Source organism: Onychomys torridus, chromosome 6, assembly GCF_903995425.1.
Source record: "Onychomys torridus chromosome 6, mOncTor1.1, whole genome shotgun sequence".
Lineage (NCBI taxonomy): Eukaryota > Metazoa > Chordata > Mammalia > Rodentia > Cricetidae > Onychomys > Onychomys torridus.
In genome coordinates, this window is record NC_050448.1 from 15,861,401 (window position 1) to 15,995,472 (window position 134,072).

Sequence of the window (134,072 nt, forward strand, 5' to 3'; positions counted from 1 at the left end):
ATCTGGCAGCCTGGACAGTCACCTAATGTTTCTTTGTAAAGTTGAGGCATCTGTCTTCAGCCCACAGGCCTAGAGTCTCTCCGTCACTTCTCTCAGTGTCCTGTAGAATGTCTGGCAGTTTCCTCTGCAAAGCAGGAACCTGAAGGACCATTTTGTCAAGCAAAGTTTAGTGGTCACCTTTCTATGAGTCCTGCACGTACAGTTGATCAAGCAGTCCAGGCAAGAATAGTTTCTTGCCCAAATGGCTATTTTTGCCAAGGTGAAGATAAACTCCATATGAAGTGTCTTCAATGCCCATCCTCTTCTCTGAAGTAAATTGGTGCTGCCAGGAGCAGACATGTCTCACTGTCCAGAAAGTCCAAATTTTAAAAATATTTTAAATGCCATATTCTGTAGGTCTTTGAAGTATTTGAAGATTACCTATCTATCTGAAATATCTCTGTGTATACCTAGAAGACTTAACTAACATGGCTATGAGTATGATTATCACAGATGACTAATAATCTATTTTTAATTATCCACTATAATTTTAAATGAGCTGCACAAACATAATACCTTAAACAAGAGTAGAAATATACACACAGTATAACAAAATTAACTTTAAGTTTGTATCAATAGACTAAAATCTATACCAATGTAAGACATTTTAAACAAGTTGTTGTTCTTTAAAAGTAAGTTCATTAATCTACCCTTTCATCCTATTATATCTATATCATATCCCCTTTTCTACTTTAGAAAGAGATCACATTTATAATCAACCTGTTTTAAATAAAAATATTGTTTTTTCTCTGTCCCATACCAGAGGGTTCTTCTGATTTTGGACACAAGAATATCTTAACCTTTTATTTTAACACTATGCCTGGGTTTAGAGGAGTGAGCCAATTCCATCTCCAAAGCCAGCTGGGAATTTGGGCGTAGTTTTTTTTACTACTTCCTGCTGGGGGGGGTGCTGTATCTTATGGGGACACAAAGAAAATTTTAGGATTATGGAGTACTCCGTGAGGGTAAACCTCTGAGCCAGTTGCCTTGAAACCATTATGGATGTCGGATCATCTGGACCATGGTGTCATTGGAGACCTTTCAGGTGGTCTCGGCTGATCAAACCTGATGTATCTTAATCTGGAACAAATCCACAGCCTCTGGCTTTCTGTGGAAACAAAAGTAGAGACTCTTTTCCAAAGCAACATATCCTTATATCCAAATTTTGAAGTCAAGGTACCTTTAAAATTTACATATTTGTTTAACTCAACAGCTTTTACGATCAAATCTTTTTCTGTAGTTAAAAATCCCAAAGACAAGACAAACCAGATTCTCTGTGTAATATCCATCTTTGTAAGACTGAAGCGCCGCTGTGGCTGCTGGTTCTGCCCACCTCAGCTTTCCAACATGGCGGTGGTACAGTTTACCACCAGCTCTGGCTCTGGGTCTGGAGCCATGTGTACCATCAACTCTCAGAAGCAGTTCTATCAAAGCAGTGCATAGCCCAGAAACTTTTTTTTTTTTTTTTAACTAGCAAAGGCTAAATCTACCATGCAGCAGAGTAAAGTGTTGCTTGTAGACTCCTCATTCCCGTCACACTGCAGGTCAGACGCACACGCCAGGAACCCGCCATAGTAGCTCAAACTGGCAGGCTGCTGCTAACTTGAGAGAGACAGTTAGGAAGCTGTTTTAAGCTCCATTTTAGAATCTTTTTTCTCAGGTTTTAGGTGGAAACTCTTGCCAACACGTTGGGCGCCATTTGTAGTTAGAGTTTTCCTGCCTGGCCCACAGTCAGGACAAATCTCTCTTACCAGCCAGTCCCACAGTCGCTCAGACCCAACCAAGTAAACACACAGAAACTTATATTGCTTACAAACTGTATGGCCATGGCAGGCTTCTTGTCATCTACTTCTTCTATCTTAAATTAACCCATTTCTGTTAGTCTATACTTTGCCACATGGCCTGTGGCTTACCGGTGTCTTTACATGTTGCTTCTCATGGCAGCGGCTGGCAGTGTCTCTCCCTCTGCCTTCCTGTTCCCAGAATTCTCTTCTCTGCTTCTCCTGCCTATACTTCCTGCCTGGCTACTGGCCAATCAGCATTTTATTTACACAGAGTGATATCCACAGCACCCATCATCTGTCCTGTTCCTTCTGAGCCTTTTGTATTTCATGTGGTTTGTTACTACGGTCTGTATTTGTCCCTAGCAACACTAGAACACCTGTTGCTTAAATTATAACCTTGTTAGGGCTGGGAAGATGTCTTAGCAAGTGAAGGTGCTTGCTGTCCAAGCCTGAAGACCTGTGTTTATCCTGAGACCCACAGTCAAAGGAGAGAACCAACTCCTGCAAGTTGACACACACACATACACACACACACACACACACACACACACACACACAAACTATTAAAAATAAACTTGAGAGGAAATGTTTTTTAAATTACAGTTTTACAGGCTTACTGAGTAAAGACCCCTGCTGTCAAGCCTGACCATCTGAGTCTGATCCCTGTGACTCACATGGTAGGAGAGAGCTGACCCTCACACGTTGTCCTCTAACATCATATGTGCACCATGATCATCTCACCCACACACACACATACACATGTACGCATACACACACAAATGTTAAAGACAATTTAAGAATACTGTTATATCTTTATTAATCTCTATCATAATTTTGACAAATTTTGATTTGTTATTTTTGCTTCTTGCAGAAACAAGACCCTACCTTCACTTACAAGGTGATAGTAGTTGATGGCAGTGAACACCAGATTTGAAAGGTAAATGTGTGTGCATTTAGAATGTGTGGTAGATAGGAAATTGGGGGATCATATAGGACATGTGGTTATTTCCACTTGCTGGAGGAACCCAAAGCTGTGCTCAGTATTTCCTGTCCCATTTTCACTTCTGTTTTAATAAAATGTCCTGACCAAAGAAATAGTGTGGTGGGTATTGTGTTCTCTGAAATATTGTGTGGTCCCTGAAATAAACTTATCTGGGGTCAGAGAACAGGCCGACCACAATATTAAACATGAGGATAGGCAGTGGTAGCACACGCCTTTAATCCTAGCATTTCAGAGACAGAAATACCTCTGGATCTCTGAGTTCAAGGCCACATTAGAAACAGCCAAGCAAGGTGACACACACCTTTAATCCCAGAAATCCAGCCTTTAATCTCAGGGAGTGACGGCAGAAAGCAGAAAGATATATAAGGCATGAAGACCAGAAACTAGAAGCATTTGGCTGGTTCAGCATTTTGGCTGGTTAAGCTTTTAGGCTTTGGAGCAGCACAGTTCAGCTGAGATTCATTTGGATGAGGACTCAGAAGCTTGCAGTCTGAGGAAACAAGACTAGCTGAGGAACTGGCGAGGTGAGGAAACTGTGGCTTGTTCTGTGTCTCTGATCTTCCAGCATTCACCCCAATAACTGGCCTCAGGTTTGATTTTATTAATAAGACTTTTAAGATTCCTGCTACAAAACAGCTTCAGGAAGAAAGGGTTCATCACTGCAGGGAAGTCAGAGAGGCAGGAGTGTGAATCAGCTGGTCACATCACATCCACAGTCGGGGGCAGAGAGGAACAAGTGCACCCACACTGCCTGTCTGCCTGCTCACTTCCTTCAGTCATACAGTGTTCAGGCCTAGAGAATGGTGCCACCACAGTGGGCTGGGGCTTCCAATGTCAGTTACTTAACACAATCCCCCATTGAAATGTCAAGGCCAAGCTGTCACAAGAAGGGTAAGCTGCCTTGGTGGTGTCTGTGCCGAGTGAAAAACTCCAAGTCTGTTTGACTTGTGGAATTTGTGGTTTTGCTCACCTTTCTGTTTATAATGATTATGTGTACTTTTCTGTTTATATTGATGATGAACATCCTGACTGACAGATTGTAATTGTGCATGTGTATGGGGCACAATGTGGCATTTCAGTACATGCATGTAACATGTTCTGATCACATCAGGATAACTCATATCCATGATATTAGTTCTCTAAGCTAACTGTATTCTGACTTTTATGTCATCAACAGGTCACTTTAAAATACTGCCAGAAATACGGAAGTGACAAAGTTTGAGTGATAACGCTGGCTCAGAATCGTGGGAAAGGTAGTGTTGTGAGGATGGTAGTCATTCTCATTTTTGTTTAAAATATAAGGTGTTCTGGTAACCTCCTTTTCAGTCTATAATGCCTTGTATCAATAGCAGTGTTTGAAGTATCAACAACTTTAATAATTACATATTTGATTTGATAAAGTGTAAGCTTCATCCTCTGTCTATAATACACTAGATGACACAGAGAACATCTGTGTTTGTGTAGAGTGTCATTGACAGCTCTGCTGAGGCCAGAGTGACAGCTCCCAGAGGACAGCATCGTGTGTTGCGCTTTTCCTGCGGAGGCAGAGCCTGGTAGAAGTCAGGTGACTCCTGGGGCTGCTGACATGGAGCCCTGTGCAGCAGGGAAGAAGGCCTCTCTGCACACTGGAGTGGAGATGGGTAAATGGAGGAGAGGCTCCTGTGAGGAGCCTACAAGCTCGAACCCAGGGCCATGGCCTGTGAGGTAGAAAATGAGGTCAATTGAAAAAGGGACAAAGATCCAGTGTGTATGAGAGGAAATCCAGACAACACCCTGAGATGACTTAGTGGTTTACAGTTTCCCTGAAAAGCCAGCAGTATGGACTCTCCTCAGCTCTCCTGGTTGTCAGCAGAGGCCCTGGCTCTCACCTTTCACTTCCTTTGCCTCTGGAACACAAAGTGACTCTGGGAGCGTTTCTGTCCCCTCCACATCCCACACAGAAGGGGAAGGTACCTCTGGCTGCATTGCCCCTATAAAGTACTTTCCAAAACCCTCCTCCTGATCACTTGTTACATCTCAGGAGCCAGGAAAGTGCCACAGACCATCCCAATTCCTAGAGAGAGTGAGGACTGTTTTTTGTTTTCTTTTGTTTTCTTTTGTTTTCTTTCAGTTTTTCTTTTTCTTTCCTGGGTGTCTCTAGACTTAATGCAGAGTAGGACTTGAGAAACGGCATCAGTCCTCATCCAGGGTGGTGTTGTATGAGGTGAGTTTGTTTGCACAGTGGGGGTGAGAAGACAGAGAAGGGACAATGCAGGGCAGATGCCACCAGTCAGTGGAGCTGGGTCTGAGGGAGATGGAGGTATCCTGAGGAGGGGACCAGCCCTAGCAAAGGGTAGATGATGAGAGTCTGTGCAGATGTGGAGGAGTTATTTCCACATCCAGTGTTGAGTGCTGACAGAGCCGTTGCATCACTCCGGCACACACAAAAATTAATGTCCTTGTAAATATATGCATGTGTAGTTATGGTTTGTGCTAAGGACCAAACTGATTTTACCAAGTGTCATCTGCCCCAAGGACAGTAACGGACAGTGTTGCACCTGAAGCTAGTAACAACATCTTTGCCCTGTCCAGCAGCTCATTTAAAACACTTAAGGCACCATTATAAAGAAAACACATGTTTCACTGTGCAGTTCTCAAGAATATGAGGCCTCGGTCTCGAGAGATGGCTCAGAGGTTAAGAGCACTGACTGCTCTTGCAGAGGTCCTGAGTTCAATTCCCAGCAACCACATGGTGGCTCACAACCATCTGTAATGAGATCTGGTGCCCTCTTCTGTATACATAATAAATAAATAAATCTTTAAAAAAAAGAAAGAAAGAAAGAATATAAGGCCTCAGACTGGAAATCCTTCCATCTCCTGAGTGGGGATTACAGACGCAGAGCCATGCCCAGAGCATGTGTTATTTCTGTTTGGGAAAGGTTCTTTCCTGTGTTGCTCTAGTCCTGAGTCACGTGAGCACTCTGACTCACTAACATGGGGCACAGAGATGGTGTGATGTGTGTCCTGCTTTCTGTGTTAGTGCTGAGGACTTCCTTTCTTCCTCCAAGTTGACTGTATTCAGACTTGATACTTCCCAGGGTATTAGGAAGAGGAGTCTGAAACTTTTTGCAACAATAAAATGGACAGTAGATACATGTGGGGACTTCCTATCTGCTTAGCTGTGAACTCTGGCCTCCTTCTGCCATATTATACCTAATACTTCACTCTTTGGTGTCTTAAAACAGAATGAACTGAAATGCCATCGAGTTTGAACTTAGTTCTAAGCAACTCTCTTTCCCCTGGAATTTGTGAATACAGGGTGTATTCAGTTCTCGAGGAGAGAAGATCCTCATGGCTGATGCTGATGAAGCCACAAGTTTCCAGATGTTGAGAAACTAGAAAAGAGGCTGCGTGATCTCCGGCCATGGCCTGTGAGTATAAGAACTCACTGCATGTGATAGTCAGGAGCACAGGGCTCCAAAATGAAGTTAGAATTTACCTAAAGTTGAACTTTCTTTCATTTTGTTTAGAAATAGGTTCTTACTTTGTAGCCCAGGCTGGCCTTGAACCCACAGAGATCCACCTGCCTCTGCCTCCCAAGTGCTAGGATTAAAGGCGTGTGCCACCACACACAGCAGAGTCCTTTTAATAAGCATGACTAGCTGTCTGCAAGCTATGCTTGTTCTGAACCCTCAATAGACTTTACACATACTATAGTGTTATTTTTCAAAGTGTTTCTAAAGGTGAGACATTCGCATTGAAAATGGATGTATTGATGTGTGATACTTAAATGTTAAAAAGAATGATGGTGTTGCTTTTTCCTCAGGATCAAATGACCATTGCTTGTGGATCTTGAGCTCTTCTGGAGAAAGAATCGATTGCTCAGATGAGGCTTTCCCAGCTGCCATGGACAGTAGTAACTCATTAACCTTTAACCCCCTTTTACAAACACATGCAATTCTGATGAGAAATGAGTTCCTGTGTTTTCTCTCAAAAATGGACTTCCCTTAAACTTCATTGAATTTATAGAAGATTAGCATAAGTGTACACAGGACAAGTAAGGCCTTACCTTACAATGATGTAAGTGTTCTCAGAATTGTTTCTAAGATACAGAGACAGACGTTTCTAAAGACAAATTCATTTATAAAATTCTCTGTCTCTCTCTTTCTCTCTCTCTGCTCTGTGTGTGTGTGTGTGTGTGTGTGTGTGTGTGTGTGTGTGTGTGTGTGTGTAGGCACCCACAAAGGCTAGAGGAGAATGTCAGATCCCCTGGAGCTGAAATTACTGGCAGTTATGAGCTGTCCAAGTTGGCGCTGGGATCTGAACTCAGGTCCTACAGAAGAGCAATGTATGCTCTTAGGCACTGAGTCATCCCTCTAGCTCTGTGTCTGTTTTTAACCTGCCCAATTGCCCTCAGTATTTCCCATACTAGCACATATCAGTGACCCCTGTGTTGTACACTCTGATACAAAATCCAAAATTTTGAAGGCCAACATGATGCAATAAAAGGAAATGTGTCCCGTATGTAGAATATCTTAAAATAACCTTCCATATATTTACCTAAGGTGGAAATGAAACATGAATTTTACATTTACTTTTCCTTTCCCATCTTGTGTGTGTGTGTATTTGTGTGTGTGCATGTATAAAATATTCTAAATTATGAAAAAAGTACAAACTCTGAAATATTCCTAGTCCCAAGCATTTATGATAAGCCCTATTCAGAATCTATTTTGAATTTTGTTCAGAGTTTAAATATTTCTTGTTTCCTGTCTCTAAAGAAACTATTTAACTGAAGATTGTCAGGCTCATGACAATTCCTTCGAGAAAGAAACATGTCACCAAAGACTGCAGGTGGAGGCTAAAAAAGCCAGAGCAACTCACAGGATAAAACATTTCAGTGAGGAACTGTGTGTGCGTGTTAGAAGTCGCAGTCAGGGTTTTCTCTTAAAATGGAGATCTTGAGTGTGAAATCCACTAACCATCATGTTCACAGTGGTTCTTCACCGAGAGCAGAGAAGAGCCAGTGTCAGTATGTGGCCGAATTACCTGGAGAGGGATTTATAGTGTGTAACCGTAGCCAGTCCATCACTGAGTCAGACTCTAGGATGAGAGCAGGGCCGGCCTTTGCAGCAGGTCACAGGTCACTTTGGTGCTCATTGCCTCTACAACTATTAAAATAAAATTGAATATCTCCCTCCATGATTCTGAAATGAGGTAGAAGGAGAGTTTAAATTCTATCAAGACAGGGAGAGCAAAGTTGCAAACCCTCAACGAGGGTGGAGAGCAGACCCTCCTTTGTTGAAGGCAGGGCAGCAGACTCCACTGGGAAGCAGAGAGACAGCTCTTGCAGCTGGAAGGGACTCCAGCTTGAGTTTCCCTAGACACTCGGTTTTCAGAAATAAGTGTTTTTATAAGATTTTTATTTTGCGACTATGAACATTCTGCCTGCATACATGTCTATGTACGGCATGTATGACTAGCTCCTACAAAAAAGGGCACTAGATCCCTGGAGCTGAAGTTACAGATATTTGTGAACCAAACCAATGACCTCTGCTAAAACAGCCAGTGCTATTAACCACTGAGCCATCTCTCCAGCTCCAAAGTTAACGATTTTAATATCTACTTAGTATTCTATGTCCCATGCAGTTTTTATTAGTGTTTGAAAAGATTAATCATTTAAGCATGGAGAATATCACTATCCTAGATATGTAACATAGAAAGCTAAGAGATTGGCAAGTCCAACTTTATTAGTGAAATTATTAAGGCCACTCCATATAGTTAAAAGGGAGGTTTATTTTGTGGGGTAACTTACAAATGAAGGGGTAGGTTGCAGGGTCTGGGAAAGGTATAGCGCAGTCCGGCGGTGTTCTCTGGAGAACTCTGCTTGGTCTACCTCCAGCATCCAGGGTCCTGGAACCAAGAGAAGCCTCTCCTCTAGATCCTGGGTCTTCAGCGTCCTCCCTCAGTCCCCTCTTGTGGGCGTGACTATTACCGAAGCCTCAATGGGGGTTGAAATTTCCAGGCCAAGGCTGGAATGGCTACCCACTACATCTCCCCCTTTTGTCTAAATAAGAAGGTTCTAACCTAATGCTATATACAAAGAAATGGTTATCAAATATTGTCCAGGAGTAATGAGGGATAATGACCTAGAAAAGTTGGAATTACAATCAATGCAAACAATATCAAACAAAAACACATACTAAAATCCAGGGAAGTCTAGAGTGTAGGTAGGTGGCATGTTACAAAGATCATTCCAAAAGGTGTCCTATCCTAAAGAACCTGAGTCTAATACTTAATATATTCTATCTAAGATATTATATATGTATATATACTAAGTTGTAACTATAACTGCTAGTCTTCAACCTCATTGAAGACCTGAGAAAGAATATAATAATACCTGAGAAATGGGAGAAGGACGAAAGCAACTTTTGGGAGTCTTGCAAGAGTAGACAGAGACAGCTGGCAGCCTGGACAGTCACCAAATGTTTCTCAGCATCGTTGGTGCATTCAAATTGGCTACAGGCCTAGAGTATCTGACAGAGCATTTTCAGAAGCAGGAATTCTGAAAGACCATCTTACATTGTCTTGGCAGAGTATAGTTGGTCGCTTTCCTTGTGTCCCACTTGTCTAGAAAGGACAGCATTCATACTGTCAGCAGTTGAGGCAAGGGCAGTTCTTTGCCCAATAGGCCATTTTGTGCCAAGAAGACAAACTTCCAAATGGAAATGTCTTAGAAGCCCAACATTTTCTCAGGATCAAATTGGTGCTGCCAGGAGCAATTGTCTCTCACATCAACAGAATTCTAAGTTATTTAAATGCCATATTCTCTAGGTCCATGAAGTGTTTGAAGATTACCTGTCCATCTGACCTATGTATTTATAAAGCTGGATAACCTAACTAACATAATTATAGAGATGACAAGCATAGGTGACTATAAATCTATAAGTCTTATCTACCGAAATAACCTAAGGACTAAGGCTTCATGTAAACAAGGCAAACAGTTTGTAAGCAAATGTACAGTAAAAGGACAATAACTTTAAAATTGTGACAATACACAAAATACCTTTAACAGAGGTAGGAATGTATAGTGCAATATGCAACATGATAATAATCCTAAATATATATCAATATACAGAATATCTTAAACAGAAATAGAACATACAGTATGACAGATATAAATTTACATTTGTATCAATATATAAATATTTCAAATAAGAGTAAAAATATGTTTACATTATAACAAACATAGTTCTGTATTTGTATCAATATACAAATTATCTTAAATAGGAATATAAAAAGTTTATATTTGTATCAACATATAAAAGAATTCATAACAGTGCTAATTATAGTGCAAATTATCTAAGGCTGCTATTTCACTAAATTTGTTTACTAATGTATATGATAGTCTACCATAATATCTTATACCTATCCATTCCATTTCTTCTTCCCCCCCCCTTTTTTTGAGACATATTTTCTTTCCTTAAGAAGAGTACTGAGTTTAACAGTTTCTTCCACCCCCAACCCTAGAACCATCATCCATAACCCTGAGAAATATGAGACCTTAGGGAGAAGGGGCGTTGTTTTCTTAGAAGTGCTTCCTGCTGTTTAGGGGGCGATGGTATCTCTGTTGGGTACTGTAAGAAAGCTCAGATAGTTAAATCTCAGTTAGACTAACTGTAGATTCTGCAGCAACTCTCAGAGTAATGGGTAAGATTGTCTGAAATTCTGGCAAGAAGTGTAGTATGATGATGATTACCATGGCATCATTCTGGATTGGGTAGAGTTGTTGTTGTTGGGGCCCCATCTTTCTTCTGGAGACTTCAGAGATTGCTATTGGAAAAACTTATTTTTTATTCGAAGGTTTGGATTTAAAGATGATATGACATGTAAGAAAGAATTCCGAGAAATCAAGAGTAAGCATGGAGAGAATTAGAATCTTGAAGACAATGGTCCATTATAATTGGTTTCCTTCTGTATCACATCAGAGGGCTCTTCTGATATGGGACTGAAGAATCTCTTAACCTTTTCTTTTATCAATATGCTTGGGTTTAGAGAAGGAGTGAGCCAATTCCATCTCCAAAGCCAGCTTGGTTTATAATTGAATTGGAACCACAACTATTCTAGATTGATAGAGATATAGATGTTAGACAGTGATATTTTACCCTGTGTAGATTGGTACCAATAGATTCTTTCTTTCTGCTGTAAACATCCGGATATCCAAGGCCTTATGATTTCTGGAAGATGGGTATTTCCATTATCCTGGAAAGACAAAAACAGGGTTGGAACTTCCAGGCCAAGGCTGGAATGGCTACCCACTACACAACTTGATCGATATGTTTATACATGGAAGAAAGAAAGGAAAAAGTTTGTGTCCAGGATGGATAGCACATTGCCAAGGTGGTGAGGTGCTGATTTTCCTAATGGGAAATGTAACTATATCTCATCAGGAAACTGATCCCAGCCAGTAGACTGATAATGCAGACTGTCAGGAGGGTGTGTGTGAAGTATTACATTGTATGACATGAGCATGATGCTATGAACACAGCATAATTATCTCTATAAAAAGAACAGAATTTTCTTTGCAAATGAACAGGCTGATATTAATATAAAGAATTTGTGAGTACATTTTTTCCCTTTTCAAACTATGAAGCATGGGGCTAGAGAGATGGCTCTGTGATTATGAGCACTGGCTGCTCTTGCAGAGGACCTGGAATCAGTTCCCAGTTCCCACATGGTGGCTCACAACATCTACAACTCCTGTTCCAGGGGATTCAGCAGATTTTTCTGGAACTATATGTATGTGGTACAACAGATAAACATGCAGACAAATCACTCATGCACATACCATTAAATCTGTTTTTGGTTTTTATATGAAGCACTGTGGGGCAGGGCCAGTCTGCTTGTGAAGGAAAATAGAGAATGCGACAGGAGGAATCAGGAGCTCCTGGAGTCATCCATAGAGGGGAGAGGAGGCCTCTGCATGATGCTGGGCTGTGCATTTGGGTTGACCCTTATTTTCCTGCAGTACTGAGGCTCAAAGCCAGGGCCTTGTGTGCTCTAGGCCAGTGCTTCACCACCGAGCTGCGTCCTCAGCCCTTGGTTGTGTTTTGAAGGATGTAAACTCTCTTTCCTTAGAACTTCCATCAGTTGAAGCTGGGGAGTGGGGCTCCCAGCACTCTGGAGGCTGAGACAAAATTAGCACCCTCCCAGGTCTACATATTTATACCGTGTCTGGTTCTGTATCCATGTCTTCACCTCTCAACCTAGGGGTTGATTTGGGGTTTCTGGCCCATCATGCAGAGGATGGCCTGATGCCTTCTCTGGCAAGTAGGAGTTGCCTGCTGCATTGCTGCTTGTAACTACCACCCAGTGGGAGTGCTGTCCAGATCATTAGAGAGCTACACCTGCCTTATGGAAAGCTGTCTCTAGGAGACAGGAGGCATCTAGTGACAGCACAACCTTATTTTCCTCCAACACTACACATAGCATAAGCCATGGGGACCAGATCAGTGAACAGATCATCAAAGAATTAAGATGCCGAATAGCAGGTTGTGTGGCTTACAGAATAGTGTCTGGACACAGCTTTTCTGTGTTTACTGTGTCCTCAGCATCATTCCATGTGTTGTTGCTCTCCCTGAAGGCAGGCAAGGGATAGATAGAATGCTTTAGTTTCTTGGTGGGTATCTGTGGGGTTTATCATTCAATGGCATTCAGGAGTGGAATCCTTTGGCATTTATTTGATACCTGTAGCTTTTTTAATAAAATGAAATTACCAGTAATCTTTATATTTCTCCTGGCTTTCTGCACTTTATAGACCTCAGGGATACTGTAATTAATTCTGAGACAGTGTCTCTCCTAATATTTTAAACATCCATTTCTGAAGCTTATAGACTCTATTTTTTTGTTAGCTTTACCCACTAAAGTCTATCTTACAATGTATTTTTGGTATCTTCTAATTTTTAAGTTAAGTTTCAAAAACTAAAGCAAGATTTTCTTTGTGGTTTACCTAGAGTATTATGCCTCCCCCCCCCCCATTATTTAATGTGTATGTGTGTTTTGCCCGTGTGTATGTGCACCACGCAAGTGAAGTTCCTTTTTAGGCCAGAAGAGGGCATCAAATGCCCTGGAACTGAAGTTAGAGATGGTTGTGAGCCACCATGTGGTGCTGGGAACTGAACCTGGGTCCTCTGCAAGAGCAGCCAGTGCTCTTAGTTGCTGAGACATCTCTCTAGCCCCTATTATGCTTTCATATGTGTTAGAAATCAGATAAATTAGATTGGGCGGTGGTGGCACACACTTTTAATCCCAGCATTCAGGAGGCAGAGGCAGGCAGATGTCTGTGAGTTCAAAGCCAGCCTGGTTTACAGAGAGAGTTCCAGGACAGCCAAGAGCTACACAGAGAAACCCTGTCTCGAAAAATAGAATGAAATACATTCAGCTCTTGTGACTACCTCACCTTCTGCTTTTTAATAAACAGTTGTATTCTAAAATAAGACAAAGCTCTGTGCCTGCCAAGCTAAGCAGCCATGAATATTTTCCCATGCTCATGCAAGTCACATTGAAAACTGTTCAAGCAGAAGTTTGTGTGTGTGTTTTCCACCTTTAATTTTCATTTTCCTATCTTTTGGTTTCTGTTTGTCCCTTTCCATAGCATAATTGTCCTTTGGGGAAGTTAGTCAGTCTGCCGGTGTTTATTGGAAGTATTTTATGTGGAAGACACTGAGCAGGCAGATGTGAGCTTCCCAAAGTGTCTTGAGATGAGATTTCCCCACCCTACCTTCTTAGAGAGGTAAGAGCCCTCTGCGTGAGAACTTGATTGGTGATGACAGGTGACAGAGGAGGAGGAGGAGGAGGAGGAGGAGGAGGAGGAGGAAGAGGAGGAGGAGGAGGAGGAGGACTTTCCGCCCTTCATGGACGGGCTCTGATGTCCCTTCCCGCCCAGTCACAGTGGAGCTGTGGTGAGACTAAAGCCCCCAGCCTGTTTATAAAACTGCTTCTGAGTTCCTGTCATGCTCTGGCCACACACAGGGCTCACAGCCTTGACACGATCTATTCTGCTCTCCTACTGACTCTGTAAGGTAGATGCCATTCCCTTCCATACCAAGGAAACAGAGCTGCTGCCATTTTCTCCAAGCCAGCTTGCTGTCAGCGGAGCCAGGACTCCAGTCCGTTCAGAACACGCCTTTCTTTTGTATTTGTCCTCACACTGTTTGAAGATGGTTTAAAATAAAAACAAACAGGTCAATGCAGTGCTGGCCCCCTTGGGCCCTGAGCTTGTGCTGTCAGACTCAGGCCCCAGGACTCACTGGCTTCTCCCATGATGCTCTGCTCTTGAAGCAGCATCCTGCTCACTATACCTCCAAGCCCTGCTGTCGGAACTGGAGGTGCATGAACAGTTTTCAATGTGATTTGCATGAGCATGGGAAAATATTCATGGCTGCTTAGCTTGGCAGGAACAGAGCTTTGTCTTATTTTAGAATACAACTGTTTATTAAAAAGCAGAAGGTGAGGTAGTCACAAGAGCTGAATGTATTTCATTCTATTTTTCGAGACAGGGTTTCTCTGTGTAGCTCTTGGCTGTCCTGGAACTCTCTCTGTAAACCAGGCTGGCTTTGAACTCACAGACATCTGCCTGCCTCTGCCTCCTGAATGCTGGGATTAAAAGTGTGTGCCACCACCGCCCAATCTAATTTATCTGATTTCTAACACATATGAAAGCATAATAGGGGCTAGAGAGATGTCTCAGCAACTAAGAGCACTGGCTGCTCTTGCAGAGGACCCAGGTTCAGTTCCCAGCACCACATGGTGGCTCACAACCATCTCTAACTTCAGTTCCAGGGCATTTGATGCCCTCTTCTGGCCTAAAAAGGAACTTCACTTGCGTGGTGCACATACACACGGGCAAAACACACATACACATTAAATAACGGGGGGAAACGGTATAATACTCTAGGTAAACCACAAAGAAAATCTTGCTTTAGTTTTTGAAACTTAACTTAAAAATTAGAAGATACCAAAAATACATTGTAAGATAGACTTTAGTGGGTAAAGCTAACAAAAGGCCCATCTGTAGGTAGTTGCTTTCAGTGTCTCCCAGAATGGAAAAGTCACTTCTCCTTTGCCTTTGTTTTAGAGTTCTTACTTCTGTACGGGTTCCATTTCCTGGTGTGGTTCCTTTGTGTCAAAGGAATCAGGGACACACAGTGCGGGTTCAAATTAAGCAGCGGCCCGGACCTTCTCGTCTCTGCACATTGAACGATGGTAGGTTTCTGATTGGAATGTCTCATGCCTGCCTTCCTACTGGGCATCCGGATAATAGGACACAGCTCTGCTCTCCCATGACACATATCCAGAGGGAGCCAGAGTGACACGTGTATTATGTGTTCACCTAAGCATAGGCAGTGTCAGCTGTGTGGCTAGATATACCCTGTCTCCTTAAGCCTCCCTCCTCCCCTCTCACACTCCTTTCCAGTTGGTGGGCCTCTCTCCTCAGCCTGGCTCTTGGATTGCTGAGCTCTCCCTCCTGCCAACTTGAAAGCTGGCCTTTTCCATTTCTTTTCTCTTGTGTGGTCACCCTTCCCTCCTTAGCTCATCTTCCTTCAAACACTGTCCATTGACCCTGCCTGTGTCCTGCAGCCCCAGCCCTGTTTGCTCCAGCCACAACCTTTTATGAAAAGGGAGCCCTGTGGTTGTGGCCTTCATCTGTCCCCATCCTGTCCCTCCTACCTCACATGCTTGTCCTTGCTGCCTCCTGAACTAGCCCTGACATTGGTTCGGTCCCTGCATGTGCCCAGCCATGGCTGCAACCTGTTGGTTTTTCTGCATCTCCACCACCATGCAGCCTCAGGGATCTTTGTAATCACACTCACACCTCTGCTTCAAATCTGCAGTGGTTTCCCATGGCCTTTAGAGGTCATTGCAAAGCTGCTCCTGCCTGTCTCTCCTCTTCCCTAGCCATGCACTGTGACAGTCATCACACATTCTCTCTCCTTGGGGCCATTGCTTAAGTCTGATTTCTATCCTCCAAACATAGGTGTTGTTGTTTGTTGTTTGTTGACTCTTTTCAGGGGGCCCAGCCCCCCAGCTCCCAAATAAATCACACATAGAGTCTTATTACTTATGAACGCCAGCCTTAGCTTGGCTTAGTTTCTAGCCAGCTTGTCTTAAATTAACCTGTCTCTCTTTTGCCTCTGGGCTCTTCCCATTCTCTTCCTTCTGTCAATCTTATTCTGTTGCTGGCTGTGTAGCTGGTGGCTGGCCCCTGGAGTCCTCCTCTTCTCTGGTTCCTCCTCCATCTTAGATCTCTCCTGCCAGGACCCACCCTATCCAAGACAGCACAGGGAAGGGACAGGGACCCTGGCTGAGAGGACAGGAGAGAAGCAGCTCCAAGTGACTGGAGTGGGCCTTTCAGGAGCCTGGCAGTGCTGTGTGGTGAGCTGGGTACGGCTGAGGCTGAAAGCGTCTGTCCAGCAAACCCCTGGGATTAGAGTCTCTCTGAGCACACAAGGCCGCTTTCCTCGGAGGGTTCTGAGCTGTGACTGGGGTTCAATGCTTCTCATTTAAATGTTACATAGCTTGTTCTCCATGAAGCTTCCGGTCCACTCAGTGTTCACTTATTTGACCCTCTGTGGGCCTGGCCTTCAGTTTTATATAGAAGCTTCACATCTGCCCTGTGAGCTCTAAAACCTGCCCTGGTTGACATCTGATTGATGACCCCACTTGTCCTCTTTAAAATAAACAATATATTTTCTGTTTCAAGGCCTTTGACATAGAACTGCTATATATAGCTCAATTTCATAAATTCCAATAGCAGAAGTTGCTGTCAACTGGACTGAAATTGAGGGTGAGTGGATTGATTTGTTTTTTTACAGCTGGTACTTAGCTGGGCGATGCAGTTGTCTGAGAGAATCTGCTGGCTTCCATTCCCCTCTCCTCCACCAGGGCATCCCCAGCTCTCCACAGAGTCCTCCACGTTCCATCATATTTCCTCCTCCTGCTGTTTCTCCAGACTCGTCTTTGGTGGGCTTCCTCCTGGCCAGCTTTCCAGTAGACAAAGCCTTAGGGCTCAAATGTTACTAGGTGTGCAGAGCTAAGGAGGCACCATGAGTGACATAGCCATCCAGAACACCATGCCCTTGCTTTTGACATGTGGTCTCATTGTATTGCCTAGACTTGTCTTGAACTCACAGACTCAAGCAGTCTTCATCTCAGCCTCCGGAGGGTTAGCTGTATCTGCACATAGATCCCCGAATGTGAAGGCCTCTGAAATCTTCAGCCCTGTGAAATCTATATAAACCTGGGTCAGGCTCCTTTCCAACAGTGCTGTCCATGTGCAATGTGAGCTCTCGCTTTCTCCTGCAGTTACTTTGGGACAAACCCAAACAATTCACTGTGTGGGGCTGTTGGCATGACCAGCTGGAGACCTTTGCAAAGTCTCTTCCCCTGTGCACTTGGCCTCCTCTCTGGGAGTCCTGATGCAGTAGCATGTGTGGTGCCTGATCAGGTGTCTCTGGCTTACACAAACTGCAGCGTGTTGGTAGAAACTTCACAAGGCCACACCATTATTCTAGAATCAAAGAGGACAACCTGTGGGCAGTTGGGGGGGGGGGGCTGAGGGTTAAAATCATTCTCAGGTTGTGCCGTTGGCTCCTTTTCATCTCAGAGGCAGTTGTGGTAGAGTTCTTCCTAGTTTGTCCCCGATTAACAATAGATTAACACGTCTCCAAAATGCTTTAGTGGCCATGTTTCCAGAAGAAAGCTGTTTGTATGCAGGGTAGTAAGGAGGGTCTGCACTGAGGGTGGAGTTTGATTAGAAGTGGTGAGTACTGAGCCTTCCTCCTGGTAGGTATTCACTGACTGGTAGGTACCACACCAGTGACCTGGGGACCAGACATCCGGTTAGACTGCTATTCCCTTGTAGCCAGAGGCAGAGCTGTGGACAGCTGCTGTCTGGACACAGGCGTCACTGTCACTGTTGAGGCTGGTCATTGCTGGGTGTGGTGGTGCACACCTATGACCCCAGGCCTCAGAGCCAGGTTGGAATACTTGTGAGTCCAAGGCTCACTTTGGCTGAGCTTTTGTTAGGAAGAAGAGAGTGGCTCATCTGTGGCCTTCTGTGTGCATGTTGATAGCACTCTGCAGAATTACTACTTTTCCTGAGTTGCCACCCAATTCCCAGTACCCTGTCCCTGCACAGACCCTTCTCTCCTTGGCGTCTGAAACTTTCACAATTGAGAGTCACCTAAGCTTCCTTGAACTCATAGACTTAGCTTTATTTTGAGAGGAGAGTCACTTCAGCTTTATAATTTAAAAAACAAAGATTTAAATAAAATTAAGGTGCTAGCTAGGTGCTCACAAAGGTCATTGACCTCCTCCACCGTGTTTGTGTACATTCCCCGGGATTCACACATGGAGAAAACTGCTCTCTACCTCCCAGCCCCAGTCACTTTTAGGATACAATTTTAAATCGCTGTATATTTCTCCCAATTTAATTTAATTTATTTTTAATTGCAGGTTCTAAGTTAGTTCCAATTTGGAGCTGGCTACAAATGGCCAGAGACCTGCTTTTTATCCGACTGTGGTATCTGACGGGTGCCTGGAGGCTTAAATGAACAAGGAAAATGAGTTAGTTTGCTGTCGGGGCTGGACTACATTTTTACCGACCAGTGTCATGCAATTTCACTTGAAATCAGGATTTTTCAATACAGCTGCGATGGACCCATTCTCACTATCTGCCTTTGTATGTCCTTAAGAATTACCTGCCATGAAGAAACCATGAGATGTCTTTTGGGACAAATACATTTTTAAGTATTTGTGTCATAAATTAGATTTTCTTCTATTTAGTGGTCTTTATTTTGGCTCCTGTCACTAAGGTTCTGAGATGGACACTTTGAGACTGAAGACCAAAGCAATTTCTTAAAGGTGCTTGCATAATTTTATAATCATGATTCAATCACAGCCCTGCGACGGTCACTGATAGATGAGGTCGGCTGTAAGTTTAAATACGGCTTTACCTGCGCCATGGTAACTTTATTTAATACTAAGAATGTCAGGAATTTGTAACAGGTGTGACTGTGTCTCCGTGCTGAAGGTGTCCACTTCCTTGCTCTTCTGTTCCTCGCCCTCACTTCGCCTGTGTTTGCTGTGACATCTCACCCCAACGCCCTCCCCTCTGGGGTTTGGGTAATGTGGACATTCTGTTGGCTTTCTGTCCTTTACTTTCCATTGCTGGCTTCAGACATTCTTAGGCGACCCAGACAATCCTAAGCTGTATCTCAACCCCCGGGAATCCTTATCAAAAAAGTTTTTAAGTAATGATAAATATATTTACTTAATATCAGAATTTGAGGTACTGAAGATGCTAGTACAATTATTTTTTAAAGGAATCTCCAACAACAAAAGCAAAACTAAATCATTTCTGACATCATAGAGAAACTAAGAATAATCAAAGCTGTGATAGTCTCCATGTGAAATGCATGCTGAATGCACATGTGTTGATGGCTTGGTCCCCAGCATCTGATTGTTTGGAAGAATAGAATGTTTAGGAGGTGGCACTCAGAACAAGTTACAGCACTGGAGCTGTACCCGTAAAGGGGAGAGTGAGGGCAGTGAGTGTGTGTGTCTCTATATTTACTTCTATAAATGCAGAATCACCCAACCTAAGAGCATAGAATATAATCTGAGGTACTGTGAGAAAAGCAATTTGATATACAGCTCACAAAGCTGAAAACCTGAAGCACAGCCTGCAGGCAGCTCAGGTTGGAGTGTCGTTTTCAAGTGATTCAGTAGGCCTAACTCTCTTCCAGGCAGCTTGTCTAGTCTGGGTCTACTTTGCAGCTCAGCTTATTTGAGAGTGACTTTCAGCAGTCCCACCTTACTCCTGGCAGGGAGGGAGCAGCTAGTGAGTCTGCTAAGCTTCAGGGACTTCCGCAAGCTATTTTGAGTTGTTTACCTTCTGTCTTAAGGAGCTTTCTTTCAGGATGTAATGTTTCAATCTCAGAGAAAACTAATACACAACACAAGGAAGGATACAACTACATAGTACACAGCTATCCTGAAGCAGGTCTTCACAAAGTCATAATATATCTAACCCTATGTGGGTCCAGAAAAGCTTGCCTCGTTTCTTCTCTCTGTGTAAAGTCTGGTCTAGACCTCTTGGAATAATTAGTCAGAAGGAATTTTTTTCTAAGTGGACTATTTTTATAATCTCTTATTTGTGACTTAAAATTTAGTGTGTGTGTGTGTGTGTGTATGTGTGTGTGTGTGTGTGTGGGTGGGTGTTGTAAGCATGCACGCCACAGTGCATGCATGGATGTCAGAGGACAGTTTGCAGCAGTCAGTTCTCCTTTTCTTTTATGTGGGCTCCCAGGTTTGGCCACAAGTACCTTTACTCTCAGAACCATCTTATCAAACTCGGATTTGTGAATACTTTGTGATTTCAAGGAAAACCGCAAGTTTCCCTTTTCAAAAATGAGATTTAAAAAGATTTGCTAGCACATTAAAGAGTCTGTTGCTATAGAAATAATTGAGGCAACACACTAGGTAGGCTCAGTATCCTACATGGAGAATGACCCTGCAAGAGTCAGGGAGACACACTATAGAAATTGCTCTTACCCAAAAGGATGAAGACCATTGATCTCCCATAGCTTGGGATCTACTTAAGTCATTCTCTGTGCTTTACTCTGTATTACTTTGTTATTATGAATCTAGACATTTCTTTCCTCGATTATTCAGTCATTGGTCTCACTGGTCCACTGAACATTTACTGAATACTCTTTAGATACCATGAGTAACCAAAATGAATAAGCTGTAACTTTCAACTTAACAAGCTCACAACCAAGACAGTCTCTGTAGAAGAAAAATGCCTTTGTCTGTTAAACCTAAGAATGCTTGTTATACCAAGTTAGGAGATATTTGGCACACACACACACACACACACCCCAGAATGAACACAACCACAAGCATACCTAGCACATAATTATGCTAACATGAATATGAAGGGACCATATTTATCATTAATGTAGCAGCTGTTAAATGATGCTGATAATCACTGTTGGAGTGTCTGTTGGAATGGCTCAAGTTTCAGGTTTCCAGGATATACTTGCACAGCAGCCCATGACACGCTTTACTTCTGGCCCTTTGCCAGTCTAGTACTTCCTACTCAATGCTTTATTCTACTAGTACATAGTTTCCTCTCTGGCCTCTCTTTCCCCCTCTAGCCTACCACATAAAATGTCTGTGGATCAATACTCCAGAGAAAAATTCTACTGTTTTCTTATTTAGAAAACTCCAGGAATTCTCCACTGTTCTGTGTGACTTTTTTTTTTTTTTTCTAAGATAAGCAATTGCCACCTTGGGATGCTCAACTTTGCCTGCTTGCAAAAGATCACCTCAGCCAGGCTGGTTGACTGTTTCCACCTCATCTGAAGGGTTGAAGAGGACTGAAAGACCTTATCCTGAGGATCAAGCTGCCCCCTTCTTATTGTATACAGCTCTGCCTCAATTGCACAGACTCTGGGAGAGCTAGAGCATATAGACAAGGGAAGACAAGAGAGGTGGCTCCCTCTATATGGCTACCTGGGATGCTCTCTCTTACCTGCTGGGTAAGGCTTTTCAGGTTTGTCTGGTTGCGGGAGCACCGAGACACCTGTAAGCAACCCCTCATTTGTGCTCTGTTAGGAAGAAGAATAAACTCACTGGTCTCTAGAGTGAACTTTGAGGTAATCATGCCTTGGCTACTAGGCTCTTAGCAGAAGGTTAGACATTACTTACATCTTCTGGGAAGGAAGTGTAGCAACATTCTCTTAAAAAAATAAACGAAGACTTGTAATTGGTCCAAAACTCTGTATACTAGGCTTCACTTTACTCATCCAGCCCCACTTCTTACCCTGAATTAGTTACACTGTTTTATACATCCAGAGCTTTCTTCACTCAAGCATTAGCAGTTATTCTGGTTGCAAAGTCTATCTCTTCTTTATCCTTCTATTTCAAATCCAGTTTAAATGTAGATGTGGTTCAGCGGTATAGAGTCAGAGATAAATAAATAAATGATTTGTAATAGCTTTTTCCTGAAACCTTCCCCAATTGCTATTGTTCACATCAGTTTTCTGAAATCATTGGCAATCATCAGTGTAATACTTCAGGATTTAATTGTTCCTTGAATGATTCACTTCTATGGCTTCTCTTTCCAACAAGATTATAAACTGCACCCAGAGCAGCAAAGTCCACTCTAGAGAGGGCTTTGTGCCCTTTCATAGTTTTAGGCAGTATTCACACAACCATTTTGTTGCTGGATCCTAAAGCTCCCTCAGAGGAGATGGTGAGAAGGCATCAATGGCACAACACTGGGACTCAGTTGTAACAGCAGACTCATTTATTCAATAGCAGGGAAGGCCTTTTATACCCTCCTCCCAGCACCCAAGCTGTGTCTCAATCAGATGGCATCGCATGGTCATCCCTCATTGGCTGGGCACAATCAGAAACTCTGACAGTGACCAGGAACTCCAGCAGTGCCTGTTGCTAGGCCTTCAGGTAGACTCCAGGTTGACTCATAAGCAGCACATTATGTGCATGCCTTAGCAACTGGGTTGAGCCAATTTCCTCGACCCTATGGGCCTGTCCTACTATACCATTTGATGCTGAAACACGGAAGAAATAGTTGTGGAATAAACAAATACTACTAACTCCAAATATTTTCTTTTTATGCCAGGTACCTGCCTTCTTAAGTTGTGTGTTTTCCCATTTCTCTCTCTCTCTCTCAAACTTCCCAATCATTAGCAATGGATGAAATGCCTTTTCTGTTTGTGAAGGCATATGTGTATGTGTATACACATACAACTGAAACCAAGATTTTACATAGCATATATTACTTATACTGTTCAATATATTCTAATGTTTTCTAACATATTAAAGAAAAACAAATGACAACAAAAATACCCATAAGCGTTAGCGAGATGGCTCAGCAGGTACAGGCACCTACTGCCAAGCCTGACAACCTGAGCTCAGTCCCTGGGCCCCACAAGGTGGAAGGAGAGAACTGATTGCTGAAAGTTTCCCTTTGCCCTCTACACACCCACCACGGTATGCACTCCTATCTCCAATAAATAAACTTAGTGAAAAATAATCACTGGTAATTATACATGTAGAGGATTTTTACCAACACTAAAGAATTATAACTATAATATAAAAATACTCTCCTAGCTTATGGTCCTGGTAGAAAATGTTCAAAGCAAAATCCTGCTATACTGCTATTTTTTGTTCCTGAGAATTTGGACTTTCAGTATGGCCTTCACATACTTGAGTTGCTTTCTACCATATTGCCTCATAACACCTAGAATCAACTCCTTCCACATTTCCCACACCCTTCCCTACTTCTACTTTTAGAAATTTGGAACCCAGTTCAATAATGATATATAAAGCATCCTCTAGATAGCTGTTTCACAAGTTATATTGACAAATTTTGGGACATATCAATAAAAAAAATCTAGGCCTAATTTGTAACCAAATCCTTTAGAAATGAAATAAGGGAAATAATCTTGTTTGGGGATATAGCTTAAGAACACATGTTCTATTGCCTGCCGACCCAAAATCTTAATCACAGCTTTGCCAAATTATTTAAGTGAGTTTCCATCTCTACATCCACACAACCAGAATAATATGAACTTCCAACAATTGATGAATAAATTAGAATATTCAGGTAGAGCTTGATGTGGTAGGTTCTAGCACACTCTCTTAGGAACGGAAGTATCATTTTATTCTCTTAAATAAACACATCTGAAGCTTCACGCTGGTGTTATAAAGTAAGGTTCAGTCATAGGAACAAAAATAAGATTTCTTTTTCTCTTTAAATATCTATCTTAAGTCAGATAATTTATAATATAAATATTATAATATAAATTATTGATTTTGGGGTTGGGGATTTAGCTCAGTGGTAGAGCGCTTGCCTAGCAAGCGTTAAGGCCCTGGGTTCGATCCTCAGCTCCAAAAAAAAAAAAACATTATTGATTTTATAGGCCATAGATATCAGAAAGAAAGGTTCTGATTGCAATGCCGGATTATATAAGGAATGCCTCCTGAAATCCATTTGTCTAATCATGGTAGCTTCGAGTAAGGTTTTTGTTCGATGTTACTTTTCAAATTACAAACGTTGATGGTGATGTTTTGCTTCAGGAAAAGCACATCGTGTAGATACATCGACAGATTTGAACAGTATACAACTTGTTCTAGTTGCTTGTATGTTCCTTCTTACCAGTTATCCACACCCTTGTTAGCGAGGTCAGACTACTTCCAGGGTAGTTTTCATTTGATGCGTGGCAAATAGGGGGAAATTAGCTTTCCATAGAAAGCTCTTCCCTTAACCTTTCCAGTTTAGCTTGGCAGGACACGATCTCAGTAATACTCCCAGAAACCAAGGCACAGGCTGGACTCTCACAGTGAAATCTCAACCTTTCCCCAGCATTGGCGAGCTGTGGTCACTTGCTGAGTTAGTTATGTGTGAAGCAATTACCTTTGAAATTTTTTGAAAAAAAAGTATTTCCACCAGTTCTTTGAAATTCTTATACAATTTTTAAAAATCATATTTATTCTCCAAATGAAAGCCTTTGACAATTTAATGGCTTCTGGGGACGAACCTTCTGGTCACATACATTCGCTGGTGTGGATGCGTGCTGGGGGACACATCTGCAACAGGGCAGAGCCGGATAAGTGTCCGCTCAACTCTCGCTCTCCGGCTGACAGGGACTCCGGAAAAGGCCCGCAGTGCGGGCGGGCCTAGCGACGCTCGCGACCACGCTTTCGTCACATACCAGGCACCCGCAAGGGTGAAGGCGAACCCTCCCGGAAACCGCAAGAAGTGGGTCTCCGAGAGGCAGCGCAGGGGGCGGGGCCATGGCGGCGGGGGCGGGGCGCAAGGCGCGGGGGCGGGGCCATGGCGGCGGGGGTGGGGCGGCGCTGTGGGGGCGGGGCCATGGCGGCGGGGGCGGGGCGCAAGGCTCGGGGGCGGGGCCATGGCGGCGGGGGGGGGGCGGCGCTGTGGGGGCGGCGGTGCTTCGGGTGACAACGGTCAGAGATGAAGGTGGCCGCGGCGCAGCGGGAAGCTCGGCTGCACCGGGCGCGGTTGGCAGCCAGGCCGCGCCTGTAGGACCTCGGGGCCGGGTTGGCGGGATGGGGACCCGGCTCGGGTAGTGAAACGGCCGCGAGCGGAACTTCAGCCAGAGGGGCTCGCCTGCTCCGTCCGGTCAGACTCAGCGTCTTCCTCCACCTGCCGCCGCTGGGCCCCGCGTCCGGCGGGCCACGACGGCGTCGGCGACGGCGGGGGCATGTGGCGCTGGGTCCGGCAGCAGCTGGTGAGTGAGGGCTTGGGCCGGGCGGCGCGGGCTAGGCCGCGGCGGGGGCGCGCGGCTGTCCCTCGGCCCGGGCTCCCCACCGCGCGGGGAGGCGCTGCTGCCTGCGGCCGCTGCGGGTAACCAGCGGCGCGGCTCCCTGGGAGACCCAGGCAGCGGCGCGGGGCGCGGGTCAGGCGGCCCTCCGGGACTCCCAACTAGGCTCGTGCAGGTTCCGAGGAGGTCAGGGTCCTCCTCGGCCTCTCGGCGGAAGCCGGCCCCTGGGCCTAGGAGGAAGGAGCGCCGGAAGGTCCTCACCGCACACCAGGGCAACTTCTCTGTGCATCTGTCACCCCGCCTCAGCGAGGTTAGGACGCACGGCTTTGGAACCAGTGGTTAACTTTTGAACACTGCTAGGTTACCTGGAGAAAGAAAGAGGACACCTCAGGGCGACTTAAGTGTCTAGAAAGCGTCACCTTTCTCAGAAATTATTCACAGATGTAAACCTCTTATGCCGCTTGGCCCCTGCAGCCCAGGAACTAAAACGCCGAAGCAACAGTGATGATAGTTAGAAAAGACATCACTTCAGTCCCAGGAACGCTAACCTATGTACTGTTTTAATTTTGAAACCTTATCAATTGCAGTGTTTTTGTTTACTAGGTTTCAAGGCCGTGATAAACCTTAGCAAAGCAGAAACTTAACTGTTCTGGGAGCAAAATATTCATACTTCTTTTCTCCTGCGGTAGAACAGCTTTTCATGTAAAAACTAACAAGTATGTATTTCAGTCACCTCTTGTTTATTTTGCAGTAGGCATCAGTCTCAAATAAAGAAATCTTATAACTAAAACTAGAACTGCCCACCTCTCCCGCATACAAATGATGGGTCTTTATTTTTAGCAACTGTTGCAAATTGAAATATTCCAGCTTTATTGGGAATCCAAGCTAATGATGTCATTTGATCCACACTGTGAGACTGCCCTGGCTTTCTTTCAGTAAACCGGTAGTACAGTAAAGAAATTAATTATTACAAATCTTATGTGCTTTTGATTTCCCAGACTTTGTGTGAAGAAGGCTTGGTTTTATACCATTTGTCTATGGTGTTTTGTGTGGCAGGAAGATCATTTTTAAGTGGGTCTCTTCAAGTTTTTCCCATTATGTTAAGGCATTGTGTCTCAGTGTGAGGTACTTGTGTTAGCTTGACAGAAATGTGGTAATGTTGGAGAAGATGGCTTTAAATGTTCACAGCTGAAGGAAGAACCAGAGCTATGTGGCCATTTATAAATCAGCTATCTTACTGGACTGATTAACAAAACAAGTTGAACAAGTTGCCTTGCATAAAAAATACTATCTCTGATATTTAGCTGGCTGTCACTGGTTTAGCTTTAAGATAATCAGGTCTTTAAGACCTGTGCCAGAACAGGACTTTGTATCGCTGACTAAGTTTGTGTAATCACTTAAATTACAAATTAAGAACAGTGTGTACAGAGTAATGAAAGCATATTACATTGACTCAGTAGTAAATGGCCATTCTAGCTGCTATACTAATATTTTAATTAAAAAGTCTAGATTATTCTAATATGTGCTCACTGGGTTGAGTCACAAGCATTAGGCTAATTATAAAATTCATAAATAGAAAAATGTGAGGAAATCAATAAACCACAAGGACAGGCTGTTTTGCAGTTACAAAACACTTTATGAATTCTGACTTTCAACTAATACTTTCACTAAAAAAATACACTTTTTGTTTTAAAATTTTTTATTACTGCTTATTGTGTGTGTGTGTGTGTGTGTGTGTGTGTGTGTATGTATGTGTGTGTAAAAGTGTGCAAGTAAGTCAGGACAATTATGGGAGTCGTTTCTTTCCTACCTTGTGGGTCCCAGGAATCCAGCTTAGGTCCTCAGGCTTGGTGGCAATCTCATTTGCCTCCTGAGACATCTCACTTACCTTACTGTCTTTATATTACAGAGACAACTCTATGTTCTATTTAATGATTTGCAATTGAAAATCCCTGCAAAATATTTTTGCTGCATGACATGAAAAATCATGACAAAAACTTATTATTTTCCCTTTATAAAAATAGTGAAAGCATGTTTCTGTTGTTTCTATTTCACACACACACAATGTTCAGATTATTTTATGATAAAAGCTATGTCTTTCTGGTGTATTTTGTATTCATAGTGTACCCCTTTTCAATAATATGCTGTATGAACTCATTATTATGTCATTAACAGCATCTCAGTTATAATAGCATATGGGTGCCTGCTGTATTATTATTATTATTATTATTATTATTATTATTATTATTATTAACTATTATCTTGCTAGTTCTGGCAGTCAAGCCCACAGCTTTACACATGCTAGTGGTAATTGTTGACCACATGCAGCCATTAAAATTTATATTCAGAGAAGAATATTTTCAATAGCATATTTATTTGTACAGTGCTGAAACAACTTTTAAACAAAAATATTTTTAAACAAATATATTTATATGATATATAGAGTTTCTTTACAGGACAACATAACACCATATTTTCATAGAACTGTGTGTAGATATATGCTAAATCCTGGTGATTCATGTGAAAGTGATGTGGCTTTTACTCATGACTGTTCTCAACACCCTACATTGAGCATAGAGTTAGTCTTGAGTATATTTTATGACTAGATGAGGAAATAGTGAATATTATTTCTATGTTTTGCAATATAGTGGTACATTTTAAGTCTGACCAACCCAGAAGAATGTAGAAAATGACTAACTACACACAAGCACAACCTTGCAGGCAGGTGTTTCTTTAGCTGGTGACACAGGCCTATAATCCCAGCATCTGGGAGCTGGGGGTAGGGTGCAGTTCTTACATTGTTCAGAAATGTCCCTTCAGATTTGTGCTGGTGATTGGGAAAGGAGGCTGAAGACTGTCTTCTGTTTCACTGAGAAAATAGCAGGCTCTCAGCCAAACTCCCATGATTTTATTATCTAATGCTTCTCCGCCCTTGCTTGTGTCTGTCTGTGCTCACTTCTTCCATTCTTTTCTGCTGTCACAGAAAGTGAAGCCCTCTTTTTCAAGTTAACCAGTTCACTTGTGGTCTTGACGCTGTTCTTTCGTCATACTGTTTATATTCCTGGCCAATTATCATGAAATTGTGTCCTTTCTCTTTACCCTTAGCCTGTAAACACAATTAAGCTTCCCTCTGTCATCTTAATTTTCCCAGCATTGTGCCTAACTGCCAGATGTTCTCTAATTGAATAAAATTTAAGAAAGGTTTATCCTGCATAACGGTTCTGTCTAATATAAAAATGGGCCTGGTTCAGGTTGAAATTTTCTTAACTATAAAACATAATGGAAAACAGAAGAAAAGTGTGATGTATCTCAATTATATCTATTTCTGTGACAGTAAGATGACTCAGCAGGAAAAGGTACTTGTCATCAAGTCTGATGTACTCAGTTTGATCTCTGGGATCCACTTGGTAGAAGGAAAGAATTGTCTCCTGAAAGTTGTCCTCTGACTTTTACATTTATGTGGTAACATGGGCCCATTCCCCAACAATAAATAAATATAATGAAAAATTATTTTTAAAATATGACTAGTAGAAATTTAAAAATAATATATATGGCTTGCATCTGTTGCTCATTTTATTTTTACTAGTACTGCTGTATGACATTAAAAGTAAGCCTTGGTTTCTGTGGAGCACATTAAGTCTGTATATCTCTATATTCTTTTTTCTTGGTTTCTTGTTGTTATTCTTTCATATTTAGATCCTAACCACAGTTTCCCCTTCCTCCTCTCCTCTCAGCTTCCCTGCCCCTCCTGGCTGTGAAATGTTATTTTAACTGGACAAAGATGTGTTACATTTGTTTATGCTGCAGAATATTACTTTAGCTGTGTAAATGTGTGTTACTTTTGTTTATGCTGCATTTGTTTATGTAAAGATGTGTTACATTTGTTCTACCTCACCTGCCTAAGGTATCTGATTGGTCTAATAAAGAGCTGAACAGCCAATAGGTAGGCAGGAGAAAGGATAATCAGGGCTGGCAGGCAGAGAGAATAAATAGGAGGAGAAATCTAGTCTCCAGAGAGAAGGAACAAGAGGAGGAAGAGGAAAGAACCAGGAGATGCCTGAGCCAGAAGCCAGGCAGCCACCAGCCAGCCAGACATGACAAGCAGTGAAAGTAAGATATACAGAAGGAAAGAAAAGTAAAAGGCCCTGAGGCCAAAGGTAGATAAAGAGAAAAAGGTTAATTTATGTTAAAAGAGCTAGCCTGAAATGTGCCTAAGCTGGGCTGAGCATTCAAAACTAAAAATAAGTCTCTATGTCATGATTTGGGAGCTGGTTAGTACCCTAAAAGAAAAAGCCTAGTACACTCCCCAACCTTCCTTCTCCCCTCGATCCACTCCTTCTTCATTTCCCTTCAGAAAAGGACAGGCCTCCCAGGAATATAAACCAAATATGGCATATCAAGTTGCAATAAGAATAGGCACATCCCCTCATATTAAGGCTGAATGAGGCAACCCAGTAGCAGGAAAAGGGTCCCAAAAGCAGGCGAAAGAGTCAGAGGCCCCTGCTCCCACTGTTAGGAGTCTCACAAGAACACCAAACTACACAACCATAATATATATGCAGAGGGCTTAGGTCAGATCTATACATGCTCCCTGATTGTCAGTTTGGTCTCTGTGAGCCCAGGTTAGTTGATTCTCAGGGTTTCTTGTGGTGTCCTTGACCCCTCTGGCTCCTACAATTCTTCCTCTCCCTCTTCAGCAGGATTCCCCAAGCTCTGCCTATTATTTGGCTGTGGGTTTGCATCTGCTTCCATCAGTTGCTGGATGAAGCCTCTCTGATGATGATTATGCTAAGCTTCAGCCTAGAAATATAGCAAAGTATCATTAGGAATCATTTCATTGACTTTTATTTAAAATTTTTCTGGTTGTGCTCATGTTTGGTTCTATCCTAGGTCTCTTGGGTCAGAAAGGTTTTAGGGTTTTTTGTTTGTTTGTTTGTTTGTTTGTTTGTTTGGTGTGTGTGTGTGTGTGTGTGTGTTTAATGTATCCCAGGCTGATCTTAACTCATGATATTCCTGCTCAATCTCTTGATGTTGGAATTATGAAAGTGTGTTCTTAAATATGAAGTTCTTCTTTTGGTCAAGGTGAAATGTTAGAGGTGTCTAAGTATTCCCAGGGGAACTCGGGGCCCTTGCTTCAGAGCCTGGTGATGGCACTGTTGTCATTTAATGCCTTTTAAACTCATGCTGTCCACAGTAGTCTCCAGGTATGACTATGAAAGACTTAAAATTTGTCTTTTGAGGTGTGTTGGTAAGTACATACTGGCCTTTGAAAACCTAATTTGTTGGGGAAAATAGGATAAACATTATCACATAATAATTTTAACTGACATTATGTTGAGCTCTATAAATATGCAAGTGTATTTTATTAAATAAAATTTACTTTTACTGGGCTTTAAATGTGGAAACTAAGGAAATAACATAATTGGGTATTTCTGTTTTATGAGATTGTAGTAGTTTTAGCCTCTCTCATAAACAAATTTAAGAAAATTTTCAATTCTAAGGGCTTCTTGATTTTACTCATGATTTTGTTCTTTAGTTTGTTTTGAGTTGTCTAAGTGAGGAATGCTTTCCTTTTCAAAATGCTAAACTTTTAAAAATTAAGTTCATGTACATAGTAGCTGTCATTTTTTGTTTTGCTTTTTTCCCCTGGAATTTATCAAATTCAGTATAAGAAATGCATATTTATTATATCTGCATGAGAGATTATTAAGACTTATTTTTACTTTAGTTTTGGGGATTGTAAATACATGTTTACATTAATTCTTCTGTACGTTTGGTTATAGTGGATCAAGTAAGCTTTCCCCAGTGTTGTGAATAGGTCATGCAACAGATTTCTCTTGTTTCCTATCACTTGAAAATGACTCTGAGAGAGCTGTCCTAAGAGAGGAAGTTAGAACACTGTTTTGTTTTGTTTTTCAATGCTGACAAGCCCACTTAAAATTTTCTCTATAGTTTCAGTACAGTGTAGTATTGTAGTATGGTTGTTGTACTGAATTATTTAGGCAACAACACACCAGGAATAAAGTCTGATATAGGTGTGGTATGTCTGTTATTTCAGAACATGGGAGGCTGAGGCAAGAAGATTGAGAGTTACAGGCTTATATAAAAATTCCAGGATTGTATAAGGTGTCTTACATGAAAAGCTTAATTTTTCAGTTGGTTGGCTCTACATATGGACCACAGTAGTACCACATTCTGTCTGAGTTAACAGTAAGAGTTAGCCTGTGCAGAACATCCTAAGCTGTGATTTGTCTTTATACCTGAAAAATTTAGATCAGATGCCGTGTTCACTAAGGATATTAATATTTCCACATTTAATTTGGAAGTAGAATACCATCAAGAAACAAGTAAATAGGATAATGTACATAGTACCATTAATTCAGTCATTGTCCTATATTTTACAAAAGTTAGAAACGAAAACAGATGTTATATGTATGTATGTAGTGCTTATGCAAGTTAATGCTTATGGGGAGCCAATATTCATGATATGCTTCTTATGCTTTATATTAGGGAATGTCAAGCATATATAAAAGTATAGAAAACAACATATAATGAGCCCAAGTCATCCTTTACCTAACTTGGTAATTACTAGCCCAAGCCAGTGTTACTGGATCCCCTCACATAGTATCTCTGCCTCCTGACTAATTTAAAACAAACTTTAGACATTACATAATTTTACCCATAATTATGTCTCTGTCTCCAAAGATAAAAAATCTTTTTAAGTATATCAGTGTGACTAGTAGATCCCATGTATTTCCATTTTCCTTTCTTTCCTGCTAGTCTCAGATTTTAGAAAGCAATTCCTTAAGTATGCTGCCTTTTCCTGTGTCAGTGTCTCAAGAATAGAAATCAGAGAGATCCAATCAAATTTAAAAGCATTTGCTTCACAATGTCATATTGTATATACTAAACATGTGTAGTTTTTATTTGTCGCTTAAATAAAATGCTTTGCTTATGACATGAAAGGTGAAAAGAATAGGTGCACTTTCATTTTTGAGGGAGCAAACCATGCTTCTGTCTTTCCAGCTAAAAATGATGATCCAAACGGCTTCTCCCCTCCTCCCCTCCCTAGGCTAATGCAGTCTTGCCTCCTTCCTAGATGGCTGCAGTGCTTGCTTGGTTTTCCTCCTGGCCTGGCAGCCTGTTGCCAGTTAGCAGCCAGAATGACCTTACATATTAGCCATGCCACATAATTTCTCTGTTTGCAACCTCCCCAGGGCTCTGCTTGCTCTTATTGATCTATGTTCTATCCAGTTCTCCAGATCACTTCTCACTTCCTATCTACCCTTTTTCTAATAATGTTTTTATTAATTCTTTGAGAATTCCATACAATGTATTTTGTTCAAATTCATTCCCTCAATTCCTCCCAGCTACTCCCTACCCAAGAACTTTAAATTCGTTCATTCATACTTCCTCCCTTGCTCTCCCTTCCTCTCTCTTCCCCTCCCCTCTTCTCTCCTCCTTCCCTCCCCCTTCTCACTCCTAAAAATCACGTGGGGGCCAGTTTGTGTTGGCTGACTACTCCTCAGTGTAAGGCCTTCCCCAGAGTGAGGTCAGTACACCAGGTGTCACACCTTGGAAGCAAACCTATTTTCCCTACCCTGGCAGCAATCAAAAGCCAATGGCTCTTGAGCCAAGGGTGTGTGATTTCATGCCTATCTTACCTCCTCCATACTGAGGTTTTGTTTTCTCTAGCTTGATCTTATGCAGGTCTTGTATATATTTTCACACTCACTGTGAATTTGTATGTGTTCCTGCCTTGTTGTGTCTGGAAAAGTCACCTACCATCTCCGGCTCTTCACATCTGTCCAAACTTTTCACTTAGATCCCTGAGCCTTGAGAGGAAAGATTTTATACAGACAGCTAATCAGGGCAGAGCACTTTGAAGTATTTTATTCTCCACATGTTGACCAGTTGTGGGGCTCTGTGCTAACTGCTGTATGTTACAAGAAGCTGCTTCGGGGCTGGAGAGATGGCTCAGAGGTTAAGAGCACTGGCTGACCTTCCAGAGGACCTGGGTTCAATTCCCAGCACCCACAGTTCAGAACTGTCTGTAATTCCAGTTCCAGAGGATATGACACCCTCACTCCAATGCACATAAAATAATAATTAAATAAATTAGAGCCAGGTGGTGGTGGCGCACGCCGTAACCCCAGCACTTGGGAGGCAGAAGCAGGTGGATCTCTGTGAATTTGAGGCCAGCCTGGTCTACGGAGCAAGTTCCAGGACAGGCTCCAAAGCTACAGAGAAACCCTGTCTTGGGGGAAAAAAAAAAAAAAAAAGAAGCCACTTCACTGATGGGAAGTGGGAGGACAGTGATCTATGGGCAAAGCAACAAGTCATTAAGAGTCGTTTATTGGCATGTCCATTTAGCAGATTAATAGTAGGGTTTTCCCCAGCCAGTTGAGTGCCAGCTGGATATCTAGATGTTCTATAACTCAAGGTGGTGTGTTTTCAGCAGTAGGGTTTTACTGTCAAGTTCTTGAGGGTAATCAATAGCATTGTCAATAGCCTGTGATTGCCAGAGGGGGTTACTGACTCTATTGGCAAACAACTCAAAAAGCGGTAACCCATTCCTGCTACTGGGAGCTTCATTTAGTAATGGATGATATCTAGTTGGGATATGGTCCATTCACTATAGAGTAACTCAGTTTAAACTGGAAGCTTCCACAATAGTAGGTCTCAATGTGACTTTTTCAAAAGGCTTTTGGTGTCAGTTATCACTCCCAATATTCCCTCTTCTATCCTTTCCTTCTGTCCTTCACACAGTTTTATCTTTCCTGTTCCATTTTTCCTCTTTCTCCCTTTATAACACTATTTCTTCCTTGAAAGTCCCCTGTGTCGTGGTCGCCCCCCCCCCCCCCCCCCGGTTAATCTGTGTTCTATCCAGTTCTCCAGATCACTTCTCTGTAGTTAGAGTTTTCCTGCCTGGCCCACAGTCAGGACAAATCTCCCTTACCCGCCAGTCCCACAGTCACTCAGACCCAACCAAGTAAGCACATAGAGACTTATATTGTTTACAAACTGTATGGCTGTGGCAGGCTTCTTGTTATCTGTTTCTTCTATCTTAAATTAACCCATTTCTATTAATCTATAAGTTGCCGAGTGGCTTGTGGCTTACCAGTACCTTACATCTTCCTTGTCATGGCAGTGGCTAGCAGTGTCTCCCTCCCCAAGCCTTCCACTTCCCACAATTCTCCTCCTCCTTGTCCTGCCTACCCTATCCTTCCTGCCTGGCTACTGGCCAATCAGCACTTTATTTATTTTAACCAATCAGAGCAACACATTTGACATACAGAACATCCCACAGCACTTCCCCTTTTCTTTTTCTCAAAAAGCAAGATTTTAACTTTTATACAGTAAAATTTCAGATAACAAAACAATTATCAAGCAAGAATTACAGTTACAATATTAAAGAAGATATCCTATCTTATATTTGTGAGTCTAAGGTTTTATATCTAACTTATCTTTTATCATAACTGAGGAAATTATAACTATCTAGTCTTCAACCACATCAAAGACCTCAGAAGGATATAATATTACCTGAGATCCGGGAGAAGGATGCAAGCAACTTTTGGGAGTCTTGTAGTGTAGACAGAGACAGCTGGCAGCCTGGACAGTCACCTAATGTTCCTTTGTAAAGTTGGGGCATTTGTCTTCAGCCCACAGGGCTAGAGTCTCTTGGTCACTTTTTTCCATGTCCTGTAGAATGTCTGGCAGTTTCCTCTGCGAAGCAGGAACCTGAAGGACCATTTTGTCAAGCAAAGTTCAGTGGTCACCTTTCTATGGGTCCTGCACGTCCAGTTGATCAAGCAGTCCAGGCAAGAACAGTTTCTTGCCCAATGGCTATTTTTGCCAAGGTGAAGATAAACTCCATATGAAGTGTCTTCAATGCCCATCCTCCTCTCTGAAGTAAATTGGTGCTGCCAGGAGCAGACATGTCTCACTGTTCAGGAAGTCTAAATTTTAAAAATATTTTAAATGCCATATTCTGTAGGTCTTTGAAGTATTTGAAGATTACCTATCTATCTGAAATATCTCTGTGTATACCTAGAAGACTTAACTAACATGGCTATGAGTATGATAGATGACCAGTTATTAATCTATTTTTTAATTATCCATTACAATTTTAAATGAGCTGTACAAACATAATACCTTAAATAAGAGTAGAAATATACACACAGTATAACAAAATTAACTTTAAGTTTGTATCAATAGACTAAAATCTATACCAATGTAAAATATTTTAAACAAGTTGTTGCTCTTTAGAAGTAAGTTCCTTAATCTACCCTTTCATCCTATTATATCTATATCATATCCCCTTTTCTTCTTTAGAAAGAGATCACATTTATAATCATTTATAAAAATATTGGTTTTTTTTCTGTCCCACATCACTTCTCACTTCCCGTCTACCCTTTTTCTAATAATGTTTTTATTAATTCTTTGAGAATTTCATACAATATGTTTTGCTCAAATTCATTCCCTCAATTCCTCCCAGATTCTCCTTCTCCCATGTCCTCCTAGTTATCCAAACTGTCTGGAATTCCAAATGAAATGCACATATGTAAAGCTTAAAAACTAGCATCAACATATGAGGGGAAAATGCACTGTTTATATTTCTGGGTTTCGGTTACCCCATGCAGGATGATTGTTTTCAGTTCCCTGCATTTACCTGCAATTTTCATAGTTTTGTTGTCTTAACAGCTGAATAATGCTCTATTGTATAAATGTACCACATTTCATTATTCATTATCAGTTGATGGACATCTAGTCTGTTTGCGTTTCCCGACTATTGTGACTAGAGCATCAATGAACATGGCTAAGCAGGCATCTCTGTAGTAAGATAGAATCTTTTGGTTGTAAGCCCAAGAATGGTGTAACTTGATCTTGTGGTAGATCTATTACCAGCATTTTGAGGAGCTCCATGCTGATTTCCATAGGGGCTGTACCAGTTTGCATTCCCAGCAGCAGTGAATATATGTTCCACTTTCCTTGCATCCTTGCTAGCAATTTGCTGTCTCTCTACTCCTATCCCCAACTCCTTACCCTTACCCCACCTCCACCCTTTGGAGCCAGGTTGATCTGGCTGGAGCTTGCAACATAGACCAGCTAGCCTGGAACTCCAGAGATCTACCTGCCTCAGGTTCTGCCTCCTAAGTACTAAGAGTAAAGGCATGTGCTTTTTGTATTCAATCTATAGATAATTCTGTTTAGTTCCATGTTCCTTTTTTTTTTGAGCTGAGGATTGAACCCAGGGCCTTGCGCTTGCTAGGCAAGCGCTCTACCACTTAGCTAAATCCCCAACCCCCCATGTTCCATTTTTAAATTGAGTTATTTTCTTGATGTTAAGTTTTTTGTTTGCTTTTTTTTAGTTCTTTGTATATTCTAAATACCAACCCTCTGTCAGATATATAATTGCTGAAGATTTTTCCCCTGTTCTACAAGCTACCTCCTCACTCAAATGGTTATGTCCTTTGTGGTACAGAAACTTTTTAGCTTCATGAAGTCTCATTTGTCAATTATTGGTCTTAGTGCCTATGTTATTGGGGTTCTGTTCAGAATGTCCTTTCCTGTGCCTATAAGTTTAAGCATATTCCCTACATTCTCCTCTATTGGATTCAGGGTATCAAGGTCTTATATTGAGATCCTTGATCCATTTGTGAGTTTTATTTGCACTTGAGCTTTTTGCAGAGTAAGAGATGTGGATTTGATTTCATCCTTGTGCATTCAGACATTCAGTTTGACCAGAGCCATTTGGTGAAGATATGTCTCCACTATGTATTCTTGGCCTCTTTGTCAGAAATCAGTTTTCCAAACTACTGTACCACAGGAGCAGGGTCCATTGCAGAAGGAAGTATGGGAAGACTGCAAGAGCCAGAGGAACGGGGAGTTCCAGTGAGACTGTGTCTCCTAGAAATGTCAGAAGCCACACCCATCAAGTCTCACCAACACAGCCAGTCTAAACATGAGCTGAACAAGTATGACACAAATAGATGTGTTAACATGGAAGGGACAAGCTCACAAGGACTCAACACTAGACAATTAAGGAATGCTAAAATAAGAGAAATAGTCTCCTGAGGGGAACAACACACCAACTGACTATTACTAATACCAAATGGTTGGCGTGAAAACATATACATACAAGTAACATTCTACAGACTGAGCAGATTGTATTTATGTATTTAGGAATACACACACACACACACACACACACACACACACACACACACAACCACCACCACCACCACCAACAACAACAACAACAGCAACAGCAACAGCAACAACTTAAGAAAAAAGAGGCTGAATTTTTGTGCTAACTTGTCTATGCATAAACCCACTTTTTTAGACATTGATAAATTCTTTTCTTCATGTGATATTTTATACAAGAACACTTCAGATGTGCTATTAGATGGGACTGATTTTAACAAATCCTATTAGGTTTGTGTCAGCTAGTTACATGTTCTATTCCTAGTCTTTTATGAATCATTGCCTTTTTGTTTTTAAAGATGTAATGGCTATCAGAGGTATGTTTTGCTTTAGTGTGAGTTACCTTTACAATATTTGTTTATTGTAAAGGTGGACATTCAGCATTAAATGCAGTTTTCAATAGAAGGGGATTAAAATTTCAAAAAAAATTGAATGGGGTACATGGCAAGGTTTAGAGGGAGGAAAGAGAAAGGGAAATGATACGATTAAATTATAACCTCAAAAGTAATTTGAAAATTAGGTATCCATAGATATAGACTTATGTCCAAATCTTCACTTCTCTTTGGTTAATCCGTGTATCTCTTTTTATGCCAGTACAGTACTGTTTTTTATTATTATAACCTTGTAGTATCAAGTTAAAATCAGGGATGGTGATACCACCATCAATTCTTTTATTATTTAGACTTATTTTTAGCAATCATGGGTTTTTTTATGTTCCCATATGTAGTTAGAGTTTTCCTGTCTGGCCCAGTCAGGACAAATCTCTCTTACCCGCCAGTCCCATAGTCGCTCAGACCCAACCAAGAAAGCACATAGAAACTTACATTGTTTAGAAACTGTATGGCCGAGGCAGGCGTCTTGTTATCTACTTCTTCTATCTTAAATTAACCCATTTCTGTTAGTCTATACTTTGCCACATGGCTTGTGGCTTACCGGTGTCTTTACATGTTGCTTCTCATGGCGGCGGCTGGCGATGTCTCTCCCCGCCCTTCTACTTCCCAGAATTCTCTTCTCTCTTGTCCCGCCTATACTTCCTGCCTGGCCACTGGCCAATCAGATCTTTATTTACACAGAGCAATATCCACAGCACCCATATGATTATTTTTTCAATTTCTGTAAAGAATTGTGTTGGCATTTTTACAGGAATTGCATCAAATCTGTAGATTGCTTTTGTTAGGGTAGCCATTTTCACAATAGTAATCCTACTGATCCATGAACATGAGAACATGGGAAATCTTTCTATGTACTGACTGACACCTTCATTTCCTTTTTTCAATTTCTCAAAACTTTTATTATCTGTCTTTTACTTTTCTATTTAAATTTATTTTCAGATATTTTATTTATATACTTGATGCTAATTGTATGATATTGTTTCTCTTATTTCCTCTCTCAGTTATGTTGTTCATATATAGAAAGGTTACTTACTGATTTTGGTGCCCACTCTACCCTTGACTCTGCCTCCTTGCAGTTCATATAGCCCAGGCATGCTTAGCATCACAGGCTCTTTGTAATTGCTGTTTCTTTTCTTGAAATATTTTCCCCTAGGTATCTCCTGCATCCTTTGCTTCCTCCGAGTCTTTGTTTAAATATTACCTTATATGGTAGTTTGAATGCCTTGGTCATGGTGTCTCTTCACAGTATCAGACAAGTAACTAAGATTCCCTAACAAATAGTAAAGCCCTTTATAGCCCTTAAATATAAAATTGTAAAACGGACAGACAGCAGCCCTCCACTGTGCCTTCTGCACCCCTTCCTACCTTGTTTCTCTTAGCGCTATAACACTATTTAACATGCTCATGGAGACCAGGATTGGAGTGCTCCACCTAACAAACCACTTCTCAGCTCTCTGTCCCTTTCAGGTAACATTGATTCCTCATTTATTAATTCCCTCTAACATTTTCTGAATATCCATATTGTGGTAACATGTGGGGAGAATTTGGAACTGCTAAAATGAAGGCCCCTCTGCTCAGGTAGTTTCCTTGGAGGCTTTTTCTCTAATACATATTTGAACTGCTGCTAAGGTTTATTATTATTATTATTATTATTATTATTATTATTGCTGTTTAAAACAAAGCAAAAAACAAGCTTCTTAAAAGTGAAATACCTAGAATTAAAGTTGCTAGGTGATGGAATAGCACACTATGACTGTTAACCAGTTGTTTAAATTGTATTGTGAAGTATGAGAGTTCCCTTCTCACTACTGCTTGCTCAGACTTCAAAAACTTTATCACAGCTGTCTATATGGCTCAGTGGGTAGTGACACTTATTGCCAAGCCTGTTGACCTTAGTTTGTTCCCTGAACCCACATGGAGAAAGAAAATTGACTCTAGCTGGTTGTTCTCTGGCCTCCATGTGTATATCATGGTGCACACATATGTGTGTGTTTATGCAAACACACACACACACACACACACACACACACACACACACACACACACTGTTTAAAAAAGAACTTTGAGATGGCTCAGTGGTTAAGAGCACTGGCTGCTCTTCCAAAGGTTCTTAGTTCAATTCCCAGCAACCATGTGGTGGCTCACAACCATCTGTAATGAGATCTGATACCCTCTTCTGGTCTGCAGGCATACATGCAGACAACTGTATGCATAACAAATAAAAAAATCTTAAAAAAAAAAAAAAAGAAGAAGAAGAACTTTGCCAGTCTGATGGATATGCAAAAAAATCACATTTGCATTCTCCTGATTGCTAGTGAGCAATGCTAATACCTCTATTTCATTATATGGATAAGTTTCCTATTTTTCTGCTGAGTAATGAATTAGTTACTTGTTGCTGTGGTAAAATACTTAAAGCAACTTAGGAAAGGAAGGGTTTGCGTCCATCATGGCAGAGCAGTCATAGTTACAGGAGCTTGAGGCAGCTAGTCCCATCTGCATTTAGGAAATAGCACTGATACTGGTGCTCAGCTCCTGTTCTCCTTTTACTCAGTCTAAGACACCAGTCTAGGAATGGTGTTGGCCCACATTAAGGGTAGGTTTTCTTACATCAATTAACCAAATCTAGATAGTACAGAGCATTATTTTCATCATAATTCTAAATCCCATCAAATTAACAATAAAGGTTAACATTAACACCAGGGACCCAGAGAATCAGCCATTAAGACCACTTACTGCTCGTGCAGAGGACTAGAGTGTTTGGTCATCAGCACCCACATTGAGTTGCTCACAACCCCTTTAACTCCAGCTTCTCAGGGAATTGAACTGCTCTGGCTTCAGCAGGTAATTGCATTCATGTGCGTATATCCCCATCCCTGCATCATTTAAAATAATAAAAATAAATCTTAGAAATGATTAGCATAAGTAGTTTCTCTTTCCGTTGTTCCTTTTGTATAGTGGATGCCATTTCTTTGTTATATGTGATATAAATATCTTCCATTCTTTGCCCTGTATTTAATTTTCTTTGTTTTTCTCATACAGAAATTTTAAGTTTCTTTGTAGAAAATTTGATTTCTGCCTTATTACCTAACATTTTCTTTCCTCTATTAAAATCAGAGAGTAGTTTTATTATTGTTTTCTTTAATTTGTCTTAAAAATGTAGATTTTTAGTATTCAAGTTCAATATACCTGGGATTGACTTTTGTATATAAAATAAGGGAATTTGTGTTTTCCCATTGGAAAGTTATTTGTTTCATCTCTCAGTTTATTGGATGAGCCATCTTTGATGGCTAACATATGTATTTGCCTTCTCTGTTATGAATGGCATTCTTAATTCCCTCTACATGCTCTTTTTTTCCTTGTTTCACCCATCTATTGGTGTATCACCTTAATTATAGCATTTACATGATAAGTCTTGGCATTTGTAAGGCAGAATCCTTCCACACATCTTGGTTTCTTTTTTTCAGAATAGCATTGGACCTTTACTCTTCCATTTATGGCATATAAGCAGGTTTTTAATCCTCTAGAGAAAAATCAAGGATTTTAATTGGCTTTGCAATAAAACTTACTATTATTTTAATTGATTAGTTTTGTGTGTGAAAGAATGAGTGTGGGGATGCGTGTATAGAGATCAGAGGACAGTTTTCAGGAGTTGGTTCTCACCTTTCACCTTGTTTCTGTGGCTGCACTTCAGACTAGCTTTAAGTATACTGGTCTTAAACACGTGTACCATTGCATCTAGCTTCTTTATGTGGGTTCCCAGGATGAAACTTGGGTGGTTAAACTTGGATGACTAGCATTTTTACCCATCAACCCATCTCCCCAATTTCGAGTGTATTATATTTATATTCTTTCCTTTGAAGACAGTATGGCTCAGCAGTTAGTCATCTGCCACCAAGCCTAACTGCCTGAAATCTACCCCTGGTACCTAACCATCATGGTAGAAGGAGAGAACCAGTTCTCAAAATTGTCTGCTCATCTCCAGATGCACCATGGCATGGTGATACCCTCCCCAATGGGAACACACAAAATAAAACTAAAATTCATTTCAAAAAACGTAAAAAAATTATAGCTACAGACTGTATGTGGTTTTTTTCTAGCTATGTCTATAGTTGTTTGAGTATGCTTGTGTTCTATTTTGTTTTGTTTTGTTTTTTTGAAACAGTTTCTTCATGAAGCCCTGGATGTCCTGGAACAACTTCCTAATGCTACAACCCTTTAATACAGTTCCTCATGTTGTGGTGACACCAAAACCATAAAATTAATTTCACTGCTACTTAATAACTGCGATTTTGCTACTGTTATGAACTGTAATGTAAATATCTGTGTTTTCCAGTGGTCTTAGGCGACTCCTGTGAAAGGGTTGTTCAATCCCCAAAGGATTGAAGCCCACAGAGTGAGAATCACTGTTCTAGAGCCTCTTCTTCTCCCTAGCCACCCAAACTTCAAGTTCTTTAATGCAGATTTAAAGGGAGTTGATGTACTAGTTACTTACCAGTGTTAATTAATGTCTTGGTCCCCATTTAGTAGAACTGTGTTGTAGGAGGTATGGCCTAGGAGGAGCAGGTAAGTCATTGGGGGTCCAGCTTTGAAGTTTAAAAAGCCCACTTCATTCCCAGTTAGAGCTCTTTTTCTTTTTCTGCCTCCAACTTAGAGAACAAGATGTAAGCTCTCAGCTTTTCCTGCCACCATGCTTTTGCTCTGCTATTAGGGACTCTCACCCTCTAAAACAACAAGCTCCAAATTAAATACTTTCTTTTATAAGTTACCTTCATTGGTCACACTGCTTTATCACAACTATAGAAAAGTAACTAAGACTACTATGCTAAGATTATTTTTAGTACCGTAGCTGGAGAGATGATGTCCTAATTGACTTTCTGTTGCTGTGATGGACACCATTACCAAAATCAACTTGAAGAGGAAAGGGTTTATTTCATCTTAGTCCATCATTCATGAAGGGAAGCCATGGCAGGAAGCTGGAGGCAGGAACTGAGTCAAAGGCCATGGAGGAATGGTGTGCTGTGGAATAATGCTTTTGTACATTGGTTTAATAAAACACTGATTGGCCAGTAGCCAGGCAGGAAGTGTAGGCGGGATAAGCAGACAAGAAGAATTCTGGGAAGAGGAAGGCTGAGTCAGGAGATGCCAGCCTGCCGTCCAGGGAGCAGCATGTAATGGCACACAGGTAAAGCCATGGAAGTGGCAACATGTAGCTTAACAGAAATGGGCTGAGTTTAAGTGTAAGAGCTAGTCAGTAGTAAGCTTGAGCTGATGGCTTAGCAGTTTTAATTAATATAAGCCTCTGTGTGTTTCCTTGGGTCTGAGAGGCTGTGGACCAGGTGGGACATAGGAAAACTTTTAGCTACAATGGTGCTTACTGGTTTACTCCCTGAGGCTTGCTCTCCATGTCTCTCTCATCCCAGTGCAGCAATCATTTATCAAGAAAATGACCCATAGACTTATCTACAGGCCAGTCTGATGGAGCCATCTTCTTAGTTGAGTTCACCTCCTCCCAATTATCTCTAACTTGTGCCAAGTAAACAAAACACTAACCAACACAGATAGTCTTCTGAATTTGAAGGCAGAGTGTATGTTCCTCCAGGAATATTATAAACATATTTCTGTCTATATTTCAGGAAGTCATACCTGTTAACTGGTACGCAGAAATGATTGGGGGGTATAAATCTGCCATATGATTCTTAGTGTTTTGATAGCAAAACTTTTTGATCTGGGTATAGAAGAGGTTAAAAATAAGCATAAAAATTATATCAGGCATGGTAGTCACATATTAGCTAGACGTAGTTCTATTTCTCTCAGTAAGAATCTATCACAGGAGAAAATAAGATACTCACAGGAATGAAAAGCAAGGAATTCAGTAAAGAAAGCTTCTATGCTCTCATATCTGAGGTTTTTCTTGTAGCATATTTGAGAGGTATAAACTATTTTTCATTATTGAAGGTATGACATAATTTATTTCTGTAGGTAATATACTTGTTCACCTTTGAAGAAAAGCATTGGTGGCTTAACTGGATGTATATATGTATACAATAATATGTATAGTATGATCAGTTATATAAAACCAATAATAAAATGTCATACCAACTAGCCTGTTGACTGATATTCTTTTTCTGTTGTTTGGTCTTAGGGTTTCGACCCACCACATCAAAGTGACACAAGAACTATTTACATAGCCAACAGATTTCCTCAGAATGGCCTTTATACACCTCAGAAATTTATAGATAACCGGATCATTTCATCTAAGGTAAGGATAAACAATTGTATTATTACACTGTAGATGTAGAGCTGGGGTATATTTGTAGCTTATTTGGTAGGATGCTTACCTATCGTGTCCAAAGTCCTGAGTTCAATTCTTAGTACCACATAACTGAATGTTATGATGTATACCTATAATTCCAGCACTCTTGAATTCAAAGTCATCTTTAGCTACATAACAAGATTGACGCCAGCCTGGGATACCCTGTCTCAAATAACTAAAACAAGATGGTAGATATGGAAAATTTTTTAAATGATTTGGTGAATGTGTGCAAGTGTGCGTTTATACTTTTAAAAAGTCAAGGCACTGAAGGTTGATAGATTTATCTCACCCAACATGATGTATGAAAGAAAAGAGGCTGCTAGTGGGTACCAATTAACAGTGTCTTCAGTTGCGACTGTATTGGATGGCCATCTGCTGAACCTGTTTCTCCTCTTGTGTCATTTACTCTTTGCAGCAGCCTATGTGAAATAACTATTAAATCATGTTTACAAAATGCTATATCTATATTACCACAGTTCTTAGATTCCAGTGCTTGGAAATTGAATAATTTCCCCCAAATTATAAGTGTCCTACTTGGAGTTTGAACTCTGTTCCATGTGACTTTAAAGCTTCCTTGTTTCATTTTTAGTGTCTCCCATAAATATTTTAATGTAAGGTACTACTACTTCATTCTTATTTATTTTTCTTGTTTTAATTTTTCCTTTGCCTTTTGAAGAAGTTGTTTGTTAAAGCAGAGAATTATGGAGCAATGCTGTATAATTCATTTTTCCTTCATGACAGAAATGAGTTTCAGTGTTCAGTAAAATAGCACATAGGACTGTGGAGGCCTTGGAAATGTGGCTGGTACAACTGACAACCTGAACATTTAAATGTTTTAATTTAAATGTCAGAGCCATATGTGACTCCCTTATTAAACAGTGCATTTATGAGAGACTGACGATAAAGTTCTTACTTAGGGCCTGTCTCTTGCTTGTAGGGCTCCACAAGAAACACCTTTGTATGCTCTTCTCTTGCCTTCCAAAGACAACTCATGCTTTCCCTCGAATACTGATTTCATCTTTCCTAAGATGTCACCTTAGCTGCCCTTTTCTTTCTGTGTATAGCTGATGCACTAATGATGCCGACACAGTGGTGATGTCAGCTGTGCAGTGCCCCAGCTCTCGTCTGTACTGTGGATGCTTTATAGGTTTGTAAATAGTTTTAAAGTCTAAGTTTTGTATTTAAAATGTAATTTTAGTCATTTCCTACTCCTCTCATGTTCCACTCCCAACTGTTACTCCCTCTCAAATTTACAACCTATTTTTCTTTGTTACTTTTGTATGGATAAGTATAACCTGTTGAGTCTGTTTAATGTTACTTGTATGTTTGGGACTTCAGGCCTGACCTCTTGGGAAGACTAGTTCTGCTGCTCTTAGCTTTCCTTAGTTACCTGTCTTTGTCTAGGTGTAAGGCCCATTGAGATTTCCTCCTTCTGTGTTAGCATGTTGATTGGGTTTTTTTTCCTTTGTTCTGGTCTTGTTTAGGTATCCATACTGTTGAGATCTCCTGGGCCATGCTTCCCTGTCACACTCGCACAGCTGATTTCCTGGTTCTTTGCCTTTGACAGTCTTTCTGCCCCCTATTCTAGGATGCTTCCTGAGTCTTAGGCTTAGGAACTGTGTTATAGATACAACCATTGCTCTCTGCATTTTGGCTGTCTGTGGTTTTCTGTAGTGAGTGATCTCTGTACCGCAAAAAGAAGCTTCCTTGATGATGGGTGAGAGCTACACTTATTCGTGGATACAAAGAGAAGAATTGAGGATAGAGTTAGGAATTAGGCTGGTATAGTAATGTATTAGGTTCTCCTCTAAGATCTATGACCCCTCTATCAGGGTAGCTAGCCAGGTTTTCAGTTCCAGGCTTGATTTCCCTCCTGTTCAGAGGGCCTTATGTCCACTTAGAGAGATGTTGGTTACTGCCAAGATATGTTGGCCACTGATGTAGATTTCCCACTGATAAAGATAGACCTTTAGGAATATTTTACCATGCTGGTCATTGTTGTGGTTAATAGGCATCACAGCTGGGTGGCACTACTGGTTGTTTCCCTCTGTTGGCAACTTGTATAGCTCCTTCCAATACTATGGAGTCTTTGTTAAGGAGGAGGCTTGCAGATCAGATCCTCTGAGTCCTGATAAACGCTAATATTTAAAATTCTCATCTGCTAGGACATCATACTTCCACATAAAACATGTTAGCTGGTGTTGGAAACGGAGAGTCCCAAAAACGTTCTGCTAACTGCTTTTATATGGCTCTTGTCTTATGCAGCTATTGAGGTTTAATGTTTTTGCCCAGAGTTTCCGAAGTGTAGGCTTTAAATAAGCATGCTCTTTAACCTTTTAGTTTCAGTCCGAGTTTCCTTATGTTGCTTTCCTCCTGTTGTGTCTCCCTTTTTTCCGGAACCTCCTAACTGTATAGCTGGCTGACTCACAGCTCAGTGAACTCTTTCCCATTCAACCTTGGCTCGACTGCTTCCATCGTGGCTTCTAATACAAAAATCTGAGGAGGGTGTAGATTTGCTCTTCTAAAGATGCTGATTTCATGTCAATTAAGAGTATAGGTATTTGCCGGCACTATTCTCTCGAGCTTCAGTGAGGCTGGTATGATGTTATTCTCTTTTTGAGTCCTGTATTATTCTCTGAGACATTGTTTACAAAACCACAGGACTTTTGCTGCTTTTCCTTTTGTTTTATGTGTTCATTTATGTATCTCATCTTTGACTGCAACTGTTGATATTTAGCTCTTAATCTCTTTGCTTTACTTGTAAGCATCCCCTTTTTTTTTGGTTTTTCTAGACAAGGTTTCTCTGTGTAGCTTTGCACCTTTCCTGGAACTCACTTTGTAGATCAGGCTGGCCTCGAACTCACAGAGATCCACCTGCCTCTGCCTCTCAAGTGCTGGGATTAAAGACGTGTGCCACCACCGCCCATAAGCATCCTTAGTGTATCTGACTTGTTGAAATGTGTAATGATAGTTTTTGTTTGTTTGCTTTTTTTTTTGTTTTTTTTCTTGACAGGGTGTCTCTATGTAGCCTTGGCTGTCCTGGATCTCACTGTGTAGACCAGGCTGGCCTCCTGCTCACATAGATCTGCTTGCCTCTGAGTGCTGGGTCTAAAGTAGTGGTTCTCAACCTCCCCAGTGCTGCAACTCCTTAATACAGTTCCTCAGGTTGTGGTGACCCCCAACCATACAATTACTTCATAACTGTAATTTTGCTGCTATTATAAATCATATTGTAAATATCTGATATGCAGGATATCTGATATGTAATCCCTGTGAAAAGTCATTTGACCCCAAAGGGGTCAGAACCCATAGGTTGAGAACTGCTAGCCTAAAGGTTTGTGCCACTATGCCTAACTTTGATAATGACATATCTTAATTCACTTACCATAGTAGCTACCTTATATTAAATTTAAACTGCCTTGAAAAATATTTAATTTTATTATCAGTATTAGAACTTAGAGAGAGAAGGTCAGGTATAAAGTCATACATGACCTAGAGAAATGAACTCCATTATCTTAACCACTATTACATAATAGTTAAGATAACTTTAAAGCCCAATAAATTATTTTTAAAGTATTTTTATATTTAATATTATATTTCTTCCATCTCTATGGTAGAATAAAGGCAGAATTTTGATTCATTCATTCTGTTAATATGTTTGTATTTTATAAAACATGAAAATAATATTTTGACATTTGTAAACTGCTTTGTATATGAAAGTTCTATTCTTATTTTTCCTTGTTTTATGAGCTAGACAAAGGAAATCTCTTTTTTTAAAATTGATTTTTATGGGACTGGAGAGATGGCTCAGTGGTTAAGAGCACTTACTGCTCTTGTAGGGGACCTGGGTTCAGTATCCAGCATCTACATGACAGCTTTCAACTGTCTGTAATCCAGTTCTGGGGGAACTGATGCCTTCTGCATTCCACAGGTACCAGGCACATATGGTGGTCCACATATATAAAAGACTGTTATACATCAATTTTTAAAAGAATTTTTTTTTATTAATTATTTTTGTGTGTCTCTGTGTGAGCATAGGCATATGAATGCAGGTGCCTGGGGAGGCCAGAGGCTTCAGATCTTAGAACTGGAATTACAGGCAGTTGTGAGCCACCTGACTTGGGTGCTGAGACTTGAGTCTTCTGTAAGAGCAATATGCACACTCTTAACTGTGGTACCTTCTTTCCATCCCTTCAAAGCAAATATCTTGAAACCGTTTACCTTACTGTCAGTTTATATAATTGTTTACTTTTAAATTATAGAAGGAAAAATATTGTCAGTATCCTAATCTACATAGACATTTGTAAGCATAATTCTTAGAAAGTTTTGTATTGAATAATAAAGTGACCAAAAATTTCCATGGAGACTCTGACCCCTGTAGGAACAGTTGCCTTTTACTCTGATTAGGATCAACCAGAAGAGGCTGGCGAGATGATTCAGTCAGTAAAGGACTTGACAAAAGCATGAGGACCCTGAGTTTGGATCTGTACCACCCACATAAAGTAGAGCTCAGTTGCCCCTGTAGTCCCAATGCTGGGGAAGCAGACATAGGAGGATCTGTGGAACAGAGTCTAAGATTATTTAATGAATGTTATAACTTTGAGCCACAGGATTTTAACTCCCGTCCATCTTTGCTTTTGACCATTATACTCAGCTATCTTGCCTTTAGGAGATTGTGGCAGTTTTGCTTCCTTCATAAATTGTTTTGATGGTTATCCTTGTGATTACTTGTGTAATTATTTCTTTAACATTCCAGGTCATGTAAAAAGAAGATAATTGACTAGGCCATTTTATTTTGTTCTGACACTGAGTTCAGTAAAATAAAATGTTTTTAATATTGTTAGCATTGCTATCAATGCTTAATCATCATTATTACTTTAGTTTTATGTAACCAAATCCAAAATATATTGTTAAAGTGTTGGATGTTTTATCTAGCTTCTAAAAAAATTAATAACTGGATGATAAAATTAATAGTTTTCATATCTCATTTTAAAAAGTATATTAAAACTGCCAATAAATAAAAAGGGGGAAATGAAAGCATAAGAGTCTTAAATTCTAGTAACCAGATAGTTTTTGGAGCATCAAGTTACATTAATTTGTCTAAGAGATTAGTAAGTCCAATTTTACTTTTCTTATAATTACATCTGTGTAGTAGTATATATTGTTTTAAAATATTCTTTTATTGATTTCTCTTTTCTTTTTTCCCCTAGTATACTGTATGGAATTTTGTTCCAAAAAATTTATTTGAACAGTTCAGAAGAGTGGCAAACTTTTATTTTCTTATTATATTTTTGGTTCAGGTAAGTTTTATCACTCAATGGATTATTTATAAACTTGCTGCCTAAGCATGTATTTTTTTAATAGGGTAAAATTACATTGTGTTCTTAGTTGTTTGACTATGGGATTTTTTTTCTCCTGCAGCTTCCCCCATTCATTAATAAATTATCTAAATCAAATCTAGATTTCTAAAACATAGGCTATAAATTTTAAAATCAGTTGCATTTTGTTTCTTTACTAGTGTGCCATAGTACTGATAACTGTAATCTGAGCCAGGTAATTTTCAGATGCCTGTCTCAGGGTATAAATGTTTTGGCTGTTCATATGTAGTGCATCATTGGCACATGTCTGCCTGTGGAATCGTCTTCATACAAGATAACTGTGCGTGTGGATTTTTATTAAAATTTTGTTTTTGCTACTTGTCACATGAGTTTATAGTCACAGATACTCAAGAGGCTGAGACAGATGAGAATTGCTTCTACCCAGGAGTTTAATGCTAACTCAACAACACAGCAAAATTCCACCCCAATAAATTTTATTTGAATTTATAAATTTTGTTTGTTTGTTTGTTTTGTTTTGTTTTTTGAGACAGGATTTCTTTGTGTAATTTTGGTGCCTGTCCTGGATCTTGCTCTGTAGACCAGGTTGGCCTTGAACTCACAGAGATCCGCCTGGCTCTGCCTCCCGAGTACTGGGATTAAAGGCGTGTGCCACCACAACCTGGCTGAATTTATTTTTTAACATTTCCCTCTTTCCCTTCTTCGTGTGTGTGTGTGTGTGTGTGTGTGTGTGTGTGTGTGTTACAGCTCTGATAGAAAGGTATCCTTGGCAGTGGGAAGCCAAGGATTACTTACAGCTCTGAAGGGAATGTAATCCCCTCAAGCTACACTAGTGGCCAGGCCCTCCCCTGATGACCTCCAACTGCCAGGTTCCACCTATAGGACACTCTTAACTGCCCTCACTGCTGGACCCAGCCCCCACCCTACAGAGTAAAAAGCCTAATCTCTAGACATGAAATTCCACCAGTCTCCACCCTGGAAAGCTCCACCATGAAAAGTTCCACCCTCTTCCCCAAGAAACTACATATAAACCCTGTATACTATTCAGTTCTCTACTGTTTTTTGCCTGAGCAGAGGCTACCACCCTCCAATTTTTTTTTCCCACACAGCAAATCTCTTATGTGAGGTTTGTTGTACAGTGTGACTTTGTGGTATTCCTTGGATCCCAACTGCCAGAATACCTTCAAGTCCTACTGTGTAGCCTAGACTGGCTGTGGACTCACTATCTATGTTCACCCTTCTGGAATCAACAGATGTTTGCCACCACATTCAACCAATTATTCTAATTTTTTAAGTATTCACAAGAGTATTTTTCTGGGCTTAATTACAAGTTTATCATAAACTGTTCAGTAGCTTCTTGATATATATAATTTACACACATGCGCGTGTATAAACTGAAGCTCAAGTGTAAGTCAATTTGTAAATATAGTGATTATCATTTCCTTACAGTTATTATTTTCAGATAAAACACAATTTTTCTTAAGTGTTGAATTAAAAATTTGTTTTTACTCTAAGCTGGTCTATGAGTAGAACCTAGGATTTTAAAAGAAAAGTTAAAATTAATCAGTCTTTTTAAAGCTTTAGGAAACATTCATGAAGAACTGTTTCTTCATGAATGGAGAAGGAACTTCTAATTTTATATCACTAGAGCATCTAGTGGTTTTCTTGGAATATGAAACTATGCCGTGTATGCCATTGTCAAATTGCTAAGATCAGCATGTATATAGAATAGAGTAAATTTAATTGACCAATCCAGAATCAAGAGAAATTAATAAATCATAAGATTTGTGTTCTTACTTGCTGCAAGCCACAGAAATATTTTATAGAGATTCAGCTGTATATAATAAAGCTATACCTAGAAGAGTCAAGGAATTTTTCTAGAGGAAAGTCAAATATCAAGGAATATTTTATGATATTCAGCTTTTAATATATCAGCTGTCTTCTGCTATGAATTTCTTGTGAGCTCATATACTACTCGGCCTTAATGGCAAACAGTATAAGTTTCTCAGACCTACTGCTGATCTGAACTAGGGAACACCCCTACAGAGCCTAGGAGACAGGCAGGTATGTAGATGCATAGCTTTGTTTCTTGTACAAATGAAGCTCAGACCATCCCTTTCCTTCAGGCCTTCTGTCCAGAGCTATTGGAAGAGCTACTCAGGACAAAAGAGTTTTTTGCATAACCAGATGCAGTGAGTGCTGGGGCAGAATTTCCTGGTTGGAGCAGAGTCATGTGGCCAGAAAAGGGAGAACAGGGAAGAGTTTTTGGTTTAGTAGGGATTGAGGAAATTTAGAAGAGGAAGGAAAGATGAAGGACAGAGGAACAGAAGATGAGGTCAAGAGTATAAGAGCTTAGTTATTACTAGGGCTATGAGAAAACAGAAAAAGAAGGGACAGAGAGGAACTGAGTGTCAGAACGGAACTGAAGCTACGTAGATAGACTTTTGTCTTAGAGAAATAAAGTGGACAGACAAAAGAGCCTGGTGTACTTAGATTCTTTTCCCTTAGAATAGCCTCACACCAGCCATAGCATCTTCCTTAGGACCCTGAGAGGAATCTTTTCAGGGCAGGCCCCTGGGAAATTTTCAATACTTACTAATCTATGTAATTACTGCAAGTACTTCTTCAGCAACTGTAGAAACTTGAGTTACATGATTTACATCATACTTGCAGCACCATTTTCCTAGCTTTCTTCCTCTGATTCTTTTGGGTATAACAAATCACTTGTAAGAAAAATCATTTTCCATTTTCCATCCCTAGTTCTGTTTCTCTGGGATTCAATTTCTCCTAAATCCTGGGTTAAAATTGGTAACAGATTTTTTGCATTTTGTAGGATGTACAAAGAAATGTGAAATGAGATAAGACTCGCTGTGGCTCTACTTGTAAGCAACGTTGAAGAACTTAGGAACTGTTAAAGCAAAGTGCCCTCACATGGTGGTGCCTACACATGCTTATAATCCCAGCACTTGAACAGCAAAGACAAGGGGATCAGGAGTAGTTTTTGTTTTGCAGGAGCATTTGTAGCAAAATCCTGTCTCCAAAAACAAAACAACAATAAAAAAACAGTAGCTGAGTTCAGTGTAGCAGAATATCAGAGTGTACAATTGAAAGGCTCTACCAAGCCTCTGAAATAGTCAGGAAAGCAAGTTGTGAACTAAACTATATACATTGTACAATAGTATAAAATTTTAGGTATTAATATAACATGTAGTATAACTATAATACTCTTCATTCTTTCTTTAAATCTAGCTCATGATCGATACACCTACCAGTCCAATTACCAGTGGACTTCCATTATTCTTTGTGATAACAGTAACTGCCATAAAACAGGTATGTAACACTTCCTGCCTTAGTTCTTCCAAAATTCATTCAAAAATCTTAAATATTTCTACTCCAAATTAACATTATTATGAAAACAATTTACATAACAAAGCAGCAGATTGTTTTTATACACAACAAATTATATTTCAGGTACCTTATGACTCATGAATGATTTCAGTATTTAGAATATATTATTGTCACTGGGTGGTAGTGGCACATGCCTTTAATCCCAGCACTCGGGAGGCAGGGGCAGGTGGATTGAGGCCAGCATTATATATATGTGTGTGTATATATATATATATATATATATATATATATATATATATATATATATATATATATTACATGTTATTATCTTGACATAGGGTTCAATCTAAAAATAAATACATGTACAGGCTAGTTTTTGAAGTAAATTAGTATAATCTTTTTTTTTTGTAATTTTAGTGATGTTTAAAAAGAAATACGGTTCAAAGGAAGTAAGTTTATGGAATGGAGCATTTGCTTTTGGCATGAACTTCCCTAAACTTTACCATTTTCCTTGATAGTTATGTTTTGTGTGTGCTAGTACCCTAATGGAAATAATATCAGCCAGATTATAAGTTGACGTTGAGATTTAGAAAAGAGAAATCGACTATTAGATCAGCTGCCCTTCTGTTTAAAACTGTTCAGGGAATTCTCATCAAATGTCAGTGGAGACGTACACAGTGTAGTCCCTGCTTCCTAATTAACTTCGTACAACTTTTATTTCTACTCAATGTCTTCTGACCACACTCCTCACCTCATCATCAAACACAGTAAGCATGCTTCTATTACAAAAGCCTTATGATTGGCTATCTTCTTTTCTTGAAAAGTTCTTCCAGATTATTGCATAACTCAGTCCCTGATTTTTTTCAAATACTTAAGCTTTGGCTTTTCTTGGCTAGTTACCATCTTCCATTTCCTTTTTAAATATTATTTATTCATATCATTTGTCATGAGCTGGTGTCTTTTTTATTCAGATGTTTAGCACAACCAGGGCAGAGACTGTCTTCTGTTTTCAGTGAATGATAGACCAAAACTATTCATGTGTGGGGTCTTTGATAAACATTTGCTGAGTAAATGAATGAAGGAGCCCATTGAATATTTCTTAAAGCAAAATAAAATAAAGTAATTTTTGTCCTTAACTCCTAATAAATATTTGGCTAACTGTCGACTGCATTTAATTAGAAAATGATACCATTAACTGACTTGGAAAAAATTATGATTAATACATATTTGCAAAATAAGTTTAATAATAATTGACCACATTTCACCTTCGAAAAATTGGTTAAAAATACAAATAATCTAAAGGAAGGAAGCAAGTACCTCACACTTCTGTTAGTACAGTTGCTTCAGATGAGCACTAGATTTAAATAAAAGCCAGACAGTAAAGACAAAGGGGTAAAACACAAATGTTCAAAGAGAATATTGTAATAAGAGTTTTCAAGTTTTACTCATTTAATCAACACACAGGTGCATTCATATAGTGTTCAGGTTTATGTGTCCATCACTGTGAATCAATAGGACAAAATTTGGAGAAATTATCCAAGTAAATGTTCCTTTGTTCTCTTCTCTTTAATCTAGTTAGTCCTTTGCTTTTCCAATACAGTAGGAAAATGCTCTATTATCACTTAGCAGATTTCATCTTTTTCCAGCTATATTGTATATCGTGTCTTCTCTAATCATGTATTGTGAGATACAGTGCTCGGGTAAATCAGAGAGATGACCAAGAAGGATCATCTGTTTGAGCCTGTTGAGAAAAGTGCTAAGATGATATTTGAAATGGTGATACTAATTAAGGTAACTGAAAGATAATTGCTGTAAGCATTGAGGGCCAATGAAATGGTTTAAGTGGGTTACTCAACTAAAACAATGAATTGGGATGAATCTAGCAATAAAATGCAAAATGAATTAGAATTTATGAATTTACATTAAAAGGATAATGCATTTATTGTTACTGCTTTGCTGTTAGTTATCTAACTATAAAAGGAAGTAAACTTTTTTGTAGCCTCAGAAATGATTTCGGCTTTTTTTTTAATTTATTATATTTGCGTTTTAATTTTACACATCAGCCATGGGATCCCCTGTCATCCCCCCTCCCGCCCCCACCTTTCCCCCAGCCCTTCCCCTCCATTTCCATCTCCTTCAGGGCCAAGACTCCCCTGGGGATTCATTTAAACCTGGTGGATTCAGTACAGGCAGGTCCAGTCCCCTTCTTCCAGGCTGAGCAGCGTGTCCCTGCATAAGCCCAAGGTTCCAAACAGCCAGCTCATGCACTAAGGACAGGTCCGGGTCCCACAGCCTGGATGTCTCCCAAACAGTTCAAGCTATTCAATGGTCTCACTTATCCAGAGGGCCTGATCCAGCTGGGGGCTCCACAGCCTTTCGTTCATAATTCATGTGCTTCCATTCATTTGGCTATTTGTCCCTGTGCTTTTTCAATCTTGGTCTCAACAATTCACACTCTTACAGTCCCTCCTCTTTCTCAACAATTGGAATCCTGGAGCTCCACTTCCTTAGAAAATTGGGAATCCATCTCTCCCAAGACTCAGCTATAGCACTCTTGGGCATATACCCAAGGAATGCTCAATCATACCACAAGGGCATTTGCTCAGCTATGTTCATATCAGCATTGTTTGTAATAGCCAGAACATGGAAACAATCTAGATGCCCTTCAACTGAAGAATGGATAAAGAAAATATGGTACATATACACAATGGAGTACTACTCAGCAGAGAAAAACAATAACATCATGAGGTTTGCAGGCAAATGGATGATGGATCTAGAAAAAATCATCCTGAGTGAGGTAACCCAGACTCAGAAGGACGAACGTGGTATGTACTCACTCATAGTAGGATACTAGATGTAAAACAAAGATGACTAGACTGCTACACAACTCCAGGGAGGCTACCTAGAAAACGGGACCCTAGGAAAGACACAGGGATCGCCCAGTGACAGAGAAATGGATGAGATCTACATGAACAACCTGGATGACAGTGGGAGTAATGAAGGGCAAGATTCAAGGGAAAGAATGCTTAGGGGAGCAGGAGATCCCAGCTGGATCAAGAACAGAAAGGGAAAACAAGGAATAACAGACCATGATAAGTGATGACCACATGAGAACAGAAATAGACAGAGTTCTAAAAAGGTCCCCAGAAATCCACAATGATACATCCTCTGTAGACTGCTGGCAGTGGTTGAGAGAAAGCCTGATCTGACCTATTCTGGTGATCAGATGGCCAAACACCCTAACGGTTGTGCTGAAACTCTCATCCAATAACTGAGGGAAGTGGATTCAGAGATCCTCTGCCGGGCCCCAGGTGGAGCTCCAGGAGTCCAATTGTCAATTTCGGCTTTTTCTAAAATTGACATATTATAGCTTCAATTGGACCAATATAATTTAGATGTCTTATAGTGCTTTCTCAAAAAAAATAGTCCTTTAAAAAAACAATTATCAATATTTTAGTTTATCACCTCCAGCTCTTACAATCTTTCTGCCTGCTCTGATGCATAGCTCCCCGAGTCTTGACAAGGGCTTTGATGATGACATCCCATTTAGGACTTAGTGCTGCACAGACTTTCGTGCTTTGCACATTGTCCAGTTGTGGGTATCTGTGTTGGTTCCCATTTACTGCCAGAAGAAACTTCTCTGATGAAGGCTGAGCAAGTCACTATGGGTATAGCAATATGTCATTAGGAATCATTTTATTACTATGTTCATTTACCAGAATAATGGTATTAGGTTTTCCTCTAGGATCATGACCTATCTAGTCTCATGTTCTTGGCTACTTTAGTGGTGTGGGGTATAGGTTCCACTTCAAGGAGTGTGCCTTAAATCCAGTCAGAAAGTTATTGGTTACTCCTATAACATTCATGCCATGTTGTACCAGTATATCTTGTAGGCAGGTCTCTGTTGTATGTCTTAGAGTTTGTAACTGGGCAGTATTGATGATTACCTTCCCCTCAGGTAGTATGCAAAGTATCTTCAAGTACCATAAATTCTAGTCAGTAGGAATGAGGTTTCTAGTTAGGCACCAACTCTACTTCTTTGTGTTCAGTGCCATAAGTTTTGTCTCCAGAAGTAGGGCTTTACCATCAGTTTGTGGAGAGCAACCAACAGCCTTAGCAATAGCTGCCATGTTTACGGGGTTCCCTATTATGCTTTATGTACTTACCCTGTAGATAATTCTATGCAAAACTTTTAAATATTTTTATATATAAAATAATGTTTTACATGTGAGGTCAGATGTGGAATTTTCTGCTTATGGCAGGGCTTAAAAAGTTTTGTATTTTAAATTATAATTTTGTGGTTTATATTTTAAGAAAGGAAAAGAAATCAACCTCAGTTTTGAAGTTTGGTTGGGTTTTTGTTTTGTTTCTGTTTGTTGCCTGCAACAATGCTGAGTGATTAAAACATCATTTGTACATGAAATTCATTTAATGATTGAATAATTTTAGGAAAATGTAGAAGTCATGAATGTCATCCTGGACTTTTGGCATAGTTAGCCATGACATTTGTCAATATGGACTTTAGCAATAACATCCTAAAATCAGCTCTGAATATGCTTAAGATGTTTATGAGCCCCACACTTCACTAAGGAACTATGAGTTAATGAGTACTGAGAGGAAAAGTCTCTCTCTCTCTCTCTCTCTCTCTCTCTCTCTCTCTCTCTCTCTCTCTCTCTCTCTCTTTCCTTCCTTTCTCTTTTTCTTCCATTTTCCTAAAGGTTATATTTTAACTATAGTATTTCTTCCTTCCCTTTCCTCACTTCAAGCCCCACATATATACCTCCCCACTCTCCTTCAAATTCATGGTCTCTTTTTCATCAGTTGTTATTGCATTCATATGTGTATTTATATATACATATATGTTTCTAAATATAACCTAGTGAGTCCATGTAATGTTACTTGTTTGCATGTTTTCAGGGCTTTTTGGCACTGGACAACTAACTGGTGTGCTCTTCCTGCTCCTAGCTTTAGACACTTGCCTATAGTTCTCTGTGTAGGGTTGAAACTTCATGGGCTTTCCTCCATGCTGTTTGGCATGTTCATTGGTGTCCTCCTTGTTCAGCTCATGTTTGGACAGTCGTGTCGGTGAGACTTAATGGGTGTAGCTTCTGATGTGGCTTAGCAGACACAATCTCAAGCAAATTCCCTGAGTCTGGCTCTTACACTCTCTACCTCCTCTTCTACAATGTTCCCTGAGCAATAGGTGTGTGGGTGTTTTGTAGATCTGTTGGGATTTTATAGATCTGATTTTGGTTGTCTGTAGTGGTCTCTGTTGTTAAGAGAAGTTCCCTTGATGAGAGGTGAAGGTGACATTATGGACAAATGTTTATACCACCCCCCCCACACACACACACACACACTCATGCCCATGCCAGCAACCAAAACTAAACTGAGTGGGTCACACACAAAAAAAAAATCACAGGAGGAATGGGCTTGTTGAGAGGAAGGTTTCTAGGGGTGAGAGTGAAAATGACTAGAATATATATGTACTAAGGTATGTATGTATGTATGTATGTATGTTAGAGTATCAAAAACAATATTTATGAGATCTCAGGTAGAGATATTAATAATGCAGTTAAATATTCACTTTTGGAATGCAGAAGAGATATGAGTTGGAGAAAAGCTATTTTAGAATTACCAGTATATTTTATATTATATGAATACATAGAAATGAATAGAATAATTTTGCTACTAAGAGTGATGTGGAAAGGACTCAAAAAGGTGACAGAAGAAACCTTCGCAAGAAAACAAGGAAAGGTCAGGAGCTCAGAATACCAGGAGCATGTATGTAATGGAAATAGAGATAATGTTTCTGGGAAGAATGAATGTCAGAATTGTTAGTTTTTTGTAGGCATCTAAGTAGCCTAATAGAATTCTGGTGAATGTTCCAGGGAAGTAAGTATATGTGCGTGCGTGCGTGCGTGCGTGCGTGCGTGCGTGCGTGTATTTGTTTTCTCATGTGATAAAGTATCTTAAAAAGTATTCTGATAGGTTAATTTTTTCTTCTTTACTTATAGGGATATGAAGACTGGTTACGTCATAACTCAGATAATGAAGTAAATGGAGCTCCTGTTTATGTTGTTAGAAGTGGTGGCCTTGTAAAAACTAGATCAAAAAATATTCGGGTATGTATATGGAAAGTTACATAAAATTGTATTTTGGTGTTATGGTTTTAGTCTTAATTTTCTCTGTATTTTTTTATATATTATAAAATCCTGTGTGTGTGTGTGTGTGTGTGTGTGTGTGTGTGTGTGTGTGTGTGTGTGTGTGTGTGTCTGGCTCAGTGGCTCAGTGGCAAGAGTACTTGCTTCCCATGCTCGAGCTCCTGAGTTCATCTACATTGTAAAACATACATACAAAGTAAAATATTGTGATAAACCACCTATCTAGAAGAGAATGAAAACAAATCCTTGCCCTTCACAATATGTCTAATCACTTTTCTCCTAATTTCTTCTAGGTGGGTGACATTGTCCGTGTAGCCAAAGATGAAATTTTCCCTGCAGATTTGGTGCTTCTGTCCTCAGATCGCCTTGATGGTTCATGTCATGTTACAACAGCTAGTTTGGATGGAGAGACGAACCTGAAGGTTTGATCATGTATATGTCTTGATATTACTCTGAGTGAATATAACGCTTCATGATTATAATTTTTCCTATTGGTGAAGTGATTAAGTTTGTCCTGATGAAGTGGGTTTTGTTTTTTTACTTTTTTTTAAGTTACTAAAACTTTTTTTAAAAAATTACAGAAGTTCTTGGATTGAGACAATGGCTGTGTTGGTAGAGTACTTGTTACACAATATCAGCATCTGAGTTTGGATCCTTGCATCTCCTCAATAAAAAGCCAGGCACAACAGCAACTGCTTGTAATCCAGCACTAGGGAGTTTAGATAGAGATCCCTGGAGCTGGATAGCCAGTCTGACCAAAATGGTAAGCTTTATATTCAGTGAGAGACCCCATCTCAGTAAGGAAGGGGGAGAGATTGAAGAAGACTCCCACATCAACTCTGGGCTCCATACACACATGCACATCTGACATCTGCATACTCATCTGTACAGATGGACACACGGACATGCATACACATGTATGCAAGTAAGTTTTAAAATTTTAAAAATTATAAAGTAAAAAAGTGTTATTATGTGTTTAAGGGCATCTCACCCGGCCTTTGTTCGTGTTGAAAGTGGAAATGGAAAATGTTTTAGGAAACAAAATCTTTTAAAAATTTTGATGCTTGTTTTTCCTTTTTTTTTAAACCCAGGCTGGCCTCAAACTTCTGACAATACTAAATACTAAATCCCAAATGCTATGATTATAGATATGACCACCTTGTCCACTTGATGTATTCTTAGTCAAGAAACAAGTAGTATAAATTTGCCCAATTTTCAGAGTGTAATAAGGGGTGAAAATCCACATTTCTCCTACTAAATAGGATGTAATGAATCTTTAGACAGTTGTGATTGCTAATGGACTCCATAGACAGGTAAATGCAGCGATTCGTCTGTCCTGCCTATTTCTAATTGTCTCGCCTTTGCTGTCTTAGCAGAGTGATCTGTAGTCTAGTGTGCCATAATTTCATCTAGAAGACATCGAAGCAGTTGAGATCTGAGGTCATATCTAGGTACACATTAATCCCTTTTCAATTTTTTTTTTTCAGACACATGTGTCAGTTCCAGAAACAGCAGTATTACAAACAGTTGCCAACTTGGATAGTCTCATAGCTGTGATAGAATGCCAGCAGCCAGAAGCAGACTTATACAGGTATGGTGTATTATTTGGTGAGTTCATCTTCATTTATAGCTTCTATTAGAAGTAAAATTCTAATAGAATTTTATTAAATTTTTATTTAATAAAAATAAAATTTTTATTAAACTTATTAAGTTTATTTATTTTGTGTGCATGTGCATATGTGTTTAGGCATGTGCATGCCACTGTGTCTATATGGAGGTTAGAGGATTACTTTCAGGGGTCTGTTTTCTCCTTCTATCATGTGAATCTTGGGGAACTCAGGTTATCAAACTTGGCAGCAAGTGCCTTTACTCATGAGACATCTTGTTGGCCCTTAAAATGAAACTCTTACCTGATTTGGTAATATTTCTAAGACCTTCAGCTAAAGTGAGAAACAGAGATCAGAATTTGATAAAATTCTAAGCAATGACCAAAACCAGATGCTCTGCCTCTGAGCTATACCCTACTGCTCAGGAAAGGCACAAAACTACACAGAGAAACCCTGTCTTGGGAAAAAAAATTCTAAGCAAAAGATACTAATTAAATTTTTTATATTAGATTGTGTGTGTGTGAGAGAGAAAGTGCTTATGTATATGTTCATGTCGATGTGTGCACCTGTGTGTGCATGCCTATACAGACCAAAAATCAATGTGCAATGTCTTTCTCTATCATTTTCCACCTGATTTCTTGAGACAGAATCTCTTACTAACCTGGAGTTCATAGATTGGGCAAGGCTGGCTGGCTGGCCAATGAGCTTCCAGGTTCTGCCTATCCCTGTCTCATCAGCATTGGGCTTAGTTAGAGGTGTGCACTGCTGCACCCAACTTTTATTTAGGTACTAAGAATCAAGCTTGATTCTCATGCTTGATAGCAAACTCTACTGACTAAGCCATCTTCTCAGCCCAGTAAATACTTTAGATAGGACATATTGAGAGGAAAATGTTACCAACAACACTTATGTCATGACCCTGTTTTTTGTTTTAAGATAAGGGCTCAAATGTGTATATGTAAAGCCTAGAATGCATATATACTCCCAAACATTAACAGTATTAAATAGTGAGATTCCTAATGATTGTTGCCTCAGTTTATTTCTTTGTTGCTCTGATAAACACCATAACCAAAAGCAACTTGGAGAGGAAAGTGTTTATATCATCTTACAGTTACAGTCCATCACAAAGGGAAGTCAGAGCAGGAAACTGGAGGCAGAAATTGTAGCAGAGACCATGAAGAACATTGTTTACTGGCTTGCTCCCCATGACTTTCCCAGTTTGCTTTTTTATTCAGACAAGTACCACCTGCCCGAAGTGGCCTTGGCCCTCCCACATGAATTTGTAATCTAGAAAATGCCCCATAGATTTGCCTTAGGCCAGCCAGATAGAGGCATTTTTCTCAGTTGAGGTTCTCTTTTCCCAGATGACTCTAGCTTGTTCCATATGATAAAATCCTAATCAACAAAGCTGTTACTTCCTCTTTGCCAGCTTATTTCATCTGAATCGGTTTGTAAAATATGTATGTGTGTGCTAGTGTATAACTCATATTTCTGATCAGAAAGTAAGAATGATACAGTTGTTTATACTTCGGGGAAAAGAAGATTTGAAGACAGGATAAAAGACTGCAAGAAGGGCTGGTGCAACGTAGAACTGGCCTGAATACATACTGGAGTGCCAGAATAAAGGTTAATAGCATAAGGAAAAAGAAAGCAAAGTCCTTTCTGGACTTAGCTTGGTAACAAAAACAAAAAAACTGGATCAGATATCATTTCTTAAAGGTGTTCAGGGAAACACCAGCTGAACTGGATCCAAATTTAAAGTCTAGGCTGGAGTCAGGATACATAAACTTCTCTGGAACAAGGAGAATAAAACAACAGTCCCTGATATAAAGACCTGATGGAAGTAAAAATGAGAAATCAGAAAGAAATATGAAGTCAAATTCTTCATCAGATAAAAGATTTGGGCCTGAAATGGGAAGGAAAGTAAGGGACATTCAGAAGGGAATGCTGAAATTTATCTACTCCATGGGCATCAAGCATGCATGCATGTGGTATGTAGACATACGTGCAGGCAAAACACTCATATATATAAAACACAAAAATAATAAATTTTTTTTAGAAATCTCTTTACCTAATTATTAACTTGAAGCTTTGTCCAGAATTTGCTTTTGACTGTAAGGTAGTTGTTCTCTTTAATCAACTGTATACTTTATGCTATTTTCAGTTGTGGAAACTGGAGCTGAAAATCTAGACCATGGAAGTCCATTATGGGAAGATGTCATTCACCCTAGATTTTAGGCACCAAACATTATAAAGTTAAAGAAGCTCAGAATTTTACTACAGGCTCAAGCTTGCTACTTTACCTCTACTACATAGTAACTGCTCATTGAATATTTGTTGAATGAATAAAATAAATATTTGTTCTAGTTTCAGTGATCTGTAGGTCACAGGGAACTGTATTTAGTAAATTGTGGTAAAATATATAAACATTTGTTATTGGCTAAGTCATCTATGCATTTTTCTGTATTAATTTATAAGTTATGATAAGTAGATTAATAATAATAGTGAGATGTGACATTTACATGGACAATTTGAAAAGATTTCATTTGTTACTTCAATCATAACTAGAATAGAGATGACAAATCAATTTTGAAAATTTAAGGTCTAGCTTTAAAAAGTACTTTGTAGCACTAATACTGGGTGATTTGTATATATAGAAGATGTACTGAAGCTGTGGCTCAGTCAGTTTGTGCTTTCCTGGCATCTATAAGACCTAGCTTTTGTTCCCAGCACCAAAACAATAACAACAAAATTTTTATCAAAGGCTGATTAGGGGCTGGAGAGATGGCTCAGTGATGGCTTGCAACACACTTCAATTTGTGTCCTAGTACAAGCAACAAGCCTCTTGTGCCTGTAACCCCAGTACTGTCGGGGACAGAGACAGGAGAATAGAAGGTTGCTGGTAGCCTGCTTAAAAAACTGGAAGCTTCAGGTCTCAAGAAGAACCCTGCCTTAGAAATAAGACAGAGTGCTAGAGTGCCAGAGGACATCTGCTGCACTCCTGAACACAAATCTGCACAAGCATGCACACACAGGGATTTTATTTCATTTGGCTAATAGTGCTAAATGTATTCTACCCATTGATTTCATAAGTTATCTTTCTTTGTGATATGATACATTCTTCTACAGATTTATGGGACGAATGATAATAACTCAACAAATGGAAGAAATTGTAAGGTAAGAATAAATCGCATTATCTAATTATTGTAATTGGAAACTGGTAGAGGGACTAAGAGTCAAAGGGGATTAAGTAAATAAACAGCTTATCATGGGAACCATAAAACATGCCATCAGCTAGTAGGTTTTAGCAGCAACAAGTCAAGATGAAATACTCCATGTAATGACATAAAAGTAATTACTTGGGCTTATATATTTGTATTTTTGTTAGTCCTTGATAGAAACTTTTAAATGAAACACTGCTGATTTTATTCAGATGCTTTTTAAGTCATAACCCTCAAAGGCAAGTGAGGTGGGGTTCAGTTTGTGGTCCAGCAAGTGTACCATGTCTGAAGTCCAGGGTTCATTCAGTCCTCCTACTACAAAAAAAGTTTTTAAAAAGATATGTGTTTTACATAACGTTTAGCAAGCGTGAATCCCCATGGTTGGCTTTATTTCACAGTTACTGAGTACAAGCTAAACTATTTAGTGACCAATTCTGAAGTGTTGTACTCATTCTTCTGTTTGGTTTTTTGGCTGGTTGATTGTTTTGATATGTTTTTCCAACATAATTTGGCATCTAACTAAGAGGCTTTGAGTCAGTTTAAAGATTTGTTAATAGGATGAGATTACATTTTTACTTATGACCTGAAGGCTTAATTTAAAATCAATCTTAGAATCAGCTGTTAAAATCTGACTTTGCCAACTCTTTTTCTAGGGACACATTCATTGTGTATTGGCTACATGAAATAAGTCAGGAGCAGAAAGAGTTGAGCATTTTAAAGTTAGATCTTCAAAATATGCCATAAAAATGTCAAGTATCAGCACTGATTCATGTTTTAATGAACATTATCATAGAAGCACCTTCTGATCCCAGATGAATAACTGTGACTGTTTTATTTTTATTTCTGTATGGAAATATGAAAATTTTGTGGATACACCGTCTGAATTGTGTTCTAAAGTATTGTGTCTGGTAAAGGAATGTAGCAATTTGGAACACCCACTCTTATATGGCTGAAAGAAACAGTGTTCTTTACTGAAACAGCTGCAGTTAACTGTTGAATTGTCTTTTATTTGGAAGCTGTCCTGGCATCATTTATTTTCATTGTTAGAACTAATACCATGCTAGGGAGTAGAAAAGAATAGGAAGTGAATGTTGAATGGGCACGTGGTTTCTTTTAGTGATGAAAATATTTTCAGTCCAACAGGTATTTTGTAGCTGCTGAGTAGTTAGCTGCCACACCAGTTCTGGGATAGCAGATATGAGTACTCACCAAAAAGGGCTCTGTAGTAAACAGAGTTGATAAACATGTCCCAAATGCTTGGCCTTCCTGGTTCAGGGAAATGTTTTCCCCACGGTATTTGGGTTTGCTGATATTTTCATAAATGATTCAGGTTTTGTTTGCTTTGAATAAATAGTTTTTGTATGTTTTAGAAAAGCTTAAGGACTCTCAACAAAATAAAGTTCTTTTAATTTATCCATGACAAACTCTTAATCATCTTGCTCTCATTAAAAACAAAACAAAACAATTTCCTTTGTAGTTATTCCTTGTCATTTTATATCTTCTTTATGGAGAGAAATTCAAATGACAAGAAGGTCTGTACCTGAGAAATGTGCAGTTCAAGTAGTCAGCTGGTGTTTTGTGAGCTTGCCTATAAAACACTAACATTTTATACATTACATTTTATAATCTAATATAATTTTAATTATGCAGAACTCATGCACTTATATTGTGCAGCTCTAGTGATAATTTTATGTTTGCACTGCATTTCAATTCTTTATTTTCCTTTCTAAAACTGATGGTTAATTTTGCTAACAAAATTTAAATTTTGTCCTTTGAGTTTTCTTAAATCACTGCTTAAATTTTAACTTTATTTTGTGTTTAAATTTTTTGACATTGATAGCTTTGTGAGTTTATTTAAATGTATAATTTTCTTTTAAAGTCACAAACTTCAATTTAAATTTTTTATTTTTTGTGTATAGCTGTTTTGCCAGCGTGTATCTGAGCACCACTTAAGTTCATAGTGTCTACAGAGGTCAGAAGTGGATGTGGGAGCCCTTGGAACTGGAGTTACAGATGGTTGTGAGCTTCCATGTCAGTGCTGGGAATCAAACCAAGGTCTTTTGCAAAAACAGCCAGCTCTCTTAACTGCTGAGCAATCTCTTTAGTCCTACCATTAATCTTAAAATGGCTGAAATGCCAAAGCAAATGTTGGTTGTTAAAGTAATTAACACTATTAGCATAGGAAATATTATAGTAGCTGGGATTTTGATTTTATATGAAAACTGTTGTAACTGTAGGTTAAGTACTTCTGACTGAAGATGCCTTTTAATTTAATTGGAAATTTAATATATTTAGTGCCTTTTGGGTTTCTTTTTCCCTTAGACCTCTGGGACCAGAGAGTCTCTTGCTTCGTGGAGCCAGATTAAAAAATACAAAAGAAATTTTTGGTTTGTACATCCTTAAGTTTTTTTAATTGTTTGTATGTTTTGTAATGGTGCTTTATATGAAGCTTTGCTCTTACTTCTGAGGTTCTGGATACTGAACTCAGGGTCTAACACACACCAGGCATGCACTTTGTATAGCACTGGACAGCATCCCCAACCTCTGTAAAGTAGCTTTGAAAGCATAGCATTTCATGGTTCTTTGATTACATAATATTACTTTATTCAATGTAATACATGATGATTTTCTTTTAAAGTTTGTCTTAATATAGTACTTTGTTGTTGTTAATCTCTTCTTTGAATAGTGCTAGATTCTTTCTCCTGTGTTTATGGATACTTGTGAAGCTGATTGTTAAGAAAATGATTCTAGTATACTTCAAGTAACATGGGTTCAAGTCAGTGCTTTCAGTATCATGGTGGTAGTACACTTTTCACTTCTGTTACAATTATCCTTCAGTTGAATTAACAACTGTGAACTCATTCATTCACATATTTATGTATCCAACAAATTCCTACTGAGCTCTGAATGTGGAACCAGTACTATTGGGAACATACACTTTATTTCTCAAGAGGAAGAGTAATAGTGTTCTTGCCGTGTAGAGACCATGCAGCAAGGGCCACAGATTATATTCTCCCTTTCATTTGAAATACCTCACTTGAGTATATCCATAGTAATGAAGCACTAAGTGATTTCCAGGGATTAAAGAAGTCAAAGAAAGTGGGATACATATTTAATGGGTCCAGCATTTTTTTAAGTATTCTCTAACGATAGAAAAGATGCCTTCACAAAATTGTGGGGAATGTGTTATCACCACTGAACTTACGTGTTAAATGGTTAGGTGATAAGTTGTATGTTACATGTATTTTGCCACCATTTTTTAAAAATTACAACGTTCTGACGTCAGAAACCAGACTAAACCTCCAGGGTTTTTAGATTTTCTCACGGTACATTGAATCTTATATTACTTTCCAATGGTAATGCTTTTTGTTCTTGTGACTTTAAAGTGGGGGTTGAAATTATGCAGCTTTAGAAGCATTTGTGTATTTGAATGCTTTTATCTGGGTCTATTGTTTGCCTCAGCATCCTCTTCTCTATTGTTTCATTCTGCTTTTTCTTTCCAATTGCATGGTTTTAGTGCCATTTTTTCATTTTAATTGTGACCCCTGAATTTAAAGAATGATTTTTATTTTAAAATTCTAGGCAAATGCTTACTAAAAAGGCACAATTGGTCAGTTCTATGTTGTTTCTTTAATCTTACTATTTTGGAATTTGAGGGAATTTTGAAGTTTGGTCTGTCCTAATTAGTTTCATTCCACAGTTTTAGTCCCACTATTCTCTCTCATCTCAGGATCTCACGTAGCATTTCTTTGTGCTTACTTCATTTACTCTGAAAGACATTAATATTACTTTTCAGTACTTCAGGAATGACATATAGACTCTAGATTCAGGCATTCTGGGTCTTTAGCCTAATCCATCATTTCCAGAACTTTTTTTTTTCTTTCTGTTTTTCTGTTATTAACACCATTAGTGCCCTATGCAGCGGTCGTCTGTTGTTCCTGCCCTTTCTTCCATTAGTCTCAACTGTTAATATCTTCCATCCAAACATCTTTTGTAACTGAGAAACAGGACTCCTTGCAGGTTCAATGTCTAGAAGAACAAAATTTTAGGCTTAGCAGGTCTGTAAAAAGCTGTGAAAAGACTCAAGAAAACGCCAAGTTATACAAACTCTCAGACAGTGCTTTTTCAGTAAAGCTCTTGTGCTAGTGAGTACATTTAAAATGGCAGTTTTATTTTACAGGTGTGGCTGTGTACACCGGAATGGAAACTAAGATGGCGTTAAATTACAAGAGCAAGTCACAGAAACGATCTGCAGTAGAAAAGTAGGAAAACTCTTTTCACATAATTATATGTGTAGCTTACTTGTATATGTATAACATATATAAAAATAGATATTTCAGGAGCTAGAGAGATGACTCAGTGGTTAAGAGCACTGTTACTCTTGCAGAGGACCCAGGTTTGGTTCCCAGCACCCACATGGTGGCTCACACCCATTTGTAACTTCACTTTAGGGGATCTCTGTGGGCATGAGTTATACACCCAGTGCAGTTACACATGAGCACATAAAATTAAAAATAAATCCTTTAAAAGATACTTCATATTACATATACAAAATGATATTAGATAAGAATGATGTCTTATGATTTTGTATATACTTAGAATTTTGCATGGTGTTGATTTGACTGTTAGTAAGTGCTAAAATATGACTAAATATAGTGTAGAGTATGAGGCAATAGCTTTGAGTAAAATACTTGCTGTACAAGCATTAGAACCCGAGTTCTGATCCTTATCACCCACCTAGAAAACTGGTTGTGGCGGCATGTACCTGTAACTGGCTGAGTGGAGACAGAAGATCCCAGGGGCTTGCCAGGCAGCCATTCTAGCAGACATAGTGAACTCTGGGTTTATTGTGCAACCCTGAGCTTCTGCATAACACGTATCTGTCTACATAGGCACATGCAAACCCACATACAGGCACACATACCCAAGCACACAAGTAATGTTGGGCCATGTATGATGAGGGCGCTCTAGTAATCCTAATATTTGGAAGGCAAAGACAGGAAGGTCATGAGTTTGAGGCTACCATGAGTTACTGGCAATAGAAAGTGACCACAAGCAGGTCAGAATTGGCAGTGAATCCAGTCCTGAAGACAAACTGGGGGAAGGAGTGGGGAAGTAGAAGAAGTAAGACATAAGACAGGAAAGCATTTTATTTCTCTACTGGGTTGAAATGGCAGAGAACAAGGCTGAAAACTAGAAGAGAGCCTAGAAAGTTAGGGGAAAATATGTAAGACAGCATAGGAAATAACCAACTGGACTTGAAAACCTGTACATAAAAGCTGCCCAAATTTTCTTAGATGACTGATAAAACTGAATGGGTGCAAGTTGGGCAAGAAACAAGCAATAGAACCCAGAGAATGCTGAGAAAAGGAGATTTTTATTTTGACCAATTGCAGTGACATTAGGTGCTTAAAGTTAAGTGCCCACTAGAACAAAAATCAACACTCTTCTGAGGAACATGAAAAGCTAGACCTTGCAACTCATTATTTATAATACCTAGGGAGATCTTTTTAATAAAGGCGAGGGAGCAGAGAGCAACCAGATTTCATACATTATTGTTAAGAATACCAGATGATTTTGTAGTGATAATGGGATAGTTCTTCATAATGGCAGTTAATCTGTATGTGGGGTTAATTTCATACCAGTAAGATCAAATTTTGTAAATTTGGAGCTTAATCCAGTCTAATTCCCTGTAACATTCCTGGTTCTGATATTGTACCACAGCTGCATAAAGATGCCACCATTGAATTGGGGGTGTAGCTCAGTGGTAGAGTATGCTGCATAGCATAAGCCTCCAGGTTTGATCCCTGCATCACTCTTTTAAAGACGTTTTTTAAAAAGCTATTCATGAAATTACAAGATAAAATAACTACAAAATCAAAACAACAAAAATTAAATGGGTAATAGGGATGGAAGAAAGGATGAATGGAATAAAAATGGTGGCATATTGACAGTTGTTGACACTATGTGGTGCACATGAAGACTCATTATTGTGTTCACTTTCTTTGTATGTTTGAAGGTTATTTATTGAGATTTTGGAGTCAGCTATATGATCATGGGTTATTTGTTTTATTTTTTTGAACCAAATACTTTGATATTTTAAAATGTGAGCAGCCCTATAATTGAAGTACCAAATAATACTATGCCTAATACATGAACATTAGTAGGAAAAGAGACCCTCCTTGTGCCTTTACTTCTCATGAATTCACACAGTAATCTGATCGTATGAGAGTTTGTGTCATGGGAGAGTGGAAGAGCAAAGATTTACATATTTAGGATAAACTTGATTTTAAGCAGTTGTAGATTTCTATTGTGGTCTCCATCTGCTGCAAAGAGAAGCTTCTTTGATGAAAGGTGAGAGCCACCTTCTCTGTGCATAGAAGGAATGGTATTCAGAATGAAGCTGGACATTATACTGAAAAAATGGTAGTAGTAGGTTCTCCTCTAGGGTTCATGATCATTAGATACAGATGGCCATGTTTATAGTACCAGATATGAATACCTCCTACTGAGCAGGCCTTAAGTCCACTTATATAGTTAACTGGCAGACCCAAGATAAAAGTGCCACCATTGTACTTTTGGATAGGTCTTGCTGTGCTGTTATGATTCATAGGCTTTCAAATGGGTTGCTGGTAATTATGTTTTATTTAATGGTCATTACAAAAAATAGACTGTCCTTTAAAACAGCTATAATAAAATCTTATATATTTTGATGTATTTAATACAAGTACTAATTTCAAAGCAAATGAACAGGATATATTGATATGCTTATATTCTTTTTCTTGCTTTAGATCAATGAACACATTTTTAATAATTTATCTAATAATCCTTATTTCTGAGGCCATCATCAGTACTATCTTGAAATATACCTGGCAAGCTGAAGAAAAATGGGATGAACCTTGGTATAACCAAAAAACAGAACATCAAAGAAATAGTAGTAAGGTATTATGTGTTATTCACAATTCAACTTTAAGGAAACTCTTTGGGGACAGTTGATGCTTTGATGGGGAGGACCATGGTGACCTCTTCACAACATTGGCATTGACAAGATGTCTTTGCAGAAGAACACTCAGCATGTTAGCAGTGGTATACTTTCCCTGGTTTAGGGACTAAACTTTTTTGTGTGCTTCTAGTAGCATGGTTTGAATAATGAGATCACAAAAATGTATATGTCAATACATGTGCATTCCACTTCGGTATTACAGGGTAAGTGCTTTAAAGCTCATTTAGTGTACCTTATAAATGAACTAAAGAATACATTTATTTTCATTCATGTCTGAATAATTCAAGAAGTCTTTACAGTCTTGATATATCAAGAGATTTAACCTACAATTCTGGCAAATAATCATTCTCTAAATTTCCATTTAAATTAAAATTTACATATTAGAAACCATTTTGATCCCAGGAACAACAAAGCAGATCAGTATAGGACCATGTTCCAGTATCATTTGCATTCCATGGAGTGCATATTGAAAGGCAGCCTTGTTGTGCTATTGTTGCAGTCTGTCCATGTAATCTGTGTTCTTCAGTTTCTATTTCTTAAAATTTCCTCCTAAAATTGTGTTCCAATATGTCTTGATTACACTCATGTCTTAGTCACCCATGATCTTTGAACAGTTGTCATAGGATGGCTAGAACACTGGACAGAGTGTGGTTATAATTTGGTGTTTTAATCATGCCAGATAATTTCTGGCAAATAACAAATTGAGCTATTGGAATTTAACTTTTACTTTAACCAGTAATCTAGGTAAATGGAATTGCAATGTTAAAACAATTTAATCAATGAATTTCAATTCATGCTATTAGTTTACTTCAGAATATAGTTGATAGTTTTCTTAGACAAGAACCTTCTGATAATTCTTATGTATGTTATCATCAAATAATCATTTCTCTCTCTTTTTTCTAGATTCTGAGATTTATTTCTGACTTCCTTGCTTTTTTGGTACTCTACAATTTCATCATTCCAATTTCTCTATATGTAACAGTTGAAATGCAAAAATTTCTTGGATCGTTTTTTATTGGCTGGGATCTTGATCTGTATCATGAAGAGTCAGATCAGAAAGCTCAAGTCAATACTTCTGACCTGAATGAAGAGCTTGGACAGGTGAAGATGATCCTGAAATTTTCTTTTTATCAGAGAAAATATTATAAAGCTTATACCAAAACACCTTTCACTTTCCTTTGGCTAGTTCTTACTCCCATTTTGTCTTAGTGTCTTTCTTCCATTATTTACCAGTATATTTCTGTATGATATTTTATCACAGTTTAAGATTTTTAGACATTATCAATAGATAGATCAATTACTGGGGCTAGAGAGATGATGACTCAGAGACCAAGATCACATACTTTCAGGGGACTTCAGTTCCTAGCATTCACATTGGGTGTGAATTCAAATTCAAAATTACCTCTAACTCCAGCTCGATGAGATCTAATGCCTTTGGTCTCTACAAGTACCTGCAGTTTCGTGCATTACCCATACTCAGATACTCATGCATACACATCATGTCAAAAAAGTAAAGTAAATCTTTAAGTCGGGGTGGGGGGGGGTGGAGAACGGGACTATCGCTTTATCATTTTGTACACATACCCAAAAACTTGCCCACTTTGCCTACTCTGATGTTGTTATAATTTGACATCTAATAAATATTTATATGATGACTCATAATATTGTTTTCAAACTCTTACTTTCTAATTTGTTTTTCATAATACTATAACTATATTTTCATTATGCATTTTTATCTCCCCTGGAGTTAATTGCTATTTCTTTCCTTGCTTAGCTCAAATAAGTCTTCATAAATTTATTTACCATCTCTGTGTATTCAAATATGTCAGTTAATCTAGGATCTGCCTGCCCTACCCCCATGTGTAATTTGGGTTTGGCTTTTTTTGTTTTCTTTTTGAGGGCCCCACTTCTTGCTGCCCAGGCTGTGCTTAAATTTCTGAGCTCATCCGGTACATACCTTTAAGCCCAGCACTTGGAAGACAGAGGCAGGTGGATCTCCATGAGGCCAGCCTGTTCTCCATAGTGAGTTCCAGGACAGCCAGAGTTACATAGTGAGACCATGTCTCAAAAAAACAAAACAAAACAAACAAACAAACAAAAACAAAAAACAAAAAAAAACCTTGACCTCAAATGATTTTCCTGTCTCAGCCTTCCCAGTAGCAAAGACTACATATGTAGGCTGATATTGGGCCCTGTGTAATAAATTATTTTACACAGTAGACTGTGTCTCAAGTATTGTCATTACCTTTATTGTCCCCAAGACTATGAACCTTAAAGTACGGTTTCTTACCTCTGGTTAAAACAATTTTCCCACTTTAATTCTTTTATTTTGTACATTGATCTTTTATTCTGGAATCTCATTGAACTTTTATTTATTAGTGCTAATAGATTTTTTAAGTGAATTCCCTTGGATGATATATATGCAAGGTCATTTGATATACAAATGGAGATAACTTTCTCTCTTTTTTCCCCAATCAGGATAACTTGCTTCTTTTTCCTGACTAGAAATTTCAGTACAGTGTTGAATAAAACATGAGAACAGACAACCTTGTCTTATATCTCTGCTTATAGGAGGAAATCACTCAGTATATTACCAAGTTTTGAAGAAGCTTTTATCATAGTATGTTAAGTGTTTTTAATCATAAAGAGTATTGGATTTTTATCAAGTGATTTTTCTGTATCTGTTGAGATGGTCGTTTTATTAATAGAATAAAGGACACATATCAATCTAATAATTTGTACACATTAGGTTATTTGGATTCCTGAGATGTCTCATATACTTATTATATATAATCCTTTTTATATGTTTCTGGACTTAGTATAAATGGATGTACATATATATTCATGAGAAATTCTGGTCTGTAGTTTTGCTTTTCTTGTGATAGCTGCCTCCCTTTCTACTTTTTCAGTTTTAGTTTTATTCTTGTTTTCTATACGTGTGTGTGTGTGTGTGTGTGTGTGTGAGAGAGAGAGAGGGGGGGGGGAGAGAGAGAGAGAGAGAGAGAGAGAGAGAGAGAGAGAGAGAGAGAGATATGAGGGAGTACATTTCTGTGTGTATGAATGGAGACCAGAGGCCAGATAGGGTCCTCCCCATCAATTTCCACTTTGTTTCTTTTGAGATAAGGCTTTCCCATGAACCTGGAGCTTGAATTTTTCAGCTTGTTGGCAGTCAGCAAGCTCCATAGGCTTCCCTGCCTCCCTCAGTGCCAGGATTACTGTCATTCAGGGGTGCTATTCTTATTGGAGCAGCAATTGTTCTCTGAAGCCCCACTGCCTCTCTTTTCAGAAGACTTCTCTAGCATCATTACAGTAGTACATCAGATTCTCACCCTAAGTTCGCTGTCAAGACTTCACTGATAGATCCTTCCCTTTCAGAGTTCATTTCCTTGGATCAGCCTCCAAGAGTAATAAAATATTTTGTCTTACATACCTTTGAAAACATGTTATTTTTAACAGTTATTTTTTTCACTGTATTTGTTTCCTGTCCTCAATTTTAACTTCCTGTCCTTTACAGACTCCTTCTCATCTCTAACACATTATTTTGTTCCCTTTCCCTGTTTTTATACTGTTTCTCTTGGCCCCTGTTCACTTTCTAGGTTAGTAAGCATCCCTTCTACCCTTAATAAGTGTCAAATCATATTATTTTAAATATACTTGTCCAAGAGATAGACATGAAATTCTTATACCTTATTCTTAGTCACCTCTGCAAGTCAGTGTGTCTCAAAAGATGTATATGTAAAATTTAAATATTTTAATGTTTTATTTTCTTTACATCAGTAATAGCTTCTTAGATTGTAAGAACCTCAGCTTTGATATATCGATGTTAATAGACTAGACTTTAGAAAACAGGAGAAAGTTTTTCTAGTTCAACACTGACCCATGACCACAAAGGTTTCTTTTGTTCTCTGTTTCTCTAGGTGGAATATGTGTTTACAGATAAAACTGGAACACTGACAGAAAATGAGATGCAGTTTCGAGAATGTTCAATTAATGGTATGAAATACCAAGAAATCAACGGTAGACTTGTACCTGAAGGACCAACACCAGATTCCACAGAAGGAAGCTTGTCTTACCTTGATGGCTTATCTCATCTCAACAGCTCAGCACATGTCACGGCCACTTCTTCCTTTAAAAGCAGTCCTGAAAGTGAAACTGAACCAGTAAGCAGTTTCCCAGTTAGCGATTATGGGCTCCTATGAATTAATTTTCTTCAGTAGATGGACTCAGAAAGTTTTTGTCAGTGAAGCAAGAAGTCCGTGTTTGAAATAGATGTCTTGATTTAGCACCATGAAATACTATTCTGGGACTGCAGTTACAGCACAGTTTAGCTTGTCATTATTAAGCATCTTCGATGCTTTAGCTTGCTAGTTAGTAAATGCTGTTACTGCCTTGAAGTGAAAAAGAGAAAAAAATACGTATTTTGTACTTTCTAAGACCTTACTTCTTCCCAAGTACATGGTCTCCCTATCTTGCAGTTTGTTTAGGCTTTCTAAAGCGATGTACTTATACCAAAGGTTCCTAAAACAGTATGAGATTGAAATCCCAACTTTGTAGTTTTCACTCAGGCAGCCAGGCATTAGCACTTTCATTTTAGCTCTCAGGGTCTTCTGTCTGGTTTATGTCCTATATAGTGTGGGGAAGTGCTTAGACCGCTAATATTATGTTTCTACAGATCAAAGAACATGACCTCTTCTTTAAAGCAGTCAGTCTTTGCCACACTGTACAGATCAGCCATGTGCAAACTGATGGCATTGGCGATGGTCCCTGGCAGTCCAACCTAGCACCTGCGCAGCTGGAATACTATGCATCTTCCCCAGATGAAAAGGCTCTAGTGGAAGCTGCGGCAAGGTGATTGAGCCCAAGTCTTCTGATCCTCAGAGAATACTCTTGAAATAAATGTTAGAATATTAGAGAGCTGTCATTGTAAAATTCTCAAATGTAAAATTAAGTTTTTTAAAATGGTCTTGTATTAATTTTGTGTGAAAATACTTTGCATTGTTTTGGATGTAGTCTGACCTGTCAAATTCTTAAGAATAGTGACATATTATTCAAAGGCAGTACTGTAAATACACCTTGAACTTTCAATTAATGTACCTTCATTCAGACCAAGTTATAAAGGTATAGTGTGAAATAGGAAATATCTTCCTTTAAATATTGTTATTTCTTTGTTCCTCTTATTCCTAGAGCTGGTATTATATTTATAGGCATTTCTGAAGAAACTATGGAGGTTAAAGTACTTGGAAGACTGGAAAGGTAAATTCTTTCAAATATGTTATAGTCCACAATAAGTATAAATATAAGATAGGAATCAGCAAAGTATGGCCTATAAGCCAGTTCTGTCCTCCAGTCTGTTTTTATATAGCCTATGAGCAATGCTAGATTGCATTTAGAGTTGTTTAAGAAAGAGAAAGACAGTAAGGGAGAGAAGGAGAAAGAATAAAGTAGCTGTGGTAGTATGGAGGCTACAGCCAGATGGTCACAAGTTAAAGACCTACCTAAGCCATAAATTGAGGCTGGCCCAGGAAACTTAGTAAGGCCCTATCTCAAAATTTTAAAGAAAGGCTGGGGATATAGTTTAATAGTAGAATACTTGCCTTGCATACATAAAACACCTGCTCTTCTCTAGAGTGATATCAATATTATATTGTATCACATCACAATTACAACAGTATGCTGTGTTTTAGTTTTCTGTTTACTGAGTCTCCTTATAAATTTAAACACTTGAGGTTGAGATTCCATAGGTCATTGGATGAAGAAAACTTCTTTGTGTAGTCTTTTGTTTTTGAAATACTGGTGATCAAAAGCAATGTCACAGGAATATTAGGCAAATGCTGTGCCATAAAGCTGCACCTCAGCACAGGTTCCCTTGTATTGTCTATGAATTTATGCTTAAGCATTTAGGAACACCAGTCTACTTAACCTCTTTCTACTGTAATAAGTTAGTCCATGCCCATTGCTGTGAACCTTAATCCTTGTTATGTGTTTCCATACTAAAGAAGCTCATTCTGAAGCTACCTTCATGAAGGAACCTGTTGTCAGCTTACGGGCATTCATTGCTTACATAGCCTTATAGAATTCTCTCCTGAAAAATTGTTCAAGCCCCACTTCAGTTATCCTCCTAAGTTTCCTGTCAGTTCTCTAAAGAGGCATTTGCGTCCTGATCTTCCACCCTCACACCTGCCCCAAGTTCAGAATCGTTGCTGACAAACCCCTAAGACTGCTTAAAGGTTGAATTGTAAGATGTGCTAGGACAGAAAATGATGGGGAGTCAGTCAGCTGGACAGAGCTGAGCTTCTGCCTTCTCTACTGCTTACTAGCTTATTGAGTATTAATCTCCTTAGTAGACTTCATCTGAGCTTCCATGGGAATTAAATGACCCAAGGTCTGTAAAGTTTTTATTAGTTGTTGAGGACTTAATGCCATATCCCTTGTGTCTAGTAATATTATTGATAATTTAGAGCCTATCTCATAAGAATGCAGTTCTAGTTTCTTACTTTACACTTGTATTTTATCCTTTATTCTTTCTAGATATTCACATTATTACTCTAAAAATTAAAGATTATCTTTCTTAATTTTTAGGTACAAATTGCTTCATATTCTGGAATTTGATTCAGATCGTAGGAGAATGAGTGTAATTGTTCAGGCACCTTCAGGTAACCAATCTAAGCTTTTACGAATATTTACTTACCTAATATAGAGCTTGATAACTAGTTATTTTTCCTTTTAGGTGAGAAGCTTTTATTTGCTAAAGGAGCAGAATCTTCAATTCTCCCTAAATGTATTGGTGGAGAAATAGCAAAAACCAGAATTCATGTAGATGAATTTGCTTTGGTAAGTACAGATAGCTATAGATTATCCAAGTTCTGAAAATTCTGTAGCTCTTAGTTCTTTTGCATTAAATGTTGGCTCTTTATTCTTGTTGTAAAAGCTGATTTTTAATCTTGTAACATGTAATTCTCTTCTTACCTATTTTGATAGGGACTCCTGGTTGTGTGTACCACTCAAACTGTGCCCTTAGCAAATATGAGTGTTTGAGGCCTAGAGTGAGGCACAAATCCTTGGGTTTCATCTCCTGAATGGCTGTGTCTCTATTCTTTCTCTTTGCCTCTTCCCATCCTTGCCTCTCCTTCTCCGTCCCGTCCTCTTGTCCCAGTTTATCCTGGGCCAGTGGTGCAAAGGCAGAAACAAGATAAAAGCTTGAGTCCAGAAATTCAAAAGCAACTGGAACAACATAATTAGACTCTGACTTTTAAAGAAAAAATATGGAGAGTGTGGCTCAGTAGTAGAAAACATATTAGCATGACAGAAAGGGACTTAGTAAAAGAATATGGAGTTATTCCAGTGATATGGAGAAACTAGAGATTGTACACATTATATAAATCACATAGCCTTTGAATAGTTTGGCAATTTTTCAAAAGATAAAAATGAAGTTATAACCTAACCTAGCTATATATACCTGGGTGGTGTACACCAAAGAGAAGGGAAAAGATATGACCACATATGATCTAATAATTGGATGCTCATAGTCCAAACTTAGAAAAGCCTAGATGCCCAACTGATGAATGGATAAAATATGATACAGCTATACAATGGAATATTGCTTAGTCATTAAAAGAAGTGAAATACTGATGTCTGATATATGCCACAACATGGTTGAACATTGATAAGATTGCTGAAAGAAGCCAGTCAAGAGAGACCACACATTATATAAAAGATCCAGGATAGGCAGACACATAGAAAACAAGTGAGTGGTTGCCAAAGGTTGCTGGATGAAGGGAAGAGAAGGGAGTGTCTACTAATGGATAAAGAATCTATTGGAGGTGAAATATTCTGATAGTGGTGGGGATCGTACAATTTTGTCAGTATACTAAAAAACCCTGCATGGCACTGTTTGAGAGAGTTAATTTTATGTAATGAGACTCTAATTTAAAAGGAAAACTATAGGAGCCTCATCCAAAAGCAGAATACCAGAATTCAGGATCTTTCATGCCTAGACTTCTATGTGTGCTGCATACTTATCTCTCCTTACCTACTTCTGTTACTGGTTTGTGGTTGGCTACAATCTACCTACTGTGATTTCTAACAAGCAAAGGCTTTATTGTCTAGAACAGCATCCACATAGAGTTATTGCAGAATGAATTAACTAGTACATATATTAATATCTGATGGCATCTTAAATGTTAATTATGAGAGTGTTATTTACAAATCAGGAAATGGCACTATTTAGAAATTTGCTAAATGTGGTCATATGGTATTTTAAAATCTGCTCTTTTCAAGTTCTATTGCTAGAACATTTATTTTCAGTTTTTCTGAGGAAAATATATAGTAAGGAGTATTTAGATTTAGATGCTACTTTTCAGAGATTAAGAAAATTTGATGCCCATATAATCAAGTAGTCAAATATAGATTCCTAGGTTTGTGTAGTTCCAATTTGCAGGTGAAGATAAAAGACTATTTAAAGTTAGATTGTAGATCTGGCTCTTGGAGGTGTGTGCCTATCTTTTTCTTTTTCTTTTTTTTTTCCTTTAGAAAGGATTGCGGACACTATGTATAGCTTATAGACAGTTTTCAACAAAAGAGTATGACGATATAGATAGGCGCCTATTTGAAGCCAGGACTGCCTTGCAGCGACGGGAAGAGAAATTGGCTGATGTCTTCCAGTACATTGAGAAGGACCTGATATTACTAGGAGCAACAGCAGTGGAAGACAGGCAAGTATCAGAAGTAGGCAGTATCTTTTTTTTTTTAAAGAACGTTTTAGTCAAGTGCTTCTAATATGTTAAATACTGTTAACATTCTGTAGCAAAATAGAAAACCAAAGCTTTACTTCTTTCTACTCAGAATAATGCTGTTTTATTCTACCATTGGCTATTTGATTAGATAAAGGACACACTTGTTTGTACTTTTCTTCCATGATGCTGTTCCTTAGTCAGTGTGTCATACCATCATCAGACATTAACATCTCTCTCTATCCTCACCCTCCACTAGAGCCCACTCTGCTTCATGCTTCAATAATGCCTCACTGACGGCCATACTCCTGGATACCTGGAGCTGAAATTGTTGTTTGTGCCTTTGTGCCTTGGCAAGGCCTTGCCTTCTGCCTGGATGGTTCTCCTTCCCTGTCATGGCATTTGTGAATAAAATGTACTCATAACTAACCCTTATCCAACAAGATCTTTTCTAGCAACATGATTTTCTGACAACAAAATGCTCTTCTTTATGAACATTCTGTTTATTGTTTTTTTGATGTTATGTTAAATTATTTGTTTAAAGATTTTTCTCCTCTTGTTAGCATATAAATTCCTTGCAACTTGTTTTACTTTTTATAACCTATCTTCCATGTCAATTTTAGCCCTTGAATTAAAATTGAATTTTGTGAGTCAAATTGATCGTTACAAATTAAGCCTGTTGTTTTCTTCTGTTCCCTATATCTACAGAGGTATGCATATTTTAAGTGTGGATTTTCATTTACTTTCTGTTTGTTTTCATGAGAGTTCTTAAACATACGTAGTCTTGTATTTCCTACAGTCTGATGTTTAAAAGGAAAACTATAGGAGCCTCATCCAAAAGCAGAAAACCTGAATCTCTTGTGCCTAGACGTCTATGTGTGCTACATACTTATCTCTCCTTACCTACTTCTGTTACTGGGGTGGGGTGAGGGGAGATCTAGACTTGAAATTTTTGACTTGCTAGTGGCACATTTCTTTTTTTGTGGGGGTGGGGGATCCAGATAGGGTTTCGCTGTGTAACAGCCTTGGCTGTCCTGGATCTCACTCTGTAGACCAAGCTGGCCTTGAACTCACAGAAATCCACCTGCCTCTGCCTCCCAAGTGCTGGGATGAAAGGCATGTGCCACCACCGCCCCACTGTGGCACATCTCTTGCCTACCACGCACCAGGCCTCAACTCAACCCCCTTCCCCTATACCACTTCCCAGTAAGATAGGTTTATGAAGGCTACCTGGTTAGTTGGGTACATAAAAACCAACTTTGATGATAGAACATGAAGTTGTATATTTTAATTCATTGGTTTCTTTGAACTAGATGGCCGCTCACTGTTTATTCTTATTTCCTGCATAATGAAAGAAAATTTCAGTTATGTTGATATACTGTAGCATTCTTATAAAGAGTATATACTTTATATGTATTGTGTAGCTTATACTTAATATATACTACAGGAGTATTTTTTCTAACAATTTTTTTCTTTTATTGTTAGACTACAGGATAAAGTTCGAGAAACTATTGAAGCATTGAGAATGGCTGGTATCAAAGTATGGGTACTTACAGGAGACAAGCATGAAACAGCCGTTAGTGTGAGTTTATCATGTGGACACTTCCATAGAACTATGAATATCCTCGAACTTATCAACCAGAAATCAGACAGTGGATGTGCTGAACAATTGAGGCAGCTTGCCAGGAGGTAAGGTAGCAATGTCTTGCCATTCCTTACTTTGATCAGCCCATAGCTAAAAGTGTTGTTTTTTTTTTTTTTAATTTAACTTGTAATTAAAAAACACTTTACAACTTTGATTTTATGTGTATGTCTATTTTGCATGCATGTATGTCTGTGTTACCATCTGCATACCTCGTACCCACTAAGGGTAGAAGAGAACATTGGATCCCGTGGAACTAGAGTTACAGGCAGTTGTGGGTGCAGGAACTTGAACCTGGGCCTTCTAGAGAGCAGCCAATGCTCTTACTAGCTGAGCCATCTCGCTAGTCCTGTTTTTAATTTTTTGATAGATTAGAAGCAATCCAAAGACTTATTTCATGCTACAAAAATGACATGAAATTGGGAATTTAGTGTCTGTGAGTTTAATAGCCATATTCACTTGTTTCCATGGTATCTATGGTCGTTACCATTGTACCATCTGAGTTAGCGATATGCAGCTGAACCATTACAGTTTGTTTACACTGCTGCTTGGTACATTATAAGAGCCACATGATTACAAGTTGATAGGGTTTTGAGTGCAACACATGGCACCACACTGACATTTAATATTTTCCATTGTCAGTCTGAAGTTCAGTGATCAAAATAGAAAATGGATTACTTCTGGAACTGTTGACTAGTAAGGTCCCAAAGATCCCCAAATATTATGGGCTATTGCCAATACACTTGGTTACCCTCTAGAACTTGATGGAAAGGTAAAGTCTCCATTGCTGTGGATACCACATACTTGAGTTACACAACATGGAGAAATCAAGCTGGGATCTATTGGCCAACAACTCCAGAAGAAGTAATCCATTCCTGGGACCAGACTTGTTATTTAGTAGCCTCTGGTTTCTAATAGGGGTGTTGCTGCCCTGTTATAGGGTACCAGCATACATGTACAGATAGATATATCTTAAGAAGCTTCTATGGTAGTAGGTTTCTATAGGACTTTCCTGAAGTCTTTAGTGTTGTTATTCCTCCTAGTTTCCCTCTTTGACTCTGCCGTCCCTGCCCCAATTTTTCCCTTTTACTCTTTACACTAATGCATTCTGTTTCTTTTCCCACAAAAGCCCCTCCCCACGGACTCGTAGTAATTTCCTTGGCCTTTTGGGGTATTCCAAATGAAACACACCCATCTAAAGATCCGAAACCCACAGCCACAACAGAGAGAAAACAAGCAACATTTCTTTCTCACTCATGATGGTTTATTTCCAGCTCCATCCATTTACTGATGAATATCATTTTTCTTTTTAGCCGAAATTGTATAAATATACCACTTTCATTATGCATTCATCAGTTGGTGGACATCTAGGCTGTCTCTATTTTCTGGTTATTGTGAATAGAGCAACAAGTAACATGAATGAACAAAGCCGTTTTAATTTTCATTTCCCTAATAACTTATGGATTTTGAACTCTTTTAAACATTTGTCCGCCATTTGTATTTCATCTCTTGAGAATTCTCTGTTCATTTCTATTCTCTATTTTTTAACTGGGCATTTTGTTTTCTTACTGTTAATTTTTTTTCCAATATATAGTTGGTTAAAAAAAAAAATCCTATTCTGTAGGATGCCATTTCACTCAAGTGATGATGTTTTTTGCTGCACAGAAATATTTCTGTTTCGTGAGGTTCCATTTATTAATTTTTCATCTTAGTGCCTGTGTTATTGAGGTCCTGTTCAGAAATTCTTTTCCTGTGCCAATGATTTCAAGCCTATTCCCTAGTTTCTCTTCTGTCAGATTCAGAATATCATGTTCTTTTGTAAGGTCCTTGATCCATCTGTACATTTTGATTTAGAGGGCTTTGTTCTCCTGGTGTCCTCTATCCTCTTTATCTCTTACTCTTTCTACCTCCTCTTCTGTGGGGTTCCTTGAGCTTTGAGAGGAGGGATTTGATGGAGACATTCCATTTAGAGCTATGTGTTCCAAGGACTTTTCCTTTGCATAATGTCTGGCTGTGGGTCTCCGTATCTGTTGCACAAAGGAAGCATCTCTGATGACTGAATACGGCACTGATCTATGAGTACAGCAGTCATAGAGTAATTTTATTTTATTTTTGTTTTAGACCAGTAGTATTTGGTTTTGCCCTAGTCTCTGATTCTTGGTCATCTTAGATGCATAAATGGCTTTTGACAAAATCCAACACCTTTTTGTGATAAAAGTCCTGAAGGGATTAGGGATACAAGAAACATGCCTCAACATAACAAAGGCAATTTACAGCAAACCCATAGCCAGCATTAACTTAAATGGAGAGAAACTCAAAGCAATTCCACTAAAATCAGGAACAAGACAAGGTTGCCCACTGTCTCCATATTTATTCATTACAGTTCTTGAAGTTCTAACTAGAGCAATAAAACAGCTGAAGGAGATGAAGGGGATACAAATTAGAAAGGAAGAAATCAATGTATCTTTATTTGTAAGTGACATGACAGTATACACAGTGATCCTAAAAATTCCCCTGGGAAACTCCTGTAGCCTACAAACACTTCTAGTGAAGTGGCTAGATACAAAATTAACTCACAAAGGTCAATAGCCCTCCTATATTCACATGACAAATAGACTGAGAAAGAAATCAGGGACACAGCACCTTTTAATTTTATATTATTTTCACAAATAATATAAAGTATCTTTAGGTAATTCTAACCAAGCAAGTGAAAGACTTACATAATAAAAACTTCAAGTCTTTTGAGAAGCCATCAAAAGATGGAAGATCTGCCATGCTCATGGATTAGTAAGATTTAGCATAGTGAAATTGACCATCCTACCAAAGCAGACTACAGATTCAATGGAATTCCCATCAAAATCCCAACATAATTCTTACTGGACAATTTTTTTTTTTTCAAAAAGGACAATTCTCAACTTCATATGGAAAAATAAAAACCCAGGATAGCTAGAACAATCCTGTACAATAAAAGAACTTCTGAAGGTATCACCATCCCTGATTTCAAGTTGTACTACAGAGCAATAGTAATAAAAACCACATGGTATTGGCATAAAAACAGGCAGGTTCATCAATGGAATTGAATTGAAAAACCCAGACATAAATAATCCAAACACATATGGACCCTGATTTTTTTTTTTTAATTTGGTCAAGTTTTCATTATGTAGCCCTGCAGTCCTGAAACTCTGTAGATCAGGGGTCTTTTATGCTTCCTTATGAGTTTTAAGATTGACTTTCGATGTCTGTGAAGAATTACATTTGAATTTTATGGAAATTGCATTAAATCTGTAGATTGCTTTTAGCAAGATGGCCATTTTTACAATATTAATCATACCAATCCATACTATTGAAAGTTTTCTTTGTAGAGGTCTTTCTCTTTTGGATTTTTTTTGTTGTCTTTTGTTTGAGGCTGTTGTACATGAGATTGTTACCCTGATTCCTCAGTCTGTTTTTCTTTGGTGTATAAGAAGGTGACTGATTTGTGGGTGTTAATTTTAAAACCTGCCATTTTGCTGAAAGTGAGAACATTAACTTTTAACCTCCAGATTCTGTATGGTCCAGAGGTTGATATGCAAGAATCATGCTTTTGGTTTTGAATAAATAAATTTATTAAGTATATTGCAAGCAAAATACACTAAATTATTACTGTATTTTAAACTTAGTAAAATTTTTTTTCTTTCTGGGCACCTATATAGCATCCTGAGTTATGCCTTTTGGCCAACAGACCCTAAAAAAAAAAATTGTTTCTTGACCCTTTACAGGAAACATTTGTAGCTGGGCATTGATGGCACACACCTTTAATCCCAGCACTCCAGAGGCAGAGGCAGGCGGATCTTTGTGAGTTCAAGGCCAGCCTGGACTCCAAATCGAGTTCCAGGAAAGGCACAAAGCTACACAGAGAAACCCTGTCTCGAAAAACCAAAAAAAAAAAAAAAAGAAAGAAAGAAAGAAAGAAAACATGTAGCCCCTGGTTTATTTTATATAACCAAACTGTTAAATTAATCTACATCTCACAGTTCAAAGATTATTCCATAATAATTTATATTCTGAATTCTTTCTCTTCTGTAAATCTATTTTTTCTAAGCAGTTCAAATTTATTTGGCTGCCCCCAATTACTGTAGTCAAAAGTTTCATAACAAATGGAGTACTTCACTATAGATATAAATGTATTAGGTTTATACAGCAATCCCTCATTTGCAGTTTATGATACTAACCCAAGAAAACAATCCCCAAAATTCAAGGCTGTGGATGTTAATATACATTCACTGCTTTATTTTTGTTTGTTATATAGGCATCAATGTGTTCTAGAGCTCATTAAAGAAAAACATTAAAGCAATACATTCTAACAGAATACCTTATATTTATTCCTTGATAAATTTATACATGTAAACAATGAATCTTGATCACATGTATCCCAGACTTCTTTTTCTCTTTTTTTCATTTTTTGGTTTGTTTGGTTTTTTTGTTTGTTTGTTTTTTGGAGCTGAGGATCGAACCCAGGGCCTTGCGCTTGCTAAGCGAGCACTCTACCACTGAGCTAAATCCCCAGACTTCTTTTTCTCATTCCCACCAGGCAAACCCAGCATGTCTTCCTCCATGTTCATGTCCGTTTTATTTTTATGTTTTTGTAACCTACAAGGTAGTGCTGTCTGCTGGAATGATGATTGATCTTGTGTCTTATTTAGGTCACCATAGTTGCTGTAGTTCATGAGTGAAATGGTCTTGTCATGTCCAAAAACCATTTCACACCTCTCCTCTCCATCCTCCAGCTCACATATTCTTGCCACCTCATCTTTCACAATAGTCTCTGTTCCTTGAGTGCAGTTGCAGAGATTGATATAGATATTGTTAGTTATTTGTCACTCTTACCCTTCAAGGAAACGTTCCAAAAGACAACAAATCCACAGAAGACTTTTTATTAAGATAAAAGAAGAGACAGACGTGAACAGGCCTGTGGGAAACACATGTGGTCAAGAGAAAAGGGTGAGAGAGACCTGTGCAAAATGGCACAGGCTTTATAAAGGGTGGGCCGCACATGCGTACAGGAAAGCATGTGGCTACTCCACGTATGCGTGTAGGTTACATGGCTGCGCCCGTTTTACGCAGCCATGCAAAGCCACGGAGTCCTAGTCACATGAGATGTTTGACCCGGAAATGGCTATTTTGAACCGGAAATACCTAGGCGGGAGTGTCTAGGTCCTCCGGGCAAGCCCAACCATGTGGGCATGTTGTGACTTCATATCAGATATCATAGTTAGGGTTGAGACTGCACCTCCTAAACCTCCCCAAATAGGGCCACCATCAGGGGACCAAGTTTACAAATACCCAAACTACCACATTCTACTACCCCATATCAACAATGCAAATTCATTTAGTCACACTTCAAAAGTCCCTATAGTCTTTCATAGTCTTAGCCCTTTACAAGTCCAAAGTCCAATCTCTTCTGAGACTCAAGGTACTTTTTTTAATTGTAAGTGCCAGTGAAAATCAAAAAGCAAATTACATACTTCTAACTTGTTCCAAAAGGGAAGAATGGGGCATAGAACACAGACAGAAGGCAGCCATTTTCTTTGTCAAAACAACACAGTATATCCTGTATCCCAGTTGCTGTTAAAAGTCCTTGCTTCTCCCTGAAACCTCTTGATTCAGGCCTCTGGTCTGCTTTGCTTTCAGCAGTACCATCCTCCGGCCTCCTACTAGGGTGGCACTCTGCACTCTGAGCACAGCCTTGAACAGCTTTCCTAGTCCACAGTTCCAGAGTCTTTCACATCCCTTCAGAACCTCAATGTGGTCATGCTCCTCATAGCAACAGCCCGCTCTCTTATACCATCTTTTATATTCATTACTTTTCTATTGTTGTGATGAAGCCTCATGACAAAAGTACCTTATAGAAGAATAAAGTCATTTGGATTTATGGTTCCAGAGGGTTAGAGTCCATAATTGTAAGGACAGCATGGCAGCAGAAAGCTGAGAGCTCACATCCTTTACTGCTACCATAAAACTGAGAGTCAGAGATATTTTTAAAAGACAGTGGAATTTTTAGGCAAGTCTTTGCTAGGATATAGGAGGCTCTTTGTCTTGGAAATTGTGTTATTTTGAGAGCATGTTGACACCATTGTGTTGAGTTAATAGTTAAGAAGAATGTCAGGGAGAAATTAACTTCAAAATAATTTACTTTATATATACCTTCTAAAATTATTTCTTGGTTATTAAAAGTTATGTTGTGCCAGTGAGATGGCTCAGTGGATAAATGTCTCTGTTACAAAGCCTGACTACGTGAGTTCAGTCCCTGAGATCCCAAGAACATCTCTTTAAAGTTGTCCTCTGACTTCTACATCAGTATATACACATATATACAAACAATAAGTAAATAAAAACAGTAATTTTTTTAAAAATTAATGTCTCCTTAAAAATACTGAAAATTGTAAAGAAGTTAAGTGCTGGTAACACTGTACAAGTATGTAAACTTATTGTGTTTTCTGTAGGTCTTCTATATAGGTTCTTTTGGTAAATGTGGTATAACCATTAGTAGTATTCATTTCTCTTTTTGTATAAAAGTTATATTTTATCTTACCTTTCAGATAATATAACTGAGTTTGTTCACTTATGCATAAGTCATTCAACAGTCAATCTGGTTGACCTGTCCGTCTTTAAATAAAGTAAATAATCTGACATCAGAGTGCGACATAGAGGATATAATTGTACTCTTTTTTAGAATTACAGAAGACCATGTGATACAGCATGGGCTGGTAGTAGATGGGACCAGCTTATCTCTTGCACTCAGGGAGCATGAAAAGCTATTTATGGAAGTTTGCAGAAACTGTTCAGCTGTATTATGTTGTCGTATGGCACCTTTACAGAAAGCAAAAGTAAGTACATATCATAAAAAATTCCATAAAAATAACCTTCAAAAGAGAGAGGGAGGAAGGGAGGGAGGTAACAAACAAGACAATTCTAAGTTATCAACCTCAGCATTGTGGCACACACCTGTAAATCCTAGCATCCAAGAGGCTGAGGCAAGAGGATTGCAAAGTTGAGGCCAGCCTCGACTAACAAAGTGTGAGGGAGGGAGGAAGAAGAGGAGGTGGTTGTCAAGTTATACATTAGGAAGGTTGAATCCAGTTCAGTTTTTATTAACATCATGTGTAAAAATGTATACAAGAAATGTTTACATTTCAGATGCCTAGGATGCAACTGAAAACCCACTCAAACAACTTTCATAGGTCTACAGTTTGGAATATTTTGAGCTCTTGGACTGTTTCCTTCAAAAACCATTCTTAGTAGAGGCCAGCAAAATGGCTTGCTCATCAGATAAAGGCACCAGCTGCTAAGTCCCACTACTGAGTTCCAGCCCTAGGCCGCACACGGAAGAAGGAGAGAGCGGACTCCCACAAGTTGTTCTCTGACTTCTCTTTGTGCACCCATACATACAGACACATCCATACACACACGAATACATATAATCTCATAAAATTTTGAAAGGAATATCTTATACTATTCTTAGCAGTACCAATATAATAAGTACTGGTTGTTTTGCACACAGATATCCAGGTTTATTTAGACTCATGGAATTTTGTTACAGTACTTGTGTGCCCTGGTCTGTGGAGATTAGAACTAGAGCAGACATGTCTCTGCTCTTGTCAAAACATATCCAAGAATTCCAGATTAAGGGTCAGTGGGAAAACGTACTGTCAAGTAAGTTCAGTGACCTTGATTCATTCAGTAACTGGAACTCACATAAAGGGTAAGGAGAGAACCAACTCCACAGAGTTGTTCTCTGACCTCCAAATACTGGCCATCTCATGTGCACCCCCACACACACACACAAACACACAGAGATATTTAAAAATATTTTTAAAGAATTACAGATAAGGGTTGGGGATTTAGCTCAGTGGTAGAGTGCTTGCCTAGCAAGCGCAAGGCCCTGGGTTCAGTCCTCAGCTCCAAAGAGAAAAACAAAAACAAAACAAACAAACAAAAAAAAGAATTCCAGATAAATTTGTTTTGATTGCACTTAATTTAATATTTTCTTAAATCTTCAGACTTATCTGATCAGACTAAATAGGTATCTTTTCTTTGTATAGTTATTTTCTTTCTTGTGAATTTTGTCTTGATAACGCAGTGAATTATATTTATTTAAATAACTTATTAGTCTTATAAAAATTTTAGAATACATTTTAAAAATCTTCTCTTCCTAAAATCCAAAAATACAACCATTTTGTAACAACATTTGTGAAAGACATTCTTAAACCCTTAATCTCCATACCCCTCAAAGAGTGAACTTTACTGTGTTACTGTCCAGTGTGAAGTCAAATGTTGTCTTCACCACCTACACTGCAGAAAATGTCAGGTGAAAGATATTACACAAATACAAGAGAGTTAGAACTTTATCACAAAGAATGAATTCATTGTATGTTTTTCAGGTAATAAGGCTGATAAAAATCTCACCTGAGAAACCGATCACATTGGCTGTTGGTGATGGTGCTAATGATGTAAGCATGATACAAGAAGCTCATGTTGGCATAGGTGATTGACTTTTTCTTGAATTTTAAAGTGGTATAATTACTGGATAGTTTTGAATTTTCCTTTTTGTAAAGTACAATATCCAGTGTTTGAACGAAAACAAATATAATATGACAGTACATGATAGTATATCCTCATAAGAAACCAATTATTTAGGCCACTATTTACATTATTTTAATTCATATTTTTTATTATTTTATTGTTTAGCGCATGTGCACAATAAATTTTATTTAGCTCACTATTTACATTATTTTAATTATTTAATTAAAAGAAGTGGTATCACATTAGTGAGTTTTTTCTTTGCTTATTCTCCTAAATAATAAAAGTAATTTTATTTTTACATCCCATTTTGTACCTGACAAAGAACTTTCACACATCATTTTATCCTTTAAACTTACATAATTTTATTAAGGTTTTAAATTCTTATTTTATAATTATTATTACTTTTATTTGTGAAACTATAAAGATTACTCTGTACATTTTGAGGGTAATTTTAGAGAAAAGAATTTATACCAAACAGATAAAAAACAAAATTCCAATTCTTTTGATTTTAATAATATATCATTTTCTATATCTTAAGGCCATACTATAGTTATCCCTCAAAACTATTTCCCTTGCTCCCATTCTTATTATAGAATCATTTTGTTGGCTTCAGTGTACTGTTATTGTATTGTCAGTGGTTCACCAATGGTTGGTTCACTACTTAAGCTACTCTGACCTGTCAGTGTCACTGCACAGGTGAACAAGAGAGGGGAATGTGAGTAGTATGTGGGTGGCTCCACCAAGGGTCAAAGTCCCAGCAGAGAGGAGAGGCTTGGCCGCCTTGTCCGCGGTATGCTGGGATGGGTAGAGTTGAGGACTGATAGTTTTTATTTCTCTCTTAAAATCAATCCTCCATGTTTGGGATATTAATAATTCATTTTGAAATTTCAACTTTCTTTGTGGTTTCTAAACTATTTCTATAATCTCAACTGTAAGTTTTAAATAATTTTATCCTGTATATTAAGCATATGAAACTGATTGAGGGGCTGTGGAGACAGCCGGGTTCTTCTTCCCAGGCAGTCAGTACCTGAGTTCAGATCTCTAGTAAAAGCCAACCATAGTGTGCATCTGCAACCCTGCATCAGCATTTAGGGTAGATCCAGACTGACACCAGGGGTTTCTGGACAGCTTAGTCTACCTGAAGTAACATGCCCCAGGTTCAATGAGAGACCCTTTTCAAAACACATGGCAGTGTGATCAAGAAGGGTGCTTTGTATCCATGTTTGTCCGTTAGTTGCATGCACATGTTGTCATGGGCAAGTGTGTGTACCCAAGTACGTATGTGCACACATACACAAGGAAGAATTGCTTAGCATAGCAAAAGAAATTCTTAAAGCTTCAGTAAGAAAGCAACAGCAAATTATTTGTTTGACAAAAAAAAAAAAGAAGAAAAGAAAAAAATTGTATTCTTTTTTAGTACCTTTACCAAAACAAATTCCAGATAGAATAAGGATTTAAATAATTCTTTGTAGCCATAAAAGGTAACTGAAGAAATTTTTTGAGTAATTTTGTTATTTGAGTTATGGAAAGATGTTTGAAGCACAATACCACAAAGAAATTTTCATTAACTATAAGGAAAAGATCACTATTTGTAGCAGGGGAACAAACTCCTTGGAAAACAGTTTTAAAGACAAGCTATAAAGAATAATTAGAAAATAGATAGCAAGGCCTTAGTCCTCATGATGTAAGATGTCAACACACTAACAAGAGGAAGCACTTGATTGACACATGAGAGGAGCTGAGCCATCTGCTAGCATAAAATGAAAAGCATTGAAATGAACACCAAGTGTATGAAAACAGTCTCTTAAACAAAAATGCAAATTAAAATTGTCTGATTGCAATAATAATGATAAAAATTGATAAATTTGGGAAAATTAAAGAGAATATAAATTGGTACATTATTGTACAAAACAAATTTTTTTAACTATGTGCCAATTAGGCTTCCAATTATGTGTGTAGGATTTTATTGCAAGGAAGTAAACATTTGAAAATAATTTGTATTCTTTGACAGTTTCTACATGTATCCATATATAATGTATTTTTAATCATACACATTCCCCATTCCACTTTCTGTCCCACTCCCCCTGAATTCTTCCTAACATGTCACCCAGGAAGTCTCATGTCTTTGGACTCTTGGTTTTAGGTTTTGTTTAAGAAAATAATTGAACATATCCATAAAGGTGTATGTGTGTAACAAGATGTGGTGGTTCACATCTCTAATCTCAACCCTTCAGAGACGCTGGATACTGAGATAGACTGTTAAGTTCCAGGCCAACCTGGCTACACAGCAGTAGTTCATCTCAAAAATAAATACATACACATGTACATGCATACATACAGATAATAAACAAATGCAAGTGAAAAGCAAATAATCACATTTGTGGATGATTGTTTATACATTAGTTATATGTGTTAAATATAATATACAGTATGCTGAAAGAATTTCAGCAATATAAGCTTTAAAAACTGCTTTTCTCTGGGTGTTGTAAATAAATTATTTTCTTTGCCTACCCAGTTAGAACATTTTTGTTTTCATGACAAAAATTTTAATTTAAAAAATATTTTTTAAAAATTGCTTTGAGATAAAAAAAATTGGAGATTTTTATCATTTATTTATTTATTTATTTTCAGGCAGGGTCTCACTGAACAGCTCTAACTGGCTAGGAACTCACTATGTGGATCAGGCTGGCCTTGAATTTACAGAAATCTTACTGCCTTGGGGGTTAGTTTTTCTTCCTCTTTTAGAACTTAAAGGGTTATCATAACGTTAAAACAAACAACAACAAAAAAACCAACAAGCACTTGGGATTGATGTGGATAGTAAGGAAAGGGCTTAGTTTCATGTGTGCCTTGACAGCAGTAAGAGCTACAGCAAAACATGGAAAGTATACTTTCTTCTAGAGGAGCCAGAGGTGACCAAAGAAGGCAGATACCCATAGGGACATTGAAAATCACTAGATTTCAGTAGGACGTGGAATGGAATGGAGAGCTGAACCAATCTTACCTCCATCATCTCTAAGAACCAAATGTTATCCTGTCACAACAAAATACTTCTTAGCAAAAGTTTTTGACTGTGTTGACTATTGCACAGTTGGCAGAAAAGCTAAACTTTCCTTTTTTGGTTTTTCAAGACAAGGTTTCTCTGTGTAACAGTCCTAGGTGTCCTGGAACTCACTTTGTAGACCAGCCTAGTCTTGAACTCACAGAGATTTCTCTGCCTCTGCCTCCTGAGTGGTGGTATTAAAGGCATGAGCCACCATTGCCTGGGTGAAAAGCTAAATTTTTAAAAACAAACAATCTTTGTGTTTGTATTGTGGGTATGAAGAGTCCTGGTAGTTAAAGAGCAAAAACCAGGTCCCTTCCACAGAGCTGTGTGTGTGTGTGTGTGTGTGTGTGTGTGTGTGTGTGTGTGTGTGTACCAACCTCAAATGATGTTTTATTTAGGAGATATGTCCTGATAAATATGATTTTTGTAGCTTATTTATTTATTTAAATTATTGGCAGTGGTATAAGAAATATTTTGGAAATGGTTCAATTTCGCAGGGTGTTCCTAACTGCAAAGTGTCTCTGCATATGAATAGTAGATGGACAAATAGCATGTTCTAAGCTTTCTCCTGAAAGTTAGAGGCTGAGATTGGCACTCTGGTCACTGATGTTAGCAAAATTCAGGCCAAGGCATGGCAGCAGCTGTCTACCTTGGAAGTGCTAATATGGCTAAGCTGTGCCGATGCTGCTGGGACATGATATTCAGAAAAAGCCCTGGTCTCTGGCCAGAGCCTGCCTTCTACTGAAGGCCATTTATAATTGACCAGCCTTTTTTTTTTTTTTTTAAGCTGTGGATCGAACCCAGGGCCTTGTATTTGCAAGGCAAGCACTCTACCACTGAGCTAAATCCCCACCCCACCTTTTCTTGTTTGATATGGAACTCTGATTCCTGCTGTGTGACTCAGATGACCCTGGATCATCCAGTGTTGGGTTTTGTCTAGTTGCTGGAAGATTCTAGCGTCTAAGAGAACCTTCACAAAAACCTTTGCTTTTAGTAATGTCTCTCAATACAACACCACATCACCACATGTTTGTTTTCACTATCCTATTCTTTTTTTTTTTAAAATCAGTTTTGTTTAAGAATTTCCAACAGTTACAACTCATTTAAAAAAAAAGCACAGGACACAGAATTAACTGCAGCAAACGGCATTCTTAGGAGCAGCTAACAGACGTAAGAACTTCCACCCCTCTATGAGATACCTGAGCTCACTGGTGAACTCTGCCTCCAAGTTCTCCTGCAAAGTACACCACAAGCTCAGTCCATTTTTGCAGTCCATCAGCTTCAGTTCACATTCATCCCACACTTCCAGATCAGTAGTGGAAAGCACACACCATATAGTATTTACGGCAGGTGGCACGGGGAGGAAAGTACAAGTATGTCACTGAACACATTCAACGAAAGAGGGATTTTGTTTTGTTTTGGTTTGTTTTTTTGGTTTTTTCAAGACAGGGTTTCTCTGTGTAGCTTTGGAGTCTGTCCTGGAACTCGCTCTGTAGACCAGGCTGGTCTCAAACTCACAGAGATCTACCTGTCTCTGTCTCCCTAGTGCTGGGATTGAAGGTGTGCACCACCACCACCCAGCCTAAGGAGGGTTTTCTAAGTACAGAACTCAGAGTCTTCCAACAGATGTGGATGTCTTGATGCCAAAACATTGGTGCATTCTTTGCTGTCATTGCTCTCTGTACACTTTCTCACCAAAGCCACAGGATTGAGTGAAACATCTCTCCGAGTTTAAAAATACCCATTTTGCACCACCAAGTCTCTACACATGCTCTCTCCTTTTCTCTCTCTTACTAACCTTTCATGCTTTGGCACTACCATCAGCACAGCCATCAGCCGTGTTCTTGATGTACAGTAAGTATCAAGGCCATGGGATGGCTTGTTCCCCAAACAACTTACCTTCATGGGATGGCAAAACCTAGCCCTGGAAACACTGGGAGTGAGCCCTCCCCACACCCATTCTGAACAACCTGGAGCCTAGTGAAGTGCAACTGACAGCAGTACAGCCTTCATCTTGGCTTGCTCGAGCCTGCCTTTCCCCAGGAGGAAGAAGAGCCTGGCTGCTGCAATTGACATCTAGCTGTAGCCAGCAGGTGCAGGTCCCAGGGATTAGGCCAAGTGATGCTGTCTTGGAGCCAAGGTGGGAACCAAAACCATGCTGGGCCCTGAGGGTCCTACCTATATTGTGATTATCTGCCTGTTACCCCAGAGTTCTGCAGCTTGGGTGTCCTGGGTTGCTGTGATGTGGTGGGCACTTTGTGACTGAATTCTTTTGGTATTCTAATATGGAAGTAAGTTTCTTGTGCATCTCTATCTTAATCATAATTCACTTCTGTACCTAAATGTAGATTTAAAACTCCCACCATCCTCAATGTCTGTTGTACTGTTGCTTTGACTCTTGGCCTCTATGGTCCTCCACTGTCTGACCTTGAACTCTCTTCCCTTTTTGAGGACAGACTGTCCTCAAACTCACAGAGCTCAATTTGCCTCTGCCTCCACCTCCTGAGTGCTGGGATTAAAGTGTGCACCACCACAGTTCTCACTGTAAATTTTTAAAAAGTGTTTTTACTCTTGAGAGCAAAAATCATCTTATTTTGTATGTAAGGCCTATTGGATTTTTTTAATTGAACAAATAAGCCAAGCACTGTACACACACACACACACACACACACACACTTGAATTTTTATTATGGTTGGTCACTCATTATTTTAAAATAAAATATTATGAAAATGCACATTTTTAAAAGATTTTTATTTTCCAGATAAAACGATGCATTGCTTTCAGGGTATACATTTTTTTACCTATTTTATTTATTGAAAATTTATAGAAAAATCTATTTTTTACTTTTAAAAACACATTCAATTATACATTACAGCTTTAAAATCATAAAAATATACTTATTTCTAATTGGGTTCAAATTCCGGATTGGTGACTGTGGGGGTGTCTGTCCTAGAGCTGCCTGCTCATCGACATTTAGCACTTGGTGCTTAGCAGTGTGTGATCAATGTCTCTACTGGATCTGAACGTTTCAATACTGTTTTTATATTTATTTTCTTCTGATTCTTTGAAAATTGATGCTACATGACTGGTGTATAAGGTATGTTAGCCTTTATTTTAAGTAGAACAGCCTTTTGTATAGCTGCTAACCACTGTATATTAGGATTTAGTGTTACAGCAACTATAATTAGTTGAGAGTGATCTATACTGTGAAAATTACACATTGATTATCTGCAAACATACCTTTTTGTCTTCTTTATTGCAGGAATCATGGGTAAAGAAGGAAGACAAGCTGCAAGAAACAGTGACTATGCAGTGGCTAGATTTAAATTTCTCTCCAAGCTACTTTTTGTTCATGGCCATTTTTATTATATTAGAATAGCTACCCTTGTACAGTATTTTTTTTATAAGGTGAGTTTCATTGGATTATAAGAATCAGTTTTTGATATTTTTAACTTGAAATTCCAATTTAAGAATGTTACAAGCATTCAAATTATTCTTAAAATAGTTTCTTTGAACAAATATAACTACTTTGTAATAAGTTTATTGCTGGCTGACTGCAGATTAGTGCTTGTAGGTGCCACTAGGACACGGGATAGGATTGTTTGAAGGGCTATTAGAGCATTTTTGGGTCAGTGAGAGGGCTGTATGGGTGAAGGTACTTGTCAATGAGCCTGACACCTTGAGTTCAAACCCAGGACCCCCACGGTACACAGAGAGAACTAAAAGTTGACCTCTGATTTTCACTTATGTGCCATGATGTGGATTTACTCACTTTCTCTGTCTCCCTGTCTCTTTTTCTCCACCATGTCTTTCTCTCTCTCACATACACACAACAAATATTGAAAAATGAGAGTACACACACACACACACACACACACACACACACACTTTCTAGGCAAGTTCTCTAATCTTACGGTATGTAAATTTATCAAGCATCAAAATTTACACTTAGTCGGGCGGTGGTGGCGCAAGCCTTTAATCCCAGTACTTGGGAGGCAGAGGCAGGCGGATCTCTGTGAGTTGGAGGACAGCCTGGTCTCCAAAACGAGTTCCAGGAAAGGTGCAAAGCTACACAGAGAACCCCTGTCTCGGGGGGGGAAAAAAAACTTACACTTAAGATGTATTATTCTATGCAAATTCAATTGCAAAAACTTGTAATTTGCTTAATATTACTTTATGTTGGTCTAGTAAATTTAATTGAACCTCTAATGTCATGGATTCATAGCAGAGCTCCTTAATCTTTTTAGCTTCAAGGGTACCTGTGTGGTAAACTAGTAAATGCATAAGCCTCTTAGTTACAGAGAATTTATTTGTATAATAAAACAGACTATAATGTTGAAATAATATTCTCTCATTGGACTCTTTCAAGGAAGGTGAGATTCAGTGGAACCCATGTTGATCCCCTGCTAATAAACATTTACTGTACCAGAATAGCTTATGTTGTATGTGTTCCTGTAATTAATAGTTGCACACTGATAGAACACAAATATGCATGTTACCATGTTGTCTTCTAGCCTACTGTTCTAGCTTTCATTTATGATATGAGTAGTTTGCATATTTCTGGAGCGTGATCAGGATGGGTCTCTTCTGCCATGTTTAGCTTTACTTGTGATATGAAAAATATTGAGATAGAAAGATGTTGTGGTAGTCCACTTATATGCTTTAAATAGTTTGGCAATATCATATAGCCCTGAAATATAAGCAACTATTACATATTATAATATCTATGATATGAATTAAGAGTTAAAAACTTATCTTTTACTGCTTGGAACTGATGGGAACCAAGAAGTTTCATTATAATGTCTACATGATTACTTAAGCAGCTTCTAGACATGATTTAGTAAAATGAGAATTCTATTTTCTCATTTTCTATAGCTAGGTCTTTAGAGAAAATGCATCTTACAGTATCAGCTGAGATCTTGTTTCTAGACACTGTAGTAACCACTTTAATCCTTCTTTCTCTTTAGTTATAAATATTTGAATTACTTCCTATTTTGTCTTGTTTTTCAGAATGTGTGCTTTATCACACCCCAGTTTTTATATCAGTTCTACTGTTTGTTTTCTCAACAAGTAAGTAAAATAGAAGTTTGTGTTTGTTTTTAGAAAAGTAATGTGTTCAAATATTGACAGGTATTTAAACAGACTTCATTTTTTGTTGTTGTTGTGCAGCTAGGTATATTTACTTAATCCACTTGATATTCATAATATTTATTCTGACTTTTAATTTGAGATTACTGTTAATACCAAAATATATGTTAATTATGGACTCTTTTTTTTTTTCAAACTGACATTAACTCTCTTCATTTATTTGTGTATTTGTTTACTTATGCAAGGTTTTATGCAGCTCAAGCTAGCCTCTTACTATGTAATCAGGGGTGATTTTGAACTGGTGGTCCTCTTGCCTCTACTTCCCAAGTGGTAGGATTGCAGGTGAGAGTTACCACAACCACCGCTTCCAGTTTATGTATTGCTAGGTGTTGAATTCTAGTCAAGGACTCTTAATAACCAACTCACCTTCCCAACCTTGATAGCTGCGCTTTTTTTTTTTTAACCTATTTGTGGCATTTCTGTAGAATTGACAGCAAGTCAGACCAAGGAATTAATAGAGGTTCACTTAATTATTTTGATTCCCGATCCTGAGGTTTTAAAAATTTGGTGAGAACCGTAGTGATTTGGTTCAGGGATTACATAAATCTCACCTCAAAAACTGGCTTTACGCCAGGCGGTGGTGGCACACGCCTTTAATTCCAGCACTTGGGAGGCAGAGGCAGGTGGATCTCTGTGAGTTTCAGGCCAGCCTGGTCTCTAAAAGTGAATTCTAGGAAAGGCACTACACAGAGAAACCCTGTCTCAAAAAACCAAAACCAAAAACAAAAACTGTCTTTACATTATTAACCCTTTCACATAGCTCACTATGGATCTTAAAATGATTGCTACATTTTTTCTAATCTTCATTTATGAGTTAAATTTGTGAATCCCTCTTCATAATTGCTTTTTTCCCCTATTTACAGTACAGAGCTTTAATAACTTTTACATGGCTTCATAGACATTGATTACTAACAATTGCTTACCTGAATTAATACTTTAATCTAAGATCATATGACAATAGGAACCTGATATATTTTGACTGGGTTTTCAAAGAGACAGTAAGTGTCTTCATGAGAGTTTATATTACTGTGATAAAACATCATAATCAAAAGCAACTTGGAAAGGGAAGCATTTATCTCATTTTACAGCTCTCAGGCCACACTCCATCCCTGAGGGAAGTCAGGGCAGGAACTCAAGATAGGAACCTATGGCAAGAAGTGAGTCAGAGGCTGTGGAGGAAAACTGCTGACTGGCTTGTTCATTATAGTTGCTCAGCCTGCTTTGTTATACAACCCAGGACCACCTGCCCAGGGATGGCACCACCCACAATGGCCTAGGCCCTCCCACATCAATCACTAAGGCAATACTGCCTACAGTCAATATTATGGAGGCATTTTTTCATTTAAGATTCTCTTCTCCCAGATATGTCTGGTTTGTGTCAGGTTGACAAAACCAATCAGTACAAAGACAGTAGGAACAGTGTGTGGACCACAGGCAAACAGCTAAAGCATTAGTACCAACAGTAACAACTAGAACACTTGAAAGAAAGATGGTATCATCGAGAACTTAAGCCACTTAAAAAAAAAAAAAATAGCTTCTAGGAAAAAAAGAGGTTTTAGTCCTATAAGCAGTACAGAAGAAGGTAGGTGGGAAAATGATGTGCAGTCTGTCAGAGAACTACCCAGGATCCTAGGATGCATATAGGGAAGACTAAAACTGTATCACACAGTGAGATGGAGATCCAATTTACTACATTATGAAAAAACAACCTAACAGCAAAATGTTTCAGTCCCATAGACAGCATAGATCTAGGAACAGTATGGGTTCTGTACTAAAACAAATCACATTGATTAATTGAAAGTCTTTAAAATGGATTTTTGTATAAATTTTAAAAATTAAGATACTTATTTTTTAATATTTCTCCATTATTATGTGTGCAATAGAAATATATAATTTATAATCTCAAGATTCCTCCAATTTATTTCTCTTTTTAGACACTATATGACAGCGTGTACCTGACTTTATACAATATTTGTTTTACTTCCCTACCTGTTCTCATATACAGTCTTTTGGAACAACATATAGACCCTCATGTATTACAGAGCAAGCCTACCCTCTATCGGTATGTATTTTCCAGTATTGCATGTGTATAGTAGTGTCTTGGTATAAACACTAAAGCATGATTGCTGCATGGCATGAAGTTTTTCAATATTAAAGAGAAATTTCCATAAATTTCTGGTGTTTTTAGGGAATAAACACTTCTGCCCTTGAACTTTCATACATAGCATTCTATTCCCTGTACAAAAGAGAAGTTACTCATTTGTTAATAGTATCTAGAGTTCCTAAATTGTTTATGTTCTACTATTATATAATTTATTAGTGTTAATCGAAGTTGAGTGCAAGTGAAGGAGAATAGTTCCTGCTTTTTCCAGAACTGCCCCAAAACCAAGTAATCCTAGAGATGTTGAAGAGCCTGTCAGGTCCAACGGTTGTAGAGACTATAAACTGTTGTAGAGACTGTAGAGGTGACAGTTGCAGACAAGACAGTTATGGTGTGGAGTCGCTTGCTCTAGTTTACCAGAATTCCTAGGACCGTCTGTTATTCGCATAATGGTTAAGTTCTGAAATGAAGATAATGAGGAGCCTGGGTGCTGACTCCAGCTTTTATCTCACTAAAGAGATTGTTATGGCAGAGTGACTGGATGAGAACAGAATATAATACGCATAATTCGGTTTTTCACAACCATACTGAAGTGCTATGCCTGTATTGTGTTTTATTATCAAATTAAGTGGTACTAGAATTTATTATATGAACTCTCCACTATTACAAAGATACATGCTATTATTAGAAATGGTTGTTTACAGATAGGTTTATTTTTATGCTGATACTTTTTTAGCCATTTTAAAATTCTATTAGTTTAAATTAATTGTCTAGAAGATTTAAAAAATGAATCCTAATGTGTTCCTTTTCTTTTTAAAAATAATTTTAGGGACATTAGTAAAAACAGCCTCTTGAGCATCAAAGCATTTCTTTACTGGACCATCCTGGGTTTCAGCCATGCCTTCATTTTCTTTTTTGGATCCTATTTTCTTGTGGGGAAAGATACATCTCTGCTTGGAAATGGCCAGGTAAAAAAAAAAAAAGAAGAAGAAGTAGAATGCTTAAAAATGTTAACAGTGTTGAAAAAAATGGAAGTTTAAATCACTTCTCCTTAGCCCAATCCTCCAAATGCCTCTGCCTCACCTATTGCTGAAGATGTCAGTGTGGAGAGAGGTGGTCTTTCTGAGCTTAATCCTCACCCTCAAAAAGAAGTCACCAGATGTGACTTATACAAGCAAAATGCTGTCTGCCTCCTTTCTTTTTTTTGGAGGGGACAGGGTTTCCCTGTGTAGCTTTGCGCCTTTCCTGGATCTCGCTCTGTAGACCAGGCTGTCCTCGAACTCAAAAAGATCCACCTGCCTCTGCCTCCCGAGTGCTGGGATTAAAGGCGTGCGCCACCACTGCCCGGCTGCCTTCTTTCTAGAGAGATGTAACATAGCATATCTTAAGGAAAACCAGATCCTCAGGATTGGGACATGTGGTTTCTGCCAGAGGTCAAAGTTGCCTGCTTATATCAAAGTACTTGCTACCATTTCCCTGAAGAGACTGGCATTCCAGGATTTCAGTTGTTACCCATTGATTTTTGGAATTTCTAAGTCTGCATATTTAAAAGATTGAGAAATAAGCATTGGTTTAATATGATTTCTACATTTTATATCTTCTTGGTAGACTACAAGCTACCCTCAAATAAAGGAATGTTAATTGGTGTTCCATTGTTGATAATCAATGTATTTACCATTTACTTTTTATGTACCAGAACCTTTATCCTTTTTGCATACTTTATAATTTACTAACATCTGTGAGACTTACCCTCATTATACAAATGATGTGAGAGTCAGGGAGCTTAAGTAATTTGACAGGTAATCACCGTTAGAAATGTATTCGTTAAAAAAACAAATCAGCCTTTTGCATAAAAATCTAAATGTCAGGATTGTAACTGCTTTCTTTGTAAACTAAATTCATATAAGCTGCATACTTATGGTCTTAATATGGAAATAAGATCTTGATAGTCTTTTGGGATTCTGTGTGTGATGGACTTTGTAGGTTTGGACCATATGGACTATAAAGACCAAAAATACTTCTGATTGACATTACTGGCAGTCACATTCCATTTTTATGTTTATTATGAAACAGCTATTTTGAAGAATAGTTCTGTTAGCCATTATTTTTTTATTTCAGATACTAGTTTTAAGTTTAAATATATATTTTTTTTTGCTTACTCAGGTTTTATATCCAGATACATGGTAGCAAATGTTCTACTATAACTTCTGGTTGGAAATGTTTCAGAAAAATAACGATGAAGCAAGATTTTATTATTATTTTTACAGGGGACAGGAATAAAGCAATCACAACTATATCATCCTAATTAAAAACAGTTGGTGATTCACAGTTCTGAATTCTGAACCATCTTTTGATTTCTGGTATTATCTTCCAAAGGGTCATTATCAAGAATAGTTACCATAATAAAGCTTCATTATTTGTCCTCATACTTGTAACTTTATTAATATTGTCAGTGTTCATGTGTATATCTGTCTTAAATAATTCAGTTAATTTTTTGTAAAGAGTAAAATTACTTTTATCTTACGGTGAGATTAACATGTTGATATATATAAAACGGTCTGTTCCTTGTATTTAGATGTTTGGAAACTGGACATTTGGTACTTTGGTCTTCACAGTCATGGTTATTACAGTCACAGTAAAGGTATGATACCATATTAGAAACCTGCACACACTTTGTATATCTTATTTACTTTATCTTTTAGCTATGCATGTAGTTTCCCTTTTGCTTTCACTAAAGTTTAATCATTCATTTAAATTTTGCTATAAATTCCCCTTCCTGTTCAAAAGCTTCATATGGTTTTGGTTGCAAATCACTGAAATTTTGCTTCACTGTGTATCACCTAAATAACACAGTTTATTTTGTGCCATAGAGTTGAGGTAATGTCATCACATGGTATTTCAATTCTGCTTTCCCTCAGAAGAAAAATATTACACTATTTCCTATGAAGACTCTTTTATTAATATTATGTGTTCTTAAGAAACTGTGCCATGGGGATAGGAACTTCTCGACATCTATAACTGATACGTGTAATTCTTAAGTTTTATCTAGAAGTTGAAGTAAACTATTATTTTATATTGCTAAGACATTTATTTTTTTTATTTTTTTAGATGGCTTTGGAAACTCATTTCTGGACTTGGATCAACCATCTTGTTACCTGGGGATCTATTATATTTTATTTTATATTTTCTTTGTTTTATGGTGGAATTCTCTGGTGAGTGATTACACTATGTCTTAATTACGTTGATTTAATATAGTGAACAGTTATTGTGATGGGTTCCTTGATGACCAAATTCTGCTCCTAATAGTTTTTAAGATTCTGTGCTGGTAAGTTCATTCCTTTGAGTTGATCTTCATAAAATTCCTACTGTCCTCATTTTTCTGCATGAAAACTAAATTTCACGGACACAAGAAAGCTAGGCTGTAAACCATTTGTCTGACTTCATAAGTAGTGTTCTTTATACTAACCGTATTACTTTTAAATTATTTTCTCGTGTATGTAATAAGTCATAGAAACCCTTTGGGTTTTTATTGCTAATATCTCTCTCAAAGGTTAATAGCATGCTTCATCTTCATTAAATGTAGATCATTAGCAGGCTTTTTGAAAGATTGATAATAATGCTTCCCTAAGATGTTTTTGGTAAGTGTTGGTAAACTGATACCTTTCTTTTGGACAGCATATATATTACAGTGTCTAATGTGCCTTTAGGTCCACTTAGCAGGCAAAACTTTCTCAAGGTAAGCACAAAGAGTGTGAATTGACTGATCAGTACTTCCCATAAAATGATCACTTAGGCATATTGTTTGTCTATAAACCTTTCACTATTTGTTTCCATGTCCCCTATCGTCTCTTGAAGTTGATATATACAAAAACCCCAAAAGAATACCTTCATAATACCATGATATAGCATCTCTAAGGATGTTTATAAAGAAAAACCTAGCTTTCAGTCTGGTGGTGGTTGTTGTAGTGACACCCCTGTGGATATCAGAGGACAGCTTTATAGCACCACTTCTCACCTTTGACCTTGACTGGGTTCCAGGAAGAAAGCTCAACTTATCAGACCTAGGCAGCACGTGCTTTTTACCTGGCTGAGCCATCTCATTGTCCCAGTTTTGTTTTGTTTTGTTTTTGTAATCAGTAGAAAGTATATCCTTACATACTATTTCTTGTTCTCTTATTTCTGTAGTCTACATTAGTCTATTCTTCATTATTCTTTTTATAACTTGCTAGGAAACTGGGGATAATCTAGTTAATAACTTATCATTCCCCTGTTAGTAAAAAGGTATAATTGTTAAAAATTATTAAACTGCACTTTACATTTTAGTACACTCAATCTCATTAGTTTATTTAAGTTCTTCCAGTTTCAATTTAGAAAAATTTCCTGGTACTCTTAACATTGTTTTTTTTTTTTTTTTCAGTTATTTGAGTTTTAGGGAAGTCTTGATTTAACTCTTTGAATTTTTATTTCACTTGTTTGTTTCTAAAGCAGCATCTCCCTGTGTAGGCCTCAAACCCAAGGTTCTGCCTACTCTTCCAAGTGTTTAGATTACTGGCATGTGATACTGTGCCCAACCAGTGTCACTTTTAATGAGACTATCTTTCTTTGCAGGCCATTTTTGAGCTCCCAGAATATGTACTTTGTATTTATTCAGCTCCTGTCAAGTGGGCCGGTGTGGTTTGCCATGCTCCTCATGGTTGTTACTTGTCTATTTCTTGATGTTGTGAAGAAAGTGTTTGATCGACAGCTTCATCCAACAAGTACAGAAAAGGCACAGGTAGGCACTTTTCATACTCAGTAGCTCTTTAGTCAGAACAGTTAGTGATGAGTAACTACAATTACAAATTTCTTTTGTCAGAAAATACCTATTTCTATATCAAAGAATTTTCCAGTATTTTTAAGTGTGATACTTTTAATTGTTTTCTTTCTTTTTCTATTAATTTTTATAGCTGCTAGCATTATAATTTAAATATTTAAATATCAAACTATCAAGTTATGTCCAGAATATAATAGTACTAAATCTGCTTCAAATGCCTTAGTATTGCATCAGCTAGCTATGACTAAGATATATAGCCATGTCCTTAAAGTACAGCAGCCATTAACAGTCTGTTAATACTTAGGGATATGACATTTGGGGACCGATACTGTTTCAGCTACCAGCTATGCCACTAAGTAGCACTAAGGCTTTGACCCTCAATTTCTTCGTTGGTGAAATTATGATAGAAATATCTTTCATTCCCTTTGCAGTGAGGATTAAAGGAAAGAATGTTTAAGCACAGTAAATGCTAAAGAAATGGTTCCATTGGTCACATCAGCATTTATTTAGCATTTAGTTAGTTTGGCAATATAATTCTAGTGAATGTGTATTTGGCACAGTATAAAATGGTAAGGATGAGAATATTACTCTGACATACTGATTTCTAAATGGTGCTGAAAAAGTTACATTACATGATTTCTGTGGCTGCCTGTGTGTATATGTGCATTAGCAGGAACAGAATATTATTTAAATCTGTACTAGAAAGATTTATCTTATTTTTAATCTTCAGAAGTAAATATATATAGTCAAAGTATTACTTTTAACATGTTTATTATATTTGTTTAGACTTTTCAAGTGAAGGTTTTGTTTTTAATTTTCAATTATATATATTTGTATGGAGGGTATGAACACATGAGTTCAGGTGCCATTGGAGACCAGAAGAGAGTATTAGATATCCTGGAGATAGAGTTACAGATGGTTGTGAACCACCCATAGTGGGTACTGGGAACTGAACTCAGTTTCTCAGCACGAGAAGTATGTGTGCTCAGCCATTGCTCCAGCCTCACCTTTCTAGACTTCTATGGAGGATAGTTTGTCTCACACTGTGGTCTGTATTATATTTCCCCAAAAAGTTAAGAGTAACAAGATATTAACATTTATTTGCATATTGGTGAAATTATTAAGACTACTCCACGTAGTTAAAGGAGAGGTTTATTTTGTGGGGTAACTTACAAATGAAGGGATAGGTTGCAGGGTCTGGGAAAGGTACGGCGTAGTCTCTGGAGAACTCTGCTCGGTCTACCTCCAGCATCCAGGGTCCCAGAACCAAGAGAAACCTCTCCTCTTGATCCTGGGTCTTCAGCTTCCTCCCTCAGCCCCGCCTTGTGGGCATGACCATTACCAAAGCCTCAATGGGGGTTGGAACTTCCAGGCCAAGGCTGGGATGCTACCCACTACATTTGCATTTGTCCTTAATTGTTCTATGGTTTGAAAGCTTCAAGTGTATTTTCATAGGGATTGCTTACTGATCCAAAAGGTATGGTACTACTTATGTTAAAACAAATACTCCATATATTTGTTTTAACATAAGTTAAAATTTATTTTTTAAAAAGGAATTTACACTAAATCATTTTATCATATATGATGTCAGAATAATTTTCCCTTTTTTGTATGTAAATTAGTACCCAATAATTAATGAGACGTCTGGTTGTTCTCATTTGGAAAAGGGAAGGAAAGTTTTACTTCCATTCATGGGTCTTCTAGCCTGTTGCTGTCATGTTGTGCTTTTTCTTCTCTTTTCTTTTTATACTGAGACAGTATATGTCATGTAGATCACAAATGTGATATTATTCCTTTGTTGTAAGCAGTAATCATTTCAGCTTCTGCTGTCACTCTGGTTTCAAATGATGAAGAAATGGATACTAAATTTTCAGATGCCTCATTGTTTACCAAAGGAAACAAGAAACGTCACAACAAAGGGAGGGCTGCCAGCATTCATTCTGAATGTGGTTTTTTGTTTTTCAGAATAAGAACTTTTTTTTAAGACCAGCATCCTACAAATACCAGTTGTATGTGTACCATGCATATTTCCTGATCTTGTGGGAACAAGTGTTTGGTATTTACAAAGCTTGTCCTGTGTCTGTCTCCCAAATGATGAATACAGCTCACTGACCTGTGTGTGTCCCATCCCTTTTCTGTCCACTTATAGATGTACTCCAACACAGTTGCTTTAAGTGACGAGTTCATCGCACTGCAGCCTTTGTCGAGGGCAAGGAATCAGCTGAGCAAACTTAGGTAGAGTAGGAGTAGAGCCTTGTTAATCCTTGTGCATGCCAAAGGTCAATTAAATAATATTCAAAAGATGGGCAGATGCATCAATAAAGAGTCGAGCATTTTTCTTAGCACAGCTCTGTCTCTAATTTGACCTTAATTAATATGTATATTAAAATTTAAAAGTGATACCCATTCTTCTTCAAGAAGAAAATTCGGTGGAAATTGAACATGAGGACAGAGAACTGTACCTTGTTGCATAGTTTTACACCTATCTTTTCTAGCATAATTCTAATGCTTCTGCTTGTCATAGCATATGTAAGAATGCTCCTGCATGTTGGGTAGTTAAAAAGTTATCACAACATTTAAGCCTAAGTTGTAATCACCTGGAAGTAAGAATTGCCTGTTTTTGTCTTTTCTTTATTTTGTCTTGCCTTAATCTATGATATAAATACGTGTGCATGTGTGTCTTTGTATACTATGGTGGCTGTGTAATTATCTTATCTTTGCTGTTCTTTACTGCATCTATAAATTGAAATGTATATTTTATGTATCTTATATTTAAGTCTATCTCCACAGCCATGCCAGTTTGGAAGTTTGCAAAATAACAACCACTAATCTCAAGATGTCTTTTAATAGGAAATGAAAGCTGAAATCCTAGAACTTTTGACACTATAACACATTTATATATATATATGTTTGGTTTTTTGTTTTGAAACAGGGTCTCTGGCTGTACTGGAACTCACTAGGTAGACCAGGCTGGCCTCAAACTCACAGAGATCCACCTGTCTCTGCTTGTGAATGCTGGGATTAAAGGCATGTGCCACCAGCCTGGCAATTATGTATATTTTAAATTATTTTTTATTCTCAAAATTTCTAATTTGTGTGTATTCACATGATCACATGAATAGCTTTGACAAAATACCATTTAACATTCAGGTGATATAGTATGAATTTATAACTTAAAAGGTGTTTTAAAGTTTTACTAACCTTTTTTATTATTAGCTTTAAATTTCTTACTTTGAATGATAACTATAATAATTATACTATTATAGCAAATGAGTGGTAATAAAAATAGCAAATGAGTGGTAAACATTTTTCATATCTACAAGATCTAAATGTGAAAGTTTGATTTTTACTTCTGGTTGAGGCAAATATGTATACCCCACTTTTATCAATAGCTGACTTTCTACAATCAGTGGCTTTCTATCTTGTCTTTGAGGATCGGCCAGTTGGAGAGTTTATTACATGAATGAACACTGACCAGCTCTTGTTAAGGGACGATAACTTGCATTGTGATTAACTGTATTGTTATGAATTTGTAGTTTTACATATTTTGGCTTCAATCAAGCCCCTTTTAAAAAGCAATACTAGACACAAAAGAATGAGGAAAGAAAGTGATATTATAAGATTGTAATAAACTAGTAGCATTACCGTTCTTCTGAAAGATTGCCATGAAAACAGCTCTTTGGGTCAGGTGTCACAGATGAAGGACTACTCCCCTCACAGCAGGCCTGAGTGCTGGTACCACACTCTGTCCTTCTAGTGTGTTGCTCTGTACACATCCCAACATGTTATCCTTCCTACAAGTCTAGCTTTGTTCCACAGTACATGGATGCTTTTTATACTGTTAACTGAAAATCAGCAACAATGAAGAACAGTAAGAAGCCACTGCTCTCAGCCAAAGCCAGACAGAAATAGGGTGACCTTCCCTGGGCTGGAGAGATGGCTCAGTGGTTAAGAGCAGTGGCTGTTCTCTCAGAGGACAGCCCCCATCTGGTGTCTCACAGCTGTCTATAACTCCAGCTCCAGGGGCTCTAACACCCTCTTCTGGCTTCCACAGGCACCAGGCTCAGGCTCCTATATGCATGGAGGCAAAACACTCATACACATAAAAAATAAATATTTTTTTAAGTTGACATTCCCTGAAGAAATATTTTAACTTAATTTTATTAACCAGTAAATCATGATCTCTTTCCACATTTGCTATTTATGGGCCATGTGACCCTTCTGCTCTCCAGTCCAGTTAAAAGTAGAGCAGTGTCCTGAGGTGAGAGTGTATGGGTGAGAAAACAAATGCTAAGGCGGCACTTAGTTTTACAGAAGAAATAGAATTTAACTAAAGAAAACTTGGTTTTACTAGACTCTGCTTCGAAGAGCTTGGCACTCATGGCTTCGTATGGTGTGCTTTGCTGTAGTCTCCAAGAAGCTCCTTGGCTCTTTTTGTCCTGTGACAGTAACTGTGCTGTTGTGTGAATTTTCATCTGTGCCTCACAGATTGTAGCCCCACCCTACTGCTTTGATTTTAAACTATATACTGTGAGAGTATTATTCTAATATAAGACTTACTGCTTTTCTATCCTTCTAGATGGAAGAAGATAAGGGTTCAGTCGGCTCAGCATATGAATTTGCTGAAAGCCAGCACAGAGGGGAGGACAGTAGGCACCTGCTAGCTGAGGTGCAGCCAGCAGGACAGTGGTTGCGTGCACTAGGTAGTACTTTGCTGGGCCTTCTTGGGGACTCCTACACTGCATTCTCATGCTTTGGGGTATGGCATGGAGAATCATCATCATATTTCCATTTCACTGTACTGATTCTGCACTGTTCCTTGTATATTGTTTTGCCTTAGTTCTTTACCTTGTTTGTACCCCATAACTTTTTATGTTTATCCCTGAATTTCTTGTTCGTGTTTCTTTGGATTTACAGTGATAAATCACACTTGAGATTCTATCAGAGTAAGGTGTTTTCATAGCCTGCTGTCTTACATTCAAGAAGTTATTCCTTTCCACTTCTTTTGAAAGTATGTCATGCCTTATCATTTTGAAATCATTATCCCCTTTGAAGTTATAATTGTGTATATTTTAATGTAGACAATGAATTACTGAAGTCTTCCTCTCTTTGGAGTTGAATAATCAAGTGAGCAAGTGTGCTTAGACTGAGTGACTAGTTTTCCACTAACTGGCATTTAACAGACTTATCTTTTTCATACATTTTTCATAGTTGTAGCTCTATAAAAACATTAATTGTTGGGGCTGCAGATGGCTCAGTGGTTAAGAATACTTGCTGTTCTTGCAGAGGACCTGGTTTGGTCCTCAACACCCACATGGTGACTCACTACCATCTCCAGGCATGTACATGGTACACATACATAGGTGCAGACAAAACACTACATGAAATAAGTAAATCTAAAAAAAATTGTTATGGGAATAGTTTACTCCTCTTTTGAAGAATAAATCTAAGCTACTTCTAGGTATAATTAGGATATGAACAACATTTTGGTTTGTAGTACTTATAAATCCTACCACCAGTAATTGTATTTTTCCTTACTTGTCATTTCATTGTGATTTCTGTTGAAGAAGATGTTGTAGTCCCATCTGTAATAAGCAAACAGAGGAACCTGAAGACAGAGCCACTTAGAGTATAAGTCTTTCAGCTTTATTATAAATCAGATCATGGAACATATACAGTAATTTGAAAAAATAGGAATTATCCTGTGAGACATATTTTAAAGTTATATTTCTTTAGTGGATTGCCTTCAGTGAGGGCAGTTAATTGGATCTCAATAATTAGTAGTAGTAGTAGAGGAGGAGGAGTAATTCAGAAGAAATTTAAATGAATTCTGAATTTTCATTTTGATTTGATGTGTTTCAAAAGATAATAGTTAGGTGGCTGGAGATGTAGCTCAATTGGTAGAGTGCTTGCCTAGCCTGCACAAAGCCTTGAGTTCAATCTCACCACTGCACAAACTGGGCATAGTGGCATATATCTTCGATCTTAACACTCAGGATATGGAGTCAGAAGGGTCAGGGAGGAGTTCAAGGTCATCCTTGACTACATAGCAAGTTCAAGGTCAGCCTGAGCTGCATGAGACCCTGGACTTTATAAGTCAAGTTCCTCCTTTTCACCTAGGACATTAACTTACCCTTTCTATCATATTGGGGAATTTTAGTGTTTAACAAATACTGATGTTCTGCCTTACCCAAACTATGAATTGCCAGCGTATATTGTTAAAGAAACAGTTGAATAAATGTATCATTTATATAAAAGGACTCTCCAGTCTCCTTTGAAACTAGGAATAAGTCAGTTGTTAAAATGTTTATATAATAATCTAATTTTTCATTTATTTTAGTTTTACGTGTGTGGTGTGTGTGCATATGTGGAGTATGTGTGCACGTATATGGTGTGTTTAGGCATGTTTGTGTGTGGAGGCCCCAGGCTAATGCTGGAGGTCATCCTGAGTGTGTTTCCTCTTTCTCCATCAGGGTCGCTCTCGCTCTCTCTCTCTCGCTCTCTCTCTCTCTCTCTCTCTCTCTGGCTCTCAATTTAATCTGGCACTCCCCGTTTCAACTGGTTGAACTAGCCATCTTACTCTAGGAAACAGCCCTGTCTCTACTTTCCCAGTACTGGAGTTTCAGACAGGCTGCCACGCCAGGACTTTCCTGTGGGTTCTGGGGCTCCAGTACAGTACAGTGAGGCTTCATGCCCACACTGCAAGCTCTTTGCCTGCTGTGCTCTCTCCCCAGCTCCCAGTCAATATAGTTTTTAATTGTATGCTTATTTTGGTGTTGAAGTGAGGCACCATATGTAGAAAGCTCCCAAGCCAACATGGAGAGATTTCATTTATGTTTGTAAATGTCTTTCAAAGTTTTATCATTTTGGAGTTGTTTGTGTCACTTAGAGGGAAGGAGAACAGAAGGGTGATTGATCAAACTGTAAGCTGGAAACATGTTCTGAATCCAGAAGGATGGCCAGCCATCCTCAACCATCCCCAACTGCTGAATGAGGAGATAAAGCTCTTGCTTGTTCTAGAGAACTTACGATTCTTAACAAAATTTGAAATTCAACAATAATTTGTGATCTTTGATTTCACATCAAAAAGAAAACATTTCTCTAAAAGCAAAAAAAATTTTTTTAATATCCTGTCCATCAAGTACCAATACTGTTATGCTTGTGATAAATATGAATTCTTAAAAGTACAATACATAATGATATATGGAAAATAATCCCTGGTTTAAAAAAGTTGTTAGGTTTACTAGTTATAGGGTTAGTTTGCCAAATTGCTCTGAAGTTTTTCTTAACTCTGTCTCTACCAGATCAGAAACCACTTACTTCATACTCAATGAAAGTCTTTGGAGGTTAGCATTGAGCCACCAATCTCACTGTGATTCACACTACTGCTCTGACCTTTCACCCTTTCCTTACCCTCACCTCACTAGATGAGTGCAGGGTTGCTCCCTCTGAGAATTGCCACGCTGCCTTCTTTTGACTTTCAGGACTTCTACCATTTAAGGGATGCTCCAAAGCAATACAAAGAATCCAGAGAGATCCTGCAGTTGGAGTGAGATAGTAGTATTTAACCTGAGCATGAGCAACACCTCCATCGGCTGGTGTGGAGCGTAGAGCATCCTCCCATCAGGAAAGAAGCTGCAGTCCAGTGCTTTGCTTCAGCTTCAGCATGAGGGAATACAGGAGTCAGCAAAGCCTAAACTGGCAACTGTTGAGAACCTGTTGCCTAGGGCAGGATTATACAGACCCCCTTCGTTGTACATTTCAGTTACTTCTATGGTAGTGAATGGGTCCTGGTTCTTGGTACATTGGGTGGGATAAGGGAGCAAGTTTCTTAAGTAGTTGACCAACACAAAACGGATCCCATGGGGTGGGGTGTGGTGTGGTGTGGTGTGTGTATATGAGTGTGTGTGTGTACACGTGCGCACATGCATTTTTTTGTATTGTTTTGGTATCTTTTGTCCTACTGGTTTTTGCTTCTTTGTGGGTTCTTTTTGTTTTTTGAATGAGAGAGAGGGAAGGAGAGAGAGAGAACATAAAGTTGGGTGGGTAGGGCATGGGAAGGATCGATGAGGAGTCTGAGGAAGAGAAAGAACATGAAATACATTGTATGAGAAAATGAAGTAGATTGTAGAATGGTGGGCTCAGGCTCCATCAGTTGAGGCTTATGCACATTCCTGACTCTAAAGTCTGTTTGAAGCTTTGTTGGGTTGGTGTTTCCCAAGCTTCCTATTTGGCCATAGGAACTCCTCTCTGAACTGTTTATGCAAACATCTCACAGAACACAGTTAAAGCAATGTTACATTAATTAAAGAATATGTGAGCTCTGCACTCTCAGTGCTTAGCAGAGCCCAGTGTTTGGGTGTGACAGGCACTTGCCAAACAAGGAACCCTCTTCCACTCCCACCACTTGGAATGAGCGGGGGCTCCATACATGCTCTTGTAGGACTCCACCATTTGCTTGCTTTCAGAATATCAGGTTATTTACATTTCACATGTGTGTCTCCGTCCATTGTGAGTTTCCACAGTGTCTTCTGTTACCATGCCTCACATGGCAAAAGTGATTCCCAACCTTGTAGATGTGAACTTTACCAAATTTATTTCATTCTTATTCCTGATATGGGACATTATATACATAAATGAAAATAAATTCAAGTAAGTTTTTTTTAACATGCACTCAGAAGGTAGAGGTAGATGGATTTTGTGATTTCAAAGTTAGTCTGGTCTACTCATTGAGTTCCAAGCCAGCCAGGACTATCTTATGAGAGCCTGTCTCAAAAACAGATAAAAAACAAAACAGTAATATTCTTGACTACCACAACCAAGGTTGGGATTCATTCAGCCATATGGTCAGACCATTTACCCTCATTTTAATAATTAAAGTTGCTAGTTGTGTGGGATTGGATTATCTTGCTGAGCCTATTTATGCCTGAATCAATATAAATCTTAGAAATTTGATAAATTCAACTTTAAATCTTCATAGTACTACTAACTTGCCTGACAAATTTTGACCCATGTTCCTCCTGCTCACTATTAGGATAACTTGATAATGGGCAAAGGTGGCATCTTAGAGTTGTTCAATACAACTTAAAACCTTAAAGGTAAATAAGTATGGAGTAGCTGTGTTGAGTATTTGTCCATGGCACATAAGAAACACTACTAAAGGTCTTACTAATTTGTTGATCTTATTCTTACCAGACATGTACATCCTGCCAAGTTATTTCCCAGTCTTCAAGATAGTTTATACTCCACTGTTCTCAGTTGTTGGACATTTGTTCATTAATCATAACTGCAGGAACATTGCACCTAAGCAAAACTCCAAGAACTAGAGTTGTAGTTGGCATAAACCAACTTACCATAGCAAATTATTAAGTGGAAAAATAATAAACCTTTGCAGACTTAAATACCTATCTACCCATCTTTATACCATTATTTAACTAGGCGTCTGATTATGATTGTACTTCAAAGAGTTCTGTATATTTCATATTGTAGTAAAACATGTATGTTTGTATCAATCACTTTCAGTTTCAAAATACTTGTTTTGATTTCTTAATGGTTTTATGAAGTCCACATCTATGAGTAACTAACTTATGTTCTTCTACAGCTTGCTGAAGCACGTTCAAGTGTCAAGTGCTTGGACTCCATGTGCTGTTTCCCAGGAGAGACCCCTTGCACATCTGTTGGAAGAATGCTGGAGCGAGTCATAGGAAGGTGTAGTCCCAACCCTATCAGCAGGTGTGACATTTCACTGATTAGCTGTTTGTACAGATGAGTGTCCTGTAAAGGTGCAGAAAGAGCCTGCAGCTGCAGGTACCAGGAAGTCTGCTGGGTTTACCCAGTGGAGGAGGGAGCTTGATGATTAATTCTTTGTAGTTTTGTGATGTGGTCCTTTGACTCAAAGGGAGAGAAGGTATCTTTGAGGAGACTTTTCATCCAATGAACAAAATAGTGGTTTTAGTCTTTCTAAGATGCAGTGAATAGGAGGAGTATGTGTATGGTACTCTTCCCTGGAGTACTACTTTAGTCATTATTATTTTATCTATGCTCCTGTTTTATTCTTTGCTAGGTGTTTGGGTTTGGTTGTTCTTTTTCCTACTGCTTTTTGTCATTACAAAAATAACCTCCACACTCAATGTCAAACACCATTGCTTTCCTTATTCCTTACCTTTGTTTTCTAAAGCTAGTCAGTGATTCAAGGCTACACAGGAAGGCTGTTCTGTTCCATGCTCCTTCCTCAGATGTCTGTAGTGAAGTTTAAAAGGAGTTTTGATTTTTAAGTTTCTTTGATTTGGCATTTATTGTCCAACTGTATGTTAGAACAGGTTTGAACAATGCTTCTAATATTAATTGTGATAAATTATGGATCCGAAGAATCTGGGGTTGGTTTTTTTATCCTTTCTGAAGTCTATTTCTTAATTAGATTTATCACAGCTTATTTTTATGTATCACAGCCCCAAATTTTATTGGGGGGTAAATAGCATTTACAATTCTTTCTTTCTTTCTTTGTGTGTTTATCCAAGATGCAGATGATTATTAGGTCCTAGAGAGTGACATCGCCTCTGTGCTTGCTCTCACACTGCTTCCCCAAGTCAAAGCCACAGCACACTGGGTGTTGGTAAAGGCTGTGATTGACACACAAAGGTGCTAGTTTCCGTTCTCCCCGTGTGCCCTGGGAATATTAAATCAGTGGCTTAGGAGAGCCCAAGAACACCCTAAGAGATAAATGAAGGGGGGAAGCATTGTTTTTTCCTTTTGGAAAAATTACTTTTAATATTTGGTTAGCTTTATATTTTGAAAAATAGCAGGCATGGTATCACTCATATAACATGGAATATAGTCTCTTGTGAACATGTTCTCAACTCACTTTACATTTGGCTTTGCCATGACTTTGTAAATACACTGCCTGTGGCTTCAACCCTCATTTGTCCTGACTTGAATATAACATAGGATCCAAAATATTTCTGTGATGCAATAGTAATTTCAGCCTACTAGAACAGATTGCTATGTACAGGTAAATGTACTGGAATATTGGTATCTTACATACAGACATTGAAAAAATTATAAGAGAGTTCTATAGTGTTCCTAGGTAATAGTTTTACCGAAAGATATTTCAGAAGTGTCTTACATTGTTGTTTTATCTATTGACATTCCTTCTTGCTTGGAACCTAGATGGGGATTAGATTAAGATAGTATACTAGAACTTCTATATAGTTTTTACTTTCAATAAGAAGTTGTCTTTAATGGTGGTACACATATTTGCTAGTGATGAAAAAGACTAGAATTAGTTTTAAATGAGCCTTTTCCCCGTTTTCTGTATACTCTTGCTGTCTTGCTACCAGTTGTGTTCTGTGTCCCCATTCTTTGTACCACTATTTTTCTAACTGTCCCCCCTGGAAATCTATCTGCCTGGGAGTTACTGGATTTATTTTAGCATGTCTTCTTAAAGGTGATTATTACTGTCAGTATTTCTGTTTACTCAGAATTATACCATATTCTTTTTCTAAGTTAGTTTTTCCTAATAAAATGTTCACTTCAGTAATTAATTCTCTGTTTGGCAGGCACAGTGCTATCAGCTTCTCAGGTTGTACCATTGGCTACTGTTGTCATTTTCTCCTCTTTGTAGCTAAGTTACCCAAAGAGTCTGTGCCGATTCATTTTCCTGCAGTACAGAGCTGGTTGGTGTTTTTCAAAGGGCTGTAACAGTTGCTGTAACCTATCAGCATTGTGCGAAACTCCTAACAGTCATAGTTTCTACGTATTTGTATGAAATAGTTTTAGCATTTCTGATTTGATATGGAACAACCACTATTCTACATTTGTGTTTCATGTCCAGTTTGAAGGGATAGGTGAACCTTCCAGTGCAAGGTGTGGCAGCTCAGGGCTGCTTTACCACTAACAGTACTGAGCATATCTGGAGACAAAAACAACTTCTGTATGGTACATGGGCCTGCCCGCTAAGTTCTGCCATCCAGACACAAAAACTTGTGTGTTTTTTAACTGATGTTGTTAAGGCAGCATATTCTGTGGCAAGCCCAGTTTCCAAGGGAACATCATGGTGCTGTGTAAAGGACATGCCACATTCTATCCCAAGGACCTATACTTCAGCAGTGACTGACAGTCTATGTGTACTTCACTTGCAGTTATGAGTTACCTTCTTGTCATCACAGGTACTTGGGAGTTTGAGACAGGAGGATCTTCTTTTGAGGCCTGAGCCACTTCATGAGCACTCTCTCTCATAGACAGACAGAAAGGGGGGAGGGAATTAGCATTGTGATTGTCTTGGTTTCATTTCCTGTTGATGTGCTAGACTCTGTGACAAAAGCAGCTTTAGGAAGAAAGTGCTCCTTCTGCCTCCTAGTTAAAGGCAGACAGAGGCCATCATGGTAGGGAGTCAAGAGAAAAGAAGCCTAAAGCAGCTGGCCACACTGCATCCATAGTCAGCACAGAGAGATGAATGCCAGGGTGAGAGAAGGAACTCAGTTCATCGGTGTCTCAGGTGTTTAATACTCTGTCAGAGTAAATGCACGAGTGTTCCAAAAATGAAAAACTAAAGATACACTACCTAATGAATTTGTTCTCTGTCAGCAGTGGTTTGGGAAGAAAAAAAACTAGTGAGAGATTCTTGCAGATTAAAATTGGATATTCGACTCCGTCGGTGTGTAGGCAGTTAAAATTAAAACAATACTGTTTCCTGAATACTCAAAAGAAATATTCATATTCTCACTTTTATTCATTTACTTTATAATTGTTGGCTGCCTACTACCTGCTGGATTGAGTTCTCAGTGATTGAGAGAACTGTAAACAAGACTGTCCTGAAGTCAAAGTGGAAGGTCGCAGGCTTCTGACAAGCATGAACACAAGGCTACTGTTAGCATTGATGCTCGCTTTATCAGTGTGTCTCCTTGCTCACTGACCTAAGTTACATACAGCGAGTCATTGGGACACAAGATGCCAGTACAAATGACTCAGGGCTTCTAGCTTTAACCCTGCCTAGGGGAGCTGGAGGTCTGGCAGGAGCTGCGTGCTGTGTGTTTAAAGTTACCCCCTTTCAATTTTTATAAAATCCCTGGGTAAGTTTGCTACTGTTGTTGGGCTAAGGGCATGTGTTTTGAGCATGGCAGACTGCTTGTGGAGTTGTTATTTCATCTTCAGTTAATTCAGCTAATTCAAAATGACATCTGCAAGTGAGCTATTGTATATTTAACTGCTTAGCTTAAGGCCTTGTCAGTCAGCCAGTAGTTACCTTTCCAGACTAGTAAAGAATCTGCAAGTGTCTTTGATATCTTCTGATGCTAATCATTTATGACATTCATGCTAGTTAAGCTGAAATCCTTAGAGTAGAATGTATACCCAAAAGTGACCAAAAATATGAATGCTTCATTCCAAGGTTTTTGGTAGGTATCTTTTTTTTTCCTGTAATGTCAAAACACAAATTGACTTGGTTTTCAGGAAAACTGAATGTATGGGTTATTGATTTTTACTCTTTGCCATTTGTGTGTGTGTGGCATATGTGTACATTCGTGTGTGTGTGTGTGTGTGTGTGTGTGTGTGTGTGTGTGTGTGTGTACATGCAGGAACTGGAGGCAGGTGTCAGTGCCGTCCTTCGCCGTTCTCCACTGTGTTTATTGAGACAGGTCTCTCACTGTACACAGTATTTGCCATTTGGTAGGGCTGCTTGTGGGATCTGCTTGTCTCTGCCTCGCACTGGCATCCCAGGCTCACACAGCCATGCTCAGCTTTTTTTTGTAGGTGTGGGGGTTCCTGAAGTTGTTGTGTTTGCATCGCAGGCCCTTTATCAGCTCCCCAGCACCCATCTCTCTAGCCCCCGGATGTGTGTAATTCTTAGTAGTATACTTACTTCTCACTAGTTACTAAGATTTCAAAAGCGCTATATTTCCTACCTGTGGAAACTGGGTTAATTTCTGTATATGATAACTAACTATAAGCATAATTTTTCTCAAGCATTTGTGTAATCTAGAGTAGGGTTCAACCCTAATTTGGAGAACTCCTTAGTATTTAGAAATGAATCAGTGATTATTTTAAACTTTAAATTGTATTTTGGTCCTAATATTTTATTTATGTCCTGGTTTTTGTCTTGTTTGTTTCTAACTAACCATGGATTGTGGTGAGCCAAACTTTTCTCTTTGTTACTTTAAGGTTGTGGAGTGCATCGGATCCTTTCTATACCAATGACAGGAGCATCTTGACTCTCTCCCCAATGGACTCATCTACTTGTTAAAGGGACAGTGGGATTCTGTGGGGACAAATTCACTGGTCCTCAGATTTGGGGTCATCATCCTATAAAAGGCCACAGTGGCTCTGAAGTTCTTCTCTGAAGTTACTTTCTGAAGTCTCTGGAGGAGTTGGAAGCTTCTTGGAGTTCCACGGGAAACAGGAAGTTACAAGAACCGTGCTCTATTCTTTTTCATTGGAATGTGAGCATACTAAAACTTGAGAATAGAGATACTTCTAGTCTCTTTGTCTGGTTTGTCCCTTCTGCTCATAGGACTTCTGGTGGCATTGCAGCCTTTGCTGGGGCCACTATGCTTTAATATCAAGGTAGAAGAAAGGGGTAACTCTTGAGTATGTGTATTTTTAGGATTAGTGTGGTTCGGGACTCTTCTACTTAAATCTGCTTCTGTAAATTATGCTAAAGATTTGCCTTGAGAACTCTATTTTTTTTATTAGATTATATTTGAAGCTTTTCGTGGGGAAAGTTAATGTGAATATTAAAGAATTTTGGTCTTTCAGTGACCTGTATTGTTAATTCATTAGTGCTTTTTAAGTCACAGCAAACTTGGAGAGCACGTTTCTAAGCCTTGTCCTCTGTAGTGTAGGTAGTAAGCTTATTCTGATACCAGACTTCTTTACCAATACTGTAACACAGCCAGTGAAGCTAATCCTACAAGTGCGAAAGGAGTTTTACATCTCATGTCCAAGTCAGAGTTAGGGCCATGCACTAGACTTCAAATTGGTGTTTGCTAATGTTTTTGTGGCCAAGTATTTAATCTGTAGTGGGTAAATTAGACACCATTATCACATTAATTTTCTGAGTCTGTCTTATCTTTTGCATGCTTCAACCTGGCTAATATATTTAAATTGCCCCCCCCATTACCCACTCCCTCTCCAAAGACTCTGTTCATAATTTTATGATAATGTTGTAAAGTTCAATTGTATCAATAAAAAAACAAGTTTGAACAGTATCTAAATATTGCAGATACATTTAATTAATACAAATTAACATATAAGCCATAAAATCTTTCTATTCCCACTGTAAACCAGCCTTGAGAATAAAGGACTTTTCGTTAAAAATCTTTTTGTTTTTAGGTTATTATATGTAATCTAATTTAATGCAGACTGCCACAATAAAGTGAATTATGCTTCCAGTCTCATTGTAAGGTGTATTATCAGGTATGATTATGAATGGAAATGACACAAAGTTAAAAAATACTAAATTTTTGTCAGCAAAAATGAATTTTATCAGCAATCAGTTAATATGCTATGGATGATTAATCAGATACATATTATTCTTAATTCCTTAAATCTCAAGTTTTAGTTTCCCGATGACCTGTCACTGAGACTTCAGTGTTACTTATTTTATGTAGAAGTAGTGTTTTAAGATTTGTGAATGATTATGGGAGAACTACCACCTAGCTCTAAGCATGTGATTCTGTACACACCTAAGGTCATAGAAAATAATGCAGTGAGGCTTTGTCAGTTTCTCTCAGAAGTCGGTGATTGCTCAAAGGTTTGTTCTGCAGCCTTCGGGCTCATTCCTCTTCACATGAGTGGGACTTCTAGCCTGTGCTGCTAAGGCAAGAATTACAGAGTGAGAATGAAGATTGTCTGTATGCAGATTAACTGTTTGCTTATCTGTTTCACTAATGCAAGGGTATTATCCATGTTCTCTGAATATTAATTTTCATAAACGGCCCTTTTTAACTTAGACATTATAGAATTATATTTCTGATGAGCTATTATTCTGGAAATACCTTAAAGGGATAATACTCATTCTCTTATTCATGTTCTAGAGATGAAATATTACATACACATTCAGTAAAATAGTTAATGGATAATAAATGCTTTATCCCTTAGAATATCTTAGAGAGCATACTTGCAGCAAAGTGACATTGAATAGGCAGGTTGACCTGTCTTATGGTGTTGATTATTGCAAAGAACTACAAAGTCACCAAAATAAGGCCAGGGTTCAGCTGGCCTAGATGTGGCCTAGCATTGATTGATAGTAATTTTGAGCATTCACCATTTTTATTTAGTTAAGAAGACTTCCTTTTATTTATTTTTTAATTTTTTTTTTTAATTTTATGTACTTTGGTGTTTTGCCTGTGTATGTCTGTGAGGGTGTTGGATTTCCTGGAACTGAAGTTACAGACAGTTGTGAGCTGCCATGTGGGTGCTGGGAATTGAACCCAGGTCCTCTGGAAGAGCAGTTAGTGCTCTTAGCCATCTCTCCAGCCCCCTCCCCCCTTTTTAAGTAGTGCTGAGGATCAAATTCATGGCTTTGTACATGCTAAGGAGGTGCTCAAATGCCAACATGAATCTACGCCTGCAGCCTATGTTCTACATAACAATGAATAGGGTTGGGCCATAGCTCAGTGGTAGAATGTTTGGCTAACATGTTCGAAGCCCTGGATTCCATCCCAAGCACCACAGTAAACAAATGAGACATCCACTGGTATACTCATTCTGCTTTTTAGCTCAGAACAACTGTTTTTAAAAGGAAAAGTATTTTCTACTTTCAAGAACATGATTTTCTTGCATTTACATAAGAATGTAATAATGCAGTGGAGGTTTTGTTTTGCTTTTGTTTTTAGTATTCTGGTGCTAATATTCATATGATAAAACTTTACTGCAAAATGTCTAAAGAGGTCCCCCTTGCATATTTCTGTCCAAGTCTTTGGGCAGTTCAACACTGAAAACCAACTTCTTTTATCTGTAAAGGGAGAGTACAATGCCAAATGTTGCTGTTAGTTTCCCAGTGGTCTCAAGTCTGTTTGCCTCATCTGAAGGCTGTAGACCTGAAGATCTTGACAAGCACTAAGTTAGTTGGCACAGTTGCCAATCAGCACCCTACTCAGCTTTAACAGTACAGGCTCGCTCAGCACAGAGTCAGCTATGGGCCAACGAGAACTGCAATTGTTATTGTTTGCTGTGGGGTAAGGAGAGATGCAGAATTTATGATTTTATTGCAACTACCTTTTCTTTGGAATGCAGAAAAGCTCCCAGAGTTGACCCAAACCCCAGCAATCTCCTGAGAAATATAAATGAGACAAATTGCCCTATTGAAAACACTGTGGTTAGCCCTTCATTAGTATTAGGACTGAGGTCGTTTCTATTACAAAATATTCAGGAACTGAACTTTTCTGAGATGCTTGAGACTCTTGTTGGACAGGGGTTAAAGCTACTACAAACTTTACAACTAAAAACAGAGTCTTCAAAATAAGCTTGGAGCATAGGGGAAAGGGAGTCTTCCATGTTTGTGTTTACCGTATTGAAGTCAGTTTGTAATATAATATAAGCAAGTATAAATTATCCAACCAAAGACATAAATGTTGTATTCATTTTGGCTTCCCTTTGTAGGCATTTTTATTTCTATCTTAAAATGAATCCTTTTCATAAAATTAATGCATTATTAAAGTGCTGTTTGATGCAAAATAACTTGAATAATATTCTACAAAATAAACCATCACTGATGATATATTTGTGGTGGTAACTGCTAGAGACATCCAGCAGTGTTTAGTGTTGGCCTCAGGCACTGTAGCTGTCCAGTGTCATCTTTTCAGTTTTCTGCATTATCAGTGACCATACTTACTTACTGTACAGCTCTAGTTTAAAGTTATAAAATTGATCAAATAAAAACTTTGCTATAGATGAGTGTTTCTCCATTATTTGAATTCATCCTTTGTCTTCTTATCATAGCCAGCAGTACCAAGCTTGTTTCAGGTTAGTTTCCCAAGTTAATTCTCCATTATTATATAGGAATATCAAGGCTTTCGCTGGCTGTATTATGGGAGCTGGGGGGTGTTGCTTTTTGACAGAGGGTCTTACTCTCTATCCCTGACTGGTCTGGAACTTATGTAGAACAGGCTGACCTTGAACTCCTCTGTTTATGCCTCCTGACTACAGGTGTGCATCTCAATGCCCCACATAAAATAATGCTTTTAAAAAAGAGTAACTATGAGATTCAGGATGTGGCTCTTTGAGCAAAGCACTTATTGTTTAACTGTGAGTATCTTAAGTTGAGATCACCAGAATCTGTTATTAAAGCCAGGCCTGTTAACTATCTATAATCCAAGTGTTCCTATTGATGACATGAGAGACAAAGACAGCAGAATCCCTAAAAGCTTGGAGGCCAAGCAGCCTGGTATATGTAAGCGCAAATATCAGAGACCCTGTCTCAAGCAAAGTAGCAAATAAGGCAGTTTAGAGAAAACCCATAGCCAACATCAACTTAAATGGAGAGAAATGCAAAGCAATTCCACAAAAATCAGGAGCAAGATAAAGTTATCCACTATCTCCATACCTATTGAATATAGTACTTGAAGTCATAGCTAAAGCACTCAGACAACTTCAGGAGATCAAGGGGATATAAATGGGAAAGGAATAAGTCCAAGTATCTTTACTTGTAGATGGTATGACAGTATACATAAGTGACCCTAAAAATTCCACTGCGAAACTCCTACAACTGATAAAACACTTTCAACAAAGTAGCTGGATACAAAATTAACTCACCAAAATTAGTAGCTATATATACACATGACAAACGGATTGAGGAAAAAAATCAGGGAAACAACACCTTTCACAATAGCCTCAAATAATATAAAATACCTTGGACTAATGAAGCAAATGAAAGACATAAATACTTCAAGATATTGGAGAAAGAAATTGAAGATATTAGAAAATGGAATTATCTCCCATGTTCATGGATTGGTAGGGTTAACATAGTAAAAGTGACTACCTTTCCAAAAGCAATTCATGCAACCCCCATCAAAATTCCAACACAATTTTTCGGAGATCTTGAAAGGACAATTCTCACCTTCATATGGAAACAAACTTTTCTCAACACATACCACTTAGCAAAGTTAAGTCAAGATCAGATAAACAATTTAAATAGATAGATAACCCCTAAGGAATTAGAAGTAGTCATTAAAAGTCTCCCAACCAGAAGAACCCCAGAGCAAGATTTTAGCACTAAATTCTACCAGACTTCAAAAGAAGTTTGCTGTGGATATTGCTCTGTATAAATAAAATGCTGATTGGCCAGTAGCCAGGCAAGAAGGATAGGCAGGATAAGCAGAGAAGAGAATTCTGGGAAGTGGAAGGTTGAGTCACATGCTGCCAGCCACCATCATGACAAGCAACATGTAAAGATACTGGTAAGCCACAAGATGTGTGGCAACTTATAGATGAATAGAAACGGGTTCATTTAAGATGTAAGAACTAGATAGCAAGAAGCCTGCCACGGCCATACAGTTTGTAAGTAATATAAGTCTCTGTGTTGGGTCTGAGAGGCAGTGGGACTGGTGGGTGAGAGATTTGTCTTGACTGTGGGCCAGGCAGGACTGGAGAAAACTCCAACTACAGAAGTTAATGCCAGTATTCAAATTATTCCATGAAATAGAGAAGGAACATCACCAAATTCATTTTATGAGGCCACAGTCATCCTAATACCCAAACCACTCAAAGATTCAACAAAGAGAATTGCTAACCAATTTCCCTCATGAATATTGATGCAAAAATACTCAATAAAATACTTTCAAACCAAATCCAAAAACACATGTAAAAGATCATCCACCACAACCAAGTAGGCTTCATCCCAGAGATGCAGGGATGGTTCAACATATAAAAATCTGTCAATGTAATCCACCATATAAACAAAATGAAAGAAAAAAAACATGTGATCATCTCATTAGATGCTAAAAATCTTTGACCAAATCCAGCACCCCTTTATGATAAAAGTCTTAGATCAGGGATATAAGGACATAACTAATCATAATAAAAGCAGTATACAGCAAGCCTATAGCCAACATCAAATTAAATGGAAACTCAAAGAAATTTCACTAAAATCAGGAATAAGACAAGGCTGTCCACTTTCTCCGTATCAATTAAATATAGCATTTGAAGTCTTAGCTAGAGCAATAAAACAAGGAGATCAAGTAGATACAAATTAGAAAGGAAGAAGTCAAAGTATCACTATTAACAGATGGTAAGGTAGTATACATAAGCAACCCAAAAAATTCCACCAGGTAACTCCTATGTAGTTTATTTGGCTTCCAGATTACAGTCCATCATCTAGGAAAGCCAGCTCAGGAACTCAAGCAGAAGTCTAGAGGCAGGCCTTGAAGCAGAGACCATGGAGGAGTGCTGTTTATTGGCTTGCTCTCTGTAACTGGACTTTTCCTGCTTGGCCCACAGATGCTCAGACCCAACCAAGTAAACACAGAAACTTATATTGCTTACAAACTGTATGGCCATGGCAGGCTTCTTATCTACTTCTTCTATCTTAAATTAACCCATTTCTGTTAGTCTATAAGTTGCCACATGGCTCGTGGCTTACCATTACCTTACATCTTCCTTGTCATGGCGGCGGCTGGCAGCGTCTCCCTCGCTCCAGCCTTCACTTCCCAGAATTCTCTTCTCCTTGTCCTGCCTACCCTATCCTTCCTGCCTGGCTACTGGCCAATCAGCATTTTATTTATTTTAACCAATCAGATCAACACATTTGACATACAGAATATCCCACAGCACTCCTACAGCTGATAAACACTTTCATCAAAGTGGTTGGATACAAGATAACAACAACAACAACAAAAACTAGCTCTCCTATATAAAATTAAACATGGACTAAGAAACACCACTTTTCACAATAGCCACAAATACTATAAAATGTCTTGGAGTAACTCTAACCAAGCAAATGAAAGACCTATATGATTAAAAACTTCAAGTCTTTGAAGAAGAAGATTCAAGAAGATATCAAAAGATAGATCTCCCACATGCATGGATCAGTAGTAACATCATAACAATGACTATCATACCAAAAGCAATCTACAGATTCAGCACAATCAAAAAATTCCCACACAATTCTTTACAGACTTGTAAAGAACAATATGCACCTTCATGTAGAAAAAGAAACAGGATAGCTAAAACAACTCTATACAATAAAAGAACCTTGGGAGGTATCATCATCCCTGATTTCAAACTGTACTACAGAGATATAGTTTTAAAAACTCCTTGGTATTGGCATAAGAACAGACTGATGGATCCATGGAATCTAATCAAAGATCCAAATGTGAATTCACAAACCTATGAACATCTGGTTTGTGATAAAGAAGCCAGAATTATACAATGGAAAAAAGAAAACATCTTCAACAAATGGTGCTGGTCAAACTGGATATCTACATGTAGAAGAATGCAAATAAATCCGTATCTATCACCCTATACAAAAAAGTCCAAGTGGATGGAAGATCTCAACATAAAACCAGGTACACTGAACTTTATAGAAGAGAAAGTGGAAAGTTCAAACCCATTGGCACAGAACACCAATAGCACAAGCACTAAGATCAACATTTGATAAATGGGACCTGATGAAACTGAAAAGCTTCTATAAGGCAAAGGATACTCTCAATAGAACAAAGCAGCAGCCTACAAGATGGGAAATGATTTTTACTAATCCCACATCTGACAGAGGACTGATATCCAAAATATATAAAGAACTCAAGAAACTAGACATCAATGAACTAAATAATCCAATTTAAAAATAGAGTACAGATCTAAACAGAATTCCTAACAGAACTCAAGTGGCTAAGAAACACTCAAAGAAATGTTAAGAAATGTTCCACATGTTGTAGAATATTATTTTAAGATGTGTTACATTTGTTTATGCTGTGGAACATTTGTTTAGTGGTGTAAAAATTGTTGCATTTGTTTATGTTGCCTTTGTTTAACTCTGTGAAGCTGTGTTACTGTGCCTATCTAAAACACCTAATGGTCTAATAAAGAACTGAATGGCTAATTAGCAAGGCAGGAGAAAGGATAGGTGGGACTGGCAGGCAGAGAGAATAAACAGGAGGAGAACTCTGAGAAGTAAAGATTGATGAATGAGAAAAGAAGGAGAGAGGATATCAGGGACCAGCCACCCAGCTACACTGCCAGCCACCGAGTAAGAAGGAAATAAAGAATATATAGAATAGAGAAAGATAAAAGCCCAGAGGCAAAAGATAGGCAGGATAATTTAAGAGAAGCTGAGTAGAAGTAAGCCAAGAAGAAGCTGGTAAGAAGAAAGCCAGGCATTCATAAGAAAGTATAAGCCTTCATGTATTTATTTGGGAGCTGGGTAGTGGGGCCCCCTAAGAGCCTAAGAGTAAAAAACAACCAACTACAAATCTACCTCAAGATCCTGCTCAATCATGTTCATTGCCGCTCTGTTCATAATTGGAAACAACCTAGATGTCCCTCAACAGATGAATGGATAAAGAAAATGGAATATTACTCAGCCATTTAAAAAAAAATGAAATCATGAAGTTCACAGGTAAATGGATGGAACTAGAAAAACTCATCCTGAGTGAGGTAATTGAATCACAGAAGACAAATATGGTTTGTATTCCTATATGTGGATAGTAGCTGTTAAGTTGATGATAACCAAGCTACAATCCATAGAACTACAGAGTTTAGGTATAGAGTAAGGGACTAGTGCTGGAGACAACAGATAGCTCTCACTAGAAAAAGAAAATGGACTAGAGAGTTTTGGATGGATTGGGTGGGAGGCTGGAACAGGAAGGTCAGCTGAGGACAGGGAGGGAAAAAGGGTACGAGAGAGGCATTACAGGAAGAGACATCTAGGTCATTAAGGGTCATTTGAGAGGTATTATGGAAACCTAATGCAGTGCAAGATTCCTAAAATATATACATATATGAAGGTAATCTAAAATAAATTGCCAAATAATGGAGGAGAAAGAGACTCAATGGGATATCTCTTGTCACCAAATGAAGCTCACAGTACTGGGTTGGATTACATCTAATTGGATTATTGGCTAACCCAGGCTGTAGACAAGACCAACTGCTCTAGACAACTGAGAGCAAGGCCCCATTCCGGAAGGTAACACCTACACAACTCACTGACCATGGAGAAGTCATGCTGCTGCCTACCTAGAGCTTCACCCCTACATGCTTACATCTTTGGTACAGGTACTCTGCAGGCTATCCAAAGAGGCCTGAGGGGGACCCTGTAGTTGTCCAGGCAGGGAAGTGAATCCTTGAGAGATGAGAATGAAAACTCAGTTCTGATTTACTTCATCAACCTGAATCAGACTTCAGAGAGTCTAATGCCAGCAGGGTCACTGTCAGGATATTTAAAACACAGCAAAATTTGGGGAAAAGTTTCCAGGCAACAATAATTCCAATTCCAGGTGCATAACAAAGCTTACATTGTAACTCCTTTGCAAAGTACACATAATTGTGATGGTGGGTTCTATAGCTAAAAGGCCTAGAATCTAATGTGGTCTCTGACCAAGATAGCATAGAGGTCAGCAGGACATAAAATGTATGTGACATTTCTTCCAAGGCTAGGTTCTATTAACTCTGGGAGCTAAAGATAACCATCTAGGAAAGGGAGAGTCTAGAATAATCCTCATGGGGAATTTGGGTGAGGTCTGCCTCCAAAGATAACAAAAAGGTCACCAGGTTGTTAACAATGTCCACTCTCAGCTGGATGGAATGTGGGTATTTTACTTTATTTCCCCCATCTTGGAAACCCCTGTGTGATTAACATTCCTGGTTCCCTAGTGCTCTGCAGGTGGAAGGATCTTTGACCCCCAACACCAAAGCAGCCACAAACCCTTTGACCTACAATGGTATCCAGACTGCAAGATATGCTAGTGCATTATGGCACAAAGCTTGAGGAGTAACCAACCAATATCTGATTTGACTTAAAGGCCACATCATGAGATGGAAACCACACCTGGCACTGCTTTGGTGACCAAGAACCTGACACTAGATGGATGGCAAAACAAAACAGCACTAAACTGACTCCTAATGACATTCCACTCTACTCATAGGTCAGTGCTTTGCTCCGCCATCATCAGAGAAACTTCCTCCAACAACAGATGGGGACAAATACTGAGACCCACTGTTGTTGCCCACTAGATTTCCTAGTGGCTGTACCCAGCAGGACTTGCATAAGAGGTTGATTGGACCATGGGCCTGAGTACCAGGTGTTTGTAAGGGTCTACATTTGACTGTAACTAGCAAGGGCGAGGTCTTTTGCTCTACCCCTTGGCATTGTTATATATAGACCTTTGGAATAAAGTTCTGACAAAGTTGTAGTATACAAAAAATATAAAGAACTATTGCATCTCAAAAATAAAAAGGGAACTCAACTAAAAAAATGGACACACTGCCAACACTGGACCATAAAGAAATGGGAAATTTGAATAAGGCCAAAAAGGACATTAAATCAGTAAACAAAAATATCTTCATAAATAAAAGGAGAGACCAGATAGATAGCTGAAATCTTCCAAACATAAATTAAATAGAACTAATGCCAGTCATCTTCAGACTCATCCCAAAATGAAGTGTTTCCAAACCCAGCAAAGAGTACAAAAGATTGATATCTGATCAATATTGATATGAAACATCTAAAAGAGATAATAGAAGCTGTATTAACAGCATTGTGAAGGATGACAATGATCAATATTGATATGAAACATCTAAAAGAGATAATAGAAGCTGTATCCAACAGCACCATGAAGGATGACACACAACTCCTAAGTGGCAATTGTTCTTGGAATGAAAGGATGGTTCATCATAACAAAATCATGTAAAAGCACATTAGCAGAAAGACAAAACACATGATTGCTTCAATGGATGCAGAAAAAGTAGAAACAACTCACTACTTGACTGTTAAATAAATGAAAAAGGAAGGAAGGAAGGAAGGAAGGAAGGAAGGAAGGAAGGAAGGAAGGAAGGAAGGAAGGAAGGAAGGAAGAATAGAAGAAAATAACCACACTCCAACAGGAAAGCTCTGTATAAACTGAATGAAGGATGAAAGTCAGCTTTTCCTCCAAGATCAAGAGAAAGGTGTGGATTTCACCCATTCTTTTCAAGAACTGAACACCTAACCAGAGCAATTAAACATCCAAATTAGAAAGAAGATTACCTGTGTTCACAGACAAAGTTTCATATATTACTAGAAAACTCTAAATATCCTATAGTCTGGGGCTGGAAAGATGGCTCAAGGATTAAGAGCACTGGCTGCTCTTCCAGAGGTCCTGAGTTCAATTTCCAGCAACCACATAACCATCTGTAATGGGATCTAGTGTCCTCTTCTGGCATGCAAACATTCAGACAGAGTACTTACATACATACATAAATTTTTTTGCCTTTAGTTATTTCCTTTTTTAATTTATTTCTTTTACACCCTTGTTGCAGTTCCCCCTCTTCTCCTCCCAGTCTCTCGTCCTCCCCAACCCCCTGTCCCCCCCCCCAATCCACTCCTCCATTTCTGTTTAGGAAAGGGCAGGTCTCCTGTGAGTATCAATAAAAACATGGCATATCAAGTTGCAGTAGGACTAGCCACCTCCCCTTGTATTAAAGCTGGGCAAGATAACCCAGTATGACAAGTAGGGTCCCAAAAGACAACAAATGAGTGAGAGACAGCCCTTGTTCCCACTGTTAGAAGTCCCACATGAGGACCAGGCTACACAACTGTAACGTATATGTAGAAGACCTATGTCAGTCTTGTGCAGGCTCCCTGGTTGATGATTCAGTTTCTGGGAACCCCTAGGAACCCAGGTTAGTTGATTCTGTGAGTTTTCTTGTGGTGTCCTTGACCCCTCTAGCTCCTTCAATCCTTCCTCCCACCTCTTCTTCAGAATTCCCTGAGCTCTGACTAACATTTGACTATGGGTCTGCATCTCTTTTCATCAGTTACTGGACAAAGCCTCTCTGATGACAATCTGGCTAGGCACCAATCTGTAAGTATAGCAGAATATCACTAGGCATCATTACATTGACATTTTTTTCCCTGCAGTCTTGTTTGGTTCTATCCTATGTCTCTGGGTCATCTGGCCTGTGGGTCCTGGTGTTCCAAGCAGTGTCAGGGGTGGGCTAACTTTCCTGGCATGGGTTTTAGACTAAGCCAGTCATTGGTTGGCCATCCCTTCAATCTCTAGGCCACCCTTACTCCAGCACATCCCATAGGCAGGACGGACTGTAGGTTGAAGGTTATGTGCCTGTGTTGGTTTCCCACTCCCTAAACATGAAGTCTTGCTTGGCCACAGGAGATGGCAAGTTCAGGCTATATATCTGCTATTTCTAAGAGTCTTAGCTGGGGTCATCCTTGTAGATTCCTGGGATAGTCCCTTGCATCAGGTTTATCTGAACCTGAAATGCCCCTCTTTTCCAGTAGTCTCTTTCAGTACCCTCCCCCTCCACATGCCCCAATCTGATCACTCATGTTCCCATCCCCACCCACCAGCAGTCCACTCACAAAATCTTTTCTATGTCTCCTCCTAAGGGAGATCCAGGCATCCCCCATAAACCCTCCATGTTACCTAGTCTTATGTGGATCTATGCCAGAAAGTGGGTGCTATATGTAAATGGAGGTGGAACTTTCTGTCCCATATACCTGATTATACCTAGCAGTTACTTCCCAAATTGTCATTCAGAGGCTTATATTAATTATAAATACTTGGCCAATGGCTCAGGCTTATTACTAGCTAGCTCTTACATTTAACTTAACCCATATTTCTTACCTATGCTTTGCCATGTGGTTCATGGCTTGTTGCCTCATTTTCTACATGTCTTGCTTCTTTGGTGGCTGGCTGGCATATTCCCTGACTCTGACCTTCTTCATCTCCATCCTCAGTTTTATTGTACCACCTACCTAATCTTATCTTGCCTTGATATTGACCAAAACACTATTGACCAATGAGAGCAGCACAACATTCACAGTGTATAGAAGGATATCCTACAGCACCTCATTTTGATTATGCCCTACCATCTACTGTTCTTGGGTGTGTTTGCTTCTTTTTGTTCTAGAGCTTTCAAGTGTACTGTTAAGACAATAGTATGTGATCTCTGTAATTTCTTTGTGAAGGCACTTAGTACTACGAACATTCCTCTTAGCACCACTTTCATTGTGTCCCATAAGTTTGGGTATGTTGTTCATTCATTTTCATTGAATTCTAGGAAGTCTTTAATTTCTTTCTTCCTTGACCCAGTTGTAACTCAGTAGAGAGTAGTTCAGTTTCCATGTTTGTAGGCTTTCTGTTGTTGTTGAAATTCAGCTTCATAAGGTGGAGAGATGGCTCAGAGGTTAAGAGCACTGGCTGTTCTTCCAGGGGTCCTGAGTTCAATTCCCAGCAACCACATGGTGGCTCATAACCATCTGTAATGAGATCTGGTGCCCTCTTCTGGCCTGCAGGCATACATGCAGGCAGAACACTGTATACATAATAAATAAATAAATCTTTTTTTTTTTTTTTTTAAAGAAATTCAGCTTCAATCCATGGTGGTCTGATAAGATACAAGGGGTTATTTCATTTTTTTTATCCTGTTCAGACTTGCTTTGTGGCTGAGTATATGGCCAGTTTTGGAAAGGTTCCATAAGATGCTGAGAAGAAGATACATTCTTTTGTGTTTGGGTGAAATGCCCTGTAGATATCTGTTAGGTTTATTTGAGTCATACTGTCTGTTAGTTCCATTGTTTCTTTGTTTAGTTTCTGTCTATACGGCCTGTCCACTGGTAAGAGTGAGGTATTGAAATCTCTCACTATTAATGTGTAGGGTTTGATGTGTGATTTAAGCTTAGTAATGTCTCTTTTACAAATGTGGGTGCCCTTGCTTTGGGGGCATAGATGTTCAGAATTGAGACATCATCCTGGTGGATTTTTCCTTTGATGAGTATGAAATGCCCTTCTCTATCTCTCTTGATTAATTTTTATTGTGAGTCTATTTATTTAGATATAGTTTAAACCAGCTTGCTTCTTAGTTCTGTTAGATTAGAAAAAATTTTTCCAACCCTTACTCTGAAGTAATACCTATATTTGATGCTGAGGTGTGTTTCTTGTATGCAGGACTGTGTTTTTGTATCCATTCTGTTGGCCTGTGTGTTTTTATTGATGAATTGTATCCATTGATATTGATAGATATTAATGACGAATGGTTTTTAATTACTGTCATTTTGGTGTTGGTGATGGTACTGTGTGGTGTGTGTTTGTGTGTGTGTGTGTGTGTGTGTGTGTGTGTGTGTGTGTGTGTTTCCCTTCTTTGGGTTTTGCTGGTGTGAAATTATCCATTGCCTGTGTTTTTGTGGGTGTAGTTAAATTGCTGGTGTTGGAGTTTTCCTACTAGTTCTTTCTGTAGGGCTGAATTTTTGGATAGATATTGTTTATTTGACTTTGTCATGAAATATCTTGTTTTCTCCATCTATGGTGATTGACAGTTTTGCTGGATAGAGTAGTCTGGGCTAGTGTCTGTGGTCTCTTAGGATCTATAAGACATCAGCAGAAGCCCTTCTGGATTTTAGGGTCTCTGTTGAGAAGTTGGATGTAGGTCTGTCTTTATATGTTACTTGGCCTTTTTCCCTTGCCACTTTTAATATTCTTCCTTTGTTCTGTATGTTTAGTGTCCTGATTATCATGTGGCATGGGGATTTTTCTCTTTTGATCCAATCTATTTGGTGTTCTGTAAGCTTCTTGTAGGCTGTCATACTTTACGTTGGGAAAAAGTTCTATGATTTTGTTAAATATATTCTCTGGGTTTTTGAGCTGGGTTTCTTATTTTTATGTTTGGTCTTTTCATAGTGTCCCAGATTTCCTGGGTGTTTTATGTTAGGAATTTTTTAGATTTAACATTTTCTTTGACTAATGAATCTATTTCCTCTATCATGTCCTCAACACCTGAGATTCTCTCTTCCATCTCTTTATTCTGTTGGTGATGCTTGCATCTGTAGTTCCTGTTTACTTACCCAGATATTCCATTTCCAGACTTCCCTCAGTTTGTGTTTTCTTTATTGCTTCTATTTCCATTTTCAGGTCTTGAACAGTTTCCTTCACATATTTTTTTTCTTGCCATTCTTTTAGGGATTTATTTATTTCATCCAATTTTTTTGTCTTTTCCTCAATTTCTTTAAGGGATTTTTTTTTCATTTCCCCTTTAAGGACCTCTATCATCTTCATAAAGTCATTTGTAAGGTTGTTTTCTTGTGCTTCATCTACATTGGATTGTTCAAGTCTTGCTGTCAT

The 134,072-nt window shown here is 38.5% G+C and overlaps 1 protein-coding gene and 1 pseudogene across 4 annotated transcripts; both read left to right on the forward strand.

Moving 5' to 3' along the window:
• Positions 1-18,724, forward strand: part of LOC118585557 — a 20,833-nt pseudogene extending 2,109 nt beyond the window's left edge.
• Positions 18,725-24,844: 6,120 nt separating this feature from the next.
• Positions 24,845-120,197, forward strand: Atp11b (ATPase phospholipid transporting 11B (putative)). 4 transcript variants are annotated; one of them, XM_036189601.1, is made up of 31 exons: positions 24,845-25,148; positions 43,923-44,039; positions 49,304-49,393; positions 52,679-52,759; positions 58,795-58,902; positions 59,235-59,363; positions 60,429-60,532; positions 63,678-63,725; positions 66,092-66,156; positions 67,950-68,031; positions 70,561-70,711; positions 71,676-71,873; positions 74,690-74,932; positions 75,445-75,620; positions 75,957-76,025; positions 77,352-77,425; positions 77,500-77,603; positions 79,302-79,483; positions 80,987-81,190; positions 87,856-88,009; positions 89,564-89,666; positions 96,015-96,160; positions 97,763-97,822; positions 99,835-99,962; positions 100,831-100,969; positions 102,577-102,642; positions 103,110-103,213; positions 104,610-104,775; positions 106,964-107,049; positions 114,416-114,546; positions 118,969-119,030. In XM_036189601.1, exons 1-30 carry the CDS (start codon positions 25,122-25,124, stop codon positions 114,516-114,518), a joined length of 3,507 nt encoding a protein of 1,168 aa, XP_036045494.1. In that variant the 5' UTR covers positions 24,845-25,121; the 3' UTR covers positions 114,519-114,546; positions 118,969-119,030. The 4 variants fall into 4 exon arrangements, with proteins under 4 accessions (XP_036045494.1, XP_036045495.1, XP_036045493.1 ...); XM_036189602.1 differs by lacking the exon at positions 118,969-119,030 and adding an exon at positions 109,394-109,517 and having other exon boundaries at positions 114,416-114,477; XM_036189600.1 differs by lacking the exon at positions 106,964-107,049 and having other exon boundaries at positions 118,969-120,197.
• The last annotated feature ends 13,875 nt before the right edge of the window (positions 120,198-134,072 follow it).

Excerpts from the sequence above, each read along its gene's own strand:
- Atp11b (XM_036189600.1), top strand. The coding sequence starts at position 25,122 with ATGTGGCGCTGGGTCCGGCAGCAGCTG. Across the intron at positions 60,533-63,677 it reads CCAGAAGCAGACTTATACAG|ATTTATGGGACGAATGATAA; the intron begins GTATGGTGTATT and ends ATTCTTCTACAG. Across the intron at positions 99,963-100,830 it reads AGCAAGCCTACCCTCTATCG|GGACATTAGTAAAAACAGCC; the intron begins GTATGTATTTTC and ends AAATAATTTTAG.